At 51.4% G+C, this 138,764-nt stretch overlaps 6 protein-coding genes across 13 annotated transcripts; 3 read left to right on the plus strand and 3 right to left on the minus strand.

Moving 5' to 3' along the window:
• Positions 1-4,240: 4,240 nt before the first annotated feature.
• Positions 4,241-13,970, minus strand: MDH2 (malate dehydrogenase 2). The gene is made up of 9 exons (XM_053274937.1): positions 13,814-13,970; positions 10,735-10,903; positions 9,709-9,792; positions 9,502-9,611; positions 8,343-8,468; positions 6,822-6,899; positions 5,837-5,936; positions 5,108-5,259; positions 4,241-4,560 (listed from the first exon to the last, which is right to left on the minus strand). Exons 1-9 carry the CDS (start codon positions 13,868-13,870, stop codon positions 4,429-4,431), a joined length of 1,008 nt encoding a protein of 335 aa, XP_053130912.1. The 5' UTR covers positions 13,871-13,970; the 3' UTR covers positions 4,241-4,428.
• Positions 13,971-14,569: 599 nt separating this feature from the next.
• STYXL1 (serine/threonine/tyrosine interacting like 1) lies at positions 14,570-24,872 on the plus strand. Of its 5 annotated transcripts, none has more exons than XM_053274934.1 (11): positions 14,570-14,796; positions 16,541-16,647; positions 16,992-17,053; positions 18,587-18,731; positions 19,271-19,324; positions 19,759-19,904; positions 21,180-21,325; positions 21,782-21,879; positions 23,211-23,320; positions 23,839-23,863; positions 24,722-24,872. In XM_053274934.1, exons 1-11 carry the CDS (start codon positions 14,765-14,767, stop codon positions 24,739-24,741), a joined length of 945 nt encoding a protein of 314 aa, XP_053130909.1. In that variant the 5' UTR covers positions 14,570-14,764; the 3' UTR covers positions 24,742-24,872. The 5 variants fall into 5 exon arrangements, with proteins under 5 accessions (XP_053130909.1, XP_053130906.1, XP_053130905.1 ...); XM_053274931.1 differs by having other exon boundaries at positions 14,571-14,796; positions 23,839-23,992; positions 24,722-24,859; XM_053274930.1 differs by lacking the exon at positions 24,722-24,872 and having other exon boundaries at positions 14,571-14,796; positions 23,839-24,326.
• A 9-nt stretch (positions 24,873-24,881) lies between these two features.
• On the plus strand, positions 24,882-37,330 carry TMEM120A (transmembrane protein 120A). 2 transcript variants are annotated; one of them, XM_053274935.1, is made up of 12 exons: positions 24,891-25,083; positions 26,588-26,706; positions 29,260-29,373; positions 30,689-30,748; positions 31,029-31,124; positions 31,597-31,686; positions 32,210-32,275; positions 33,223-33,284; positions 34,660-34,752; positions 35,110-35,174; positions 35,563-35,631; positions 36,281-37,330. In XM_053274935.1, exons 1-12 carry the CDS (start codon positions 25,009-25,011, stop codon positions 36,392-36,394), a joined length of 1,023 nt encoding a protein of 340 aa, XP_053130910.1. In that variant the 5' UTR covers positions 24,891-25,008; the 3' UTR covers positions 36,395-37,330. The 2 variants fall into 2 exon arrangements, with proteins under 2 accessions (XP_053130911.1, XP_053130910.1); XM_053274936.1 differs by lacking the exon at positions 31,597-31,686 and having other exon boundaries at positions 24,882-25,083.
• A 170-nt stretch (positions 37,331-37,500) lies between these two features.
• Positions 37,501-86,820, minus strand: LOC128335956 (NADPH--cytochrome P450 reductase). 3 transcript variants are annotated; one of them, XM_053274929.1, is made up of 16 exons: positions 86,625-86,820; positions 57,704-57,897; positions 50,049-50,097; positions 49,612-49,740; positions 49,159-49,308; positions 48,193-48,317; positions 47,579-47,668; positions 47,123-47,221; positions 46,849-46,965; positions 46,351-46,469; positions 43,698-43,879; positions 42,971-43,120; positions 41,828-42,095; positions 41,088-41,233; positions 40,607-40,692; positions 37,501-39,140 (listed from the first exon to the last, which is right to left on the minus strand). In XM_053274929.1, exons 2-16 carry the CDS (start codon positions 57,883-57,885, stop codon positions 38,996-38,998), a joined length of 2,037 nt encoding a protein of 678 aa, XP_053130904.1. In that variant the 5' UTR covers positions 57,886-57,897; positions 86,625-86,820; the 3' UTR covers positions 37,501-38,995. The 3 variants fall into 3 exon arrangements, with proteins under 3 accessions (XP_053130904.1, XP_053130903.1, XP_053130902.1); XM_053274928.1 differs by lacking the exon at positions 86,625-86,820 and adding an exon at positions 82,774-82,928; XM_053274927.1 differs by lacking the exon at positions 86,625-86,820 and adding an exon at positions 82,239-82,508.
• An 11,701-nt stretch (positions 86,821-98,521) lies between these two features.
• LOC128336098 (polycystic kidney disease protein 1-like 3) lies at positions 98,522-104,845 on the plus strand. Its single transcript, XM_053275268.1, has 3 exons — positions 98,522-98,545; positions 99,492-99,600; positions 100,467-104,845. Exons 1-3 carry the CDS (start codon positions 98,522-98,524, stop codon positions 101,651-101,653), a joined length of 1,320 nt encoding a protein of 439 aa, XP_053131243.1. The 3' UTR covers positions 101,654-104,845.
• A 1,453-nt stretch (positions 104,846-106,298) lies between these two features.
• On the minus strand, positions 106,299-113,085 carry LOC128336207 (uncharacterized). Its single transcript, XM_053275514.1, has 7 exons — positions 112,853-113,085; positions 111,778-111,886; positions 110,951-111,111; positions 109,736-109,844; positions 109,173-109,300; positions 107,828-107,936; positions 106,299-106,616 (listed from the first exon to the last, which is right to left on the minus strand). The coding sequence occupies exons 1-7, from the start codon at positions 112,923-112,925 to the stop codon at positions 106,427-106,429; spliced, it is 879 nt and encodes a 292-aa protein (XP_053131489.1). The 5' UTR covers positions 112,926-113,085; the 3' UTR covers positions 106,299-106,426.
• Between the last annotated feature and the right edge of the window lie 25,679 nt (positions 113,086-138,764).

Below are 138,764 nucleotides of genomic sequence, written 5' to 3' on the forward strand. Positions count from 1 at the left end.
GAACGGCAGAAAGAAAAAGAAATGCAGCAAAGGGAAAGAAATTGTGCACTCTTTGCTGTTCGATTAATTTAAACAGGGTGCCAAAATCTGTTGTTCTTGGTTCCTCTCCGCTCCTCAGGCCATAGCTCTAAAGCATGTTCAGTACACGCACAGCTCCACCCAGCCTAAAGAACTGAAATGCCCTTTGTGCCGCAGATGGATTCATGGGAAGCTTGTTCTTCAACTGAGAGCAGCATTCCTCTGTCTAGATGGAATGTTCCAATGTCCACAGCGTTTCTGCATCAAGGACGCTGCTTCTGTACGGCGGCACCTGTTGTGTACTGCATGGTTTTCACTGCTGTGTGTGGCTGGTGAAGGTCACCCTTCCTTTGTTCACTGGGAGAAAAGAAAATGGCACCCTTCTCCAGCGTGGGAGAGCTGGCGAACCTTGAACCTCCGCCCTGCCGCACACGCAACACCAAGGGCACCCCACACAGCGTCAGCAGTGCCTCCGCTGCCAAAGGGTCTCAACAAAATAGGAACACAGGAAGCTGCCATATACGAAGTCAGACCCTTGGTCCATCTAGCTCAGTATTGTCTACACAGACTGGCAGCGGCTTCTCCACAGTTGCAGGCAGGAGTCTCTCTCAGCCCTGTCTTGGAGATGCTGCCAGGGAGGGGACTTGGAGCCTAGATGCTCTTCCCAGAGCAGCCCTATCCCCTGAGGGGAATATCTTACAGGGCTCACACACCAAGTCTCCCATTCATCTGCAACCAGGGCGGACCCTGCTTAGCTAAGGGGACAAGTCAGGCTTGTCACCACAAGTTTCAGGCGGAGACAGATTCCTGCCTGAAAGCTTGGAGAAGCCACTGCCCGTCTGTGTTGCAGATACTGAACTAGATGGACCAATGATCTGACTCGGTATATGGCAACTTCCTATGTCCCTATGCCACTTGGAAGTCCACAGGCAAGAGCTGAGGGCAGCCACGATGGTGAGGCATCTGGACACCAAGTCCTAGGAGGACAGGTTGGAAGAGCTGTGCATGTTTTGCTTGCAGAAGAAGAGCCTAAGCGGGGGATAGGAGAACCATCTTCAAATATATGAAGGGCTGCCAGGGAGAAGGCATGGACGTGCTCTCCGTCGCTCCCAAGATTTGGAACTGATAATAAGTTGAAATGGCAAGGAAGCTGGTTTCAGCTAGGCGTTGGGAGAAATTTCCTGATTGTGGGAGAGGCTGGGACAGTGGAACAGCCTGCCTCATGGATTGGCGGGCTATTCTTCGACCAAGACTTCCCCACAGAGGCTGGATGGCCATCTTTCTCAGGGATGCTGAGGCAATCTACTCCTGCACAGAGCAGTGGGGTGGATTAGAGGATCTCCAAGGTCCCTTCCAACCCAAACATCCTGTGATTCACAGATTCCATTACAGAATCCAGTCCAGGAAAACACAGCCTCTGGCATCGTTGGTTTCTGCACTTGCTCTGTCCCAAGGGATTGTATGAGGCAAATAGGACTACTGATATTCTGGGTTTTGTTTTCCCCACGAGTTTAAGATGTTTGTCTGCGCCTCTAAGGGATTGGTCCTTGCCAGGGAAGGATTCTTTGATAGATAGGAGACGAGCATCTTGACTGTTCCGCACGCGGCAGGGAGGAATGCCCTTGAATTGCCCACCATTTTTTCTGTATCACCGATACTGGCCCGCAAGAAACGAGGCTGTCCTTTCCCAATGACGTCTGTCCTACTGGGTTCTGTCTGATGCTATCAGACAGTATATGGTAGAAGGGAAGTGGGTCTTTGTTTTTCTTTCTTTTTACAGCAGAGGGTTGTCATACTTGGGTCCCCCCACAGAATGCCAAACAATGGCTCCCCATCACCCGCTTACACAACTGCTGGGGGTGACTGATTGATTGATTAGAAACATTCAATATACCGCCCACTCCGAAGACTCCGGGCGGTGGACAAAAACATGCAAAACAAGGCAACATTAAAAATTACATTCTAAATTAAAAACTAAAGTAACTAAAACAAACAAACAAACAAACAAATAGGAAAACTACAGGGCAAAAGCCTGGCGAAAAAGAAAAGTCATCAATAGAGATTTGAAAATCAGTAAGGAAGGGGCGAAACAAATCTGAAGGGGAAGAGAGATCCAAAGACGTGGGGCAGCAACTAAAAATGCCCTTTCATGGGTCCTAGCATCCCGGACATTTGGAAATCAGGGACCGACAAAGGGGCCATCTGAGATGCTCTAGCCAGACGGGATGTCTCACATGTGCGAACCCTGGAAGATGCTCCCCGCTTAGAGAAAGGAGCCGCTCTGGGAAGAGCACCTGCCTGCTTGCCTGCAGAAGGTTCCAAGTTCCCTCCCTCCAGATAGGTCTGAGACTCCTGCCTGCAGCCTTGGAGAAGCTGCTGCCAGTCTGTAGACAATCCTGAGCTAGATGGACCATTGGCCTGGTTCGGTATAAGGCAGCTGCTGATGTGCCTATGAGTCCACTCCACTTTCCACGGGAGTGCTTCAGATATTGGAAGACAGCTGTCCTGTCTCTCCTCCGCCTTCAGAGTGGTGCATCCTTCTCCCCCGCTCCCCTTAAAATCTGCTTCCAGCCACATACCTATATTCTCAGTTACAGCTGCAGGACACAACTGAGCAACCCCATTTTTGCTTGTTCCAGAATTCTTGAGAACCACTTGCAGTGTGCCTGACGCAGCCTAGGGCTCCTTGAACTTCAGGATTTTAAGAAAAGCCTCTTCTAAAGCCTTTCTTGGGGGCGTCCAAGTCCATCTCTCTGCTGGTTGCAGGAAGCAAAGAGAGACAAGGCCTGGCACCCCCTTGAGGCTCTTGCAGGAACGGTGGCTCCACTGCAGGACTACAGAAACATTATTATGCATCAATCCGGATGGTGCATATTTAGCTTAAGAAAATCAGCTTATGCTGCAGAAGGTGATTTTTCTTTTTAAAGCTATGTATGCGCCATGCAGATCAATGCCTAAAAAATTGCTGGGGGAAGCTTATCTGGCCCTCATCATTCCTAAATGCAAGCAACTGCATAAATTCCACACAAGGAATGAGTAGGGAATGGGTTGAAAACCGTGATCTCTCCCAAATCTTTCCATCCGGTGCGCAGAATGAGTTTTGTTCTCGGCGGCAGTATCAAGGCAGTGCGCACGCGCCTGCATTCAGAGTGGGGTCCTTCCTGATTTAACCTGAGCGGGATCTAAAATTAACCGAGCAGGCATTAGAGGCTGGTTGAAAATAGTTTGCTGCTGTGTGATATTCTCTTGAGAGATACACTCGGCCCCAACCAAACCAGGTTTGGTTTCAACGCTGGTTTGGCTTTAACGCTGCCGTTTTAAACACAATGATCCCAAACCCAGCCAGGGGCTTCTTCTCCGACTCTCGATCCGAGGCGCCGCGGTCATCATTCCCGCTCTTAATTAGACCGCTCGCCTCTCAAGGGTCCCCGCTTCTCCCTCCCGCCCCGACAATCCCTCCTAAAGCACCGATGACATGAATCCATCTCTAACTCTGAACTCATTTCGGCTGCCTTTACTAATAGCGGCTGCCGTCCTTTTCCACCTCTTTCAGAGGAGCACTTTGTCCTTTCGGGAAGGAAAATGGCGGCGAGTGCTTAATTCCACGCCACCCTCTCTTTCACCTCCATTTCCTCAGATCCCTCTTTCCGGACCTGTCTGTAGAAAACTCTAGAATGCTAGCTCAGCAGGAGAGCAGAGGGGACAGCCTGCTCCTGCTTCTCAAGTGCAAACCTCTCTCTGGGAGGCTGCCCCTAAAGACAGTCCAGAGACTTCCGCGGGTCCAGAAGGTGGGAGGTCTGGGGAGGTATTTCCCCAAGGGTATGGGTTCAGTTGGCTCTTGGCCACACTGAGCATCCATTGACAGATGCCTTCAAAAGCCTGATCCAGGCCGTTCAGGGCACTGCAGGACGGCTTTCATAGAAACCGAGGAAGCTGCCGTATACAGAGTCAGACCCTTGGTCCACTGAGCTCAGGACTGTCTTCTACTTTGCCTTCTCTTACGAGTGCTTGTGTTCTTACTAGCCATGAGAGTTCAGAATGGAGACTCCCCCTTCAGAGGCAATCTACCTCAGAGTATCAGATTTTCGTGTCATCACTTCTGCTTGCCTGAAAGATGGCTGCCCAGACTGCATGTGGCAGTCTGAGGAATGCACCCCCCACCGACCCAAGACAACACTCCCCTCCTCCCCGCCCAAGATCACAGCACTAGTTACCCAGGGAGTACCCTGAAAAAATAACAGGTGGCTTTACTGAGGAACAGAATTCCGAATCAGATTATAGGGCAGGTGATACACTCGATACCAAGGCCGTCGGGCAGAGCCTCTTGCTCTGCCTGCGGTAGCCTTTAAAGTGACATGATGCACCTTAAATAAATTAAGGGGGCTGTAGGTCTCTTTGGCTGCCGTCGCTTCACTTCATGCTCTTGGCGAACTCCTCGCCTTTCTTGATGGAGCCTTTCAGCTCGGAAATGGCCTCGGCCACCATCTTCTCTTCAAAAGGAGAGAGCTTGCCGAGACCCAGGTTCTTCTCGATACCATTTTTCTAAGGGAAATGGGGAGGAAGGCAGACCGTTAGGGAGAAGGACCAAAAACAGGAAGCAGCTACCAACCAAGTCAGAGCGTTGGCCCAGCTGGTCCTGTGCTATCTACTCTGACCGGCAGCCCTACAAGGTTCCAGGCTGGAGTCTTTCCCAGTTCGACCTGGAGATGCTTCCAGGACCATCCGCCTGCAAAGCAGATGCTCCATCCTTGAGATACAGGCCCTCCCCAATGACATAGGGAAACTTCGCAGGACTGCCCGGAAGTAAGGTGCAAGGAACCAGAGACCCCATGCACGCTGTTGCTTCTGGCTATTTACGGATGGGATTAGGCCACTTAGTTCAATCAAACCTCCCAGTCCTTAGCAGGTTTCTAGGAGTCAGTGCTAGGATTTCTCAGAATCCTGAAGCTCCGGTTATTGGGCCTTACAGATTTAGGTTTCAGGCCGCAAGTGGCTTTTTAATCGCAAAAAGCCACCGTGGGCAGGCCTTGCTGGAAGGCCAGGCTGCAGAAAGCAGCAAGTTAGGAAGTGGATTGCCTGGGATACATACGCCGAGAAGCAGCGGTGTGGAGAAGTACGTGCACTCGGTTTCCTCTGACCGGACGAAAGAGCACTCGATGACCCCCTCCTTCCCATTCATTGCGTCCAAGACGGAGAAAATGAAGCGGGCGCCGGCGTAGGCCATGGAGAGGGTGGCTGATCCTGCCGGGACAGATCGGGGAGGGGGGACACCAGAGAGTCAGAAGAGAACAGGGAGGGGGGCGCGCGCACACACACTCACACACTCGCTTCTGGTCTCCAGCCAGAAAAATGGAAAGGAAGGCCGGGGTCCATAAGTCAAACCAGAAAAAGCCCAAACAGATCCATGATGCATGCATTCTATAATCTGAAGACAGACAACGGTCAGGGATCACCAGACATCTCCCAAGCCCCCAGCCCCGCAGGGAATCTCCTTTCCACGGCCACTTCTGAGCAGGTCTGAAACAGCAGGAATCCCTCCTGAGCCCTCAGAAGGGCCCCCCCATCCCTTCCCATTCCCACCTCCCAGTGCAAAGGGCCCGCTTCTCTCCAGAGACCTCAGGGCACGCGTCTGGTGCAAGACACAACACGGCTGCAATGATGAAGAGATAACGCCAAGGATCGAGGCGTTCCCCCCGTTGAGTCTCTGCTGTGAGCCGAGCGGCCTTCCCCGCCAGGCCGCAGAGTCACGCGGCACTGCCGCTGTCCTCCGCAAAGCAGCATCGGGGACCCAGCCAAAAAGCCACTGCCACCAACCCACCTGCGCCGGCTTTGGCCTTGACAACTTCCGTCCCGGCCTCCTGAATCCTGCCGGTGAGGGCCGCCAGCTGGTCCTGAGGAAACTCCACCTTGGGGGTGCACTGCAACAGGAGAAGGAGAGGGTGAGACCCACAGCCCTCCCTTCCCTCCACTCCTTTCCTGGCACACAGGGCAGAGGGGAGCAAGGGGCTCAGTGTGGGAGCGTCTGCCTTCAGATGCAGAAGGGCGCAGGGCTCAATCCCCGACAGGCTCTCCAGGGATGGCTGGGAGAAAGACTCCTGCCTGGAACCTTGGAGAAGCCGCTGCCAGTCAGTGCAGACAATACTGGGCTGGACGGACCAAGGGTCTGACTCAGCATGGGGCAGATCCCTACATTCCCAGATGTTCAGGAAAGGATCTAGGAAGCCCCCACATAGCATCTTGAGACGTGTTCTCCCTTTTGCTGACATTGTAGTGGATGCTTATTTGTGTATGTGTGTGTGTGTGTGGGGGGGGTGTTTCTTAGGGGATGAGACCACGGCTCAGTGGCAGAACATCTGGTCTTGCATGAAGAAGGTCCCAGCTTCAATCGCTGGAAGCATCCCCAGGGAGGGCTGGGAAAGACTTCTGCCTGGGAGAGCCGCTGCCAGTCAGTGTTGACAATACTGAGCTAGAGGGACAAGGGTCTGACTCCATGCATGGCAGCTTCTTATGTTTCTATGAAACCGTTCCTGCATTGTTGTTGTTTTAAAAAGCCTGGGATCTGTCTTCTACTATGGACTGACTACACTCTGCCACCACTGGCTATGCAGCCCCCTCCTTCCCATTTCCCGTTCCGCCAGAAGTTCTACCATTCCAAATCGGTACTCTCTGGGCTCCGGCGGGTCCCATGCGGTCACAGCCCAAGCACCCCCACCCCCTGTGCTGGCAACGGAGTGTCCTAATCTTCCACCCTCCGGGCTCCTGGAAGGCTCTGGAGCAGGATGAGGCCCCTGCCACACACCCACCTGAGAGATCAGCGGGATGATGGTCTTCCCTGCGTGGCCGCCGATCACGGGGACGTTGACACGGGCCGGATCCAAGCCCTGTGGGACAGACGGGCTTGAGTGAGGATCTGGAGCCAGACAGGCTGTGTGGTTCGCCAGGCGGGCGGAACCCATGCTCCTCGGTGGCCAGGGCGAGCCTACGGGCCCTGCGGCCAGCACACTCAGCGGCTTTATAGCCAATCAGGGCATGCTCTGCTCATCCGTAGATCTGCCGTGCAAGCAGAAGTACATGAACCAGCACTTGGGGGTGAGGGTGGGGGTCAGTACCATCTGGGGCGACGGATGCTCATGGCGAGTTTTGGACAAGATTGGCCCCCCAAGAGATGGAAAAGAGGTGCCAGTATTGCAGGACTTTCAGCTTCCAGGGTGTTCTCAGGCTATTCTTGTCCTGACTATTGGGCCTGCAGAGGCCAAATTAGCAACGGTGTTTTAGAAGCACACAAAACTACCCTGAAATTAATCCACATTGGCTGAGGAAGGGAAATGAAAATGGGCAGGAATGTCCACCAAAGATTACTCCATGGGGAGAAGACAAATTGTTCACCGTTACCCTAACCCTGATCTTAATCCTTTGCTCTGTCAAACGTGGCTGCAATTTTACCCATTTGGGGTTAGGGTTTTTTTTTTAAAGGGAGAATGTGAACACACACAAAAATGTAAGTGCAGCCACACAATCACCCATTTCCCATCTCTAGGAGGGTAGATGTTGCCAGAAGCCACAGTGAACGTTCATCCCGAGATGGAATGGAATCTTTATTATTTCGGTCACTGACCAGACAAAACTCGAACTGATGGCCAAAATCAGTGGGCCTGACTATATACGGAGCCAGATTCCCAGCTGTGCAGTCTGGCCCGAAACAGACTTCAAGGCCTGACTTCTGGAGAGAGAGCCATTTATTTCAGCCACAAACAGCCTGCTTCCTGGTTTGGATAACGCACAACCATTCTTCCCCTGACACTTCCTTCCACCCTGAGAGCAAGCTAATAATACAGAGGGGCAGTTCTGGAAAGGCGGCGGAGCACAGCTGAAGGCCCAAGGAGGAAATCAAAACCTCCCCACGGGGTTTCTATTTATTATCCCCGTGACCTTATGGCCAAGGTGAAGAGAGGACATGCCATTCTGCTTAAATGGGTGTCCAGCTTTTGCAGCTGGACAGAGACCAGAGGTATTTCCCTGGCTGGGAGGGGTCTGGGACATAAAAAGAGGCCCTCTGCTCCTTAAGGAGGTTTTCCTATTTAATCTCAAGTGCCAAATCCCCCACCCTTCAAGTCACAGGGTGGAGGGAATGAGACCCACGCTGCAGAGGCCAGGAGGGCAATAGCAACGGTCATCCCTGCTGACTGGACACCACATGGTTGGTTGAACCTATTTTTATATGGATTACGTTCCCTGCTCTCAGGACTCTCAAACCTGCAGCAGAAGGTGTGGGATAAAAGCAAACCTGGGGTGTGTGGGGGTGGAATTAAACCAAGGAAACGTACCTTAAGTTCAGCCACAAAGGTGTTGGCTCGGACAATGTCCAGTGTCGTGACTCCAAAAATCTTGTTAGGGTTGTACACCCCATGCTTCTTGAAAACCTCCGATGTGATTGGGATGGTGGAATTGACCTGGGAGCCAAAAGAGCATATTCAGTCACACTTCTTAATTTGCATTAGGTATCCTTCATCTCAGCCTTTGGGGATCTCTTGCATAGGAAGCTGACTTATACAGAGTCAGACCATTGGTCCATCGAGCTCAGTATCGTCTACACAGACTGGCAGCGGCTTCTCCAAGGTTGCAGGCAGGAATCTCTCCCAGCCCCATCTTGGAGATGCTGCCAGGGAGGGATAGTGGAACCTAGATGCTCTTCTCAGAGCGGCTCCATCCCCTGAGGGGAACCTCTTCCAGGGCTCACACTTCTGGTCTCCCATTCATATGCAACCAGAGTGGACCCTTCTTAGCTAAGGGCAGCAGCGATATAAAAGGCACCATCTCACACTGTGCAGGAGGAAGCAATGGTCAGCCCCTCCTGTATTCTACCAAAGACAACCATAGGGCTCTGTGGGTGCTATGAGTCGACTCCGACTTGACGGCACAACTTTTCCTTTAACGGTCCCTTGCTCTCAAAGGCATAATGGAAAAGGAACATGTTAGCCAGCTTTCGAAAAAAGTTCCTATAGCGACCTGGCCAATCTTCCCGAGGAAGAAACTCTACTAAGGGGTGTCGGTCTGGTAGACTACAGAATTCAGCCCCTTGCTTTTACAACAGAAGAATCTGTTGGGGGCAAGGAACAGTGGGTGGTTGTGGGCATGCTGGTCCCACTTTTTGCCCTCCCTGTCTCCATCCATGCACTAGCAAGCATAAGGGCTTGTCACCTGACCGCAAAATATTCTGCCTGCATAGTGTAGTGGTTAGAGTGTTGGACTAGAACTGGGAAGACCCAAGTTCAAATCCCCATTCAACCATGAAACTCACTGGGTGACTCTGGGCCAGTCACGTATCTCTCAGCCTAACCTACCTCACAGGGTTATTGTGAGGGTAAAAATCAGCATGATAAACACTGCTCTGAGCTCCTTGGAGGAAGAGTGGGATATAAATGTAGTAATAAATAAAATAAAAAATAAATAAACAAATCCGACCCGCAGCGGAATGTCTCTTACCGGGTTTGCAATAACACAGATCATGGCTTCAGGGCAGTGCTTGGCACAGGCAGCAGCCAGATTAGCTACAATGGTGGCGTTTGTGTTGAAGAGGTCATCGCGGGTCATGCCTGCAATTCACAGTTAGAGGACGCCATCAGCCGGGTTCTGGTCTCCGGCCTCTTTAGAATTTCTCAGACAAAATAAGGAAAGGAAAGAAAGGCTGACCTGGTTTTCTAGGGACTCCGGCTGGAATCACCACTACTTCACAGTCCTTCAGAGAGTCTGGCAGCTGCTCAGGCCCCAGGAAACCTGAAGCAACGAGACAAAGAACCATACTGATATCGCCCGAGTGGCAGTGACAAAGCCCGCCGTGTTTAGGAGACTATGGAAAACAAGGTCACACGTTTCTCCTGCTGCGGGCTGGGACCTTCCCAGGACCTTCAGAGCACCTGATCACACACAGCACCCAAGAAATAGCCGTTATGAACCTAGGTTTTTGAGCGGCTCCCTGCAGTTGTATTCTGATGCTCTGCGAGACAGAATTTCACAGTTCCCAATGACAGAAGCAGACACAGGTAGGAGTTCTAGTGTGAAGCCAGAGGGAGACACGTCTCCATCGTGTCTGCATCAGTTCAGTAGTGCATGAATTTGGGAGCTATAATCAGGCAGCTAAATCTGTTGAAGAGGCAGAATAAAGCTCTGAATTGGACAAGTTCAGAATCAGCCAATAGATATTTCCCCATCAGCTCTGTCTTCGATTAAAATCAAACTCTAAGACTGGCATTGTTTATTTATGTAACATATTTGTATACCGCCTGATATATACATCTCTAGACAGTTGTTACACAGAGTTCCAACCTTAACAATGAACGGAAAGTAATCAAAGGTTACTGTACATAGACCGAGTCAGACCCTTGGTCCATCCAGCTCAGGATTGTCTACACTGACTGGCAGCAGCTCTCCAAGGTTTTGGGCTCAGGAGCTTTCCCCAGCCCTACCTGGAGATGCTGTCAGGGAGTGAACCTGGGACCTTCTGCATGGAAGCAGATGCTCTGCCACTGAACTATTATCCTTTCCTAGAGGTTGCATAAGAAGCTGCCTTATAACGAGTCAGACCCTCAGTCCATCTAGTCCAGCACCGTCGACACCACAGCTGCACACCGACAGCTCCCACCATCCCGGACTACTGGCCACTGTGGCTGGCGAGTCCAACCACAGCTGGTGGGCCAAAGTTGCGCAGATGCCCCATACCTTTGACATGGGCTCTTGTTTCGATGTGGCTCAGATCGGCTGCAACACCAGGGGTGTGGGCGATATCGTAGAGGCTCAGGTGACTGATCAGGGGGCTATTCTTCAGCAGGAGCGAGAGGGGCTGGCCAATGCCACCGGAGGCACCGAGCACGACCACTTTGGCATGGTTCTAGAGGGAAGAGAGGTTCAAAAATGCTTAATGAGCAGCTTTAAATAGAACTACCGCCTGCTGCTTTTAAGATGCCGACTCTTGTCTAGGAGCACTCAAAGGTGCGGCGTATGCATATGTTTCCCAGAATGACTCATAAGAACAGTCCTGCTGGATGAGGCCCAAGGAGGCACATCTAGTCCAGCATCCTGTTTCGCACAGTGGCCCACCAGATGCCCCTGAGAAGCCCACAGGCAAGAGGGAAGGGCAGGTCCTCCCTCCTGCTGTGGCTCCCCTGCAACTGGTACTGAGAGACATCCTGCCTTTGAAGCTGACCTATAGCCCTCTGACTAGTAGCCGTTGATAGACTTCTGTTTGTTGGTCCTAAATTTCCTGGCAATCAATTTCATGGGATGACCCCTGGTTCTAGTGTTAAGTGAGAGGGAGAAAAATTTCTATCCACTTTCTCCACCCTATGCATGATTTTATAGACTTCTATCATGTCTCCCCGCAGTTGTCTTTTTTCTAAACTAAATAGCCCCAGATGTTGTAGCCTTGCCTCGTAAGAAAGGTGCTCTAGGCCCCTGATCATCTGGGTTGCACTCTTCCGCACCTTTTCCAGTTCTACAATGTCCTCATTTAGATGAGGTGACCAGAATTATATGCAGTACTCCCAAGTGTGATGGAGTACATGGAACTGGCCTTTTTCACAGCTGCCACACATTGAGTCGACACTTTCAATGAGCTGTCCACCACAACCCCAAGATCCCTCTCCTGGTCAGTCACTGACAGCTCAGACCCCATCAGCGTATACTTGAAGTTGGGGTTTTTCGTCCCAATGTGCAATGGTTAACCCCTCCTGTATTCTACCAAAGACAACCACAGGGCTCTGTGGGTGCCAGGAGTCAACACTGACTCGACGGCACATTTTACCTTTACCACAAGACTAGCTCTCCTCCCCTGATGAATGAAAAGGAGAAACCCCAAACCCCTGCCCTGGCTGGAACTAACTTCTTTTCCTAAAGAGATTATTCAGACCCAACATCCTTTGGTATAGCTGAACCAATTGATTTCTAGAATCACATAATGTGTAGGAAAAAGAGAGAATAAGTTATGTAAGTGGAAGCACAACCAACCAATTGTTACGAGTACTCTCCAGAACATAGGGGGCAAGAAGCTGGAATTAGAAATTAGGGGCAAATCCTTGTTCTCCATTCCATTAAGAATTTCCTGATACTATCAATTTCTTTGGGACCACAGGAGACTCCCAGAGACTTCTGCTCTTTGGCCTGGCGGGGGCAGGAATCTACTGGCACTTTCCCAAGAGCTTCTTGGGGATGCTACTGGCAGTGCAGTCCTGAAGGAAGAGAACTGCTGACGTGCTACTGAACTGAGCAAAGGTGCGCTCATAGCCTGTGCTGCAATTGGCTAATGGTTTGAAACGGAAAAACGAGGAAACTTCTCCAAGGCAATCTGTTACTGAATCATTTCACTGCATTTCGAAACACTCTTTGACCTTGGGGCTACAAGACTTGAAAAATCCTCCGGCTAAAGGCCAACAGGGAGAAGAGATGACACAATTTGAACAGGCTTGTAGTATTACCAGGGTGTATGCAAAGGTTCACAACTGGTAAAACAGCCTCCCATTTCACTGCACACTGTATTCTTGGGCCAAAGACTGCAATAATCTATTACTAGGTCAAATATAAAGTGTAAGTATACTGGGGCTTGTCAGTTTAGACTACTGCAGGGTGATGTCTATAAAATCATTCATGGTGTGGAGAAAGCGGATAGAAATTCTTCTCCCTCTCACATCACACTAGAATCAGGGGTCATCCCATGAAATTGATTGCCAGGAAATTTAGCACCAACAAACGGAAGAACTTTTTCACACAACGCATAATGAAATTGTGGAATTCTCTCCCACAAGATGTGGTGACAGCCAACAACCTGGACGGCTTTAAGAGGGGTGTGGATAACTTCATGGAGAACGGGTCTATCAACGGCTACTAGTCTGGTGGCTGTGGGCCACCTCCAGTCTCAGAGGCAAGATGCCTCCAAATCCCAGTTGCAGGGGAGCAACAGCAGGAGAGAGGGCATGCCCTCAACTCTTGTCAGTGGGCTGCTCCCCAGAGGTGTCTGGCGGGCCACTGTGGGAAACAGGATGCTGGACTACATGGGCTTCCTAGGGCCTGATCCAGCAGGGCTGCTCTGATGTTCTGGCTATACATATGCATCTGTACACAGACCCACAAGTGCACAGGAGAAAGCAGCCTTCAACTGAGTCAGACGCTCGGTCCATCTAGGTCAGCATCGCCTACTCAAACTGGCAGCGGCTTCTCCAAGGTTGCTTTCTCCACCCTGTCTTGGAGATGCTGCCAGGGAGGGAGCTTGGAACCTACTGCACGCAATGCAATGCAAGCAGGTGCCCTTCCCAGGGCGGTCCCCTCCCCTCGGGGGGATAGCTCATATACAAAGTCCAGTGTTCCCTCTAACAGGGACTCCCCAGAGGCTGTTGACTACAACTCCCATAATACCCAAACAAAGGCTCCTGCAGCTGGGAATGCTGGGAGTTGTAGTCAATATCCAGGAATCCCTGTTGGAGGGAACACTGGTGAGGTCTCCCATCCAAATGCAAACCAGGTCAGACCTGCTTAGCAGGGCTTAGCCCCGAGCCTTTGGCTGGATGGGGCAGTATAGAAATGCAATACATAAGTGAATAAATGAACAGCAAAGGGGGCAATTCGTGCTTTCTCCGGCCACACAATTCGTGCTTTCTTTCTCCTCTGCCCTTGCAAGGCGAGCTGCTCCTCCAAGGCTGGCTAATGGCGCATGCGCACTAGACTCCCCCGCCAGGCCCAAGCGGCCACCTGTGGCTATTGCTGCCCCCGCTTCCCACCCCCCACCACGCGGCCTCCCCGCCCCCAGCACCTGTGAGGAAGTCGAGAGCCCTCTGCGGAGCGCGGCGGCGGCCGGGCGGGAAAACATGCTGCGGCGAAATGACTCGGCTGCGGGGGCGGCGGCGACGGCTTCTCGTACGACCTCCAGGCAGCGAGGGCACCCAGAGCGCCAGTCACGCAAGAAGAGACTTTGGGCGTGCTCTCGCGGGAATCCTAAGTCTCGCGAGAACCTGACCCAACCTTCGCCTGATGGAACGCCTTGGCTTTCTTTCCGCCAGACTTTTTCACGGCTATCGCGAGCGTTCGAACGGAATCTCGCGAGACCTCGTCGTCTACGGTTCCCTTTTAAAGATAGGCTCAGACTGGTTTTTTTCCTTTTTAAAAGTTGTTACAGGGGAAAAAATATTTGCAGTTCCTTTAGGGGGAAAAAAAACAAATTTAAAAGGATTTTAGGTCCGTTTTTAATCTCCTGTCATGTTGACTGGCTGGAAGACTTCAGCCTTTCCCCCACCTTAAGTTTACTTATATTTATTTGCTTAACATCTTTTTATACCGCCCCAAACTTGCGGTTCTGGCCAGTTTACAATTAAAATAATTTAAAACATTAAAACAGTAGCAAGCTGGGAGACTTCAGGGTAAAAATGTTTTATGTCGCACATAAATCATGTCTACGACTAGAAAAACATTGATGCTTTCCACATCAATGGGAAAACCATTTGTCTCGCGAGTGTTCGGCCTCAAATCTCGTGAGATCTTCACGCCCCGCTTTCAAAAATCAAACTAAAACCACTTAAGATCAAAAGACTTAAAATCAAAACACTCTTGGGAGCTGTTCAAGGCTCAGATTAAAAGGGATTTTTCCAATAAATTTAAACGCCACTTCTCGCGAGACGTTACTGGCCACCTCGCGAGACCTTAGCCCCTGGTTTTAAAATTCCTCTTCTCTTCCGCGTCTGCCCCCGCGTCTGCTTGTGAGGCAGTAATGGAGAAAATGGAGCCTGAGGAAGAAATACCGTGAGCTGACTTTTATTTCTTTTTGATTTGGGTGTAGAACAGACTTAAAAGTGCTAGATATGGGAAAGAACTTCCTTTTCAATCTGGGGTCAAAACCAGCTCCTAGACTAAAAGGCTGTTTTCTCAGGTCTCGCGATAGTATGTACCGTTTCTCTCTTAAGTGATGGCAAAGGCTTGACATATCGCGAGACCTCTCACCCCGTTTATCGCCCCTAGAGTGACAAGCAATGCATGATGTCAGCCCTTGGTTATGGCTGCCATGGCAACGGCATGGATGGGCGGGACCCTGTTGCTATGACAATGCTTGGGAACCATAAATGGTGGGAGCCACACGCGGGCCGGGGGTGTGGTCACCGTGACGTCACGCAGACCATCGTAGTGGGTACCATTCCACCGTTACCATGGCGACAGTGGACAAAGACCCATGGCAACGGAACCACACCTGCCATAGCAACAGAATCCAGGACATCGGAGCATCGCGTGCTGGTGGGACATCCATCATTTAATGCTGACTTTCCCATCTTGTTATATGCGGCTGTGTTCTTCAATTGTATTGTTTCACATTTTATTCTTGTTAACAATTGTAAGATTTTTATGAATATCTATATGCATCAGTCAGTATCTTTATTTTGGTCTTTGACCAAATATCTATCAGAATATCTATATGCATTATTTCTAAAACTAAACTCTGATTACTCTAAAAAGAATATTTTAATTGCTTTTTAAGCTAGATTTCTCCTTCTTTCCATCTATGCATTTGTCTCTTAGCTTTTTAAAGCAATCTCAGCCAGTGCCCCCCCCTGCACCTTGTGGCAGGCAGTTCCAATAGACTAATTATGTGCGGCATGTAGAATTCCTTTATTTTGTCTGTCCTGCCCATCAAAGAGCCAGTGTGGTGTAGTGGCTAGAGTGCCAGACTAGGACCGGGGAGACCCGAGTTCAAATCCCCATTCAGCCATGAAACTAGCTGGGTGACTCTGGGCCAGTCACTTCTTTCTCAGCCTAACCTAGTTCACAGGTTTGTTGTGAAAAAGAAACTCAAGTATGTAGTACACCGCTCTGGGCTCCTTGGAGAAAGAGCGGGATATAAATGTAAAATAATAATAATAATAAATAATAATAATAAATTCATTGGATGACTCCTCTGCACCCCAAGCTATAACTTTAAGGAAAAAGGAGAGAAACATCTCCATTTTCATTTCACTGTGGATGATTGTCTAAGGCTCTGTCACACCCCACACCCTCGCAAGCTCACATGGGAGAAGATCCCATATAATTTAGTGGGGTTTGGTTCCCATTAAATGTGGATAGGATCAACGTGTCTATGACTGCAGCATAGGCCAGAATTATTGGCCATAAATGTTCCTGCTCCTTCTCCAGCCAATTCATTTGAGAACTGTCACGCACAACTTCTCAATGTATTATTCTTTTTGGACTAAGAGTTTGTGTTTGGACTGAATTGTATTCTCGTGCAGTTTGGATTTTCAGATTGCAGGCATGGACCTGATTTCTGCTATTTCAGGGTTCTCAAACTTGGGTCCCCAGATGTTGCTGAACTACAGCTCCCATCATCCACAATGACCTATGTGGTGGAGGGTGATGGGTGTTGTAATCCAGCAATATCTGTGGACCCAGGTTTGAGGACCCCTGTATTATCTGATGAATCAAATTAAATGAATTAGTCTACTATACAGGAGTTTATTGTTTTTGTAATGTGGTCACATTCTGAATCGTTCTTGTCTAGTGAGATGGCTGGCGTGATGCTGTGTGAACCGACGGAACTGTATAATATGCTGAACCAGGCCACAAGGATATCTAGACTGGCAGAGCAAAATTATCTGTATCTATTGGGTGAGTAACAAGACAAGGTGGTGGCTGGTTTGGGGGGAAATTAGGTATTTCTGATGTATTGTGTGAAGATCGGGCTCTTGCTTAGGGGTAGAGCATCTGCTTTGCATGTGGAAGATCCCAGGTTCAGTTTCTAGTAGCGTGGGGCTTGGAAAGACTTCTGCCTGAAACCTTGGAGAGCTGCTGCCAGTCAGTGCAGACAGTCCTGAGATAGAGGGACCAGAGATCTGCCTCGATATATAAGGTAGCTTCCTATGTACTTATGGAGATGGGAAAGTGAGGTGCCAAGCTTCCAGCTTTAGAAAGTGTTCACGCTTTTTCTCTGTCCTTTTCACTTTGGCTTTCAGATGCTCGGACGAAACGGGAGTACAATGAAAGCCACTTAGTCACGGCAATCAGAGTCAAACAAGTGAGTTTTGGGTCATGTTGGTCACCTGTACATATGGTGTTCTAGACTTTGCCTACTCAGGATAACACTTCATGCCTCAGATGTAGTGGACACTAATCCATTAAAGTTTGTCCTGAAATAAAGTGTTCAGTTAACATCCAGACAAAATAAGTAGTCCTTCTCAGTGGTCCCTCTAATTTTCTTCATCTCTGTGCGGAATGCGTTTTGTTCTGGGCGGCAGTATCAAGGCAGTGTGTGCGCACCTGTATTCAGAATGGGGCCTTCCTGATTCAACCTGAGCGGGATCAAACATGAACTGAGCGAACATCTAAAAACTTGTGAGCGTGCTCACACCTTAGAGGCAACAGTGGTCCTATTGAATAATCCCTGAATAACTTACTCAATCTGCAGAGTGTCTGTGGAAACAGGAAGCATCCATTTTTCACTTTGAGATTTGACTTGTAGATCAGGCTCTACAATTTTGGCCCTCCAGCTGTTGATTTGGACTACATCTGCCATCATCCCCAGCTCCAGTGGCCAGTAGTCAGGGATGATGGGAGTTTTAGTCCAAACAAAAAGCAATGTTTACTGGGATCTAAAGTCTAAACAAGACAATAACTGGAAACGATCCACCCAAAAATAACTTGCATTTAATACCTCTCATACCGTAGAAATAGCCACAAATATTACTGCATATGTAAGCCCACATCATGTGCATAGAACCATACAGTAAAATTTAAAAAATCTGCTACTAATAACACATTCAAATAGTAATCTGAATGGTATGTATAAATTCTGAGAATGATGCATAGAGAACCATGAAATTCCACAAAGCAACATCTTAATCCATGAATAGGCGAATAACCTGGCTGCAACGGTAACCTGGTGTATACCCATAGCACCTTTTTCAAGGGGATAAATGTGTTTTTAAATTTTAAATTGTTTTAATGCTTTGTTCTAATTTGGGGTGTTTTGTTGTAAACCACCCTATGGATACCAGCATCAAATGTCCAATTGTCCAGGAGTGACAACTTTCGCAGCCCACAGTGCCAGCATTTTTATTCATTCATTCATTCATTCGATTTATGTACCACTCCTCCAAAAATGGCTCAGGGTGGTTTACAACAAATAAAAACAATTAAAGTCATTTAACAGTTAAAATCAAAACTAAATCAATTAAACAATTAAAATCATTTAAATGTTAAAAACATTTAAGAAGGGCTCTCCAAAAACAAAAATCGGGACCTTCTTTGGAGCGTGCGTTCCTAGCTCCCTTCGCAGCTCTGGATCCACTAAGACAATTTATTGTGGCTGGGAATGATGGGAGTTGTAGTTCAGCAACAGCTGGAGGGCCTCGTTTCCCCATCCAAGCACTAAGACATTGTCCTCTTCGCCTCCAGCTGCAAATTTGAGCACTGTCCTGTGATAAGGAAATGGCACACTCTTCATAGCGTAGTTAGCCTGCTGCTGAATCTAACTCTGATCTCTGATCTCTCTGCGTGTTTTGTGTTGTTGTTTTTTCATGATTGTTTTGTTTTGGTTTTGCCCTTTGAGAACCTTCTGGGCAAATACCTTGTTCCTGAATCGATCAACCTGCAATGCGTCAAACACTGCGTGGTGTATGATGGCAAGACAGACAGTGTGGAGGCCGCTTTTGACATGGATTACGATGTGTACGACGTGGATAAAGATTTAAAAGGTATCCCTGCCACCTCCACGTTTTACTCTGTTAAGCAAGCCTGCTGCTTTGATGTCCTAGGCTTGATTCAAGACCCAAACTCCAAAATAGCCTTCACATTCACCTAGTCCTCAGTGAGGTAAAACCTGTGTCTGGGCCAGATCACCACAGACTGCAGGTGTGGGGTGGGGGCTTTCTCCAAACATGTCTTCAGTCAATCAATCTTTATTGATACAGTCACAGACCAGCAGACAGTACAAATCACATGAAGAGAACAACAACATGTCTTTGATTTGTGTGTGTGTGTGTTCCTCCTGATGTCTAGCCCAAATCTGCTGCCTTGTCATTTCAACCCTTTGGTTCTAGTCCTACGCTCAGGAGCAACAGAGAACAGCCGTAAGATTCACTCCGCTCTCAGTTTAGGCCCCCACCCACGAGAAAATGGCTGAAATTCCCCACCCCAAACTTGAAAACGGGTCAGTAGAAATTGGAAGGGGTTTTTTTGCACAATCGGAGACTGTGTGCTCTAAGAGCCTGTAACAAATATTTCTCCTCTTTAGAGTATGGGGAGCCGGACATCATGGAACTCACACGCAAAGGATCACCTAAACTAAGTAAGTTCACCAGATGGTTTTATCATCGTCGTTCAATCTCGCTCAGCCCTGTCTTGGAGATGCTGCCAGGGAGGGAACTTGGAACCTTCTGCTCTTCCCAGAGCGGCTCCATCCCCTAAGGGGAATCTCTTACAGCACTCACACTTCTAGTCTCCCTTTCATATGCAACCAGGACAGCTTAGCTTAAGGGGGACAAGTCATGCTTGCTACCGCAAGACTAGCTCTCCGCTCACATGGAGTCTCCCATTCAAATGCCACCCAGGGCAGACCCTGCTTAGCTAAGGGGACGAGTCATGCTGGCTACCACCAGACCAGCTCTCCTCTCCATCATGAATCTGATGGAGCCACTGGAGACAAAAGCCGTCACTACCCTATTTCTATATCCTCTGTAACATTTCCTCCTCTTAAGCGCTCTCAAAATTCCCTCCATCTAGACGCGAAGGAAGGTTCTGCAGCCCGTTGTGCCCGCGTCATGCAGCGGCATACCTGCTTTCCGGTCATGGTCCTGAGAGGTGGCTACGAACTCTTCACCCGCTCTTACCACTTCCTCAGGACCCAGAAGATATTCTGGATGCCTCGGGTAAGAGAGATTTCGGAGACCCAGGGACAGAACTCCCTGCCTTCTTCGGAAGCGAGGCTGTGGTCCATCGAGCTCCGAATGTCTGCCCTGGCTTTCAGCAGCCCTCCAGGGTTTCAGGGCAGGGTCTTTCCCAGCCCTGCCTGGAGATGCTGCCAGGGATTAAACTGGGGACTTTCTGAGTGCATAGCAGAGGCTCTGCTACTGAGCTACAGCCCTATCACCATCAGATTGCACAAGTGATACCCAAAGGCACTGTTGTGGCATCTCATCTGGCTAAACTCACAAACCGTGTTTTGTAACCTCTGCCAACCCACCTGCTGTTCTCTTTGCCCAATATTTTAACTCTGGGCAACAACCACAACCTCATTAAATTCATCTGCCATTTTCAGCGGCAGCGCACGTTAGTACTTGTCACCCCAAAGATCGTACATTCCTCAGGTCCTTCCTCTGGAATGTAGTGGAGGCTGTGTTTTAATCCAGCACAGCGGGAGGCAGCGTGTTGTAGGGCATTGGACTAGGACTGGGGAGACCCGAGTTCAAATCCCCATTCAGCCATGAAACTCACGGGGTGACTCTGGACCGGTCATTCCGTTCTCTCTGCCCAACCTACCTCACAGGGTTGTAGTGAGGTGCAACATAGGCATGGACACTGCTCTAGGCTCCTTGAAAGAAGAGCAGGATATAAATGTAGAAGTAAATAAATACAAAGTCATGATAGAACCCTTGTGCACGGACACATGCTGAATGTTTCCTTCATTGAGTAGAGGGATGAGCGAGAAGACCTTTAAGGTTCCTCCCGGTTCTGACATTTTGTGATCCAGAGGCAGTGACTGCAAATCTAATGAAAATTTAAGTTGTTGATTAAGAGAAATCAACCTAGGGAATAAAAATGACAAGCTCAGTTCTGTGTGAAGCGATGAGGCAAAAGGCCCAGATTTTGTGTTGGTACTGATGAGGTGTGGTGATAAGATACTAGGGTCAGTAAAAATGTTGACACCCTGTGTTGGAGCTAGGTGCCATGCTAGCAGTCTTGGCTAACGTGTTGGGTTTGGACTACAACTCCTATCCTCCCCAGGCATTGTGGCAGGGGATGATGGAAGCTGTAGTCCAAATCAAGGCATTGCCCAAGACTGCATGCTAGGGACTCTTGGGAAAGGGATTGAAATCGAAACGGCACAGTGTTGTAGGGAATGTTTTTTGGGAATTTTTTTGGCCAATACATTTCAGACTTGAACGGCCGTATGTCTCCCCGACCCTCCTGTTCTCCTCCCAAAGGAACTCGAGGACTTTAAGCCCTACCCAGTGGAGATCCTGCCTGCTAAGCTCTATATGGGAAATTACAAGCAAGCCTGTGACAAGCAGATACAGAAGGACCTGAAAATCCGAGCCCAGCTCAATGTCTCCGAGGAGGTTGGGACCTTGTGAGTCACACAGTCAGGGACCACCAAGCCAAATGGGGCAGCGTTTCTCTTCTCCTGCAGCTGAAGACTAGGCTGTAGTAAAAACGGCCGGCATCTCGATTAAGTTGCTCAAGAATACTCCTTGGGAGTTGCTCTAAAAGACTTAATTTCAGTAGGACAGCTCAGGAGAGCAGGTCTTAGGTCCAAGCGGGGAGTGCTGGTCTTGTGGCAGCAAGCATGAATTGTCAGCCTTTGCTAAGCAGGTTCTGCACTGGTTTGCATTTGAATGGGAGACTACATGTGTGAGCACTGCAAGATATTCCCCTCAGGGGATGGAGCCAAGCTGGGAAGAGCATCTGCATGCTTAGGTTCCCAGTTGCCTCCCTGGCAGCATCTCCAAGATAGGACTGGGAGAGACTCCTGCCTGCAGAAGGGCCTTAAAAGTAGCTCACAGGCCCTCTCTTTGCCATCCTCCAGTTTTCTGGAAGACCCCGACAGGCTGCTTCACATCCCCATTCCGGATTCCCCTGAGGCCGATCTGTCCTCCTTCTTCATCCAGATCTGTCACTTCATTGGTGAGTAGTTGGAGACGGTTTTCTCCGTACCCCGAATGGGAGGGTTAAGAGTGAGACATGCTGCCCTGGGGCCCCTCCTCCGAGCTACGTCTGGAATGCCCGCCGCGGCCCTCCTGGGGGAAGTCAGACCTGACCTCAGCCACTTATGATCTCACCAGGATGGGGCTACTGCAGTGTACTTTCCATGGGGCTGCCCTTGAAGACTGTTCAGAAGCTTCAGCTGTCCCAGAACACAGCTGCAAGGATGCTCGTGGGCTCCAGTCACTTTAAGACGGCCATCCAGTTGGCGAGCCAGCTTGGTGCCCAGTACCGTCTGCGGGGGACGAATGCTCCCGGTGATTTTTGACAAGGTCCGTGCCCCTGGAGATGGAAAAGAGAGGACTGCCTTGCGAGACTTTCCGCTTTCAGGGTGTTCACATGCTTGTCTTGTTCTGACCATCGGGCCTGCAGCAGCCACATTGGCTATGAGGCTTTCAAAGTTTTTAAAAACACCAAAAAACCCCAAAATAGAATGTTTAGCAATGATGTCAGAAGCATGGAAGTGAAAGGGGGCAGGAATGTCCTTCAAAGGGGAGAGAACACAGGCATCTGTTCATTGTGACCCTAACCCTTTCCTCTGTGCAAAAGTGACTGCAATTTGACCCTACTGTGGGGTGGGCATAACCAAGGGGTGAGAACATGCAGCCGGCTGTAAAGGCAGCAATGCCGTTGCCTTGTTTCCATCTCTGGGGTGAGGGTGTGTGTGGTAGGCATTGCCGAAAACCACCCTGAGCATTTGTCCTTGATGGGACTGACAACCAAAATGGGTGGACTTCTTGGCTTGTGGATTTAAATGCTGGAACTGATCCCAGTGGCCAACATCCAGACGGCGTACCTGAGGAACACTCCCTGCGAGTGGCTCTGAAGGACTCATTTTCATAGGTCTGCTTGGGAGTAATTTAATCTGGCTGTTGACCTATATTTCAAATAAGGGGGTGATGATAAACATTCCAAATACTCTTTCCAGTTTGCGCCTGAGGCTTTCCCAGACAGCAGGCTTAACCGCAGGTTTACTGGAGGCTTTGCTGTGAGTTGGAAGTTGCCCAAAAAAACCCAATGCAAAAAGTGGTGGGTTTTTTTAAACCCCAGATATAAATTGGGCTACACTCTAATGCACAATGAAAAACCTGAATCATGTGTGAACTGCTCCCCAATAATTCGCAGGGGCTTTGGGGTAGATCTGGCCGATATGTGAATGCACCCTCTTCATTCCAGAGGAGATGCAAGTGAAAAGGCGGGTGTGCAAAACTTCCTGAGCGTTATCAGATCGGGGGCTTTCTTTCTTTTCCTAGATCAGCACCTCCATCAAGAAGCAGTCTTGGTCTTCTCCACTTTGGGCATCAGCAGGAGCAGCACTGCAGTTATGGCTTATCTCATGCATTCATGCCGGCTCCACTTGAAGGTAAGGCCTGCTGCTTTTCATAAATGTATCTCTGGTCTTTACCCTCTAATTGAAGCCGCTCCAAAAAAAAATTAAATAATCCAGGATCACTACCCTAAAATTTTGAAATGATGAGGATGGGGCCATCGCTCAGTGGCAGAGTGTCTGCTCTGCATGCAGAAGGTCCCAGGTTCAATCCCTGGCAGCATCTCCAGGCAGGAGTGGGGAAAACACCTGCTTGGAACCTGGGAGAGCCGCTGCCAGTCAGGGTAGACAATACTGAGTCAGATGGACCAAGGGTCTGACTCAGTGGACAGCAACTTCCTAGGGGATGGGGCCAGTCAGAGCAGCCCCTACTGAGTGAGAGAAGGACCACTGCTGAGCTAGATGGCTCTCCAAAGTCCCGGGTCGGATTTTCCTCCTAGTCCTGTGGGGCTGCTGTGCCGTTCTTGGCCAAGGTGCTCCACTCTTCCCATCAGCCATGGATGATGGGGTTTCCCCTGCCCCACTCCTGACTGGTGCTCTGCTTGCCTCCCCAGAGCGCTTGGAATTACGTCCAGAAGTGTAAGGACAACATGCGTCCGAATCGGGGCTTTGTCAACCAGCTGTCGGAGTGGGAGCAGCGCCTCTACATAGCTAGGCTCACAGATACCTCTGAGCCCAATTACTGACCGGCAGCAGCTGCTAAGAAGGGTGCTTAGGAGGGGCAGGATGGGGGTCGCTGGGTGCAGAGGGAAGAGACACGCAACGAATGAAAAAAGTCATTTTTAAAAAAATGATAATACCTGTCATTCATCACTGTTGTGTTTCCTGTCTGTCACAAGTTGTTCAATAACATACAATAATATATGTTTATTTAGCTTGAGGAAAAAGTATTTGTGTTTTTAAAAAAAACTATTTTTGTTTTGCTTTCGTTTTTCTTTTGCTTTCTTTCTTTTGCTTTCTTTTGTTCTTTGCTTTCTGTGTTTTTTAAAAAAAACAAAATACATGTAGAAAACCAGGAAAATAAAACCTGATTCCTACAATTGCAGTGATTATTGAGCCAATTATTTCAAATTGCACCCCACAGGGGACTAGAACTGCTGTCAACCCAGTGCCACAATGGCCAGCAGCAGGAGATGATGGGAGTTGTAGTCCAACAACAGCTGGGAACCTGCATTGCTATATCTAATATAGAGAAAAATGATGTCTACAAATAGCTATAACTATTATAGTTATATATAGTGATTTATGTAGTGATTTATAGTGATTGATTGATTGATATAGTTATTTATAGTGATTGCTTAAGTGGCGTCAAGTCGGTGTCGATTCTTAGCGACCACTTAGAAAGATAGATATTTATTGTAATGTGGCAATGAAGACGTGCAGCGCATTTCTTGAGGGGGCAACCTGTGTCTCTTTTTTCTTTCTTTCTTTTTGGAGGTCGCCTTCTACTCGGATAAATACAGTAGGAACGGGACGCGACTTCTCTGCGGCGGCAGCAGGAGGCCCGGATTCCGCAAGCCCCGCCCCGGGCTCCGGCTAAGCCCCGCCCAGGCACAGCCAGTCACCTCGCGCTGCCTTCCAGACAGCGGTTGCCCTGCGCGACAGGCATGCCTTCGCTTGTCAGCACCTGACAGGCAGGCCCGCGCCTCCCGCTGATTGGCCGAGCCGCCCTGCCGGAAGCTCCGCTTTCCACCTCCTCCTGTCTCTGGCTCTCCGCTGCCGCCATGAGCCGCCGGTGCTCGGCCGCCGAGTGTCTGCGCGACTGGGAGGAGCTGCAGGGAGGCTTCCAGCGCGTGCAGGTAGCGGCGGGACCGCGGGAAGCGGCGTCACCGGGGCGGGGTGGGGGCTGCCTGACTCTGCGACTGCGCGCAGCGGAAGGGAGCACCCCTGAGCGTGTGCAGAGTGCTCCTTCACCGTGTGTGTGCCCGGGAGGGGAGTGCCCCTGGCATGTGCAGAGTGCCCCCAGTGTGCCCCAGCGACAGGAGTGCCCCTGGGCGTGTGCAGAGTGTGCCAACCCAACTTGTGTGTGTGTATGTGTATAGGGAGTGTTTCTGGGCGTGTTCAAAGGGCCGCATGCTCTGCTTGGGGAAAGCCCCCCCCCCTTTGGGCATACTGAGAACCTCTCTGCACACTGTCAACATGCCCAGCATATGGACATATGGGTCGTGCCTATGGGCATGAGCGGAGTGCCCTCAGTGCATGTGTGAGAGAGGAGCACCCCTGGGCATGGGGAAAGCACCCCCACGGTGTGTGTGGAAAGAACCCTTCTAAGCATGAACAGAGCATCGCCTATGTAGGGATGTGTGAGCAAGCGAGGGGTGAGTGCCTCTGGGCAAGTCCAAAGTGCAGCCCTTCTCCCTGCCCCAGAGTGTATGAACAGAGCACCTCTAGGCATGTGGAGGGTGTTTTTTCCAAGCTCTTTGATGTCTCGTTCCTGTTGGGTAAATGCAGGCAAGACCTCTGTTTCACTTCTGTTTTGGTTTTTTTTAAAAAGGGGTTGTCTTAAATTTAGGGTTGTTTCCCATTGGGGTAAAAACAGTATGTGCAACAGGCCCTATGTTGCGTGGGGGGTAAAACTGCATTGTGTGTGTGTGGTGTGTGTGTGTGCAGAGTGTGTTGCCAGAAGCTAACCAGTGCATCTGGGCATGCCCAAAGTGCTTTCCCAGCATGTGTGAAAGGAGTTCTCCAAGCACATGCAGAGTGCCGTGTGTGTGTGTGTAAAAGAGAGAGAGAGAGAGTATGTGAAGAGAGTGCTTCTGGGTATATGCAAAGTCTCGTGTGTGAGTGCGAGAGAAGTGTGCCTCCCCAGCTTAAGAAAAGTGCCTCTAGACATCTGCAGAGAGCTTTCCCTCTTCTGTCCACCTTCTGTGGGGGGGGGCAGGGGGTACGGAGCATATGGAGCAGCGGTTGCAGGCAGGGCATGTCGGGAGGGAAAGGCTAACATGCCAGAGATGGAGACATTTGTGTTGGACAAAGAGGGGCTGACCTCCTGCAATCCTTTGTCAACTGGGGGCCATTTAAGGACCCCTTGCCCCCAGTTGGGGGGTGCAGCTGGAGAGGGGCAGGCTGAACCCTGAGAGGCAGCCCCACGGCGAGGGAGATCGGGCACTCTCAGGATGCAGACACTCATGACCTTGATATGGGGGCTCCCCCAGATGTCCCCACTCTGTGGCAGTGGATGATGGGCATTGTAGTCTCACACCACCAGGCTGGGGGCCCTGGACCGTGTGTGTGTGTCTCCTGCCAGAGTTTTTTTGGGGGGGCTACCCTGATGCCGCTTTCTCCTTTTCCCGCCCTGGCTAGGACAGCCACCGGTTGTACAAGCAGAAGCTGGAGGAGCTGACCAAGCTGCAGGACGAGATCTCCAACTCCATCGGGCGGCAGAAGAAGCAGCTGAAGGAGCTCTCCGTGGCCCTCGTGGAGTAAGTCGAGAGCCGCCGGTGGCTAGTCTGTCAAGGACAGGGCTCCTGTCTTTATTCACTCATTCATTCATTCATTCATTCCTGTCTTTGTTTATTCATCCATCCATCCCTGACTGGCAGCAACAAGGTTCCCAGCCCTGCAGGGAGATGCTGCCAAGGATTGAACCCGGGGCCTGTGACCCACAAAGCAGACGCTCTCCGTTGAGCTGTGGCCCAGCCACGACAGCCCAAGGATCATGGCAGCTGCCTTCCAACATCTGGGGACGCGAGTCTGAGAATCCCAGCGTTACCCAATTCTTTGGATCCTGACCTCTGTGTGTGCGCACGCGTGCGTGCATGTGTGTTTTAAAACACATTGAACTCTGGGCACATGACCTTGTCCATCCACATGGCCAAATGGGGGAAGGGAGCTGGCCTTCTGGTAGCAAGCACAAGTTGTCCCCTTTGCTAAGCAGGGTCTGCCTTGGTTTGTATCTGGATGGGAGATGACCTGTGAGTGCTGGAAGATATTCCCCTTTGAGGAGAGGGCCGTAGCTCAGTGGAAGAGCATCTGCTTTACATGCGGAAGGTCCCAGGTTCAATCCCTAGTAGCATCTCCAGGTAGGGCTGGGAAAAACTCCTGCCTGAAACCTGGGAGAGCTGCTGCCAGTCAGTGTAGACAAGACGGAGCTAGACAAACTGATGGTCTGACTCGATAGGTAGCAGCTTCCTATGCTCCTGTTCTAGTTGGATTTTATAGGGCCACTCTGTGCAGAAGGTTCCAAGTTCCGAAGCTGCTGCCAGTCAGTGTTGACAATACAAAGCTAGATGGACCAAGGGTCTGACTCAGTATAAGGCAGCTTCTTATCTTCCTGTATTCCCACCTATCCATTCTACTATATCACTATTGTATATCGTGAAATACATGCCTTGCCTAATGGCACAGCGGGGAAATGACTTGACTAGCAAGCCAGAGGTTGCTGGTTCAAATCCCCCGCTGGTCTGTTCTCCAGACTATGGGAAACGCCTATATATTGGGCAGCAGCGATCTAGGAAGATGCTGAAAGGCATCATCTCATACTGCGCGGGAGGAGGCAATGGTCAACCCCTCCTGTATTCTACCAAAGAAAACCACAAGGCTCTCTGGACACCACAGCCACAGACTCGACGGCACAACATTACCTTTATATAGCGAAATACAACACGAAAGCAGCTTCCGCGGCTGCTCTTTATAAAGTCCCCCTGATTGCTCACTGCTGTATGCAAGCCTTGTCGTCTCGAGGGCGGTGCAGGTGCCTGCCTCCCCTCAGGCGGCCCTTTCGCCCTCGCCTGACAAGCATCTTTTCCCATTCCGCCTCGGATGGCTGCTTCCTGGGACTGTGCCGGGTCCTGTTAAACCGGCTTCACTCCCACCCGCAAACGTCACCAGTGAGTTGTGTACATGCACAGTCTCTGTGGCAAGTCGTGTCGCGCTTTGCCACCGCAATAGTGCTGCGTCTCCCCTCTGGGAAAATAAGCAGTGCTAGTGGTCTGGGACGGCAAAGAGGGCTAGATTAGAACTCCTGGCCCTGCTGAGCTGGTGGGTGGGGATTCCTTGTCGCTTTTCAGGAGCGTGTCGCAGTGGGTGTCTGAAAGGGTTACGAACCTCGGAAACTGCCATATACTGAGTCAGACCATTGGTCTATCTTGCTCAGTATTGCCTTCACAGACTGGCAGCGGCTTCTCCAAGGTGGCAGGCAGGAGTCTCTCTCAGCCCTGTCTTGGAGAGGCTGCCAGGGAGGGAACTTGGAGCCTTCTGATCTTCCCAGAGCAGCCCCATTACCCCCTCAGGGAATCTCTTCCAGTGCTCACACTTCTCGTCTCCCATTCGTAAGCAATCAGGGCAGACCCTGCTTAGCTAGGGGGACAAGTCATGCTTGCGACCACAAGACCAGCTCTCCTCTCCTGGGTTCAGCCCAGATATGGGTGCATGGGTTTTTTAATATTAAAAAAAAAACAAAACTTGGGGGGAAACATAGTCTTGGATTTGGGTATCACACCTTGGGGGAGAGTTTGCACTCAGTTTTCATCCACTGCAAGATTCCGATCTGTCTTAGGGATGTAGGAAGCTGCCGCTTGCTGAGTCAGAACCTTGGTCGGTCTAGCACAGTGTTGTCAACACTGACTGGCAGGTTTTTTTAGGGGTGGGGTCTCTTTCCCAGCCTGCCTTGGAGATGCTGCCAGGGAGATGCTGCCTCCTTGGCATGACTTGTCCCCTTTGCTCAGCAGGGGCCACCCTGGTTTGCATTTGGATGGGTGACCACGTCTGAACACTGGAAGACATTCCCCTTAGGGCAGGGGTGGGCAGACGGCTCTCCAGCTGTTTCACTACAACTCTCGCCATCCCCAGCCGCAATAAATTAAAAACGCCAGTGTTGCCTAGCCCTACCTTATGGGTAGGGAGATAGCTCACTGCTAGGGCTGAGCTAGAGGGACTAAGGGTGTGACTTGGGATAAGGCATCTCCCTCTCTCCCTTCTGATCTCCCGCCTATGGGGTGGCTCTTTCACACTCTCTTTCTCCCCACACGCCCCAGCTGCAAGGCCTGCGTCTCGTCCGAAGAGGACTCCCTCCAAGATATCGAAAGCCTGATCAAAGACCGCCAGAATGTCTTCTTCGAAATGGAAGCCTACCTCCCCAAGAAGAACGGGTAAGTGGCGCTCTGTTGCTTCCGGCAGCTGGCCTCCTATCTTTCTACTTGCGAGCATATATCTGTATACCAGCTGACATCCAAAGCAACGCACCACAGCCGTGCCCGGAGGGGTGCCTTTGTTTGGGCCTCTTTAGAAAGAAGTCCATCAATCATTTTATTTCCGGCCGTAAGCCAAACAAAATTGAAACTTTAGACAGTTACCATAGATAAATATACAGCATAAAATAACCAAAAGATACACAATAGAAAGAAGTCAAGTAAGCGGGGGGTGCATGGGAGTGCGATAGAGAAGTATAAAGCCGCTTGCGAACCGGGCTTGAAGTTTTCAAGCCATAGGAACGTAGGAAGCTGCCATATACTGAGTCAGACTATTGGTCTATCTAGCTCGGTATTGTCTTCACAGACTGGCAGTGGCTTCTCTAAGGTTGCAGGCAAGAATCTCTCTCTCTTTCAGCCCTATCTTGGAGATGCTGCCAGGGAGGGAACTGGAAACTTTCAGCTCTTCCCAGAGCGGCTCCGTCCCCTTAGGGGGAATATCTTGCAGTGCTCACGCTTCTAGTCTCCCATTCACATGCAACCAGGGTGGACCCTGCTTAGCCCAGGGTCCAAGTCATGCTGGCTACCACCAGACCAGCTGGTGGTCTGACCACTCGTTGCTAGGGGATGTCGGTAGAATACTGTATTTGTAACTCCTGCACTTAAACTTTGTCATGTTTTCGCAATTCCCTATGTGATTTCTGTGGCTCGCAAGTCTGACACAGATTGAAAGGCAGTGAACGGGGAGTGGGGGGGAATGTAGCTAGTTGGTTGCTTCATAAGTCAGTGGCTGTCTAGACTTTCTGTAGGAACGTAGGAAGCTGCCTCCCACCGAGTCAGACCCTTGGTCTCTCTATCTCAGTATTGTCTACCCAGACTGGCAGCAGCTTCTCCAAGGTTGAAAGCAGGTCTGTCTCAGCCCTATGTCATTGGAGATGCTGCCAGGGAGGGAATTTGGAACCTTCTGCTCTTCCCAGAGTGGCTCCATCCCCTAAGAGGGGAAGATCTTCCAGTGCTCACACACATGGTCTCCCATTCAAATGCAAACCAGGGCAGACCCTGCTTAGCAAAGGGGACCAGTCATGCTTGCTGCCATAAGACAGTAGCCGAGGCCCAAGTCTGCCAGAAGGCGTTCTTCCCTGTTCTTTTCCAGTGGGAGAGTTTCCACATGTTTCCTGGCAAACCAACCAATTCTCCCAGCATTTTTTATTTTTCAGGTAGTCTGGGCGAGAATCGTGCTTTTGATCTCTCCTCTCCTTTTTCTTTTGGAACCCAGGTTGTACCTGAGCCTTGTGCTGGGGAACGTGAACGTCACTCTGCTCAGCAAACAGGCAAAGTAAATCCTTGGTGGCGGCAGCAGCGATGTGTCTTGGTTCCCAGGTAAATATGGTATCTTGAGAATCCATTCGGCTTCTGAAAATGAAAGCCAAGTCCCTAGTCCTCATGGAACTAGGAATACTAGTCCGTGAACTCACGGAACTAGGAGCTTGGCTTTTCTCTCAAGAGCAGGATTTCCAAGACGTCGTATTTACCTGGACAGGGGAGTCGGCAGTTCTTGATCTGCCTGGGTGTGAAGCCTTTGAGAACTGTAACCCTGAGCTTGGACCCTCTCCCAGGTTCGCCTACAAGGACGAGTACGAGAAGTTTAAGCTCTACCTCACCATCATCCTCATCCTCATCTCCTTCACCTGCCGATTCCTCCTCAACTCCAGGTGAGTCTCCATCCCTGAAGCAAGGCCCAAAGCGCCCTTCCCATGAAAATGCCCAGTGGGTCGTGGCCCCATCACCTTATCGCTTAGAGCGGTTTACACGGAGAAATAACAAATAAATAAGAGGGCTCCCTGTCCCCAAAGGACTCACAATCTTAAAATAAACATAAGGTAGACACCAGCCACAGTCACTGGAGGGCTGCTGTGCTGGGGACGGAGAGGGCCAGTTACTCTCCCCCTGCTCAATCAAGAGAATCACCACATTTCAAAGGTGCCTCTTTGCCAAGTTAGCAGATCTTATAGCAGCTTTTGGTATCTTTTTAAAAAAGCTTTTCGAAGCTTTTAAAACGTCATGGCAGATGTGGCCACTGCAGGCCCGATGGTCAGGAGGACGAGAAAAGCATGAGAAGACACCGAAAGCGAAGCCGTGCGATAACCCTCTTCCTCTCTTTCCTTTCCTCACTGCCTGCAACAGGGTGACAGACGCCGTCTTCAACTTCCTCCTGGTCTGGTATTACTGCACCCTGACCATTCGGGAGAGCATCCTCATCAACAACGGGTCCAAGTACGCCATGCCCCCCGGGAGAGCAGAGTTGGCCTTGAGAAACCACCTTTTCTCCTTGGCACCATCTCTTCGCCCCTGCTCTCCCCCGCCTCAGTCTTCCCCCCCTCATTCCTCTGTCTTCTGCTTGGTTTCTCTTTCTTGATTGTAAGCCGCTCTGGGCAGGGACCCGTCTGGGTGGAGGCACTGTATGAATCGCAGTCACATGCATGACTAGCCTCTTTCCCCCTGCTAACTGGGCAAAGGCACCTTTTAAGGGGTGCTTCTCTTGTGTGGAGCAGGGGGAGAGCAACTGGCCCTCTCCATCCCCAGCACAGCATCCCTCCAGTGGCTGTTGCTGGGGTCTGCCTTATGTTTCTTTTTAGATTGTGAGCCCTTTGGGGACAGGGCTCATGATCTTATCTTACTTTATTTTTTTCTCTGTAAACTGCTTTGAGAATTTGTTTTGAAAAGCGGTATGTAAATAGTAGTAGTGATGATGAGTTCACACACACACACACCCTCTTTTTTCTTTTTTCTTCTACAGGATTAAGGGCTGGTGGGTTTTCCATCATTACATCTCCACGTTCCTCTCGGGTGTCATGCTCACTTGGTGAGTTACACACACACATACACACACACACACACCGCCCTTGTCTCTCTGAGGCTCAACACGGCCTTATAAGGAGAGCTGGTCTGGTGGTAGCCAGCATGACTTGTCCCCATAGCTAAACAGGGTCTGCCCTGGTTGCATCTGAATGGGAGGCTTGATGTGTGAGCACTGCAAGACATTCCCCTTTTAGGGGATGGATCCCCCAATCTGGGAAGAGCAGAAGGTTCCAAGTTCCCTCCCTGGCAGCATCTCCAAGATAGGGCTGAGAGAGACTCCTGCCTGCCACCTTGGAGAAGCTGCTGCCAGTCTGTGAAGACAATACTGAGCGAGATAGACCAATGGTCTGACTCAGTATATGGCAGCTTCCTATGTTCCTAACTATGGTGAGTTGTGGAGTTGGCAGCTGCTGGGAATCCCCGAAAGCCGTTTTCGCCCAAGTGGCCCCTGAGCTTGGAAATACCTGTTGGTGTTGGGGGTGGGGGTACGGAGAAGAAGACGGGACGTGCGGGCATCTCTCTCTGCTCGGCAGCTGATCGGCCCCAGACTTGCCCCACAGTTCTTAGACTTGGGCCTCTGGGTGGGGTTGAACCTCCGCTCCCGTCACCTCCAGCTGTTGTGGCAGGGGGTGATCGGAGTCGGAGTCCACCACATCTGAGGACTCCAACTCCCATCATCCCCTGCCAGAGTGGCCGGAGGCTGGGGGTGATGGGAGGAGTTGTCCATCCGTATCTGGGGATCCAAAGTTGGGAACTTCTGGCCGTATCTCTCTCTCTTTTTTTTTTAAGCCACCGAAGCTAGTGACTATTGTTGTATTGGAAATCAGGAACTTCCATAGGTCAATTACAGTTGTTTGTTTGTTTGTGGTAAAGCGCCCAGATATACAAATATGCCAAATAAAGAAGTCAATGTGGATTCCTCTCTCTCCCTTTCCTCCCCCACCCTCACAGGCCAGACGGACTCATGTACCAGATGTTCAGAAACCAGTTCCTTTCCTTCTCCATGTATCAGAGTAAGTGAGGCTGGGCAGGAGGGTTGGAGCGGGACTGGAGACCCAGGGAGTGCAGAGTCAGGCACAAGTATGAATATGGAGGCCACCTCCAGCCTCAGAGGCTGGATGCCTCTGAGTCCCAGTTGCAGGGGAGCAACAGCAGGAGGGAGGGCAGGCCCCTTTCAACTCCTTCCTGTGGGCTTCTCAGAGGCATCTGGTGGGCCACTGGGTGAAACGGGATGCTGGACTAGATGGGCTTCCTTGGGTCCAATCCAGCAGAGCTGTTTGTATGTTCTTAAGTGGAGCTCTGTATTCAAATTCAGAGGATTTCCATCCGCACGTCGGGTTACTCCGGCTCCAGAACTGCACTTTGCAATTCAACGTTCAGATTTTTGCGGGCGGGTCTTGGGTTGAGATGTGCCCTCATGTCTAAAACGGAGACTTAATTTTGGTGTGTGTGTGTGTGTATATATGTGTGTATGTATGTGCTCGTTGCATTTCCACAGGGCTCAGGGTGTGGTGACCGGGGTTCTCTACTCCAGGGCTGCCCAATGTTGACCCTTGTTGGACTACAGCTCCAATCATCCCCTGTCATGGTGGCCAGAAGTCAGAGATGATGGGAGTTGTAGTCCAACAGTAGCTGGAAGGTCAAAGCTATGTAGCAGCCCTGCTTTACACCAAGGGTTCCCAACAGGGGCCCACAGGTTGAGGTTTAGCTTGCTAGCCAGCCATAATGTGTGCGGGCCACCAATCTCCTCTCTTTCCTTGGATCGGTTTCTGGCACGCAGCGGGCTTCGGAGCGAGACGGGTCTTCTCTCATTTAAACTGGGAAATGAAGATGACCAGGGAGAGAGCTGGTCTGGTGACAGCAAGCGTGACTTGTTCCATTAGCTAAGCAGGGTCTGCCCTGGTTGCATTTGAATGGGAGACTAGAAGTGTGAGCACTGCAAGATATTCCCCTTGGGAGATGGAGCCTCTCTGGGAAGAGCAGAAGGTTTCAAGTTCCCTCCCTGGCAACACCATCTCCAAGATCGGGCTGAGAGAGACTCCTGCCTGCCACCTTGAAGAAGCTGCTGCCAGTCTGTGAAGACAATACTGAGCTAGATAGACCAATGGTCTGACTCAGTATATGGCAGCTTCCTAGGTTCCTATGGCAGCGGGAGCCCTCTGTGACTGCTCGGGAATGGAGGTGTGCGTGGTGCTGGGTGTCCTGCTCGCCAGAGGGCTGAGTTCACTGGCCGGCTGGCAAGCGGATCTGTAGACACCTGGACTGCACTTCTGTCGTCATGAGGACTAGCAGCATGATGTGGTTTTGAGGAGAAACTGACCGAGGGAGGGTGCAGTTGCTCCTCCTGGCTTCCAGCGTCGCCCCAACCTGTGATCCCTCCCCCCACAGGCTTCGTCCAGTTTCTTCAGTATTACTACCAAAGGGGCTGTCTGTACCGGCTGAGAGCCCTGGGGGAACGGCACACCATGGACCTCACCGTGGGTAAGGGCTCTTCCTGCACGCTCTTCTTGCGGCTTTGCCGAGGCGAGGCCCAGTGTGCGGATTCCTGGGTGGCTATTAATCCACACACATTTGGGCGGTCGGTACCATCACCAGGGACGGAAGCTCCTAGTGATGCTTGCCACCTGCGTAGAGTGGCAAAAACTAGAGTGGTCTGCCCCCCTGGAGTGGCAAAAGGCGCTGTTGCCCTTACAGCCTTCTGTGAGTCACCACCCCCTTCTTCATCCTTACCCCCAGGGCAGGGGGTTGGTCCAGAGGGCCTCTGAGGTCCCTTCCCACTCACCGATGCTGGGGTGCTAGACCCTCCAGCAAGCCACAATCCCACTTCTCTCCCCACAGAGGGCTTCCAGTCATGGATGTGGAGAGGCCTCACCTTCCTGCTCCCCTTCCTCTTCTTTGGCCAGGTAAGCCCACCCTGACCTCTTTGGGGCGGGGGTCTCCCCCTAGTGGCTCTGGGGGCAAAATGGAATAGGGATAATTGAGGATGTTGCAGGTGGGAAGCTGGTCCACCGCAGAACCTCCATGGGTGGAAGGACCACCAACATAGAACTTTTCTGCTCTCGGCTTCTTGGAAACGGAGAGGCCCTACGCCCTGAGATGTTGTGGGACTACAACTCCCACTGTCCTCAGGCACCGCGGATGATCCAGGAGGAGGATGGGAGTTGTAGTTCAACAGCACCTGAGGCTCCAAGGTGGAGAATCCTTGCCCTTAGAGGCCGTTTGAGGCTGAAACGGGGATATGAGAAGCCCAATTCCTTTTTGTTTGTTTTTCTTCCCTTCTCCTGGCGGTAGTTCTGGCAGCTTTTCAACGCCGTCACCCTCTTCCATCTGGCCAGGCACCCAGAATGCAAGGAGTGGCAGGTACGTCCGCTGGGGTCACGGCCTGGCCTGCTGTGTCTCTCTGCCGCGTCTTCAAGGCGGTGGTCCCAGTCTGCGGAACGGGGAGAACTTGGTGGGAGAGTGTAGAGGAACCTCTGGAGGGTGTGTAGGTGTGAGTGATGCTTCTCCATAAAGCATCTGTCTCCAGTCCTTCTGTTAGGATCCTAGAAAGCTGCCATCTGCTGAGTCAGACCCTTGGTAGCTCCGTATTGTCAACACTGACTGGCAGCAGCTCCCCCAAGTTTCCAGGCAGGAGTCTCTCCCAGCCCTGTCTTGGGAGATGCTGCCAGGGAGGGAACCTGGAACCTTCTGCGTGCTGAGCATCTTACGGCAGACAGTGGCTTGCATGTAATCGCCCATCGGGACACAAACCCAGGCGTCCCCTGCTTAGCAGGCCAGCTCTCCTCCCCAGCCACGGGGGCCAGCAGGCAGGGATGATGGGAGTGGTAGTCCAGCAGAAGTTAGGGGCCACCTTTCAGCCTGAAGACGGGTCTGGCTGTGTCTCCCTCCCTCCCCGTTGTGGGTTCGGACTCCCAGACCCGATCAAGGCCTGGCCGTGGCCAGAGTCCGAGCTCCCTCTCTCGACTGTGCCCGGGGACCCCCGCCTGACCGGGTCCCGTTCCTCCGGCAGGTCCTGATGTGCAGCTTCCCCTTCTTCGTCCTCTTCGCTGGCAACTTCTTCACCACCCTGCACGTCGTCCACCAGAAACTCCAAGACAAGCCCAAAGAGCCCAAGAGGGAGTGAGGCAGGGGGCGGGGGGGGCGCCAGCCCCTCTGCTGCCGGGCTGGGGAGGGGAGCGTGCAAGGCCCTGCCGTGGGGTGGGATTTGAGGAAGACCCCGAGACCAAGAGGGTGGCAAGGGCAGAATGCTCCAATCTCATTCCATTTCCCATCCCTCCCCAGTTAAAAAACTTTTCCATCTCTCCCCAGTTAAAAACCAGCCATTTCCGGCTTGGGCCCTCCTGCAGATGCTGGACAACCGCACCCATCACCCCCCACCCCCACACCACTACTGGCCTCTGTGGCTGGGAGTTGTAGTCTTAAGCCCAGCTGGAGGGCCAAAACTGTGCAGTGGCCATAGCCGTTTGTGTGTATGTGTGTGTTTGTCCACAATGGTGTTCTTCCATCTCCGGCTACAGGGGCGGCTGCTAGGTTTCTGGACTACAGCTCCCATCACCCCCTGCGAGTGCAGCAGGGGCTGACGGGGACTGGCGACCCAGCGCAGGCCAGCCCCTTAGGGTTAGCCCCGCTCCGTCTTTCTGCTTACACCAGACCCGTGTGTCTGTTTTGTGTGCCCCTTCTTTTGTCAGGCTCCCTCTTGTGGGGACTGGGCCGGCTACCGTTTTCATGCATGGGTAGCCCCCCCCCCCCCCGCGCTCTCTTCCCAGCAGTGAGGCCTGCTTGGACCAAGGACAGCATTTCTACCGTTGTGTACCTGTGCATGTTTTTTTATACTCTGCATTGATGCAGCCGGGCGAAGGGACTGTCAGCCGCCAGGAAAGGCAGATGCTGTTCTGGGTTGTGCGGGTCGTGTTTTGCGAGAGGCGGCACAGCTGGGAGGCAGGGGAAAGTGGGCTTATCTCCCACCCTGTATCTTAATCTCTTTTAAGAATGTACTTTTGTCATGGGTGGGGTGGGGAAACTGTTGGGAAATAAAGGCAGAAAAAGGGAAATGTGTTCAGATGGAGGCCTGCTTTATACTTCCAGCCCGGTGCAAAGAGGGGCCTATTCTGTATCTTTGGCCTGCATGCCAGTGTGGGAAGAAGAAGAAAAAAATACCTCCCTGCATGTAGAAAGCTAGCCTAGAAAGCACTTGTCCTGATGTGCTAGTTTTCTAAAAGCAGGGGCATGTTCAAACATATTTTATTTTATTTATTTATTTAACATATTTTTATACCGCCCAAAACGTACGTCTCTGGGCGGTTTATGCAGACAATACATTCATGTCCTGCTTGTGGGCTTTCCAGTGGCATCTGTCTCACTGCTACTAGGAGCATGACCCTGAATTAGATGCTCCCTTGGTCTGAGCGGCCACTTTTAATTTTATTAAGGAGGGATTAGATACACCCACCAATGACAGTCCTGCCGGCGGTATCGGGCCTCGTAAGCAGAATCGGATGGTGGGGATATACAAGGGAGAGGGCTGCTTCCTTCTGGGCTTCATGGGTGCAGCTGGAACCTTAGGTCGGGCTCAGTGGTTTACTTCTTGGCTCCCTCACAGGGCTGCACCATTCCGGCCCCCCCAGGGTGTGTTCCTAGCAATGTCACTCCGGTTCCACTCCGGATCCAAACACACATGGAGTCAGGAAGGAGACAGAACAAGGAGCCGGGCTTGTTTTGTGTGGGTTTTGTTTTGTTTTGTTTTTTTAATTCCAAGAGGCAAGTCCCCTTAACAGTATGTACATTCAGTGGACAGTTCTGCTCGGGCCAGCTCCTGGGGAGAGCAGCGTCAGGGTTGAAGGCGCTGGGCTGAGCCCTGCAGGGAATTCCACGCCGTGCGTGGGGCCGTTGGCTTTCCTCCCGGGGAAGCAGCAGGGCAGAGGCCCACATGCCTCTGGGGGGCTGACCATGAGGTGGGGCACACAGGCGGGAACGAGGCCTCCCCACCCCCCTTCCGCAAAGCGACAGAGCAAAGGAAACCCTCCCTGCCAGAGAGATGTGCTAGCACAAAGAGACCGAACGTCCTCCAGATCCCCCCCCCCAAGGCTCGGCAAAGAGGCAGCCCCACCTGAGGCCGAAGCGCAAAAAGGCCCTGGCCCACACCCTGCTTGCAGTGCGGGCTGGACCGGAGCAGCCGGGGCCGAGAGCAAGAGCGGGCGCTCTTCCTGCCCTTCCTTGGGCCAGCCGCCTGGATGGTTAACTGTCTGGTTGTGCCTGAGGTGGTCCTGGGCTGCTTGCGGGCCGAGTGCCAGAGGCAGAAGCCAGGCGAAAACGGAGCGCCTATGGCCGGAGATGCTCCTCTCCTCCCTGGCTGACCCGCTCGCTCCACCCCCGGGGCAGAGCCCTCGGCTTGCCTCTCCAGGCGATGCTAACATCCACCCTCGCCCCCTCCCGCCCTTGGGATCCCCGGCTCCAGCTGGCGGCCCAGGAAAGGGTTAAAGAGATGGGTGTCTTCTGCTACGCCAGTGTTAAGGGGGGGGGATGTGGGGCAAGCCTGCAAAGGGGGGAGGTGGGGGGGGGAGCTGGATGCCCAGGACCGTGAGAGGAGGGGAGAGTAAGCCACCCAGAGAGAGGGGGAGATGTTGCGGTGCTCTGGGCGAGCCGGGCCTCCCTTCCCCAGCGGACTTGTGCCCTGCCCCACTGCATGCCGCAGGAGGCGGCTCCGGGGGCCGCCCAGCCCGCCCCCCTAGCTCCAGACATCCAAGGAGTAGCGTCCCTTGGTCATCAGCTTCTTGACGTAGTCCACGGCCTGCGGCTGGCTCAGCTGGCCGTACTCGGCCACGATCTCGTAGAAGGTGTTCTGCACGTCCCGGGCCATGCTGCGGGCGTCCCTGCCAGGCAGGAGAGAGAGAGAGACACACACGCTGGGCTCAGAGCCGGCCCCACCCGCAGCCAAACTCCTCTTCCACCTTTGAAGCCTCACTGAACACAAGGCTTAAAGGCCAGGGACTGGAGACGGGGCCAGAGGCACTCAGTGGCCCCGGCTCACAGGGAGGGGCTCCTGCTTGGAACCGGGGAGAGCCGCTGCCAGTCCGTGTAGGCAGTCCCCAGCAGAAAACAGCGACCGCTTGAGCAGGACGGACCAACCTCCGACTCGGCGGGAAGAAACGGCTTCCTACATTCTCGCGTCAATGCTTTCCGTGCAAGTAAACAATGCCTGGGAGACACTCTTTGTCGGAGGTGGAGTGTTAGGAACAAAAAGGGACCCTAGCAGACTCCCGCTTTGGGCAAGGGAGGGGCCCCCCGTGAGCCCTCGGAGGGATGCCAGACTCTGAAGAGACTTGCAAAAGCTTGCCGCCCAAGATTCCGCTCCGTCCAGCGTGGCTTTTCAGTGGGGCTTCCTTTTTAGGGGAAACCCAAGGCACCATCTTCTGGCCCTCTTGGAGCACCCTCTTTGAGAATCACCCCTGCTAAACCAGGCAGAGAGGCGCCTTTTCATGTTTAGCAGGAGGAGAGCAGCCCTGCAGAGTTTTCCTCCCAGAGGCTCTTGCGGAGGTCTCGTTTCTATCTCCTTTTTAAAGATCATGAGCCCTTTGAGGAACCTTGGAAACTGCCATATACTGAGTCAGACCCTGGGTCCATCCAGCTCAGGACTGTCTACCCAGACTGGCAGCGGCTTCTCCGAGGTTGCAGGCAGGAGTCTCTCTCAGCCCTGTCTCGTTGGAGATGCTGCCAGGGAGGGAAAGAAGGAACCTAGATGCTCTTTCCAGAGGGGCTCCATCCCCTAAGGGGAATCTCTTCCCGTGCTCACACAGGTAGTCGCCCATTCAAATACATACCAGGGCAGACCCTGCTTAGCAAAGAGGACAAGTCATGCTTGCTACCAAAAGACCAGCTCTCCTGATAGGAACAGAGGAAGCTGCCATATACTGAGTCAGACCCTGGGTCCATCCAGCTCAGGGCTGTCTACCCAGACTGGCAGCAGAGGCTTCTCCGAGGTCGCAGGCAGGAGTCTCTCTCAGCCCTATCTCGTTGGAGATGCTGCCAGGGAGGGAAAGAAGGAACCTAGATGCTCTTTCCAGAGGGGCCCCGTTATCTCCTAAGGGGAATCTCTTCCAGTGTTCACACCTCTAGTCTCTCATCCAAATGCAAACCAGGGTGGACTCTGCTTGGCCAAGGGGCCAATTCATGCTTGCCTACCACAAGACCAGCTCTCCACTGAAATAAACTGGGTGTTTATACATTTTGAGAGCTGAACAAATGCCAGAGCTCAGCTAGTTCAACCATCAGCCTCTCCTGCCGTGTGGGCCCCTCAAGAGAACTGGAGGGACACGGATGAATGACACCCCACACTTACCCACAGACATAGATGTGGCCGTTGCCTTCGTGGATCAGCTTCCAAATGTTCTCTTTATTCTTCTTCAACAAGTGCTGGACATAAATCTAGAAGGAAAAGGCCAGTGGGGTTAAGACCGAAACCATCGAGGTTTCCGCGTTTTCCACAATCGGGTCATGCAGAATGCAGAATCTGGCTTCTGCTGCAGAATCAAGCCCAGCTTTTTGCTTTAAAATTGGGCTAAAGCTTCTAGTCCTCATGCCTGCCAAAGGGATGTCGGAAAACAAGGTGGCAGGAATGTGTAGCCCTGGTTCGCGGGCTGGCTTAAAACCCCAGTTACCTCCCATGATCCCCTGCAGCTGGGCAGTAAGACACAGGTCCTCCTCCTAGCCAACCAGCACCAGGCTGCTCCTCCCTTCTGCCCCACCTCCAAATGCAAACACCCCACATCCCACCATGGCGTGGCGGCTCCACCTTCCCCGTATCGGAGGAGCCCCATTACCTTCTGCACTTGGTCCCTGGAGAAGGCCACGTTGAGTTGTGTGAGGGTGCCATCCTTGAAGAACTGGGCCAGCTCCTCCTTGTACAGGTAGTCCTCATTTTCGTGCCGGCAGCCGTAGTAGAGGACCGTATCGCCCACCTCCTTCCCTGCGGGGCGGAAGAGCTCAGCTGTCAGCCCAGGCGACCCTCGGGCAGCGCCCACCCACCGCGGAGGCTGCCAGCCAGCTCTCCATCCGAGTGGGCTGTGCTGGCACGGCCTCCTTCCCCCCCCCCCGGGCTTTTCCGAGGACGGAGCTGGGTGTGGCCCGACACGGAGGACGAAGCGGAATCACCCGCTGTCGAGCTCTCATTCCAATCCACCAAAAAGGTTTTAAAGTCCGTGCTCCCTCCCCAATCGCTGTGTCCAGAAATGCTCTCCGACCAATAGGGCAGGCCTAGTTTAATGCTTTCCCAGATGGCGGACGACAACCTCCATCATCCCCCTGCTACCGGTCACTGTGGCAGGAAGTGATGGAAGTGGTAGTCCAACCACCACCAAAGTTTCCAAGGGCCATTTTTAAAGCTGTCTCTAAGCCAGGGGCTGATGGGAGTTGGAGTTCAGCAACATAGGGGGGAACCCAAGGAAACGCAGCCAAGGCGGGCCCTAACCTCTGCAACCCACAGGCCTTCCCATTGGTGGCCGCCGCGCCCAATGGGAGGCCAGGAAAGAGAGGGGGGCTTCTCGGGGGTGGCACCGCTCACCTTGCTGCCTGAGCCAGCCCCGCTCCTGGATGAAGCCCATGAAGGGGGCAATGCCGGTGCCGGGCCCGATCATGATGACGGGGGTGCTGGATTTGAAAGGGAGGCGGAACTGGGACTTCCGGACGTACATGGGCACCGTGGACTTGTGCCCGTTCTCGTTGGGCTGCTTGTTCTTCAGCCAGTTGGTGGCCACGCCTTTGTTCACCCGGTCGGTTTTGGTCTTGTACTCCACCACCACGGCACAGATGTGGATGGAGTTGGGGTGGACCTGCAAACGGGGGGGCATGTGGGGGTGAGAGAGAGGGGGGCTTCTGGCAGAAGAGCCAGATCAACCCCAAGGAGTCCAGGTCGGCCCATCATGTGGCCCGTAGGCACGTTTTTCCTGGCTCGTGTCTCTCTGCTGCGAGTCAGAGCAGACAATACTGAGCTAGGTAGACCAAGGGCCAGACTCAGTAGACAGCAGCTCCCTCTGTTCCTAAATGTTTAAGAAATGATGTAAAATGTTCCTTCGGGGATGGGGCAATAGCACAGCGGTTGCGCATCTGCACAGGGGGCAGAAGGCATCTTCAGGTCGGGCTGGGAGAAGCTTATCCCATCTGGAACCCTGGAGTTCCCCTGCCAGTCAGTGCAGACCATACTGAGCTAGACCGACCAAGGGTCTGACTCAGTAGATGGCAGCTTCCTATTTAGCTCTCGTCAGCACCCCTCACCACCCACAATCAGCCGAATGAAGAGCAGTTATACACCATGGGTGCACTCCCCATTGAGATTATGCACCACTTAGATACTATTTGTACATGACACTAGTGTGATGCCCCACATGTGAGTCTCAAATCAATAAATCTAACCCCTGCTGACGGAGCCAAGAGGCAGCTTGTGAAAGTGGCGATTCCCTTTACTGAGCAGAGGGCGAACAGCTGGCCCTCTCCGTCCCCAGCACAGCACCCCTCCAGTGGCCGTAGCCGGGGTCTCTCTTGGGTTTCTTTTTTTTTAGACTGCAAGCCCTTGGGGGACAGGGAGCCATCTTTCTTTCTTTATGTCTTGATAGCGGTCGACTGTCGTTCTCAGCCGCTTTGGGGACTTTTGGGGGGAGGGCGGCAGGTGAGCGTTTGCCACCCTTGGAGCCCCGCCGCGCAGACTCACCTTGGACGTGGAGGCGATGGAGTAGTACCTGGCTTGCAGGCGGGGCAGCAACTCGCAGAGGTGGTCGATGGGGGGGCGCAGGGAGGGCGTGTCCTGCAGGATGGCCAGGATGTTCCTCCGGGCCTCGACGACCCAGCTGAGATAGAGTGCCTGCATGGGACAAGCAGACAGGCCCACGCTTGGGGTGGCTTCCTGAGGGCCATCCCATCCCATCCCACCTTGACTGCCTCCCACGGTGGGGCTGCGTCTCCCTGACCGAGTGTCGGCTTTGCCGGCAGAAGGTCCCGGGTTCAGTTCCCGGAACCCTCTCCTGGGAGAGAGACTCCCTGCCTGAAACCTTGGAGAGCCGCTGCCAGTCCAAGTAGACAATCCTCCGCTAGCTGGACCAAGGCTCTGACTCAGCAGGAGGCACCCCTAAGCTCGGTGGGAAGACACCGGCTCTGCATGCAGAAGGTCCCAGGTTCGAGCCCCGAAAGCATCTCCAGGTAGGGCCTGGGAGAGAGCCCTGCCTGAAACTCTGCAGAGCCACTGCCTGTCGTAGTAAGCAATCCTGAGCTCGCTGGGCCAAGGGTCTGACTCAGTCTGGCAGCTTCCTGTGCGCCTGTGGATCATTCTCACTTGGCCCACAAAACACAGCGCGTTGCTGAGGAAGAGCAGCGGGGTGCGCGGATGCAGGGGGCAGCCCCTCACCCCCACATGCCCTGCGGAGGCTGAGTGGGCACCCTACCTTGCCGTCGGCGGCGGAGGAGGCCATCTTGCGCAGGTGCTCCTGCTCGTTGGCATCGCTGGCGTACTGCGCCAGCTCGTAGAGGACGTTGGTGCGTGGCGGGTTGGTGATGTCCAGGTAGTACGTCAGGGCCGTGCGGTAGGAGGTGGGGCAAGGGAATGGATGCTTCTTGTTGGACTCCTCTGCGGGAAGGAGGAGAACCGTTAGCGAGGGGTCTGCACAAACCGGTTCGAAAGTCTGGTGCTCGAGTCAGTTTGAAGGCGGGCGTGCCCTTACCTGCCCCACACCAACGCTTTTGGGGAGAACGCCGGCTGGGGGGGAAGCAGTAGGGTAGGTGAGGGCACCCTCCCTGCCTCTTAAAAGAACCTGCCTCCCGGGAGTGCACAAACCAGTTCGTGCACATCCCTACCGTTAGCTGCCTTGTGACAAGTAAAGGCAGAATTTAAGCGGATATAATTAGACACACCCCGCACAGGAGGCTGTAGGTTGTGTCTGTTTGGGGCAATTCGAAGGGTAACAGAACCTGGGGCAATATGAAGGGTAACGGAATCAGACACACGGCCACTTTTTCAACGACTGTAGCCATAAGCAAATTTTCAAGTTGCTATTATATATACCCACTGGTAAAAGAACATATTTTTGCAAAACCCTGGTACTCCTTTTTCTGCTCGACTTTGCCCTTGCAGGTCTGGTCAAGTGGAGACAACTGCACATGCCATACTTTACTGTAACTTCTATAGGGACACCCGCTTAAGATTCGTGTCCCCTTTGTTGCAACGTTTTCCTGGGCACTTGGATGACTTCTATTTGAAGTACTTACTGTCCAGTCCTGATGACAACCTAATCACCAAAATGGCAAGGTACTGTTATATCATTTGCACCATCCGCTCAGGTTTTCAATAATGTTCTCCCCCCCCCCGTGATTCTTGTTTCATGATTGTAATGGAGGGTGCTGCTTTGGGCGAAAAGGACGCAATGCAGTTTGGGCATTGGCTTAGCACAGAGAGGAGCTCTGTTCGGGAGCTCCTCTCTTCTTCACAAAAACTGCTTTTAGTTTGCCCGACTGTTGCGGGCTGCTTTGGGTAAGGAGGTCTCGGGCAGCTGGGAGGGCGGTTGGCGGCTGTGGCGGCGGCCGTGGAGGCATTCTCCTGGGCCATTTTGGCCCTTAATCATTTGGGGGGGAGCGGGGAAGGAGAATTTGGGCAGCTGAGAGGGCGGGAGAGCGGGCGGCAGCGGCGGCCGAGGCGGGAAGTATTTGGGCAAGGGCAAGGTCAGTTTTGGGGCCGGGCTAGGGCTCCATAGTGTTCAAGCCGCTTGTCCTCGGCGGCTCCGCCACCACCTAGGCCAGCTTCCCCGTCCCCCGTCTCCCCGTCCTGGTCTCTGTCTTCTACAGCCGAGGCGGCGGCTCTGCCGCCGCCTCGGCCAATCTCCCCCACTGCCTCTTCTCTGGCTTTTTCGCGGCGGCCGCTTCTGGCCGCTCAACATGGCCGCCAGGTGCTGGCGGTCGTGCCTCCCTGGCCTGTTCTGGGCATGCGCTTCGCGCATGCCCAGAACCGCCGAGGAAGGCACAAACACACGCTTGGTGTCCGTCCACGGACGGACACCAAGCGTTTTATTAGAGAGGATATTTGGCCACGATATGAATAACATCCGGATTAGGATTAGTGAGCAAATAGTTTAAATAGAAATCCTCTCCACGACCCAGAAAATTAATCAAAAGTGGGGCAATTTGTTGGCGTCTTATGTCTCTGTAATATTCACAATGCAGTAAAACGTGAGCAGTTGTTTCAACGTTACCAGATCCACAAGGGCATAATCTTGATGCGTATGGTATACCCTGGAATCTCCCATGGAGCACAGTTGTTGGGAGAGCATTTACACGGGCAAGTGTTAGAGCTCGTCTAAATTTTGGAATTAAAATGCTACTTAGATGTGTAGCAGGCTTGAGCTCGGTGCACTGACTACCTATGTAAATGCTACTCGGTAACTTTGCATGATCCATCTGTAACTCCACGTCATGGATACGTTGCACAATTTCTCTTCTGGCCTGATCGAAACCTAATCATGAGAGAATCCATATAATAGAAGTTTTTCTGTAACTGCCAATTTCCAATTGGATTTAAAGGAGTCTTCCAAAATTAAATGCACTAAGCCGACTTTCGTGAAAACGCCTTAATTTTAATTTGTCACTATTGTTGTCCGTTTTATTATGCTGAGTTTCTTTTTTTATGTAAGTATGTAAGTACATATGTTTTAACTATGCACTGGTCTATGACCGCAATAAAGGACTGACTGACTGACTGCAAAACCCTTAAATATGCTAGTCTCCGAAACACTCAATACACATCAGTAATGGAATCAGCGACAGTGTCCAAAAATTCTGATTCCGTTACTGACACATTTTGCACATTTCAGACACTATCTAGATTGAAGGTTTTTGTCAAAAATATGGCCTTGGAGGAGGAGATGTCCTCTGGCCAGTGGGCATATAGAATATCAACTTGAAAATCTGCTTATGGCCGCAGTGATTGAAAAAGCGTTAACATCCCCGATTCCGTTAGCCTTGGGATTGCCGCTTTGCAAATGAGAAAGGGAATGAGCAGGGGTCAGGACGACGGCTGGGCAGGGGAGAGACGTGGGGCAGGCTACTCACCATCTAGATTGTTTAGGGAGATGACCATATCCAAATCCACCCCTAGGATTTCACCAAGCTGGTTCACCAGTGAAGTATCATTGGCTGGGTATACAGCAATGTGGTCTCCAGATTCGTACCTGGGAAGAGAGATTGAAAGAGAGAAGATGATGTTAGTGGATAGCTTTAAAAGGGGATTGATTAGACTAGGGGTCCCCATAAATTATCTGACTACAACCCCCATCTTCCCCGTCTGCAGTAGCATGGGATGATGGGAGTTGTAGTCCTGCATCATCTGGGAACCAAGGTCAGAAATGCCTGGATTAGACAGATTAACAAGCGGCAGAGAAGTGTATTGACAGCGACGAGCAATGGTAGTGGAACTGGACTTCTTCGTACAGAGGTGGTCCCTGCTTCACCAGAGACTTTTTTACATTCAGATCCTGGAGTCCCAGAGCAAACCCCAGTGTGGCAGGGTGTACAGACAGGCTCGAGGGACCCATTCCGCATCCAGCTTACCTGATTTTGGAGCTGGTGATGTCTAGCTCGAGATGCATGAGGTGCCGTTCCCCGCCTTGGTTGAGCTTGCGGTTCAGAGACATGGGGGCCAAGAAAGGATTCTTGGCGTCAAACGGCCTGCAAGGAAACAAAACGCAACCATTTGGACAAAGCAACGCCTCTCCGCACCATTCCCAGTTGGAGCAATTCCCAGTCGCCGCGTTCCGATTGGCCTTTTGCGTGCCCCCCCCCCCCCCGTTGGCCCACTGTGACCATTTTTTCCAAAAAAACTTACGGCTTTTGGGTCTCGTAGCTCTTCAGACGGCCCATCTCGCCTGTGTAGACCTTGTTTGGGTCGACGTCCGAGTGGACGACGAGCTCGTACTGGCGGATGCTGCAGGAAGGGAGGACGGCGGGGGGAAGGAAAAGAGAATCAATTCACTTCGGATAAAGACAAGCCGAGCTGAGCCAGGCGTTTCACTCCTCAAGGGAGCCCAAGGAAATAGTATGGACCGACCGAGTGGTCCAGCGGTTAGAAGGTTTAGGGTTGTCCGGAAAAATCTCCCAGGAGCGTGCCGGCATGGGAGATGAGGAGGAGAGGGGAGATACCTTCGCGGTCACAGGAGTAAAGCAGAGGGGGTGGGGATGCCCGGAAGCTGCCCTCCACGCTCCCAAGCGACTCTCCACCCACGGATGTTGCTCCAGCTCCCGGACCCACTCCTGCCCCACCGTCTCCTGTGGCTGCCCTCACCTGGATTCGTCTCCCGTGGCTTCCACGCCAAAATGCTCACACACGGCCGGCCAGAACTGCTCGCGCCACGTGATGAAGTCTTCTTCCAGGCTGTGGGGGGCAGGCAACATTTAGAACCCCTGGCAGCCTGGCGTGATCCTACACCCCCCCTCCATCGACGCCCCCTCCCCCCATTTGCCCAGCTGTACCGCTGAGTCCCAAAGGAAATGGCCAGTGGCTTCAGGGCACACATTTTAGAAGTGTCACTGCCAGTTGAAGTGCCAATGGCATTCATAGCGGAGGGTCAAAGCACTATGGGTAGGACTGCCGAAGCCTGCTCCCTACCTCCCAGTGATGACTGTAAATCCCTTGGGGCAGAGACCTAGCCTGCCATCCTTTGAAAAGCACCGTGTATAGCGGGCATCTCAAAACGGCTTAATAGCCATTCTGAATGGGGATAATGGGAGTTGTAGTCCACCAGCTGGCGGGTCACAGCTGAGGGCCCGCATTGTTCATGGGTGGATACTTGTGTAACCATCGCCCCCAATCATCCCCATGCTCCCCCCCAATCAACCTGCCAACTGAGCGGAGCACTAGCCACAGATTTGCACAGGGGCTACTCGGGGGCCACTCACTTGCCATCATCGTCTCCCAGGCCAAGCTCAAAGATTCGCTGAGCTCCAAGCTCCTCCATCCGTTTGTCCACATACTTCCCCATGGCATTGAAGTGCTCATACGTCTTGTTCCCGAGCCCAAAGACCTGGAAGGGACCAGATGGCACGCCAGTCAAGATGGGGGGGGGAGGCCCACAAACCCAGGCTCAACACTGCCCCAACTTAAATTATTACAAAGCCCTTAGATATTACACAGAGTGTTTGAAATGTGCAAAACTTAAGTTGGTAACAGAATCAGAGGTGATGCCAATTTTGATTCCGTTACCAATGCATTTTGAATGTTTCACACACTATAATATTTGAGGGTTTTGTAAAATACAGCCTTAAAGTAGGCGATGTTCTCTTGACAGTGGGTATTATATAGGATCAACTTGGAAATTTCCAAGGCATTGACAAAGTAGTAACGTGCCTGATTCTGTTACCCTTGGAATTGTCCTAAAAAGGAAATTGGCAGCCAACACCCAGTTATTTTACCCGAGTCCCCCCACCATGGCACTGTGTCAACATGGAGGAGGCTGAGAGAGCAAGTGAGCTATGGAAACCAAGCCAGGGTTATGCTTTTTGTGAACGCATCTGGGCATTGTCTGACTCAACTCATTAACGGCCAGCAGCGGCTGCTCCCTGGCTTGTTACTGCTGGTAATTAGATTCAAGGGCCAGAAAAGAGCACCTAATTTGGGTTGGCGGATCTGAGCGGGAAAGGAGAACGTAGGCGAAGAAGCCGCAATCAACCCATTAGACAGTAATATTGGCCTTCGAAATAATCCTCTAAGATGCTTTTGAGGGGATGTGTGAGTCTAAAAATAGGAGAGAGATCTCTGTGGTGAAGAGAGAGATTCAGCAAAGAAAAGGGCACTTGGGAAACTGAGGCAGGGATCTGAGGCATCAAGCGGATTCGGGATCTGAGCGGATTCGGGAAGAGACTCACCGCAAATTTCAGGCCGGAGAGGTCAGCGTCGGTCTCCTGCAGCCAGTCGTAGAAATCCTGGGCGTTGTCTGTGGGGTCACCTTCTCCATAGGTGGCCATGCAGAAGACCACTAAGGACTTCTCGATCTCGGAAAGCCGGCTGAGGTCAGACTGAAGTTGAGAGAGGGGCAGAAGTCGGGGGGCAGGGGAGGGACAGTGAATGCTCTTGAACATTTCAGCCATTTTTAGGGACGGGGCTGTCTCTGCATGTATCTACGTATCACAGACCATAGTTCAGATCCCTGTTCTGCCATGGAATTTCACTGGGTGACTATGGGCCAGTCGCTTCTCTCTCTGCCTAAACTGCCTCACAGGGTTGTTGTGAAGACAGATGGGCTCCTTGAAGGAAGAGCGGGATCGAAGTGTAAAAATAAATAAACAGCCGCCACAGGGCTAGACCTCCTGGGCACTCACCAGGTCGTACTCCTCCGGGTCGGCAGACATGCCCCGCATCCCATAGCGATGGGCATCTTTAGCTAAGCGATTGGCAAATTCTTCCGCGGTCCCCGTCTGCGATCCGTAGAACACAACGATGTTCCTTCCCTGGAAAAGATGACAAAAGCATCTGGGGGGAGGCAAAGAATTAGCAGTGCCGAAAGTCATCAATTCTGAAAGTCATCAATTCATCCAAGATCCTTCCGAGGAGGAGGAGGGCGAGAGAAATCAAGGAGGCAAATATCATTTCGGACTCCCGGTGGGAAACGATATGTTTCCAAGACCCCAGGCTTAAAAACCAGAATGGGAGGGAGAAGCACGGTAGTCTAGCCAAGACAGAAGATTTCGACACGCCCGGGAAACTCCAGGCACCACCCACGACAACGTCTGCAGAAAGCCAGGAGTCAAGAACGTACCGTCTTCTTCATCTTTTCAATGAAGCTGCCCTCAATGGTGGACGGCAGTCTGGAAAAGAAGGAGAGAGGAAGGCATCAGGTGTGCAAACCTCCAGAGCCAGGGCGCAGTGGAAGTTGGTGGCCAAGGGCCAATCTATGCCAGCCATTTCTGCTCCTCCGCCGCCGCCTTAACTTGCAAGGCACTGCATGGCCTCGAACCTGGTTGTCCTCACCACCACTGGGCAATGGGTGCAAAAAGCAGCTCGCCTGCGGCAGACAGAAACCCCCCACTTTTAATTTTGGAAGCATCTCTTTTGTATGCAGAAGCTCTCAGGATCCATCCCCGGCACCTACAGTTAGGGCTGAGAGAGACTCCTGCCTGAAAGCTTGGAGCGCCGCTGCCAGTCAGTGTTGGCAATACTGAGCTAGATGAAGCAAAAGGTCTGGCTCAGTAGGTGGCAGCTTCCTACGTTCCTTTGATGGGTGTCAATTCATGCACATCCCAGGCAGAGAGAAAGAGAGAGAGAGAGAAGAAATAAGAGAGTGGCAGGCAGCCAGAAGTCTCTCTCAGTCCTGTCCCCAGATATCCTCTGGACTAGAGGTTTGGGAAACTGGACCTGGTTGGGACCTTTGGTGGGCAAAGCAGGGGCTTTAGCCCAAACCAAAACCCAGGAGGCTGGCACCAACTCCCAGCCTCCAATTTCCTCTCAGGCACCCGGAGGGATTTCGGTTGAAGAAGAGGCCGCCACAGAGCCCCTGCATGGCACGCCGAAGGTCCCGGGTCAAAGCTCCAGTGAGAAAGGATCTCCAGTAGCCAGGCTGGGAGCCACTTTCGGAGAGTCAGCCAGAGGAGGCAGAGCTGGGCAGGATGGACCCAAGCTGGAATGATGGGGTGGGGGAGGAAATGACACAAATGAAGGGGAGCCATCTGGTTCTGCTTAAGGGCCATTCCTCACCTAAAGGCACCGGCGGGGGGTCCCGAACCAAGCTCAAAGGACGTGGCTTAAAGCTGGAGGAGGGGGAGATGGAGGCTGTTCAGGGGTGTCGCGAAGGGAGAGGGGGGCCATGTTTGCCCCTCTCCCCGGAGGCCCCTCAGAGTGAGGGAGATAATGAAGAAAATAGGGAGGGCTGGAGCTGGGGGGCCCTCAGGAGCTGGAGGCCCGAGCTGTGAAAACCTCCCCCCCCCGCTCAATTATAGCGATGCCCCTGACGCTCTCCAGCTCCAGCCTTCTCCAGCCGAGCCGTTTCCAAGCACCGCCGACTTTGGACTATGGGAAGAGCTGGGTTCATGGGGACGCGAGCCTTCGACCCTCCGCTCCAGAGGCAGCAGATTGGAGGGGCCTATATGGATCGCCATCCCCGCTTCGAAGGGGCACCCAGAGTTGGGCCCTAGCTGGACACCTCTGGCAGCGAGGAAGGAGGAACCAGCAGCCACAAGAAGCAAGGAGGCGTAGGCGGCTTCATTAGGTCCGACTGGCCGCTGGGGGACACTCCGGAGACCAAACACAGGCAGCTGGCCAAACCCTCTGCTGTTTCAAGTGGCTGAAATGCCGAGACCCAGCCAAGAGAGGGGACGTGGGACGCTTTGACAATGGAAGAGGAATGCGGTGCTGGCTCCTTTCCTGGGGGGAGAGCAGGAAGCACAGCGAGGCTGGCCAGTTTGGGGACAACAATCCAAAAGGCTGTCCTCCTGGGGGGGCCAGAGTGGGGAAGGCGGAGTCCGGAGAAAACCCAGCGGGGCCAACGGGGAGCCTGGAGGGGTGAGCAGAAGACCCAGGGCAAGAATCAGGGTGGAGGCTTGGGACTCAGGAGGGGGAGGAGCCTGAAGAGTATGGGAGGAGCCAATGTGTCGTTCTATGGATTGGATGGGGTGATGAGCGGAGCCTATCTGGAGAGGGCGGGGTGGATCTCTCTTTCAAACAGCTAGCGGGCACTCAAGGGCTTGACAAGAAAGGTGTGGGTCTTCATGGAGTTTGAGGGCAGGGAGAAGGGGGGCAGCTGCTGTTCTGGGACTTGCACAGAAGCAGAGGTCGGACTCTGCCACAGTACGCAAGCCTCCCCAGGGAAGGGCTGGAACAAGTTGCCTAGCAGCCTTCTCCTAGCAGTAGATAGTTATCATTTAATTGATCGTTATTATCACGCAATTGTTGTTGTTATTTAATTAATCGTTATTATCACGCAATTATTATTTAGATGATTATGGTGATTAAAACTGAGATTGTGCCACTCATGCCACAGGATGTCCCCGCCCGGAGAGGAATGCAATCTAGAACACCCCATGAGGACGGCACGTACGCCGCCAATCGCAGCGGTAGTTGGGAGGCCCTGCAGGAGGGGATGGGCCCAAAGCTCATGCTCCCCCTTCTCCGTATAAGGGAGTCGCCCGCTGAAACAGTGCCTCTCTGCTCAGCTGGCAGCAGCTCTGCCCAGCCAGGTGCTCAGTCAGCCCCTTCTCTCTTGTGCTATTTGTTGGAAGCAACCGCCAAGGTCTTCTCACCCAATCCCTGCCAGTGCAGGAAATCCCTACAGTGTCCCTTGCCCAGCATCTGTCTGAAAACCTCCAGCCAAGGAGAGCCCAGCATTGCATGAGGCAGGCTGTTCCATGGTCCAACCGCTCTGACAGTTCAGAAATTCCTCCCAGTGCCCAGCCGAAATCTGCTCCCTTGTCCTTTCAGCCCAACGAAGACGAACTCCCTCTGGGGAAGATGAATCGGAACTGGAGAATCAGGACGTGACCTTAGTCCCGCCCCCTGCGTTCCAGCCTTATCTCTGCTATCTGTCTATTTTTGATTCGTCTTGGGACTAACATCTTTCCCAAGGGAAATGCCACTTACAACACAGCTGCTCTGTGGGAGAGCGTCTGCTATGCATGCACAAAGCTCTGGCGTCCATTTGGGGCAACAAAACCAGGTGTTGCCACGGACCGAAGTGTCCAAGGAGGGCAGGGGCCAGCATCCAGGTGGGGCAGGGAGACACTCCTGCCTGAAACCTTGGAGAGCTGCTGCCAGACAGAGTAGACAGTCCTGAGCAAGATGGGCCAACGGTCTGACTCCGCAGCAGGCAACTTCCTAGGTACCCTAGGGTTCTTCTTCAGGTTGGGATGGGGCCATAGCTCAGCAACAGAGCATCCACTTTGCATACAGATGGTCTCAATCCCTGGCAGGATCTCCAACCAGTTCTGGAAAAGACCCCTGCCTAAAACCCTGGAGTGCCACTGCCAGTCAGTGTAGACAACCCTGGGCTAGATGGCCCAAGGGTCCGACTCCGTTATAAGCTATACTAGTTTTTCCTGTAACTCTGCATTTCTCCTCGTGTTTCCATTTCTGTTTGTTTTCTGGTCTCGAACCATAATGAACTTAATCTGAATCGTACAATGCAGACAGCAGCTCCCTATACACTCTACCAGCACCTTAATGTCACAGCAGTACCAGTAAATTTGGAACACACTTCCCGAGCAATTCCACTCGGGTTAGTGTTTCAAAGAGCCGGAGGCAGGAAAAGGAGGGATTTGAACCCGTGTCCCCTGTAACATCTGGGGTTCCGTGATGGGGAACACCGATCCAAGCCACCTGCCAGCCAGGACCGGGGTTCCTGAGCTTTGGTTCTCCAGCTGGGGTACCCGAGGTCAAGAAGCCCTAAGCGACATCCAAAGCCAGCAGCCTCGCGCGGCAGGGTCAGCGCACACCAAAGCTTCGCGGAGCCGTTTCCCGGACCGTTTCCTCAACTCACCTCCCCGGGGCAGCCTCCTCTCGGGGCGCTGAGTACGTGCAGCCCATGGCAGCTCCAGAATGGTGGAGAGGGCAGCGATCCTCGCGTCTTCATACCAGCTGCAGGGATCTGGGAAGGCTAAACTTCCTCGGCAGCAAGAGGGACGCAGGCGGGATCATCCTCCCCGGATGCCGGAGCCAGCTGCTGGCCCCCTTTTGTGCGAGCAGAGCGGAGCAGAGCTTGCATACCAAGTCCCCGCAGAAGCGCCCGCCGCGGCCCTCTGGGACTCGTGCGGGCCGCCTTCAAAGTTACCCGGAGAGCCCCGGCACCAGCCCAAGAGCCAACATCTGGCGGTGGAGGGAAGAAGCGAGTGGAGAGGCTTGAGAATGGGAACTCCCAGGGTCCCTTGCAAGACAACACCCCCCCTACGCTTTTGCCATGTGAGGAGGGGGGTTAGACCGTTCCCAGCGAGAGGCTTCTCTTATCCTAGCAACAGCTGACATCACTGGGATTTCTCTCGGATGCCAAAAGTTGTGTCTGTTTTCGAATCGAGAGAAACGCTCTCCACCCCAGCAATGGTGGCATCGTTTCAGGAGGAAGCAAAAGGGGATTGAGGGAGGAGGCGTTCAGGGGGAGAAAGGTAAACTTTAAAATAGGTTTTTTTAAAAGGGGGGTGGGGAGGGTAGGAATGAAAGAAAATTGGTGTCCTCACACTTGATGCCATCCAAATGCAACGTTCCCCATCTACTCTGCCCCTTGGCCGAAGTTTGGGGGGAAAGATGGCCCCATTTCGGAGTTCCAGCCCCACGAGTCTCCCTGTGGGAAGAAATCCTTCCTCCTCCATTCTGAAATCACCACAGAAACGATTCAGTGTTTCCGCTATGATTCGTCTACCAATAATGAACCGTTCTTGTCTTAATTGTAAACTGCCTCGAGACGTTAGGATTTGGTATGAACGATGTTAATAAACGCCATCCTATCTAATAAAAGGCTTGGTGTCCGTCCGTGGACGGACACCAAGCGTGTGTCCGTGCCTCCCTGGCCTCTTCTGGGCATGCGCGAAGCGCATGGCCAGAAGGAGCCAGGGAGGCAGGACCGCCAGCACCCGGCGGCCATCTTGGGCGGCCAGAAGCGGCCGCCCCGAAGAAGCCGGGTAAGCAGCAGCGGGGGACACTGGCCGAGGCGGCACAGCCGAGGAGGCGGCAGAGCCATGGCCGAGGCCTGGCCGTGCCGCCGCTTACCCGGCTTCTTCGGGGCGGCCGCTTCTGGCCGCCCAGGATGGCCGCCGGACGAGGCGGCAAACAAAACAATGTGGTGGTGGGCCCGGGCAGCGGTGGGCCAGGCCGGAGCCGCTGTGGGTGGCGGGCCCAGCCGGAGCCGCGGGCGGCGGTGAGTGGCGGGCCCGGCCGGAGCCCCGGGCGCCGGGGGGTGGCGGGAGAGGGAATGGCGGCGAACGTCTGGAGCGCAGAGCTCCACTAGCGCCCGTTAACCAACGGGCTACAAAACCACTAGTTAAAATATAATAATACAAACACAATCCTTTAAGAAAGGGACTCCCAGCTTGGGGGCTGAGGCTGTTGTTAGACTATACCTCCCATGTGGCTGGGGATGATGGGAGTTGTAGTCCAACAACATCACCTGGGAGCCAACTTTGAGAACCTCGACTGCGAGGTCCGTCTACCGTATCTGCTTTGCCCAGGGAAGGTCCCAGGGCAACTCCTTGACGTCTCTAGGTCGTACGGGGAGAGACTCCTGCCTGGAATCTTGGAGGGCTGCTGCCAGTCAGAGCAGACAATGCTGAAGGACCAAGGGTCTGACTCAGTAGAAGGCAGCTGCCTATGTTCCTAAGCAAGCAGTGGTGTGTGTGGATGGAGGAAGAACTGGAATGTCTCTCAACGCATCCCACAGAGACGGGGGGCGGGGAGGCGGCACGAGGCCGTGACCATCAGTGCCGAGTTGGGAGCGCATACAAGGAAGCCCAACGAGTCGCAAGTGATTCCTGGACATCATCTGCACAGGACATGTAGATGCTTTCAATTTAGACCTCGGAGCGGTCACAAGCAGAGCCCGAGTTCCCAAGCAGAGGAGAGCCGGTCCAGGAGACCTTCCAATCCAGCTCGTTCAACCATTAGGAGACCGCTTGGCAAAGCCTCCAAAGGCAGGGAGGGCTGTTCTAGCAGCCAGGGCTTGCGGGCGGCTCCTAGCCCATCCCCAGGACTGGCCTGCCCAGGATAAATCACGCTGCATGGTAAACACCGAAGGGAAAGGTCTCCGCTGTAGTGAGGCTTTGATTTGGATTCGGACTCAGCAGGGTGGGCGTGGGGGAGGGCGGCTTTGCCCCCACCCTGGTCCTGATCCAGATGGGCCCCTGTGGCTCTTTGGCTGGAAGGGGAGTTTGTGTTGCCGTCAATCAGGGGCCTGCTGTGTGGCCGATGTTTGGATTTTCTCAAAATCAGGACCAGGGTGGGGGCAAAGCCTCACGTAGCTGCTGCTTCGGTTTAGAAAGCCGAAACGGAAACGGACACGCATTGCACAATCGAGGGAAGCGGAGGCATCGTCTCAACCTTCTCTCTTCTTCGACTGGACCAAACTTCAAACCCAGCCGCGCGTACCCCTGGACTAGGGCTACAGATATTTAGGAGGACTACAACCTCCTCACTTTTACCCCTGCCCTCCTGGTACAATAATCCCCTCTCCTTAGAGGCCACAGTTACTTATAAAGCGCCATACGGATGCACAGGATCAAGGATCCCTGCCCCATGGAGCTTCCAATCTACCTGTAGCAGCTCTCCTGCGCGGAGCTGGGGCTTGGACTAGAAGACCCCTGAGGTCCCTTCCCACTAGAAGATTATACGATAACCCACCCAAATATACCTCTGTCGAGGCTGCAGCAACACCACGCTTCCATTGGAGTCCAACAAAGCCCCAGAAGTCACTTTATTTAAGCAAACAAACAAACCCTCCAGCTTTCAATTCAAGTTGCTAGTCCTTATGGTGAAAAGCATTGGTGGTGGTGGTGGTGGTGGTGCAATACCAGAAATGATCTCTGAGGTCAGATCCGGCCACCACCCCCCGACTCATGGCTATGTGGAAAATTAACCCCTTTAGAAGAACGACGCTGTAGTTGTGGGTCAGGAGATACAGAAACTGTTGTGCATATTCTTCTTCACTGTGAATTCCATTTATACCCTAGGGAATGCCTTACTGCTCCTTTAATACGTAAACTGATAGATCAATCCGACGGAGATCTTGTTAAACATCTGCTCTCAGATAAAGATGCTTCAATTTCTATTTCTGTAGATAAGTTTAGTTATATTGCTTTTAAGAGGTCTAATGGGACATCATCCTAATTGTAAACTGTACATACATACATACATATATATATATATATATATATATATATATATATATATATATATATATATATATATATATATATATATATATAGACTAGTTTTTTACTATCTGTTTGGTCTAATGACTGTAAATAAAATTACAAATACAAATAACCCCTTCGTTTCCTTTCCTCCTGTACACAATGCCACTCTGAATAAGTACACCTTGACTGCCCAGCTCCCGGGCCACGGCTGAGCAGCTACTGTCCCTGGCACTTTCAACCATATTTCCAATGGCAGCAAGCTAAAGAACCAGGCCTGGAGGTAACTCGGTTCCAGGCTGCGAAGGGCAATCCGCTTGCCAACATTTTAAATTCCGTCCAGAAACAGACAGGCAGCCCAAGCAGTTAAACTGTACTGTATGGGTTTATTTCGGCCCAAGGCCAGCATAGCCAAAGCAGTTGATGGAACACATTGGCGTAAGGCCTCAAGTTCTCAGGTGCGGTTGGACTACAATCTCCATCCTCTCCGGCCATTGTGACAGGGGATTATTGGGAGTTGTAGTCCAACAGCAGCCAGATCTGGACCAATTTAGATCTGCATGCATGCAAAGGGGCGCGTGCGTTCACTCACCCTGTTGGCGTCTGGATTTTTGCAAACTCCGGGACTTCCTCTTTCTTCTTGCGGAAAAAAAACCAATATGTCAAGAGGCCGATGATGATGGAGAAGAGAAACACATCCATGAGGCCGAAGGGGATGGAGGCCCCCTGGCTCTCAGCGGTGGCGGATTCGTCTTTGGACGATGCTGTCCCCATGGCGATGGAGAGCTGTGGCGAGAGAGAAAAAGAGAGAGCCATTACACCTCCCATTATGGTTTTGAATCTCAGCACACTGGAGCCTGCCGGGCAGGAAAAGCGGCGCTCAGCTCTGCAATCTCTGTGCTAACTGGGCAAAGAAGCACCTTTGACTGTGGTGATTCTCTTTATTTAGCAGGGGGAGAGTAACTGGCCCTATCCGCCCCCAGCACAGTACCTCCAGTGACTGTTGGTGGTGTGTGTCTTATGTTTCTTTTTAGAATGTGAGCTCTTTGGGGACAGGGAGCCATCTTATTTGTTTGTTATTTCTCTTTGTAAACTGCCCTGAGCCATTGTTGGAAGAAACAATAGAAACTGAATTATTATTATTAATAATCTATATATATATTTCTCCTGGGTGTGCCCAGGAGAAATGCGTCCCGGCAGCCCAGCTGATTGGCTGGGCTGCAGGGGCGCCTGATTGGTCCTGGCAGCGGAGTCACCAGGAGAACGGCGGCGGCCATGGCCGGGGAGCCAGGCGGGCCCGGCCGCGGAGTTGAGGCGGCGGGCCTGGCTGGGCCCGGTGGTGGCGGCACTCCTGGGCCCGGCCATGGCGATGGGCCCGGCGGCGGCAGCAGCACTCGGCGGCCGCGGCGGCGGCACCCTCGGGCCCGGCCGCAGAGGTAAGGCGGCGGGCCCGGCCGCACTAGAGGCACAGATGCTCTGTGCCCGAGCCCACTAGTTATTATTATTATCTGCAGACTCAGCCTTGAGAACCCCTGGCCTAAAAGACAGAGCTGAGAATTCAGATGGTCTTGTGGTAGCAAGCATGACTTGTCCTCTTTGCTAATCAGGGTCTGCCCTGGTATGTATTTGAATGGGAGACTACCTGAGTGAGCACGGGAAGAGATTCCCCTTAGGGGATGGAGCCCCTCTGGAAAGAGCATCTAGGTTCCTGCTTTCCCTCCCTGGCAGCATCTCCAACGAGATAGGGCTGAGAGAGACTCCTGCCTGCAACCTCGGAGAAGCCTCTGCTGCCAGTCTGGGTAGACAGCCCTGAGCTGGATGGACCAAGGGTGTGACTCAGTATATGGCAGCTTCCTCTGTTCCTATCAGGAGAGCTGGTCTTGTGGTAGCAAGCATGACTTGTCCTCTATGCTAAGCAGGGTCTGCCCTGGTATGTATTTGAATGGGAGATTACCTCAGTGAGCACGGGAAGAGATTCCCCTTAGGGGATGGAGCCCCTCTGGAAAGAGCATCTAGGTTCCTGCTTTCCCTCCCTGGCAGCATCTCCAACGAGATAGGGCTGAGAGAGACTCCTGCCTGCAACGTTGGAGAAGCCGCTGCCAGTCTGGGTAGACAGCCCTGAACTGGATGGACCAAGGGTCTGACTCAGTATATGGCAGCTTCCTCTGTTCCTATCAGGAGAGCTGGTCTTGTGGTAGCAAGCATGACTTGTCCTCTTTGCTAAGCAGGGTCTGCCCTGGTATGTATTTGAATGGGAGACTACCTGTGTGAGCACTGGAAGAGATTCCCCTTAGGGGATGGAGCCCCTCTGGAAAGAGCATCTAGGTTCCTGCTTTCCCTCCCTGGCAGCATCTCCAACGAGATAGGGCTGAGAGAGACTCCTGCCTGCAACCTCAGAGAAGCCTCTCCTGCCAGTCTGGGTAGACAGTCCTGAGCTGGATGGACCAAGGGTCTGACTCAGTATATGGCAGCTTCCTCTGTTCCTATCAGGAGAGCTGGTCTTGTGGTAGCAAGCATGACTTGTCCTCTATGCTAAGCAGGGTCTGCCCTGGTATGTATTTGAATGGGAGATTACCTCAGTGAGCACGGGAAGAGATTCCCCTTAGGGGATGGAGCCCCTCTGGAAAGAGCATCTAGGTTCCTGCTTTCCCTCCCTGGCAGCATCTCCAACGAGATAGGGCTGAGAGAGACTCCTGCCTGCAACCTCAGAGAAGCCGCTGCCAGTCTGGGTAGACAGCCCTGAACTGGATGGACCAAGGGTCTGACTCAGTATATGGCAGCTTCCTCTGTTCCTATCAGGAGAGCTGGTCTTGTGGTAGCAAGCATGACTTGTCCTCTTTGCTAAGCAGGGTCTGCCCTGGTATGTATTTGAATGGGAGACTACCTGTGTGAGCACTGGAAGAGATTCCCCTTAGGGGATGGAGCCCCTCTGGAAAGAGCAACTAGGTTCCTGCTTTCCCTCCCTGGCAGCATCTCCAACGAGATAGGGCTGAGAGAGACTCCTGCCTGCAACCTCGGAGAAGCCTCTCCTGCCAGTCTGGGTAGACAGTCCTGAGCTGGATGGACCAAGGGTCTGACTCAGTATATGGCAGCTTCCTCTGTTCCTATCAGGAGAGCTGGTCTTGTGGTAGCAAGCATGACTTGTCCTCTTTGCTAAGCAGGGTCTGCCCTGGTATGTATTTGAATGGGAGACTACCTGTGTGAGCACGGGAAGAGATTCCCCTTAGGGGATGGAGCCCCTCTGGAAAGAGCATCTAGGTTCCTGCTTTCCCTCCCTGGCAGCATCTCCAACGAGATAGGGCTGAGAGAGACTCCTGCCTGCAACCTCAGAGAAGCCTCTGCTGCCAGTCTGGGTAGACAGCCCTGAGCTGGATGGACCAAGGGTGTGACTCAGTATATGGCAGCTTCCTCTGTTCCTATCAGGAGAGCTGGTCTTGTGGTAGCAAGCATGACTTGTCCTCTTTGCTAAGCAGGGTCTGCCCTGGTATGTATTTGAATGGGAGACTACCTGTGTGAGCACAGGAAGAGATTCCCCTTAGGGGATGGAGCCCCTCTGGAAAGAGCATCTAGGTTCCTGCTTTCCCTCCCTGGCAGCATCTCCAACGAGATAGGGCTGAGAGAGACTCCTGCCTGCAACCTCGGAGAAGCCTCTGCTGCCAGTCTGGGTAGACAGCCCTGAGCTGGATGGACCAAGGGTGTGACTCAGTATATGGCAGCTTCCTCTGTTCCTATCAGGAGAGCTGGTCTTGTGGTAGCAAGCATGACTTGTCCTCTTTGCTAAGCAGGGTGTGCCCTGGTATGTATTTGAATGGGAGACTACCTGTGTGAGCACGGGAAGAGATTCCCCTTAGGGGATGGAGCCCCTCTGGAAAGAGCATCTAGGTTCCTGCTTTCCCTCCCTGGCAGCATCTCCAACGAGATAGGGCTGAGAGAGACTCCTGCCTGCAACCTCAGAGAAGCCTCTGCTGCCAGTCTGGGTAGACAGCCATGAGCTGGATGGACCCAGGGTCTGACTCAGTATATGGCAGCTTCCTCTGTTCCTATCAGGAGAGCTGGTCTTGTGGTAGCAAGCATGACTTGTCCTCTTTGCTAAGCAGGGTCTGCCCTGGTATGTATTTGAATGGGAGACTACCTGTGTGAGCACTGGAAGAGATTCCCCTTAGGGGATGGAGCCCCTCTGGAAAGAGCATCTCGGTTCCTTCTTTCCCTCCCTGGCAGCATCTCCAACGAGATAGGGCTGAGAGAGACTCCTGCCTGCAACCTCGGAGAAGCCTCTGCTGCCAGTCTGGGTAGACAGCCCTGAGCTGGATGGACCAAGGGTGTGACTCAGTATATGGAAGCTTCCTCTGTTCCTATCAGGAGAGCTGGTCTTGTGGTAGCAAGCATGACTTGTCCTCTTTGCTAAGCAGGGTGTGCCCTGGTATGTATTTGAATGGGAGACTACCTGTGTGAGCACGGGAAGAGATTCCCCTTAGGGGATGGAGCCCCTCTGGAAAGAGCATCTAGGTTCCTGCTTTCCCTCCCTGGCAGCATCTCCAACGAGATAGGGCTGAGAGAGACTCCTGCCTGCAACCTCGGAGAAGCCTCTGCTGCCAGTCTGGGTAGACAGCCCTGAGCTGGATGGACCAAGGGTGTGACTCAGTATATGGCAGCTTCCTCTGTTCCTATCAGGAGAGCTGGTCTTGTGGTAGCAAGCATGACTTGTCCTCTTTGCTAAGCAGGGTGTGCCCTGGTATGTATTTGAATGGGAGACTACCTGTGTGAGCACGGGAAGAGATTCCCCTTAGGGGATGGAGCCCCTCTGGAAAGAGCATCTAGGTTCCTGCTTTCCCTCCCTGGCAGCATCTCCAACGAGATAGGGCTGAGAGAGACTCCTGCCTGCAACCTCAGAGAAGCCTCTGCTGCCAGTCTGGGTAGACAGCCCTGAGCTGGATGGACCAAGGGTGTGACTCAGTATATGGCAGCTTCCTCTGTTCCTATCAGGAGAGCTGGTCTTGTGGTAGCAAGCATGACTTGTCCTCTTTGCTAAGCAGGGTCTGCCCTGGTATGTATTTGAATGGGAGACTACCTGTGTGAGCACAGGAAGAGATTCCCCTTAGGGGATGGAGCCCCTCTGGAAAGAGCATCTAGGTTCCTGCTTTCCCTCCCTGGCAGCATCTCCAACGAGATAGGGCTGAGAGAGACTCCTGCCTGCAACCTCGGAGAAGCCTCTGCTGCCAGTCTGGGTAGACAGCCCTGAGCTGGATGGACCAAGGGTGTGACTCAGTATATGGCAGCTTCCTCTGTTCCTATCAGGAGAGCTGGTCTTGTGGTAGCAAGCATGACTTGTCCTCTTTGCTAAGCAGGGTGTGCCCTGGTATGTATTTGAATGGGAGACTACCTGTGTGAGCACGGGAAGAGATTCCCCTTAGGGGATGGAGCCCCTCTGGAAAGAGCATCTAGGTTCCTGCTTTCCCTCCCTGGCAGCATCTCCAACGAGATAGGGCTGAGAGAGACTCCTGCCTGCAACCTCAGAGAAGCCTCTGCTGCCAGTCTGGGTAGACAGCCATGAGCTGGATGGACCCAGGGTCTGACTCAGTATATGGCAGCTTCCTCTGTTCCTATCAGGAGAGCTGGTCTTGTGGTAGCAAGCATGACTTGTCCTCTTTGCTAAGCAGGGTCTGCCCTGGTATGTATTTGAATGGGAGACTACCTGTGTGAGCACTGGAAGAGATTCCCCTTAGGGGATGGAGCCCCTCTGGAAAGAGCATCTCGGTTCCTTCTTTCCCTCCCTGGCAGCATCTCCAACGAGATAGGGCTGAGAGAGACTCCTGCCTGCAACCTCGGAGAAGCCTCTGCTGCCAGTCTGGGTAGACAGCCCTGAGCTGGATGGACCAAGGGTGTGACTCAGTATATGGCAGCTTCCTCTGTTCCTATCAGGAGAGCTGGTCTTGTGGTAGCAAGCATGACTTGTCCTCTTTGCTAAGCAGGGTGTGCCCTGGTATGTATTTGAATGGGAGACTACCTGTGTGAGCACGGGAAGAGATTCCCCTTAGGGGATGGAGCCCCTCTGGAAAGAGCATCTAGGTTCCTGCTTTCCCTCCCTGGCAGCATCTCCAACGAGATAGGGCTGAGAGAGACTCCTGCCTGCAACCTCGGAGAAGCCTCTGCTGCCAGTCTGGGTAGACAGCCCTGAGCTGGATGGACCAAGGGTGTGACTCAGTATATGGCAGCTTCCTCTGTTCCTATCAGGAGAGCTGGTCTTGTGGTAGCAAGCATGACTTGTCCTCTTTGCTAAGCAGGGTGTGCCCTGGTATGTATTTGAATGGGAGACTACCTGTGTGAGCACGGGAAGAGATTCCCCTTAGGGGATGGAGCCCCTCTGGAAAGAGCATCTCGGTTCCTTCTTTCCCTCCCTGGCAGCATCTCCAACGAGATAGGGCTGAGAGAGACTCCTGCCTGCAACCTCGGAGAAGCCTCTGCCAATCTGGGTAGACAGCCCTGAGCTGGATGGACCAAGGGTGTGACTCAGTATATGGCAGCTTCCTCTGTTCCTATCAGGAGAGCTGGTCTTGTGGTAGCAAGCATGACTTGTCCTCTTTGCTAAGCAGGGTCTGCCCTGGTATGTATTTGAATGGGAGACTACCTGTGTGAGCACTGGAAGAGATTCCCCTTAGGGGATGGAGCCCCTCTGGAAAGAGCATCTCGGTTCCTTCTTTCCCTCCCTGGCAGCATCTCCAACGAGATAGGGCTGAGAGAGACTCCTGCCTGCAACCTCGGAGAAGCCTCTGCTGCCAGTCTGGGTAGACAGCCCTGAGCTGGATGGACCAAGGGTGTGACTCAGTATATGGCAGCTTCCTCTGTTCCTATCAGGAGAGCTGGTCTTGTGGTAGCAAGCATGACTTGTCCTCTTTGCTAAGCAGGGTGTGCCCTGGTATGTATTTGAATGGGAGACTACCTGTGTGAGCACGGGAAGAGATTCCCCTTAGGGGATGGAGCCCCTCTGGAAAGAGCATCTCGGTTCCTTCTTTCCCTCCCTGGCAGCATCTCCAACGAGATAGGGCTGAGAGAGACTCCTGCCTGCAACCTCGGAGAAGCCTCTGCTGCCAGTCTGGGTAGACAGCCCTGAGCTGGATGGACCAAGGGTGTGACTCAGTATATGGCAGCTTCCTCTGTTCCTATCAAGAGAGCTGGTCTTGTGGTAGCAAGCATGACTTGTCCTCTTTGCTAAGCAGGGTCTGCCCTGGTATGTATTTGAATGGGAGACTACCTGTGTGAGCACTGGAAGAGATTCCCCTTAGGGGATGGAGCCCCTCTGGAAAGAGCATCTCGGTTCCTTCTTTCCCTCCCTGGCAGCATCTCCAACGAGATAGGGCTGAGAGAGACTCCTGCCTGCAACCTCGGAGAAGCCTCTGCTGCCAGTCTGGGTAGACAGCCCTGAGCTGGATGGACCAAGGGTGTGACTCAGTATATGGCAGCTTCCTCTGTTCCTATCAGGAGAGCTGGTCTTGTGGTAGCAAGCATGACTTGTCCTCTTTGCTAAGCAGGGTGTGCCCTGGTATGTATTTGAATGGGAGACTACCTGTGTGAGCACGGGAAGAGATTCCCCTTAGGGGATGGAGCCCCTCTGGAAAGAGCATCTCGGTTCCTTCTTTCCCTCCCTGGCAGCATCTCCAACGAGATAGGGCTGAGAGAGACTCCTGCCTGCAACCTCGGAGAAGCCTCTGCTGCCAGTCTGGGTAGACAGCCCTGAGCTGGATGGACCAAGGGTGTGACTCAGTATATGGCAGCTTCCTCTGTTCCTATCAGGAGAGCTGGTCTTGTGGTAGCAAGCATGACTTGTCCTCTTTGCTAAGCAGGGTCTGCCCTGGTATGTATTTGAATGGGAGACTACCTGTGTGAGCACTGGAAGAGATTCCCCTTAGGGGATGGAGCCCCTCTGGAAAGAGCATCTCGGTTCCTTCTTTCCCTCCCTGGCAGCATCTCCAACGAGATAGGGCTGAGAGAGACTCCTGCCTGCAACCTCGGAGAAGCCTCTGCTGCCAGTCTGGGTAGACAGCCCTGAGCTGGATGGACCAAGGGTGTGACTCAGTATATGGCAGCTTCCTCTGTTCCTATCAGGAGAGCTGGTCTTGTGGTAGCAAGCATGACTTGTCCTCTTTGCTAAGCAGGGTGTGCCCTGGTATGTATTTGAATGGGAGACTACCTGTGTGAGCACGGGAAGAGATTCCCCTTAGGGGATGGAGCCCCTCTGGAAAGAGCATCTAGGTTCCTGCTTTCCCTCCCTGGCAGCATCTCCAACGAGATAGGGCTGAGAGAGACTCCTGCCTGCAACCTCGGAGAAGCCTCTGCCAATCTGGGTAGACAGCCCTGAGCTGGATGGACCAAGGGTCTGACTCAGTATATGGCAGCTTCCTCTGTTCCTATCAGGAGAGCTGGTATGTGGTTGCAAGCATGACTTGTCCTCTTTGCTAAGCAGGGTCTGCCCTGGTATGTATTTGAATGGGAGACCACCTGTGTGAGCACGGGAAGAGATTCCCCTTAGGGGATGGAGCCCCTCTGGAAAGAGCATCTAGGTTCCTGCTTTCCCTCCCTGGCAGCATCTCCAACGAGATAGGGCTGAGAGAGACTCCTGCCTGCAACCTCGGAGAAGCCTCTGCCAATCTGGGTAGACAGCCCTGAGCTGGATGGACCAAGGGTCTGACTCAGTATATGGCAGCTTCCTCTGTTCCTATCAGGAGAGCTGGTCTTGTGGTAGCAAGCATGACTTGTCCTCTTTGCTAAGCAGGGTCTGCCCTGGTATGTATTTGAATGGGAGACTACCTGTGTGAGCACTGGAAGAGATTTCCCGTAGGGGATGGAGCCCCTCTGGAAAGAGCATCTAGGTTCCTGCTTTCCCTCCCTGGCAGCATCTCCAACGAGATAGGGCTGAGAGAGACTCCTGCCTGCGACCTTGGAGAAGCCGCTGCCAGTCTGGGTAGACAGCCCTGAACTGGATGGACCCAGGGTCTGACTCAGTATATGGCAGCTTCCTCTGTTCCTATCAGGAGAGCTGGTATGTGGTTGCAAGCATGACTTGTCCTCTTTGCTAAGCAGGGTCTGCCCTGGTATGTATTTGAATGGGAGACCACCTGTGTGAGCACGGGAAGAGATTCCCCTTAGGGGATGGAGCCCCTCTGGAAAGAGCATCTAGGTTCCTGCTTTCCCTCCCTGGCAGCATCTCCAACGAGATAGGGCTGAGAGAGACTCCTGCCTGCGACCTTGGAGAAGCCGCTGCCAGTCTGGGTAGACAGCCCTGAACTGGATGGACCCAGGGTCTGACTCAGTATATGGCAGCTTCCTCTGTTCCTATCAGGAGAGCTGGTCTTGTGGTAGCAAGCATGACTTGTCCTCTTTGCTAAGCAGGGTCTGCCCTGGTATGTATTTGAATGGCAGACTACCTGTGTGATCACGGGAAGAGATTCCCCTTAGGGGATGGAGGCCCTCTGGAAAGAGCATCTAGGTTCCTGCTTTCCCTCCCTGGCTGCATCTCCAACGAGATAGGGCTGAGAGAGATTCCTGCCTGCAACCTCGGAGAAGCCTCTGCCAGACTGGGTAAACAATCTGGAGCTAGATGGACCAAGGTTCAGACTCTGTATATGGCAGCTTCCTAGGTTCCTATGAAATTCCACTGCTGACACCAACTCACTAAGTAGCGAGCATAACTGATCCATTGGCTAGGCAGGGCCCGCAGATCCTGTGACTGAGTCTGTGGAAGCTTCCCATGTTCCTGAGCCACCATTTATAGCTCTATTTTATTTTTATTATTATTTATTTATTTGATTTCATACTCCATTTTCACGCTCCTTCACAGCCAGAGGCCCACAGCTCAGTGGCAGGGCACATTCCTTGCAGGAGGCAGGCTCGAGGCATTTTCCCGTTAGAAGGTTCAGGTAACAAGCGACGGGAAAGTCCGTCTTTGGAGAGCAGCCTTGGAGAGCGGCAGTCCGTTGGAGCCAGCCGTCAAAGTCAGCAGGACGGCGCCGTAAATTTGGGAGCTGGTGTTTTGAGCTTTAAAGCAGCACTACAGTATGTGGTTAGAGGACCGTTGCTTGACCCTCTGTGACATCACAGCACTCCAATTACTCACATGTAGCCCCCCCATCCAAATGCAAGCCAGGGAGGAGCCTGCTTAACAAAGGGGACAATTCATGCTTGCCACCACCAGACCAGCTCTCCTCCTCTGTTCTTCAGTTTGCATCAGATTTGCACCAATGTTTCCTTCAGAAATATGGACTCTGCAAATCTTCTGGATGCCTTAAGAGACGGTGAACTGATTTGGCATGTTATCCTCTCTAACAAAACGCCTGGTGTCCGTCCGTGGACGGACACCAAGCGCGCGTTCGTGCCTCCTTGGCCTGTTCTGGGCATGCGCAGAGCGCATGCCCAGAACAGAGCAAGGAGACACGGCCACCAGCACCCGGCGTCCATCTTGGGCGGCCAGAAGCGGCCGCCCCAAAAAAACAAAGCCTGCAGGCGGCGGTGGACGGCGAGAGGAGGAGGTGGCGGGGGAAAGCCAGGCAAGCGGAGGAGGCGGCGGCGGGCCCGGCTGGAGCCACCGACTCGCCCGGAGAAGGCAGCGGGCCCGGCGGGAGAAGGCCAGGGAAGATGGGGGTGGCGGCCCGGCGAGGCGAGTGGCCGCCCCGAAGAAGCGAAGCCTGCAGGCGGCGGTGGACGGCGAGCGGAGGAGGTGGCGGGGGAAGGCCAGGCGAGCGGAGAAGGCGGCGGCGGGCCCAGCCAGAGCCGTGGACTCACCCGGAGAAGGCGGCGGGCCCGGCGGTGGAAGGCCAGGGAAAACGGCGGCAGGGGCCCGGCGAGGCGGCGGGGCCGGCTGGGAGAGGGCGAGGGCGGGGGCTACGGGGAAGGCAGAGACGGCAGCGGGAGGCAGCAGAACTCTCCCCTACTAGGGCCCGTTATTACAACGGGCTTGAAAACACTAGTTTAATAATAACACACACACAACACATTACCCTCCTGTTTACAAATCAACAAAAACATACATTCTTCTCTTCCACACCCTTCCTAGGAACAATGCCCTGAAAAATGTTAATTACATCTTTGAAATTGCCAGGGCAGATTCACGGTACCAACATCCATTCACTCTTCCGAACAGAAACAATGCCTTTTCAGGACTGGAAAGACGTCTCCAGAATCTAGGTTTTTCTGTGGAGCGTTTTTCCGTTTCGGAAACATCGAGGCAGAAAATGTTCAACCGCACATCTGCTGTGGCACCAGGGCTCACCTCTGCCCCATTTAAAGTCTGCTGCATGGGTGACAAGGAACATGCAATGCCAAATCGGATGGCGGCAACAGAGTGCGTGGCAGTGGGAGTGATTGGCAGCTGGCGGGGGAGGCTTGGTTGACCAAGATCCTTCAGACGTAAAATGGGCAAGCGGTTCCCATTTTGGTAGCCAAGAATATTTTGGTGCCAAAGGATACCAAGAGGATATGGGTCCCCAAGGATGCTTACAGTAGGGGTATGCACAGAAATGCTTTTGGCAGTTCAGTTTGAATTTTAAACAAATCGAAACCAAACCACTGGTCTGAAACCGGTTCGGTCAAACCGGCTGGCAGTCCGATCCGTTCAATTGAACTGGCTCGAACCAGTTCGAGGGGCAATGCTTGTAAAGGAGAATCTGGTGAGAATTGCCTTTACGAAGGTTTCTAAGGGCAGCCAGGGTGAGGAGAAGCAAGGCGGCACCTTTGTGTTGGTGGCCCCGGATCCTCTGAACCCCGGCACTCCCCACAGCAGTGTGGACTGAAGGGTGGGAAGGTTTCCCATCAGGGAAACGGGCATGGTAAACTTTTGTGTGCAAAGCCAGAAAAGGTTACGGCGGGGCGGCTGGGGGATGCAAATTCTGAGAATTAATCCAAACAATTTCCAACTCAAAATCTCCTGGAAAACCCATCGCTCTGTGTACGAAGATGAATTGGACCAAGTCAGACCCTTGGTCCATCAAGACCAGGGCTGCTCCACTCTGGCCCTCCTGCAGATGCTGGCCTACTACTCCCATAATCCCTGGCTACTGGCCACTGTAGCTGGGGATTATGGGAGCTGTAGTCCAAAAACAGCTAATTTGAGCAGGCCTGGTCTAGACCTTGTCTACACTGACTGGCAGCAGCTCTCCACGGTTTCAGGCAGGGGCCTTTCCCAGCCCTACCTGGAGATGCTGCCAGGGGGGTGAAGCCGAATCCTTGTGCGTGCCAAGCAGTGGCTCTATGCCCTTTCCCATACAAGCCAGAGTTTGCCAGTTATCAACCCGATCGCTGCTGCAGAAGCTTTTGTGGGCCACAGGTCACCTTGTCAGGCAGAGAGTTCATCAGGTGCAACACACCCAAGGCAGCTGCTGCTGACAGCTCGGATTTCCTGGCCCGATTCCCAAACTCTGGGCTCTGGCCCACGAAGGTTTACACCACGGGATGTTTTAATGAGCCTTAATAAAAGGTGCTGAAGACTCCTTGTCCTTTTGTTGGAAGAAATTATAAACACCCCTGCCGCGCGAGATTCATTCAGCCACTGTTATGAAACAAGCACAGCTGGTCTGGTGGCAGCAAGCATGAAGCGGCGCCTTTGCTAAGTAGGGTCCACCCTGGTTTGCATTTGAATGGGAGACGGCATGTGTGAGCACTGTGAGATATTCCCCTTAGAGGCTGGGGCCGCTCTGGGAAGAGCCACTACCGGCTTGCATGCAGAAAGTTCCAAGTTCCCTGCCTGGTATCTCCAAGATAAGGCTGAGAGAGTCTCCCGTCTGCAACCTTGGAGAAACCGCTGCCCATCTGGACCAAAGGTCTGACTCAGGGATACAGCGGCTTCCTCTGTTCCTATCCACAAGTCGTAGGCATTGGGGCAGTCATTGGAGCCCTGGGATCTGTCCTGCTGCCATGCAGGGGGTTCTCAACCTTGGGTTCCCAGAGATGGCTGGACTACAACTCCTGACATCCCCAGCCACAACAGCCGAAGTCTCCCAGGATGATGGGAGTTGTGGTAAAACAGCATCTGGGGACCAGAGTTTGAGTTTGGATTTTGCCAGGGCCAGGCTCCTGGCCAGACTTTCGCGTTTTTGCTCACTGCCACCTGGTGTGGACAATAAATCCCCGTTTTCCACCCAACCTTAGAATCCGAGAGGGGGAAGAAGGTCATCTAGTCCAACCCCCTGCTAGGCGTAGGAAACTGCTACACTGGCAGCGGTTCCCAACCTGGGGCCCTCCAGATGTTGCTGAACTACCAGGATGCTGGGCGTTGTAGTCCAGCAACATCTGGAGGGCCCGCAGTCGGGGACCACTTTGGCACGGCCTCCCTGACAGCCATCCAGTTTCTGCTTGACAACCTCCGGGGAAGAAGCGCCCACCACTTCATGAGGCGATAAGTTCCACCGGCCAACAGCTTTTAGAGTTAGGGGAGCCCTCCTTGTCCTTTGCTGAAGGTTTTCGAGCAGCTCGAAGGGCCATCCGCCAGGGATGCCGTGGCCGTTTCCCGCACGGAGGCCCCTTCCTGCTCTGGCATTCAGTGAATTTCTTCCCACTGAAAACAGGGTATTCCCCCTGCTCTCCCCACCCCAAGGGCAGAGGAACTCCCTGCCTGCCTGCCACGGCACCAGAATCAGTCTGCGTTGCAGAGGGGCCCTGCGGCCAAACCCTGAAGATGGCATCGCTCTCCTCGACGACCGGAAGTCTGAAAAGTCCATTTATTAAGCGGCCGTGCCCAGCAGCCACTGAAAGAAGGCAGGCAGGCATAATCTGAAGAACCCGTTTTCTGCACGGATTGCAAGATCTTCCTCATTCAGTGGCAGCATTCCTGCAACCCAGGACTGGTTCAGCAGGTAGAAGGGGTCGGAAGACAGGATCTACGTTACGTACAAAAAAGCCCCATGCTCGCAAGGGCAAAAGGGTTTGAAACTTCGAGGAAGAGGCAGAGAGCTTCCCCGCCGCCCTGGAGCAGCTTTACAGAGCACACAACATAGACTTGGAGGCAGGGGGTCACTTAGGTCATCTAGACCTAAGGTCAATGCCGAACATCCAGTGCTAAGGCCCCCCAAGAGATGGCCGTCCAGTCTCTGCTTAAAAGCTTCCAGTAAGGGACAGCCCTTCATTCCGGATTAACAGATTCCATTGTCCAACTGCTCTTAGCAGGAAGAAGGTTGTGCTGTTGAGTTGATGTCAACTCCTAGTGACTCCAGAGTCCTGAGGTTTTCTTGGTAGAATACAGGAGGGGTTGACCATTGCCTCCTCCTGCACAGTATGAGATGATGCCTTTCAGCACCTTCCTCTATCGCTGCTGCCCAATATAGGAGTTTTCCATCGTCTGGGAAACAGACCAGCGGGGATTTGAACCAACAGCCTCCTGCTTTCTAGGCAGGTTGCTTCCCCTCTGCACCATTTGGCGAAGTGGGGAAGCAACCTCCTAGAGAGCAGGAGGCTGTTGGTTCGAATCCCCGCTGGTCCTATACCGGGCAGCAGCGAGATAGGAAGGTGCTGAAAGGCATCCTCTCTTACTGCACGGGAGGCGGCACTGGTCAACCCGTCCTCTATTCTACCAAAGACAAACACGGGGCTCTGTGGGCACCACGAGTCGACACCGACTCGACGGCACAACCATGAAGAAGCTTCCGTGCATTTTCTCTCCCAGCAGTTAATGAAGAAGACTGCAGGTTTTCATATGGGCCCCAAGAAGGTCGCCACCACCGGCCAAACCTATATTCATTCAGAAACACCAGGCCCACAGATTTGGTCAGCGGTACGGCTGGAGCTGACACCGATTCATCAGCACATTTTACTACAATTTGCTACCATCTCTGTGGGAGAATGCTCATCTCAATTTTAGCAACATCGAGCCTCTTAGATATGGGAAAGAGGCCATCGGCCTGTTGCACGGACAGCTTTCTGGGTGTGATCATGCCTTCTTTATCCCTACTAACACACACCCCTGCCACGATTCGGGTCAAATTGCAGTCCCTTTTGCACAGAGGAAAGGGTTAGGGCAACAAGGAAGAAACCGTGGGACTCTCTCTATGGGGTAATCTTTGCAGGAGATTGCTGCTAATTTCCATTTAGATTGCAGAATAGGTTTTTAAAAATGATTTTAAACCTCCATTGCAAATTTGGCCGCTGCCGGCCTAAGAACATAGGAAGCTGCCTTGTACTGAGTCAGACCATCCGTCCACCTAGCTCAGGATTGTCTAGACACCGACTAGCAGCAGCTCTCCAAGGTTGCAGGCCCTGCCTGGAGACACTGCCAGGGCTTGAACCGGGGACCTTCTGCCTGCCAAGCAGAGGCTCTAGCACTGAGTGAGGGCCCCATCGCTGACAGTCAGGATGGGAAAAGCAAGAAAACCCACCAGAAGTCTTACAATGTGATCCATCTTTTCCCATCTCTAGGGGTGCAGACCTTGTAAAATGCTCACCATGAGCATTCATCGCCGCTCCCCCCGGATGCTACCAACCACCATGTTTCTGTAACAGAGATTCCCAGGTGCTGATGACTACAACTCCCATCATTCCCAGCCAAAGGCCATTGCAGCTAGGGAGGATGGGAGTTGTAGTCAGCCACACCCAGGAATTCTCATTACTGGGACTGCTGCTGACCCCTTCAGCTGGCTCATGTCCACAAAAAGCCCAAGTCAGGAAGCCTGCAAGTCACTAAGGGACAGAGGAAGCTGCCATATACTGAGTCAGACCCTGGGTCCATCCAGCTCAGGGCTGTCTACCCAGACTGGCAGCAGCGGCTTCTCCGAGGTTGCAGGCAGGAGTCTCTCTCAGCCCTATCTCGTTGGAGATGCTGCCAGGGAGGGAAAGCAGGAACCTAGTTGCTCTTTCCAGAGGGGCTCCATCCCCTAAGGGGAATCTCTTCCCGTGCTCACTCAGGTAGTCTCCCATTCAAATACATACCAGGGCAGACCCTGCTTAGCAAATAGGTCGAGTCATGCTTGCTACCACAAGACCAGCTCTCCTGATAGGAACATAGGAAGCTGCCATATACTGAGTCAGACCCTTGGTCCATGCAGCTCAGGGCTGTCTACCCAGACTGGCAGCAGAGGCTTCTCCGAGGTTGCAGGCAGGAGTCTCTCTCAGCCCTATCTCGTTGGAGATGCTGCCAGGGAGGGAAAGCAGGAACCTAGTTGCTCTTTCCAGACGGGCTCCATCCCCTAAGGGGAATCTCTTCCCGTGCTCACTCAGGTAGTCTCCCATTCAAATATATACCAGGGCAGACCCTGCTTAGTAAAGAGGACAAGTCATGCTTGCTACCACAAGACCAGCTCTCCTGATAGGAACAGAGGAAGCTGCCATATACTGAGTCAGACCCTGGGTCCATCCAGCTCAGGGCTGTCTACCCAGACTGGCAGCAGAGGCTTCTCCAAGGTCGCAGGCAGGAGTCTCTCTCAGCCCTATCTCGTTGGAGATGCTGCCAGGGAGGGAAAGCAGGAACCTAGTTGCTCTTTCCAGACGGGCTCCATCCCCTAAGGGGAATCTCTTCCCGTGCTCACTCAGGTAGTCTCCCATTCAAATATATACCAGGGCAGACCCTGCTTAGTAAAGAGGACAAGTCATGCTTGCTACCACAAGACCAGCTCTCCTGATAGGAACAGAGGAAGCTGCCATATACTGAGTCAGACCCTGGGTCCATCCAGCTCAGGGCTGTCTACCCAGACTGGCAGCAGAGGCTTCTCCAAGGTTGCAGGCAGGAGTCTCTCTCAGCCCTATCTCATTGGAGATGCTGCCAGGGAGGGAAAGCAGGAACCTAGATGCTCTTTCCAGAGGGGCTCCATCCCCTAAGGGGAATCTCTTCCCGTGCTCACTCAGGTAGTCTCCCATTCAAATACATACCATGGCAGACCCTGCTTAGCAAAGAGGACAAGTCATGCTTGCTACCACAAGACCAGCTCTCCTGATAGGAACATAGGAAGCTGCCATATACTGAGTCAGACCCTGGGTCCATCCAGCTCAGGGCTGTCTACCCAGACTGGCGGCAGCGGCTTCTCCAAGGTTGCAGGCAGGAGTCTCTCTCAGTCCTATCTCGTTGGAGATGCAGCCAGGGAGGGAAAGCAGGAACCTAGATGCTCTTTCCAGAGGGGCTCCATCCCCTAAGGGGAATCTCTTCCTGTGCTCACACAGGTGGTCTCCCATTCAAATACATACCAGGGCAGACCCTGCTTAGCAAAGAGGACAAGTCATGCTTGCTACCACAAGACCAGCTCTCCTGATAGGAACATAGGAAGCTGCATTATACTGAGTCAGACCCTGGGTCCATCCAGCTCAGGGCTGTCTACCCAGACTGGCGGCAGCGGCTTCTCCAAGGTTGCAGGCAGGAGTCTCTCTCAGTCCTATCTCGTTGGAGATGCAGCCAGGGAGGGAAAGCAGGAACCTAGATGCTCTTTCCAGAGGGGCTCCATCCCCTAAGGGGAATCTCTTCCTGTGCTCACACAGGTGGTCTCCCATTCAAATACATACCAGGGCAGACCCTGCTTAGCAAAGAGGACAAGTCATGCTTGCTACCACAAGACCAGCTCTCCTGATAGGAACATAGGAAGCTGCATTATACTGAGTCAGACCCTTGGTCCATGCAGCTCAGGGCTGTCTACCCAGACTGGCAGCGGCTTCTCCAAGGTTGCAGGCAGGAGTCTCTCTCAGCCCTATCTCGTTGGAGATGCAGCCAGGGAGGGAAAGCAGGAACCTAGATGCTCTTTCCAGAGGGGCTCCATCCCCTAAGGGGAATCTCTTCCTGTGCTCACACAGGTGGTCTCCCATTCAAATACATACCAGGGCAGACCCTGCTTAGCAAAGAGGACAAGTCATGCTTGCTACCACAAGACCAGCTCTCCTGATAGGAACATAGGAAGCTGCATTATACTGAGTCAGACCCTTGGTCCATGCAGCTCAGGGCTGTCTACCCAGACTGGCAGCGGCTTCTCCAAGGTTGCAGGCAGGAGTCTCTCTCAGCCCTATCTCGTTGGAGATGCTGCCAGGGAGGGAAAGCAGGAACCTAGTTGCTCTTTTCAGACGGGCTCCATCCCCTGAGAGGCAGGGGGGAATTTCTTACAATGCTCACACTTCTAGTCTCCCATTCATATGCCAACCAGGGCAGACCCTGCTTAGCTAAGGGGACAAGGTATGCTAGCTACCACCAGACCAGCTCTCCTCTCCACTTTGGGGACCTAGAGAGGAGAAGAGACCCTCCCACAAAACCCTATAGAAGGAGAGGGAAAGAGCTGAGAATCTCACCGAGTTTAAGGCCCCCTTCTTTGCTCCCCGCCCGCCTCCAATCACGTCAGCGCCTCGGATGCCAAAGGGACGTTATGCAAGGCAAGGTTTGTGCAATCGCTGTGGAACACGCTTGCAGCTTCCGTGACTAACCTGCGTCCGAGACCAAAGTGAGCCTGGGAGCCACAACCCACGGGACCGTGGATGGCAGGAGGAGGAGGACGAGGCCAGGCACGCTGTGTTTGCTTGTTGGCTAGCAGCCACAGGGGTCAAAGGCACCCTGGAGCAAGCAGCCGAGGAACTGGTTACTGTTCATAAGATACTATTCAGCCAAGGAACCGGTCGCTGTTCATCTAGCTCAGAAAGTTCTACGTGACACCGGCAAGAACAAGGCTTCCGATGGGCATTTCCCAGCCCTACCTGGAAATGCTGCCAGCCTGGGATTGAACCTGGGGCGTCTTATATGTAAAGCTCTGGGTCCCTGTAATATACTGATATCTGCCCCAGGAGGTTCTCATCCAGACCCCACTGCCTTCAGAGGTGGGCTGGTGGTTCCTGGAGATGTTACACAGGATGCTGCCTGCTACCAATTCAGACCCCTGGTCCATCTAGTTCAGCACCGTCTACTCTGTCTGGCAGCATCTTTCTATGGTTTGAAAGGGGCGTTTCTCTGCGCTTTGTGGAGATGCTTCCAGGGAGAGAACCTGAGACCTTCTGAATGTAAAACACTGTTCCACCGAGATAAGGTCTTTTACAAACAATGTTACTGTTTATGCACTTTCCTATTTACTAACTGGCAGTTTCTCTCCCAAACGTTTTCTTTGTTATGGCTTTATTTACTGTTTTGGTGCTCTGCATCCATGGCAAAGAAATGCAATGGAAACACAAGCCCATGCTTCCTTCATACCTTGTAATTTCTACAAGGATGTCAAAACTCAATTTCTCTCTCCTGTTCTTTGTTTATATATAGTCAGTGTGGTGTAGTGGTTAGAGTGTTGGGCTAGGACCAAAGAGACCCGAGTTCAAATCCCTGCTCAGCCGTGATGAAACTGACCAGGTGACTCTGGGCCAGTCACTTCTCTCTCAGCCTAGCCTACCTCACAGGGTTGTTGTGAGGATAAACATAACCATGTACACCATTCTGCCCTCTTCTGCACCTTTTCCAATGTCCTCCTTAAGATACAGTGGCCAGAATTGTACGCAGTACTCCAAGTGTGGCCGCACCATAGTTTTGTATAAGGGCATTAGAATATTAGCCGTTTTATTTTCAGTCCCCTTCCTAATAATCCCTCGCATGGAATTGGCCTTTTTCACATTGAGTCGACACTTTCAACGAGCTGTCCACCATGACCCCAAGATCCCTCCGGCAGCTCAGATCCCATCAACATATACTTGAAGTTGGGGTTTTTCATCCCAATGTGCATCACTTTACACTTGCTAACATTGAACTGCATTTGCCATTTTGTCACCCACTTCCCCCGTCTGGAGAGATCTTTTTGGAGCTCCTCACAATCCATTGTGAGGATTCCACTGTGTGAAACAGGATGCTGGACTAGATTGGGCCTGATCCAGCAGGGCTATTCTTATGTTCTTAGGATGCATCCTTAGAGTCTATTAAAGAAATTCCAAGGGTAACGGAATCAGCCACGTCACCATTTTTTTCCAGTGACTATAGCCACCAGCAGTTTTTCAGCTTGACATTTTATATACCCACTGGCAAGAGAACATCCGCTATAAGGCCATATTTTCACAAAGCCCTTAAATAAGACAGGTTGTGTCAGAAACACGCAAAATACGTCGGTAACGGAATCTGAATTCTTGGGCCACGGCTTTTAACTTTTCAGTTCCCCAGTTCTCTCTGCTCTTCGAGGGGCCCCATCCCCCAAGGGGACTACCTTAAGGCACCCACATGTAGCCTCCCATTCGAATGCAACCCAGTGTGAACCCTGCTTAGCAAAGGGGACAGCCCATGCTTGCTAGCACAAGACCAGCTCTGCGGTATGCTCACGTTGGCCAGCCAGGTGTATGTCTCCAGTGCCTACCTGTGAAAGGGCACACCGGGAACCGGCCCCTCCCAATTTTTTGTTCGGAGATTATCCTCAAGTGGAGGGTCAAGTTACTTCCGGGGCGAGCCATCTTATACAACAGGCATTCCCTGGCTCTTTGGCTCAAGGGAGCCGGGTACATCACACACACACACACACACACACCCAGGCAAACGAAAAACACAAAACAAAGTTCAACCCAGGCAGCCGAGGAGAGGAGCAAAAGTTCACAGCGATCGGCACTCATAGCTCCTACAAATTGTTTGCATTTGAGGGGGTTGGTCTTCTGGCTTCGGCCCTCCTGCAGAGATTTTGGCCTACAATGCCCATAATCCCCGGCTATTGGCCACTGTGGCAGGGGATTATGGGAGTTGTAGTCCAAGAACAGCTGCGGAGGGGGCAGGTTGAGGAGGCCTGTGCTAGAGAGAGAGGGCTGAAGGAGTCGGGTGTGTTTCGCCTGGAGAAGAGAAGGCTAAGGGGAGAGAGGATATCTGAAGGGCCGTCACAGACAAGGAGAGACGGACTTCTACTCTCCTGCTCCGGAGGACTAGAAGCAACGGGTTGAATTGGCAAGGAAGCAGATTTAGGCTGGACATTTGGAGGGATTTCCCAGCTGTAAGAGCTGTTGGTCAGTGGAACAGCCTGCCTCATGCTGTGGTGGGCTCTCCTTCACTGGAGGTTTTCCAAACAAAAGCTGCCTGGCTATCTTTCAGCGATGACGTAACAGACTCCTGCACCGAACAAGGGGTTGGGCTAGATGGCCTCTAGGACCCTTCCAACTCGAGGATTCCTGCACTGAGCAGAAGGTTGGACTAGCTGATCTCCAAGGTCCCCTCTCACTCAGTTCTTACTCATCTCAGTTCGGCGGAAATGACAAGGAAGCAGATCCAGGCTAACCACCAGGAAGAATTTCCTAACGGTAAAAGCTGTTGGCCAGGGGAACCATCTGCCTCATGAAGTGGGCTCTCTGTTGCTGGCAATTTCCAGACAGAGACTGGGTGGCCATCTGTCAGGGATGCTGTGCCAGGCCTGCTCAACTCTGGCCCCCCCAGCTGTTTTTGGACTACAACTCCCACAATCCCCAGCCACAGTGGCCAATAGCCAGGGGTTATTATGAGAGCTGTAGGCCAACATCTGCAGGAGGGCCGAAGTGGACCATCTCCAAGGTCCCTTCCAAATCAGAGCCAATAAACCAACCGGCGAGAGTCAAGAACCGGCTGCCTCATTTGCTTCCCTGGCAACATCAGCGCACGCTGGTGCCGGGAAAGAAGTGTCAGGCTGACCTCCCCGTCGGCTGGAAAGGACATCGAAGCACCATGCCACGGGGGCGATTGTTTTAAGAACTCCCCCAGCTCTTTTTCAGGAAGCATCGAGCAACTCCTCGAAGCCATGGACATGAAACGTAGGCTCACCCTCCGCATTTCCGCATTCCTTTTCTAGCACGGGATCGGTCAACCCACCCAGCAAGGAGATTCAGCCGGTGGGCCGACTCAAACGCTTTAAGTGTTGATGGAAAGCAAATATCAGCTCCTGGAATGCACACATTTTTTTGGTTTTTAGGATGCCTTTTAGATCTTCTGTCACAGTGTCTGCGAGCATTCGTCTCGTAAGTCACACCGGGTGCCTTGGGCAAGGCAGGGGTTCTCCAGCGGATGCTGCAGGACTACAACACCCATCATCCACAGCCACCATGGCAGGGGGTGATGGGAGTTGTAATCAAACAGCAACGTGGGCTGAGGCAAGGAGGAGTCTATCAATACAATTAACCGACTAAATCTTGGCACCACTAGGCAACAGAGCAGGTCTGCAGGGAGTCCAGTCCTCCAGCTGCATCTGAACTACAACTCCCATCATCCCTGGTCGGCAATAGTCAAGGATAATGGGAACTGTAGTCCAATTTCGGCAGGAGGGCCAAAGCTGTGCAGACCTAGGAGAGTGCAAGGACAGTTCACCAGTTAAGCAAGTTTAAGTGTCTCAGAGACACAGGAGGAAACGCCTCTCCCGCGATACAGATGTGAATGTCGTCCAACAACAAGAATATCGGGTTTTTTACTTCCAAATTGCCGGTTCGCTCCGATGCAGATTTAAACAGATCCGAGAACTGAAGCTCATTCATTTACTGCACAATCTAAGCTGTGTGCACTTGGAAGCAAGTTTCTGTAGGTTCAAAGAGCCACTCCAGTGCCAATGCAAAAGGCTGGAAGTCATGGCACATACACTTCAGATTGGGCAAGAGACCCATCAAAACGCCTGGCCACACAAGCCAAGGGAAGCCACGTACACTGCAAAGCTGGATGCACATGTGCAACCAGCTCTCTTTTGGCTTATAAACTATGCCATGTGTGGTCGCCAGGAGAGAATTGGAAGGGGCCTTGAACGTCTTTTGAGGGCAGGAATCCGCTACAACCTCTCTAACAGGTGGCCATCCAGCCTCTGTCTGAAAACCTCCAGCCCCCCGCCCCGCCCCCACTGCATGAGGCAGACTGTTCCACTGGCCAACGGCTCAGTCTGGAAATGCTTCCAAATGTCTATCCTAAACCTACTTCCTGGCCATTTCGACTCATCGGTTCCACGCCTCAGGAGCAACCGAAAACACGTCTAGGTTGTGCAACAGCTGTTCATGGCAATGGAACCTCCTCGTTTAAAGGCAGTCTACCTTGCGGGGGCCTACCAACAGCAAGGGAAGGGTCCAGCGCATGGCCCTTCTCCTTGGCGGCCTTTCAGATGCTTGAAGACTGTTCTCGCCTCTCCTTTCAGTTGTTTCTTCTCCAGGCTAAAGATACCCAGCCTCTTCAGCCATTTCTCACATGAAATACAGGGTCTTCCTTGCTTCTTAGCACCTGGAAACTTCGGGAGTGAGACTTCACCAATTCTAACACTCTGTGATGGGCATGCTGAAGATGGAGTTCTCTGTGGAATTCTCTGCCACAAGATGGGGTGACAGTCAACAACCTGGATGGCTTTAAGAGGGGCCTGGATCACTGCATGGAGGAGAGGTCTATCAATGGCTACTAGTCAGAGGGCTATAGGCCATCTCCAGCCTCAAAGGCAGGATGCCTCTGAGTACCAGTTGCAGAGGAGTAACAGAAGGAGGGAGGGAATTCCCTCATCTCCTGCCTATGGCTTCCAGCAGCATCTGGTGGGCCACTGTGTGAAACAGGATGCTGGACTAGATGGGCTTCCTTGGGCCTGATCCAGCAGGGCTGCTCTTATGTTCTTTTGTCCTGGGTTCAAGGACTGCTCCAAGCAGGGCGGAGAAAGCCCCGTGTGAAATCCTGGCGCGCCACTGCCAATTAGTGTTGACAACGCTAAGCTATGTGGACCAAGGGTCGGACTCAGTAGAAGGCAGCAGAAGGTTCGGACCAAATATACATATATTCTTGCCTGGCATCTTCCCCTGGTTTCCCACTCCTGGTGGGAGGAGAGCTGGTCCTGTGGCAGCAAGCATGGCCTATCCCCCTTTGCTAAGCAGGGTCCACCCTGGTTGGCATTTGGACGGAAGACTCCACGTGTGAGCACTGCAAGATATTCCCCTGAAGGGATGGGGAATCTGCTGTGGGAAGAGCCCCTGCCCGGTTGCACGCAGAAGGCTCCAAATTCCCATCATCCCTATCCACACCAGCAAAAGCAGATGAAGTAACCCAACAGGGGAACCCCTTGGGGTCAACCGTTTTGGGAACATTTGTGTTGAGAAGCAGTACGTTCATCTTTTAGCAATCGCCACTGAAGCCCCCCCCCCCCGCCCGAATTTTGCCAAGAACCCAGGAGTCCATGCCCAGCGCGCTTAACTCCAAAGAAGGCCCAGCTCACAGGAACACTGGAAGCTGCCTCCTACCGTGTCAGATCATTGGAGCCTCAAGCTCAATACTGCCAACCCTGACTGGCAGCAGCGCGCCAAGGTTTCAGGCGGGCGCCTGCTGCTTAACTCCCTTAATCCCAAATCACTTGGCTTCCATTAACTTTGACCCACCCCAGCTGCCAGACACTCCTCGGTCACAGAGGCCACCTCACTCCCGAAGGACCCAGGACTGTGGATCCAAGTTCCACAGTCCACAAAGCAATCCCCAGGAGATCTCCGGACCGTATATTTTTCCAGCTCCTCCTAAGAGAACAAGATCACCTGCCCAGACTGGGTGCATACAGCCAGGGGTTAGCCCAGATGTGGCTGGATTACAACTCCCATCACCCCCACCGGCCACCACGGCAGGGATGATGGGAGTTGTAGTCTAACCGCGTCTGGGGACCTCTAGCATACCCAAGCACCACTTGGCAGCCCACAGTCAGAGACACACCAGGTGACGTATTTTGCAGCACTGATCATCGGGTTTAACCTCAGGAGCCCCCGAGTTTTCCTCATCACAGTTCTCTTCTTTACAGAGAAAGGCAGCCTTGAGCGCAGTCTGTGGGGTCATCATGATTCAGCTCCGAGAGAGGAGCAAGCAGGGTCAGGGGTTTTCACGTGCTGCCTTTTCCCATTTTACTTTTGCATTCGCATTTCCGCTTAAACCGGATTCGTGCCAGGCAGAGGTTGACACACAACACCCGTTTTTAAATACATCACTACTTCCCACCCACCCTATTTTTTTTTTTAAGCTCGCGGGTCCCCACGGTCCGCTCCAGAACCCAGGAGTTCTGGCTCAACTTCTGAATGCCGGGATCAGCAGAGACACAAAACCCACTCTGCACTGGCCCCAACTCCCGCTCCAGGGAACCCAGGAGCCCGGCGCTTACGCCAACTTTTGCGGTTAAGGGAAGAACCCAAGAATCCTGGCTCGACACACACACACCCCAGCCGCAACGGAGGACGGCTCCGCCCCCCGGGCCACTGTCACTCCCCATAGGAACCCAGCAGGTCAGAGGCGCTCTTACCCCTGGACTTTGGGGCCGAGGCCAAGGGCCGCCTCCACACCCCCTGGGGGCCCCCCAAATCCTCTTCCGTCTGTCCTGGGCGGGGTGGTTTGTGCCCTCCAGCACCTGCGTGTTGAATATGATGCTTGCCTTGCAGCGGAGGGGGGGGGCTCCCACAGCGGGGGGGGCCTCCCAAGGCCTCGAGGTCCAGGCTCCAAAATGATCTAGGTGCACCTCTGACCCTGGTGCCCTGGGACCCCCCACACACTTAAGCATCCAAGACAGGGACTGAGATTGCCTTGCCTTGCAACGCCAAGGAAACCTCGGAGCGACTCCCGCCCCATCTTTAAAGTTGGAGGGAGCCGGGGGGTTGTCCAGCCTCTGCGCCCCCCCCCCAGCTCCACTCCTCCCCTTTGAAGGCAAAAGGGACCCAGGAGTCCGGCCTCTACTCTCTCCCACCCTATGCAGGGGGAAGCCAGGCGCCCGGCCTCTGCCCCCCTCCCCACTCCAGCTGGGGGACCCGGGCGGCGGCGGCAGCAGCCAGCGCCCCACTTACCACACAGCCCCTCTCGAAAACGGCAGCGCTGGCAGCTGAGCGAGAGAGAGAGCGAGATCGGGAGGGAGGGGCGGAACCGAGGGAGGGAGGAATCTACCACAACTCAAGGGGGGGTGCAGAGGCACCAGGGAGCCCTCCTAACTCATTTCCTCCACCTTGTGGCCAGCTGTGCCCACGGCAACCCCCCAACCGACTCCCACTCCCCCGGTTCTAGGCAAGGCGAGCGCTCCCTTAGCCCCATCTCTCCCTCTCCTCCCAATCTCTCTCTCAATCCCCCCCGTGCGCTCAATGGTACGTTCCGCCGGCTCTAACCTGAAGGGCAGGGGACGCGGCTTTAAGTGCCAGCGCCTGCGCAGAAGGCACCCAGGCCGGCAGAATGGCTCTGTGTTTGCTTTGGGCTCTGAGTGTGTGTGGTGTGGCTTTAAAGAGCTGGTTGTTTGTGCGAAATCGGGCCATGCTTCTTCCCGGTTGCTTACAGAGTAGACCCCAGGTTTGCATGCGCCATCCTGCCACAGGGATGAGCTCAATGCGCTACTTTTTACACAGTGAACCATCCAATGAAATTTTAAAAGCAATTCTGAATCTCTTTCTTCCTGCTTACCGACAGATAACAAATGTTGCATGCACAGTCCTGCCCTTTAAATTAGCTGAATGCATGAGTTTTTACGCTAGAATATGCACGGTGAAATTTTTGAACAATGTTGGTAATTTTTGGAAGAAATGCTGTGATTTCTTCAAATTAGATAATTTGAAGAATGTTTCCCTTGATTACCTACAGATAACAAATTTTGTAAGGCTACTCCTGAGTAGCTGAATGCACTACTTTTTGCACCAGAATCGGCTTGGAGACAGCTTAAATATCGGGATGGGGTATTTTTAAAGCAGAAATTCTGAATTAATCATCATATTTTGCCTCTTGTTGTTCAATCTCAACATCTTTTTAACATGCAATGATCAGATCAATAATTCCAAAATGATGTCATGCCCAAGAGAAGCAGAAGCTCTTTCTCAGATTCAAATTGACTATGGTTCAAATTGAAGTTTGACGCTGAAATCCTACAGAATTCAAACACCTCCTTTCATTCCCTTTTGCAAGCACCTTAACAGGACATTCTGTTACGAGTATTTAATTAGTTGAGCTTTCCTAGAAGTACAGTCCACACGAAATGACTTGGGCCTCACCGACTAGTTCTTAAATATTTATATTTTGTTTTTCTGTTTTGGAAGAAAGCAACCAAAGCTGGGCTCACAACATAAAACAAATACAGAAGAAAAGCAGAAGAAACCATGCCATTATCAAAACAATATACCAAAAAAGAGGAGGGTTTTTGTTTTGTTCTGTTTTTAGCCAGGGGCAGTGATGGGCAAACTTGAAATAACTTCAATAAAGTAATAATAAATATAAATAAATGGCAGACTGCACTCCTAGCAACAGCAGCAGGGTCTGGGTGATAGGGAACCACTGCAATTTGCAAGGAACCGGCCCTCAAACCCAGTCCCCTGTCTCTGCTGGAGGCCAGACCAGGCAATGGATACAAACAACCCCTGGAACTCACCACCACAGGAAACAGCTGGCCAGCATGACCACATACAGGAGGGCAAGGAGTGTGTGTCCTTGTGTCTATTTATTTTTGACAATTTCTACCCGGCGTTCGAATTCAGGTTTTAAAAACTCATTAAAACCGACACCTTCTGCAAAATTTGGGAAGCGTGAAACATTGTCAGCCACAGTGGCCAATAGCCAGGGATGATGGGAGCCGTAGTCTGACCACAGCTGGAGGACCAAAGTTCCAGCTTCAGGCCCAGGCAGCGTCTCCAGGTAGGGCTGGTTGTGCTGGTCCAAGACCATAATAACGATTGATTGACAGGTAGGGCTGGGAATTAAGACCCCTGCCTGAAATCTTGTAGATCTGCTGCCTGTCAGAATAGATAATATCAAGCTCGGTTGTATAATGGTCTGACTCAGTATAAGCTGGCTGCCTCTGTCCCACATGACACGTTTTATACATTTTACAGCAGCCTGACACAACTGCTAAATTCTCGGACGGGCATTTGTGATGCCTGTGTGCATAACCCCACCGCTCCGGAAATGGAACACTTTTGCCTTGCGAAAACGAGAGAGGCAGAGGGAGAGGGAAAGGTTGCTGCCTCCATGTCTGTCGTCACCAGTGAAACTCTCCTTTGCAACCCTGGGAGGAGCCCAGCTCACCTTCTGCTCATCAGCAGCTAATTAAGATCTGGGGTATTGTAAACATCACGGGACACAGTCAGGAGTGTGGCTTGCCTCAAGCACAGCATGGAGGGAGTAATTCCACCCCCCAACCCACCCCCATCCCCGTGGATCATCCCCAGCGTCTTGTGTTCAGGGGTATATTGCTGCTGAAGGTAGAGGTTCAATTTTAGCGGTCTAGATATTTTAGTGGTCTCGATGACGACAGCCATGAATGCACCACTGAGAGACCTTCAAGGCCAAGTTAAGGCAGATCATCCTGGAGAGAATCTATCTACGTGGTCACTACGTAGACACCGATTTGATGGCACTTAATCAGTCAGTCAATCAATCAATCAGATATTGCTGCTAACTCCCCTGCTAAATTGGCAAAGAGGCACCTTTTTAATGTGGTGATTCTCTTTATTTAGCAAGGGGAGAGTAACTAGCCCTCTCCACCCTCAACATAGCATCCCTCCAGTGACTGTTGCTGGTGTCTATCTTATGCTTCTTTTTAGATTGCGAGTCCTTCAGGGACAGGGATCCATCTTATTTATTTATTATTTTTCTGTGTAAACCGCTTTGGAAACTTTTGTTGAAAAAGTGGTATATAAATATTTGTTGTTGTTGTTTGTTGTTGATTGAAAATTTTAAATTTTAACGAGTGTTTTTATCGTGATTTTGATCTGTTTTTAAATTCATTTTAAATGTTTTGTTTTATATTATGTTTTAATCTGTACACCGCCTAGAGATTTCCATACTAGGCAGTACAGAAACGCAATCAAAAAATAAATTTAAAAAAATAAACATTTCTTGTCCGGTGGTACACTGCTTCTGAATATGGAGGCTCCGCTTTAGCCACCATGGAACCACAAGTCGCGCCCCACTGGCTCAGACCAAAGCGGAGCATCCTGCCTCTCTCACGGTGGCCAAGCAGAAGGAGCCCACAAACAGAGGACATAGCCCTGCTCAGTTGTTGCTTCAGAAACTTTGAGCTGAGTATTATAGAATACAGGAAGCTGCTGTTTGCTGAGCCAGACCATGGGCCCATCTAGCTCAGGGTTGACAACACTGACTGGCAGCGGCTCTCCAAGCTTTCTACCTGGAGATCCTGCCAGGATTGGAACCTGGGACCTTCTGCCTGCAAAGCAGATGCTCTGCCACTGAACTTAAGTCCCATCCCTTTTCTAGCAAAGGGCCTTGTTTCAGACCATTGGCTTATCCACCTCAGTGTCCCCTACACTGACCAGCGGCTGCTTTCCAAGGTTCCTTAGAACCTTAGAAATCTGCTGCCAGTCGGTGCAGACCATCCTGAGCGAGATAAACCAGTGGTCTGACTCGGTATATGGCAGCTTCCTATATAAAGCAGACCACTATTCTGAGGATGGGGACGTAGCTCAGCGGAAGAGCATCTCCTTTGCACGCAGAAGGTCCCAGGTTCAATCCCTGGCAGTAACTCTAGGCGGAACCGGGAGAGACTCCTTCCTGAAGACTCGGAGAGCTGCTGCCGGTCAGTGCAGACAACCCAGAGTTAGATGGACCGATGCTCTGACTCGGGATGGCAGCAGCTCCCCACATCCCTGCTAACCGCATTCTGAAACGTCGCCTGCAGTGACGGCAAGGACAGAAGAGCGCCACTCACCTGCTCGGGGAGATTATAACCCCAAAGTTCTCCTGAGAAATCTCAATGAATCTTGTGTCCTTGAGCAATCCAGAGGACCGCAGGTGATCAAGCCCACCGCAAAAGCCGTGCCAGATGTGTTCCTGCCTTGTCTCTGGGGCCACGTCCCCCTTCCCTCTCCACGGCCAGCAAGGAGGTTCTCCCTCGGGGTGATAATCTGGTTCTTGATGTCTAACTTTGCCTTTGGGTTTCTTATTTATGCACACGGGGCCAGATTTTCGGGAGTCCGCCCCATGGCCAGTGCCAGCTGTGGAAAGGGGTGGAGAGATGATGATGAGGAGGAGGAGGTCCATCCTCTGCTGGGGCGGCTCCAGAAGTCAGATCTCTGAGATGTGGGGGAAAGAGAGAGAGCATGGCATGCCTATTTCTCAGAAACCACCGCCTGGACAAAGTTTGCCAGCCTGTTTTTGTGTATGCTCAAAGGACAGCTGGCCACAGGCCAAAGAAAGGAAACCCAACAACCAGCCTCATTACACAACTCCATTTTTAGAAAAAGAAAAAGAAAAAAGAAGAAGAAAAGGTTTCATCAGCACACAACAGGTGGTAGAAATGCCGCCTGGATGCTTCTTCGGTGATGTAACTGAGAGAGAACAAACACAGTGCTGCCTGCATGGGGCACATAATAAATGAATCACTGCATGTACTGGATAGATTAGAGTTCACAAACAACATGGGAAGCTGCCGTATACTGGAACACGTCTAGCAACACTGTCTCTGCACGGACCGGCAGCTGGTCTCCCGGGTTTCAAGCATGGCTCGTTCCCAGCACTAACTGGGAAATAACAAAGCTTGACCTAGGGACCTCCCGCCTGCAAAGCAGATGCTCTGCCACTGAGCTGTGGTTCCATCCTCTAGGGAGTTGCTGCCTACGGAGTTAGGGCCTTGGCCCATCTAACTTAGCATGGTCTACACTGACTGGCAGCAGCTCTCCAGAGTTTCAGAGGGCAACGACGGAGCTGTAACCCCTCCCTGAGAGCGATGAGCAAGGACAGGGGTGTGGGTGGGTGGGTGACCACCCAGGCACTTGCCAGTAGGTGCCTTCCATGATGGAAAGGGGCAGAAATGGGATTTGGGGGGCTTGCCCTGGGACAGAAAAAGGGGCGTCTGTACGGAACACAGTGAGGAGACTTCCACACTGGCCACTCTGCTGTTCTAAAAACATTGTGTCTGTCTTTCTCCTAGATGTAAGAAGGGGAGCTCTGCAGGATACGGCCCAGCATCCGGCTTCCTCCCACAGCAGCAACGCAGGTGCATTTGGGAAGCCCCCCCCCCCCGATCCTGATGGAAGTCTATTGCTAACAAAGCTCCATGAATTTCAAGACTCTCCATGAATTGAAAAACCCTCTAGATCCCACAACGGGGGCCTTAGCTAAGTGGCGAAGCTCCTGCTTTGTCCGCAGAGGGTGGTGCCTGGCGGCATCTCCAGGTAGGGCTGGCCAAGGCCCCCTGGAGAGTTGCTGCCGGCCCCGGGACAGATGATACTGAGCGGGAGGAACCAGCTGTCTGACTCAGCAGGCTCCCGATGTTCCAGATTCCTTCAGGTCTGCCACGAGGCATTGCGAGAGGTGGTGGGACGTGGTTCAGGGCCGTCACTCCTTCCCCTGGTACGTTGGCCCGTCACGAAGGGAGGTGAGTCATAAGCCACAGGCATGCCCATTGGCAGGGGAGAGGAGGCCTGGTTGTCCCGGATCTGAAATCAACACACACACACACACACACACACACACACACACACACACACACACAGTTTGGGGCGTGACTGTTGCTTTATGTATTTGATTAATTTGATTTGTGGACCACCCCTGCAAAAATGGCTCAAGCTGGTAGATGGCTCAGGACGATGACATGGAAGCCAATTACTTGCCCACACAGTGCTCAGGTAGCCCTTAATGACTTCTCCAGAAGCTTCACCAACCATGATTAGGAGTGATTAACTCTTCCTAGAAACACAGGGTAGGCAGCGAGCCAGAAGGTCATGTTGTCCAAACTCTTTGCCAGGATCGAGCCACTGAGCCAATGTCACCGGTGACTCGGATGGGGCTGTAGCTCAGGGGCAGAGCATCAGCTTTGCACACAGACGGTCCCCGGTTCCCTCCCTGGCAGCATCTCCAGGTAGGGCTGGGAGAGAGACTCCTGCCTGGAACCTTGGAGAAGCCGCTGCCAATCCGAGCAGGCAGTACTGAGCTAGTTGGACCAAGGGTCTGACTCAGTGGACAGCAGCTGTTCCTATGTTCAACAGTTTTAGACTGTGAGCCCTTTAGGGATAAGAATCCATCTTATTTATTATTTCTCTGTGTAAACCTCTTTGAGCCAATTTTGGAAGGGCGGTATAGAAATCGAATAAATAAAAATAAATAATAATAACCCTCCAGCCACTGTTAGACTACAGCTCCCACGAGCCTTATGGACACATGAAGCTGCTTTTTACCGAGTCAGACCATCAGTCCATAGAGCTCAGTATTGTCTACCCAGACTGGCAGCGGCTTCTCCAAGGTTGCAGGCAGGAATCTATCTTGGAGATGCTGCCAGGGAGGGAACTTGGGACCCAGATGCTCTTCCCAGAGCAGCTCCATCCCCGGAGGGGAATATCTTCATTCTGATCTCCGTTCCTGTCTCCTCTCCAAGGAGGTGACCTCACCATCCCACCATCATCTGGAAGGTAAGGTGCTTGCTTCAATGGGTCCCTTTTACAGGCTCGGTTTTCTGGTCCCTGTGTCTCTGGCTGACCGTTGTCCCATTTCAAATCCAAGGCTTCCATGGCCACATCGAACCAGAAAAGATATATCTGGGAAAGAGATCATAGGAATGCATGCAAAGAGTAGCCAATGGTAGACTGCTTCAGAATGTGGAGGTTTGATTTTGCCGTCATGACTTCGAAGCCCATTGGGCCGACTGGAGAACAGAAGCATTCAGGGGTGCCCAGAGTATATGAGAGCCTGAGGTGAGGTGCTTGGTCCTCAAGGTGAGGTCCTCTCAAAACTGACCCTTGCAAACTTGGAAAGGGATGCAGGCTGTGGAGAGGAGGGAAGGTTACCAGCTGCCTCCTCTTTTCTCCAAGGGCTTCTTATGAGCTTTGCAGGGCCGGTGGGCAGAGGCGCTCTTTGCAAAGATTGGAAGGGTCGTATCGAGCCCAAGGGGGGTATGTTGCTGCCCTGCTGGAACCCCAAGAATCCAACACCTGAGGCAACTGTCTCCCCAAGCCTCCTGAAAGGGCCACCCTGATCTGATTTGATGAATTAAGCCCTGTGAGTTCATATTGCCGTTTTGTGTGTGAGTGTGTGTGTGGTCGCAACTTGCAAGCATGACTTGTCCCCTTAGCTAAGCAGGGTCTGCCCTGGTTGCATATGGAAGGGAGACTAGAAGTGTGAGAGCACTGTAAGTTATTCCCCTGAGGGGATGGAGCTGCTCTGTGAAGAGCAAGAAGGTTCCAAGTTCCCTCCCTGGCAGCATCTCCAAGGTAGGGCTGAGAGAGGCTCCTGCCTGCAACCTTGGAGAAGCCGCTGCCAGTCTGGGTAGACAGCCCTGAGCTGGATGGACCAAGGGTCTGACTCAGTATATGGCAGCTTCCTATCTTCCTATCAGGAGAGCTGGTTTTGTGGTAGCAAGCATGACTTGTCCTCTTTGCTAAGCAGGGTCTGGCCTGGTATGTATTTGAATGGGAGACTACCTGTGTGAGCACGGGAAGAGATTCCCCATAGGGGATGGAGCTCCTCTGGAAAGAGCATCTAGGTTCCTTCTTTCCCTCCCTGGCAGCATCTCCAACGAGATAGGGCTGAGAGAGACACCTGCCTGCGACCTTGGAGAAGCCGCTGCCAGTCTGGGTAGACAATCCTGAGCGAGATGGACCAAGGGTCAGACTCAGTATATGGCAGCTTCCGATGTTTCTACGTTCCCTTTGAGTCTGTGGAACAGCAGCCCTGGGCAACGCCTCTGTTTTGCAGAAGCTGCCCAACACGTCTGGCCACTCTTCCCTGTGCAAACGAGGAATCCAATACCGCCGTTCGCCAGGTGGACAGTGGAAGGCTCTAGAAAGCAGCTATGACGGAGCATAAAAGGAGAGAGCTCCAGAGAAAGGCAGAGCTGCACCTGTTCAACGAGACAAGCCCAGATCTTGTTATGGCCCTCCTGGGTCACCCTCTGCTGTATTTACCTGAATAGAAGACGCGTCTGACTTCAAGACGGCCCTCTTGAAATCGAGGTTAAATACTTGTATTTGACTGCAAGGGGACGAACTCTGGGTTTAAGATGATCCCCCAATTTCTAACATCAAAGAACTGGGAAGAAACCCAGACTTGGATTCAGGGCAATATTAGGGCTGTTCACATGGCCATTCATGGGGTAGGACAACGATGCTGCCATATACTGCCATATACTGAGTCAGACCTTTGGTCCATCTAGCTCAGGATTGTCTACACAAACTGGCAGCGGCTTCTCCAAGGTGGCAGCATGTGGAATGAGGGGGAAATGCCTTTTCTGAAAGCTGCTTTGTAATTACTTTGTTCTCATGGAATGGGAAAGTGTCTTTGCGAAAAGAGTGAGACAGAACTCAGGTTTGCACTGGTCAAGAAATGGTTAATAGAGTTTGCAAGTGTGGAATGGAAAATTCCTTGCTGAGTTACTTATCTGCCAAGGACAGACAGGGTGGGGGAAGAGGGTACTTGGGTGTTGCAAACTTCATTAGCATAGGCATCGAATGATCGGCTTATTCCAAACTGCCCTGCTTCTTAGAATGTGAAAGAATCTTCTCTTAATTTGCTTATCTGTCTGCTGAAGAACCGAAACTTAGGGCAAAGTCCAGCCTCAAGGCAAACACATGTGTAAATGTAATGAATTAATTGGTCCCTCGGGCTGAATGGGGGACGCCCAGCTGTGTAACAATGCCAAGGTATAAAACCCCAAGGCACTGGGTATTTGGCGCGTCTTTCCTGGTAGGCCACGAGGCACAGGAAAGAGCCACCAGCGCTGGTTTTGGTTCAATAAATGGTGACTATTGCTTCCTTCAATCATCCTTGTCTGTCTGGTTTGTGGTAACTGGGGTCTCCCAGGTAACATAAACTGGTGCCGTGACTCGGATGGTCTGCTGGTGATTTACCTGCCCATCGGTGGCTACTTGGGGGTCCCTTTCTCACGTCGTGGGAGAGCAACCCTTCGGCGCCACTTCTCCCATTGTAAGAAGGAAGGTTTTGACCCCCGCGGCGTGAGACCCAGACTCCCAAGTCCACCGAAGACGGGCGCGGAACGAGGCACACCAACGCAAGGGGTCCGGACAGGTGAAGTATTGGGAGTCCCGGGACGGGTAGGAGACCAAGGGAATAGCCCACCCTAGGTCAAGAGCCGCTGTGGGCAGAGGGCACTGCCTAAAAGCAGGACAGGCTCTGGGAGGAGGAACAAGGGAGGAGTTGGTGTGAATGTGTGCAGTTTGAAAGTTTGGTGAGTGCAGAGGGGGACCCCAAAGGGGGAAACCCACCCCGAGTGTGGCCCTGCACTGGCAGAGGCGGGACTCCTGAGTACGTTTTCTGTCCCGGCGACGGGAGGAGAGCGGAAACTGGAGGTGCGAAGTGTGAATTTGTCTGTCTAAAATCCTTTTGTGCCTCACTGCGTGGATCCCTTACCCGCAGTCCGTTCCCCCCCACCACTTGTCTGTTTGTTCAGAGTGTAAGAGAGCACGCCTCTGGGAAAACAATGGGAGGGGAAGGGTCGATGCTGAAGAGCTTCAAGCCAGGCTTGGGGGGGCTCTGAGGGACTTCAGGCTACAAGAGTCCCGAGAGCCAGAGGCCCAAGCCTGCCAGGACCGTGTGAAGCACTTGGGGTTCCGTATCCCCAAGGCCAGTGGGAATTAGGAACACGGTAGGAAGGAGGCAGTTGGCTCTCTCCCCCAACTCAGAAATCAGTAAGGCAGGAGATTATGGGATCATCATGATCCTGGCCAACTGAAGATGTTAGTAACCCAGAAGGTGTGGAATATAGTACAGGGGACCCAGGCTAAACCCCTACATAGGTACCAGGTTGGTCCCTGAGACCAAATGCCCTCCCCCATGGCTCAGGAGCTGTTGCAAGCAACAGGCAACCCTCTGAGTAGCCATGAGGGCAGAGGCCCAGGCAAGCAGGCTGGGACCATTTGCCCAGCAGAGATGGAGGTAAATCTCAAGAGGAGAAGTGCAAGTTGCAGGAGATTGGCACAGATTCACTTGGAAAGGTGCAGAGAGGTAGAGACGTTTCCGGAGGTTTATTTGGTGCATGTGATGTAAAGGCTGGTTAATTGTTGAAAGGCAGATGGAAAGAGGCTGGTTTAAGGAAAGGAAAAGGAAAAGTGTGAAGTACTGAAGGTTTGGCATGTTGTTTGGAGTTGCTTGTTGTGAAGCCAGGAAGGTAGTGTTTGGGTGGTTGTAGGACAAGGAGGGACAGACAGAAGGTGGAGAAGCAGGGTTGTAGGAGAGCAGAGAAGGAAAGCAGCAGATAGGGGAGAGGAGATAGAAAGGAAGTGGAAGGCGTGGTGGGACGGGAAACCGGAGGCCACCAAAGTCCTGATAGCGCAGGACGAAGCCGGGAGCCTTCCAGTAGGCTTGGGCAGAGAATGCCCAAGGAAAGGCTCATGGCCAGAGACAAAAGGTTAACTTTTGGCGGCCACCACTTCAGAAGGCATGGGTAAGTTGAGCAGGAGAAGGAACAGGTCAGGATAGAGAGGAGGGTCACAGGGAAGGGAAGGAGTGCCCCACGAGAAACCGGAAACTCCTGCCTGGGAGGTCGGTGGTCACAACAAGTCTGGCAGAAGGATGCCACAGGGACAGGTGTTGGAAGACCACCATCACAGGGGCCCCCGAGAGGCAGGAGCCAGGAGACTTTGTCAGCCTGGCCTCCCCAAGGAGGGCGAGGACAAACCGGTTACCATCAGCACAGGGGGCCAGAAGATGAGACACAGTAAGGAGATCTTCTGCCTGCCCAAGGTTGTTTGGTGTACCCAGCAAGTGGCTGTTATGCACTGCAGGGGCTACCAAAGGGGGGATGGCAGGAAGGCACAAGGCAACAGGAGGGCTGACCAGGCAGCCCAAAGAGTGGCTGAGGGTCTGCAAGCAGATCCAGCCCGACAGGGGATCCTGTTGTCCAAACTCACAGATCTCTGGGACTCACAGCACCCAGAACACCCAGAGGATGAAACCAGGATGGCTGAGTCACCAGCCAGGGACCAGGGCTGGTCCTTTCAGCCAGACAGCAGGCAGGCAATGCCCAGAGGGTTGGGACACACTTTGGTAGAACACTACCATCAGTCCACCCACAGGGGAAGAAATGGCCCCGCAAGGCTACTGCAGGAATCCCTACATGTCTGCAACATGTCTACTTAGGGGAAAAAAGCTTGTGCACGTTACGTGACATGTGCCAGGATAGGAGCCCGTTATGCTCCTTGGGGCTCAGGTAGTAGAGGCAGGCCTAATTGAGTATATCCAAATTGACTTACTGATTTCCCAGGGCAGGGACAGTTCACCAAGTCCCTGCATCTGCTCACACCAACCCGGGGTGTTGACAAAAGGGAAGTTTTCAACGGAATGAAGTGTTTTCTTGGGGTTTCTTTGTTCCGCTTGACTGGTTAACTTGCTCATGGGTTAAGCCCTAAACAGACTTAAATGTTATATCACAGTTTATTTTGTTTAAATGCAGTTTGAAATATGTAGCTGTTTATTTTGTTGTGTTTTTAAAATGATATTTAAAATGTGAACTTCCCTGTTTTCCATCAAAAATGTTTGTTTAAATGTTAACTGTGACTGATGCTAATTTCAGGGGAGCTGTGGGTGTGTATATGTGTGTATGTTTCTATGGGTGTCCAGAGATGCTTCTGTGAAGATTCTGTTCCTGAGAACTTTATTTCTGTTCAGTTCTGTTTCTATTAGGCTTTGTGTGAAATTCCACGTTTTGATAAAATGCAGAGGGTATTCTGCCTTTCTGCCTATTTGTTTTGCTGATGGGTGTTTTTTTTGTCATATATGTGAGAGTGTTTTGGTAATTTGCTATATAGAGGCTAGGTTGTATATATATGCTGAAGAAAGGGCGAGTTCTGTCCACTCCATTCTCCCAAATGTCTGATTGTGTGTGTCCTTGTCATTCAGATGCAATTGTTTTTGCCAAATGTGATTTTATACTGTAGTATTGGCTTATGGTGATTTCCTTATTACAAACTTGTAATACTTTCTTGAGCTAAAGGGAGCTTGGAGAAAAGTTCTGTATTAATGTATACTTTTAATTTTCTTTACATTTTCTGTATGGCCTATGGCTGTAATGAAATTGCTTTACTAAAAAGAGGGGGCTCTTAGATTCCTCTAACTCTGTTTCAGTTGTTTTTGTATAGACTGTACATGGAAAAGTGTTTCCAACATGCAAATGCTAAATTATGACTGGAGTGTAGTCTCCTCACTCCCAATATTGAGTGAAAAGGAAGATCTCTGAACAGCAACTTGTCATTGTGGGTAAGAAGGAAAAGAGATTTTAAGTCAGATAGTCAAATGCAGTTATTGTTTTATATTTTTGTAATATGTATGAAATGTTTCTGCTAATTGATTTTGCTGTAAACTATTATCAATGGGTCTGAGGCTTCAAAATGTATAAATTCGTCCCACCGCCAGCCCTGCTTTGCCTTCACAGCAACTGGATCTTGAAATTCCAGATCCCAGACATGAGATTTGGTGAAAGGAATTTTGTTTTGCCACTCCTGCAAGTGGAAGGGAGTTCCACAAGACTGGTTTGCATGTTATCTGGAAAACCTCCCAGTTTAATAGGAATCAAGTTTGTGTGTTGTCGTACAATCCGTACCCTGTTTTCAGAGCTCCTGACTAGAGATTGGATAATGACTGTGTTTATCACAGGCTTCACTCCTCGGCGAGACTATGGACATTTTTCTTAATGATATCTTTTAACTAGGAAGCCTGTTTGTTTCATGAGACACTGGACCTCACGTAAGGGGTTTTGATCCTGTTTCAATAGGTATAGTATTTTTCTTGGGGGGCAAGGACTGTTTCTTTTATAGGTTTTTCTGAGGATATTGTTGCCCTACCAAGCTTGCTAGTGATGAGGCTGAAGATGGAGAGCTGGAACACTACCTACACGTGGCTTAGATGGGGGCAGTTAAAATCCCAAAGGCCAGATGTCACTGACGAATCATGAAGTCAGATACACTGGATGGAGATTGATTGCCCTGACAGAAGTCTGTAAGTATGTAGGCAGCCAACGTAGTGGTTAGAGTGGTGGACTAGGACCAGGGAGACCTGAGTCTGAATCCTCATTCGACCACACTGCTGGGTGACACTGGGCCAGCTATTTAAATGGCCTGGCCTGCTTCGAAGGGTTGTTGTGAAAGAGCAGACTTATGCAGTACACCGCTCTGGACTTTTTGGAGAAACAGCTGGATATTCGAGCACTGGAGCTTATGTTGTGGCCTCTCGAGAGACAAGACTGTTTGACCTGTCGGATTTTAATGCCTTTACAGTCAACAAACCCACAAGGGGGTATGGATGTGAACATTATTATTTTCTCTTTTTGATTTTCATTGTTTTTGCCTCCTGCTCAGGATTGCTCATCAGGTGAAGTAAATGAGGACATTATCTTCTGTTTTGGACTTCGGGGGGAGAAAAGAGGGCAAGCAGGAAAACAAAAACATAAATTGGAAAGAAAATGCCAAAAGATCAAATTGAAAATAGCCTCAGGTTTAATTATTGTATTGGGCTACTCAGGAACTCAGTTTCAGCATGTTGTCCCTACCCAGGGGAGGGAAATTGGTAAAACATGCATCTGTCTTTTATTTCTAGCATAAGCAGGATTGCCTTGAACTGTCTCTCTCGAGAGGGTTGTCTTTCTGTTACAGACCAAAGCAGTGGTCAAGTGAAAGGAAGGGGAGCCTTCAGAGGATCGGCAGTGTGACAGACTGGGACTTATGGAATTGGCTCACTGGATCTAAACTGGTTGAAATCTGCGTTTATGATCTTTCCTATTGTTGTGTTAATACTGCTACTGTTGCCCTGCATAATACTATGTATAACCAGTGCTTTGCAATCCACTATCTCAGCGATAGTAAGAAAAGAAACTGCTCCCCATATAATGGCTATGTACCTCAGGAAGAGAAGCCATAAAATGGCTTCTAAGGGGGGAAATGTGGAATGAGGGGGAAATGCCTTTTCTGAAAGCTGCTTTGTAATTACTTTGTTCTCATGGAATGGGAAAGTGTCTTTGCGAAAAGAGTGAGACAGAACTCAGGTTTGCACTGGTCAAGAAATGGTTAATAGAGTTTGCAAGTGTGGAATGGAAAATTCCTTGCTGAGTTACTTATCTGCCAAGGACAGACAGGGTGGGGGAAGAGGGTACTTGGGTGTTGCAAACTTCATTAGCATAGGCATCGAATGATCGGCTTATTCCAAACTGCCCTGCTTCTTAGAATGTGAAAGAATCTTCTCTTAATTTGCTTATCTGTCTGCTGAAGAACCGAAACTTAGGGCAAAGTCCAGCCTCAAGGCAAACACATGTGTAAATGTAATGAATTAATTGGTCCCTCGGGCTGAATGGGGGACGCCCAGCTGTGTAACAATGCCAAGGTATAAAACCCCAAGGCACTGGGTATTTGGCGCGTCTTTCCTGGTAGGCCACGAGGCACAGGAAAGAGCCACCAGCGCTGGTTTTGGTTCAATAAATGGTGACTATTGCTTCCTTCAATCATCCTTGTCTGTCTGGTTTGTGGTAACTGGGGTCTCCCAGGTAACAAGCAGGCAGGAATCTCTCTCAGCCCTCTCTTGGAGATGCTGCCAGAGAGGGAAGCTGGAACCTTCTGCATGCAAGCAGGCAGGTGCTCTTCCCAGAGCGGCCCCATCCCCTGCGGAGAATATCTTCCCCGGCTCATGCCTGGCATCTCCCAACCGTCTCACAACCCTGCTTAGCAAAGGGGACCATCCATGCTTGCTACCACAAGACCAGCTCCACTCCCACTCCTCTTTCTCAGTTCCACTTTCTCTTTCTCTCTCAGTTTCTCTCAATTTCAGTTTCAGTTTCAGTTTCTCTCTCAGTTTCTCTTTCTCACTCCTCTTTCTCAGTTCCACTCCCACTCCTCTTTCTCAGTTGTTTGATGCTCACCCACGATGAAAAAATCGGGAATGCGCTCCCAAAGCTGGAACAGTTCCCAAAGCTGGTCTCGGAAAACAGCTCACCATTTTCAACCAACCCTCATGTGTGGTGGAGGGCTGGCCTCGAAGGAGCACACATGAATTGCCCCCTTTGCTAAGCAAAGCTCTGCCCTGGTTTGCATTTGGATGGGTGACTACATGTGAGAACTGTTAAGATATCCCCCCTTAGGAGATTGGGCCGTAGTGCTCGGGTCAGAGCATCTGCTCACATGCAGAAGGGCCCCGGTTCAATCCCTGGCAGCATCTCCAGGTAGGGCTGAAGAAACCTCGGAGAAACTGCTGCTACCAGTCAGCGTAGGCAATCCTGAGCTACTACTAGAGAATGTGCAGGGCATCTAATGGTGGCATGCCGAAAAACTCCTGATCTTAAGGATACTGGCACCACCAAGCTGAAATAACGCATGATCATTATGGGTATTAGCACCTAATAACGGCAGTTTGTCTCTGTTGGTTTGCCGCTTCCTGAAGACCCAAGCCATTTCCTGTTTGAGGCTTGCGTGGCCAGCTCTTACTACTAGGAAATCCTTCCCGACGTCTAGCCTAAATCCGTTTCCTTGTCATTGGTCCTAGTCCTGAGCTCGGGAGCAACGGAGAACATGTCCGCTTCTGCTTCTAAGTGACAGACCTTCAGAGCATTGAAGGCGTCCTTCTAAGCCTTCTCAACACCATCTCCATTTCTAGGGCTGCTCTGCCTCCCAGGACAGGATGGCACACATCCACTACCAAAAGGTAAAACCAATATGCGTGCTCACGGGACAGGGATGTGGTATTCTGTTCTGTTTCCTTCGGTACCCAAAGGAAAAAGTTATTTTCTCTCTGAGCATTAACCCCGGAGTTCTCAAGCTTGGATCCCCAAATGTTCGTTCATCAAGTTTGTTGACCACCCCAAGCTTCCGTCTCTGGGCGGTTTACCACAACATAAAGCAAATTAAAACAAAAATGAAAACCTTAAAACAATTTAAAACCCAGACAAGTTAAAATGCTTGGGTGACAACATGAGTCCTTAGGGATTGGTTTTTTGGGGGTTTTTTTTAAGTTCCCTGCTTTTCCCCTAGCAAGAGCCACTGGTAAGGGTGGGCTTCATTGCCCCCCACCCCTGAAAAACAGAAGAGAATCACCACTTAAAAGGTGCCTCTTTGCCCAGATAGCAATGACAAGGCCGTTTATATAGCAAAAAGGACATAGGTCTCTGCCTGCAAGGAGTCTACAATCTGAAAAGGAATGCCAGAGAAACACCCGTCACAGCCATGGGGAGCGATTCTATGCTGGGCTGAACAAGCTCCCCACCCCCACCCCCGCCACTAAACATAAAGAGAGCCACCATATTCATAGGTTTCTCTTTGCCCACTTTGCAGGGTTACATATTATGGAACTCAGCTTCACGAAAGCCCCGTTAGACAATTTCAGGGCAGGCCAGTCCCTGACTGGTGAAGAAATTCCAAACAGAACTGCCACGGGCAGGGGCAGTCTACCTTGGATTTCCGGATGCTGAGGACAAGCGGCAGGAGAGGGCTGTCTCTGTCGCACTCTGCTTGCGAGGTTCCCAGGAGTTTCTGGCTTGCCTCTATTGGAGAAAGGGCGTGGGGTGGGGTGGAGATTTGGCTCGATGCAACACAGACTGTTCTTATACCAAAGGCCTGAATAAAACGGCTCTTTCCGGTGCTTCTTTCTGCAGCCAAAGGGGAAAGCGAAGTGCTACTGCTATCGCTGTATTGAAATCTGCAGCGGATTCCTCCTGGTGATGCTGGTGGCCATGGTCATCACTCTCCTGCGTTATTTTCTAGGTATTGTTTATTTGTTTCTCTAATGCTTTGGCAGCCTGTCTTTTAAAATAAAACACCAGAGGCGGCTTACAATAATATTTCACAGAACCGAACAAATGGCATAAACATGTGGTGATCAGCTCAGCCAGGCTGGCCGGGGAGGAGGCTCACACCCATTTGCATGTTTACAAATCCCAACCACAGCTAGCCTTAAGCTACTTAGCCCAATTAAAACTGCTGCCTGAATGTGTAACAAATGGTTCATGTGTTTGAAAGGACCTTGGATCCACACTGACAGGAGCTGTAGTCAAAAAAAACCAGCGGGAAGGCCAGAGTTGTGCAGACCTGTACTAAGAGCAAAATGAATGCTCTGTGACTGCCACAGACTTATGGCCTCTCCTCATGTGGGGTGGGGTGGGGAGTGAGATTTGAACCCACCACCCTAGGCTGTTGGCAATCATTGTCATGAAGCCACTTCATCCATTCACGGGCTGCTGGCTTTCTCACTGTTTTTCAGGCATGTGGCTAATAAATACAGGCTACTAGGCAAGAACCCACCAAGCCACCGAATGGTGCAACGGGAAATGGCTTGACTAGCAAGCCAGAGATTGCCAGTTCGAATCCCCACTGGTCCGTTTCCCAGACTATGGGATACATCTGTATCGGGCAGCAGCAGCAGCGATAGAGGAAGATGCTGAAAGGCATCATCTCATAGTGTGCGGGAGGAGGGTAAAGGTCAACCCCTCCTATATTCTACCAAAGACCAACCACAGGGCTTTTCTGTGGTCGCCACGAGCCGACACCGACTTGACAGCACACCTTTACTAAGTAACAAACGTCTAAACTGGAATTGTGGATCTTGCTGACTCCTTTTGTTTCCCTCCCAGAATTCTTGGGGCTGACATTGTCAGCAGATGCTGGGAACAAAACAAAATTCCTGACCAACACAACCATAAATCTTGTGTCGTCGGGCAACCAACTCATGCTCAGTGAGGGATTTCAATTTGCCAAGACACCGTCTCACACCTCAGCCATGAATGGCACCAGTTCACTCCTGAAATCGATGCCTCCTCAGAGCAAAGTGTGGGAGGAGATGGATTCTCCTCAGAGGCATACTGAGGAGACCCTTCCATGGACTTCTTCACCCCCATTAATTTCGACGCCACGAACCGCCTCGCTGCAAGGGTTCCCTTCAGCATCATCGCTAAGGCCTCCTCAGCAGCTGCTGACCCGACTCGACGGCACGCCACGATTCGCAGCTGTGGAGACAGAATGGATGTCTCCACAGCTGCGAATCGTGGTCACGCAACAGACTTCTTTGCCTCAGCGGACCACACCGACAGAGCCAGAATCTCCTCACCAGCTCACCTCAGTGGCAGAATCGACGTCACCCCACAAACTCACCGCAGCAACCAAGCTGACCTCTCTACAGCAGCTGACCCCAGCTTCCTCACCCCAGCTAACCTCAGCCATGGAACAGATGTCCTCACCTCAGCGAACTTCAACTGTGCGACTGACTTCCCCACAGCTAACCACAATGGCAAAGCTAACTTCGTCACAGTGGATAGTTGCAACCACAAAATGGACATCTCTTCGCCAGTTCTTCTCAGCCATTCAGTCTTCTCCTTGGCAGCTAACCACAGCCATGAACCTTGTGTCTCCACAGATAACGTCTACAGCCCCGAAACAGACATCTCCTGGTCAGCTAACTTCAGCCATTAAACAGAGGTCTTTACCTCAGTTAATCACAGCTATGAATCTGATGTCTTCACAGCCGTTGACCACAGCCATGAAACCGAGGTCTCCTCCACTAACTTCAGCCATTAAATCAAAGTCTTTACCTCAGCTAACCACAGCCATGAACCTTGTGTCTCCACAGATAATGTCTACAGCCCTGAAACGGACACCTCTTGGTCAGCTAACTTCAGCCATTCAACAGAAGTCTTTACCTCAGCTAACCACAGCCACAAATGTGATGTCTCCACAGCCACTGACCGCAGCCATGAGACACACATTCCCTGGTCGGCTAACTTCAGTCATTAAATTGGTTGACACGCCATTAAATTTAAATTAAGTTTGACAAATCAATCAATCAGTCAATCAGTTAATCAATCAAGGCCCTCTTCAAAGCCGTTGACCACAGCCATAAAATGGATGTCTGCCCAGCAAACCTCCGCCATTAAATCAAGGAGCTCGCTTGCCTTCCCCGGCCTACAAGTAACAGCTGCTTTTGCCTCCACCATGCCATGCCCCCACAGTAATGGCGGCGTGGTGAAGGCAAGCACTGGGCCCCGGAAGACGTCCCCCTCCCGCATCCCAAGGGGCCCCATGCCACCAGTGTGGGGGCTGCTTGCACCAAGAGAGCCGCCACGTTCAACGCGGCCTCTCCTTCCCCCTGGCTTGCTGCCAGAAATGGTGGTGGGCCCGGTGGAAACCTTTTGACACGGCACTGATCGTTCACACGATCGCCTGCCGGGATTCAATGGACCGCACTCTGACTGGCAGCGTCTCCAAGGTTGCAGGCAGGAGTCTCCCTCCCAGCCCTACCTGGAGATGCTGCCAGGGACAAAACTTGGGACCTTCTGCAGGAAAAGCAGTCGCTCTCCCACTGAGCTACGGCCTCGTCCCTGGCTTGGACCGCTCTCTTGGGAGAGCTAATGGATGTCAGTCAGATGAAGCCTCAAGTTCAGAGGCATTATAAATGTTGGCTGGTCTTCTGTTCTGAGCCATTGTCTCTCCAAGGCTTCCTGCTTTGACACAGAAGCTGGAAATCTGATGAGTTAGATAATTAGTCCTTAACGCGAGCCGATTTCTTCCAGAGGCAGGTGCCCAGCTTTGGAGCCATGTCAAGTTGCAAGTAACTTCTCCGACCAGTCGGGCAGGAGGAATGTGGCAAGGTGCCCAGGCACCAATCTGCCCAGAGACAAAAGAGGGATCTGCTGTCTACACAGCATTTTCCATCTCTTTCCTGCTCACAAATCATGCCCAATCCACCTGTTCACACAGCCTAAATGCTTCGTGACTGAACCCTTCTCCATGTTTGAGGGGACTTCTGCTCTGGCTTTGGAACCATCTGTTAGCTGCTGTGAAGCTTTTTATGAGTTTTTGGCGGACAAAATCTCTTGTCTTCGAGCCGACCTGGATTCCATTGTTGGTGCAGAGTCTTTAGAGGGGGTATCCAATAACTCCTCTTGTGCGGTTATATTGGATCAGTTTCAATTTGTGACTCCTGAGTACGTGAACAAGCGGCTTGGAACGATGCGTCCTCCCGCCTGTTGACCCTTGTCCAACATGGCTTTTATCAACAATCAGGGAGATTGTTGGGGAGGGCCTGGTTGAGATCCTAAATGCTTCTCTGGGGGAAGGTGGGATGCCTGTCTGTTTAAAGGAGGCAATTATTAGACCTCCTTTTCAAGAAGCCTGCACTGGATCCCCCTCAGGTTTAGGCAGTTATAGGCCTGTCTCCAATCTCCCGTGGTTGGCCAAGGTGATTGAAAGGGTGATGACCTCTCAACTTCCGGCAGTCTTGGATGAAAAAGATTATCTAGTGGATGGGTTCAAAGTACCTGAGCCCCCCAGCTCCTGAGGGCCCCCCAACTCTACCATTATCTTCATTATCTCCCTCACTCTGAAGGGCTGCCAGGGAGAGGGGTGAACCCGGCTTCTCTCTCCTCTAGCTACGTCCCTGGACCCAATGGATGATCTCCAAAGGGGAATTGACAGAGGGAGTGTGACTCTGTCAATTCCCCAAGCTGTAAGTCTTGCAATGCGGTCACCTTTCCTGTTCCTAGGGGTGCAGCAGACCTGGTCAAAGATCACAAGGAACACTCTTCCAAGCCACCCCTCTCCAGCCGGCTCATTTATTCCTTTCTCCACACCCTTGAGCAAAATCATCAAAGAGGTGCTACTCTTTTCCCTGCAAAATTTTTTCCCCAAATTCCTTCCAATGAAGGATGTTGCATTTCTGCTTGTCTGAAGACCCAGGGACCCGGCCAAAAGGACCCCAGAAAGTGGCCAGTTTTGGTCTTCCTCAGATCATCAGTGGAAGAGAAGCTCCCCAGCCATTCTTCCTGCCCTCAAATTTTCTTGTTTCCAGGGAAGGAATTGACAAATATAAACCCAGAGAAGTGAAGGACATCTACTGATAAATCTCAGTCGGCAGGAACCTTGGACAGTGAAGGTCTCTTTGCTGAGATTTGTCTGGAAGAATGCCATGGCGGAACATCTTTGCGTGCTTGAACTCAAGCCGGCGTGTGCCTTTCTTCTCTGCCAAGGACCCCAGACTTCCACTATGATGTGCCAGTAAGCAGCCACACTGGTGTTCCTGTGGACATACAGGTTAAACAGCATCACCAATTACAAGTTCATCCCTGGAGGCACTGCCTGACTGCCGTCTGGGGCCAGCAGAAGCTTTTCTCATTCATCACAAGGCGTCTTCTTCTTTTGCATGCCCAGAGCGGATGGAGTGGATCAGTGGATCTGCTCCAGAAAGCAAATAAGGGTTCTTTCCATCAGATATCGGTGCAGAACACTTTTCATCTGCATGAAAGCGCCGTCACCGTTTCCTTACTTGGAAGCACTGATCCAGATTAGATGTCCATATTTCCCTATCATTATGTGCTTTAACAAACTTGTTCTTGTTGAACACCCACTTTAAGTAGTGGCCACCAGGAATGCGACTGCATTGTGTCCCGTGAATGGAGGGTCATTCCCACCCACCCCCACCCCATCCAAGACTATATCTGCAGTGAGAGTAGAATGGGACGTTGCTGTGGTCATAGGAATGAGAACAGCGGGGTTCTTCTGCATTCTGTAAACACAGTATATACACGGCTGCACTGATCCAGCTAGATCCTGAGAGGACTCAAAGCATTAGTTGCCACATTCATTGTCCCAGATCAAGGAAGCCAAGGCACATGAAACAGTCACTTTCAGCCACAAACTGGCTGAATATTTAGATCATATGTTTTTACCTAAGTTGAGGAGAGCACGTTGTTCGTGTTATTTTGTATTGACAATTTCGTAGGGATGCTTGCATTAAGTTTATTGCTCCTCTCTTAAAGAATCATCCTGGATCAATTTTACTTGGATTTTTTGCTGTCAATTTTTAAATCTGTTACCGCTATAAATGTGGCCAAGTTTTGTTTCGTTGCATCCAAACTCCGTAGAGCTTGTATTAGCAACTTGAATATTTTGTAAATTATAAATGTATTATTTTAAATGTTAAACTGGTCTAAGGACCGTAATAAATTGACTCCTACTACTACCGATACAGTCACCTTGCTGACACCAAGCAGGCCTTGATACGGTCAGTGCCTAGATGGGAGACCCATGAATGCCTTATTTGAGGAGGGGGGCATAGCTCAGTGGAAGAGTACCCGTTCTGTATGCAGAAGACCCCAGGTTCACTCCCTGGCAGCATTTCCAGGTAGGGCTGGGAAAGACTCCTGCCTGAAACCTCCGATAACCACTGCCAGTCAGAGTAGAGTAGACCGTTCTGTGGTCAAACCATCTTCCTCCCCAGAAGAGGAGGGGACACACACACACACACACACACACACACACACACACACACACACACGTTTGCCTCAAACTGGCTCAGAAAAAGCCAATATTTTCTCCAAACTCAACAACACATCTTGGCATATGAGATATAGTGTCATACTGTTAACTGTGCATGATAAACTATATGCAATGAAACGTACGCTATTTCAGGATGTTTGGGATGGAATTGTATGCCATCATGCCCACATGAATCCCCAAACACCTCCCCACTCAAAAGCTTCCTTCCTAACTCCCTCCCATTGGGAGCACTGAGGCAACCAGGTTTCCCAGGGGCCCCAGCACCTGGCTACATTTCCCAGGGGCCCCAGCAGCTCCCGCTCTCCTGTGATTGGAACAGCAGCAGCAAGGCAAGAAGACGAGCAGCAGCAAGATGGGACGGGTGGGAAGAGCTGTGCATTCCTCCTGCTTAGCCTAAAACCTGAGCTGCAGAAGAATTTGGTAGGCCATAATCTTGGCTTAACATGGTGGGGGTGAGCGTTTTGAGCCCCCGGAGTTCACGACCCGAGCCTGGGGAATTGTGGGCTTAGGCAACTTCTCTGTCAGGCACACAACTGTCTCTCAGTTTTCATCCAGGGAATGCTGGAGGGGATAGAATGGCCCATGGTAACCTTTTAACCACACATCAGTGCACTGAAGTAAGAAGGAAACCAAAGGCCTTATTGTGACTGCGTGTAATTACAGAGCATCTGATAACAGCATTTTAATTACTGCATCATTGGGGAAAATGGGTCACTAATAGCTATTCAAGGCCCTTGTTATCCCACACAGCCATTTCAGTTTCTATGGCCAGGATTCCTGACTACGAAAGGATTCACTTACCCAGCGGATAGTTCTGTTTTGGTTTGTTTCAAACAGCATGCTTACGTTGCTCCCTGCTGCCTCACAGAGGCGTCTTCTGGAAACTGAAGGCTGATCTGTTCAGCAGGGGAGCTGAAGACCTCTACATGCCTGAGCCAGGGGGCCAAATATTGCCCCTACCTTGTGCCACACCTTCCTCCCCCTCATTCATTTCTTTTCAAAGTGGGGGCACTGCCACCTTGCTGGCACCTCAATAAACTTTCACCTTAGGAGGCCACCTCACCATGCCTCATGGAAGGACCGCCCTGCTGTTCTGACTCAAAATCTTTTTGCAAAAAATACAGACAGATCCCGTCATTTAATTTTATTTTTTTAAACTTGCGTTTGGACACTTTTCATGAACACTTTTGAAGAAAGCATGCCCCTTTTACTGATTTTTCAGCCGGCGGGGGGCACGGGGGGCAGGAGTATGGATATGCTGTGGTCAGGGAAAGTAGTCATTTTTCTTTTTACTCCACTTTCTGATCGTGGCGTGTGCGTCCTTCTTCTTCCCTTCTGGTGCTGGATGAAGGTGGAATAATTCATGGTCGCTCTCGTGTAGGCCAGGGATGATAGACTGGACCCATCTCTCTCTGGGGTTGGCACAGACGTGCCTCTCTTCAGTCAAGTGGAATCTGTACAGGAGAAATGTGTGCTTAGAGCCCAAGCAGAAGCCTGCAAAGAAGCCATTGTCTTTGCTGCAGTTTAAGGAAATTTGGACACATTACGCGAAGAAGACCCAGCTCCCTGGAGAAGTCCATAATGCTGGGGAAAGTGGAAGGAAAGAGAAGAAGAGGACGGCCAGCAGCCAGGTGGGTGGACTCAATGACGACAGCCATGAAGGCACCGCGGAGAGACCTTCAAGGCCAAGTGGAAGACAGATCATCCTGGAGAGAATTGATCTCTGTGGTCACTAAGAGTCGACACCGACTTGATGGCACTTAATCAGTCAATCAAATCAGGAAAATTAAATTATTTATGGAGCCAGTTTGGTGTGGTTGTTAGAATGTTGAAAGAGGCCCAGAGAGACCCGGGTTGAAATTCCCCTTCAGCCATGAGACTAGCTGGGTGACTCTGGGCCAGTCACATGCCTCTCAGCCTAACCTACCTCACAGGGTTGTTGTGAGGATCAGCACCACCATGATCTGCGCCTCTCTGGGCTCCTTGGTGGAAGAGCGGGATATAAATGTTGTAAATAAACCATGAAAGACAAAAATTGTCCTCTAGGGTAGGAGAGATCATAGCTATCTATCTTCAAATATCGGAAGAGCTGTCACGCAGTAGAAGCAGCTGACCCGTTCTCTGCGTCTCCTGAGGGCAGAACAAGAACCAGGGGGTTGAAGTGACAGGGAGGCAGATTTAGGGTGGGCATTAGGAGTTTCCTGCCTGTCAGAGCTGTTTGACAGTGGAACAGCCTGCCTCATGGAGTGTGAGGCCTTCCTTTGCTGGAGATTTCCAAGCAGAGGCTGAAGGGGATGCTGTGGTAGCTTCCTGCATGGCGCGCACGCACGGGAGTGGTGGTGGTCAGACTAGATGACCTCCAAGTTCCCTTCCAGCTCTGATTCTATGAGAGGCTTTGACCGCCCACTGCACTTAGGGGCAAGATTCAAATGGTGGCAACCCTGATTATCAGATTAGACTTTTCTAGTCCCTTTGGTATACATACAAATGGTACAAACTGGTTGGTGGGTTCTATTTGCACGTATTGTTGCCCAAGGAAACGAACCGGGCGACGACATGGAGAACCACACGGGCCCAATCTAGGAACCCAGAATCGGGGTAAATAATGTCCTGATAGAATCCTTCAGAGGCTGATTTTCTTTCAGCAAATGCTTTGGCTACTTACATGATAACTACCTTCCCGCATAGCTCCCGGTTGTAGGAATATGTTTTCACTGCCGACGTTGGAACTGGATCTCTTGCTAAGTAGAAGCAGCAGGATTTCGTGGGACGACCTGCGGGAGAGAAGTGGATGGAGTGACTTCACGGTCCACGTTGCTTGCTCAGTAGATCCCTCTCTCCCCTTGAACTCGGGGCTTGTTCCCAGATTCCCCCACACCCCACAAGGGCACAAGAAGCCAGCGCAGAGCCTCCCTTCTCCCCAGTCTGTGAGCACCTGCCCAACATTTTCTAACTGAACCAGAGACACAGAGCAGAGGGATGGGGAAATGAGAAGGAACAGAGAACCTAAGAGAGATTGAGAGGGAGGGAGGGAGGGAGGACAGGCAAATAAGAGAAGGAAAGAAACGGAGGGGGGGGTGACTTGCAAAGAACTCCCTCTCCTCTACCCCTTCAAAAGGAAGGAGAGTGTTCATTCCTCAGGTTAAAGATATACTTGTGAAGGAGGGGGAGACGGCACCAAGTGGCGATTGTCAGTGTCTCCCTGAAGGTGTTATGGATATGGATGGTGCTGATTGGCTAGCGCCCATAATGTCACCGAACCAGCTCTTAGCGGCACCGAACGGCTCTCGATGTCTCCGCTCCTCGTCCTGAAAGGAATTGGGGGACTATTTTTTAAAAAGGTTTCTGTTCTCTTTTTGTGTTGCGAAGAATCAATGAATAAGCAAAGCAAACATCTTCTTCTTCTTCTTCTTCTTCTTTTAAAATGAACAAGTTGAGGTGGGCAGCCCCTCTGAAGCAAGAGAGGAGGGAACAGACAGAGAGAAGCTTCCAACTTCTTATGACATATGTCAGTCCTATCAGAATTGTAGAGATAATGTGTGTCGAGGGAGGGCAGCTGGCCTGGTGGGAGTGAGCATGAATGGCCCCTTTTGCTAAGCATGGCTAGCCTTGGTTTGCATTTGGATGGGAGGCTACATGTGAGAAGCTCTGCAAGATACTCCCCCCCTTAGGGGATGGAACCAAAGCTCAGTGGAAGAGACTCCGCTTGGCATGCAGAAGGTCCCGGGTTCAATCCCTGGCAGCATCTCCAGGTAGGGCTGGGAAAACCCCCTGCTTGAAACCTTGGAGAGCCGCTGCCAGTCCGTGTGGACAATAATGAGCTTGATAGACCTGGAGCCTGACTCAGTAGACAGCAACTTCCCACCAATTGCAAGGCCAAGGAGAAGCAGCTATGATTGGGAGACATGATATCCACAAATATTAATGTCGGGTATGGATATGCTGTGGTCAGGGAAAGAAATAGTTTTTCTTTTTACGCCACTTGCTGATCGTGGCGTGTGCATCCTTACTCTTCTCTTCTGGTGCTGGATGAGGGTGGAATGATTTGGGGTCGCTCTCCTGGAGGCCAGGGATGATAGACTGGACCCATCTCTCTTTGGGGTTGGCACAGACGTGCCTCCCTTCAGCCATATGGAATCTGTACAGGAGAAAAGGGTGCTTAGAGCCCAACCAGAAACCTGCGAAGAAGCAATTATCTATGCTGCCATTTAGGGAAATTATATGATACATGGAGCCACTTTGGTGTGGTGGTTAGAATGTTGAACGAGGCCCAGAGAGACCCGGGTTCAAATCCCCCTTCAGCCATGAAACTCACTGGGTGACTGGGCCAGTCACGTCTCTCTCAGCCTGACCTACCTCACAGGATTATTGTGAGGATAAACATCACCATGTGCACCTCTCTGGGCTCCTTGGTTGGTTCTATCTGCCTGGATCGTTGCCCAAGGAAACGAACCGGGCGACGACATGGAGAACCACACAGGCCGAATCGAGGAACCCAGAATCGGGGTAAATAATGTCCTGATAGAATCCTTCAGAGGCTGATTTTCTTTCAGCAAATGCTTTGGCTACTTACATGATAACTACCTCCCCGCATAACTCCCGGTTGTAGGAATATGTTTTCACTGCCGACGTTGGAACTGGAACTCTTGCTAAGAAGTAGCAACAGGATTTCGTGGGACGACCTGCGGGACACAGGGGGATGGAGTGACCTCATGGCTCACGTTGCTTGCTCAGTAGATTCAGGGACTTAACTATAATAGGGCAAGGGGAGACAGTTGTCTGGGGGCCTACTGCCTTGGGGGTGCCCCCAGAGGCAAGTCACAGGACTGACTCCCCCAGCCGCACACCCACCCGGGCTTCCGAAATATGGCTTCTTTTTGTAGGGCATGCGTTGACTGTGCAATCTGCTCTCCTCTACCCCTTCAAAAGGAAGGAGAGTGTTCATTCCTCAGGTTAAAGATATACTTGTGAAGGAGGGGGAGACGGCACCAAGTGGCGATTGTCAGTGTCTCCCTGAAGGTGTTATGGATATGGATGGTGCTGATTGGCTAGCGCCCATAATGTCACCGAACCAGCTCTTAGCGGCACCGAACGGCTCTCGATGTCTCCGCTCCTCGTCCTGAAAGGAATTGGGGGACTATTTTTTAAAAAGGTTTCTGTTCTCTTTTTGTGTTGCGAAGAATCAATGAATAAGCAAAGCAAACATCTTCTTCTTCTTCTTCTTCTTCTTTTAAAATGAACAAGTTGAGGTGGGCAGCCCCTCTGAAGCAAGAGAGGAGGGAACAGACAGAGAGAAGCTTCCAACTTCTTATGACATATGTCAGTCCTATCAGAATTGTAGAGATAATGTGTGTCGAGGGAGGGCAGCTGGCCTGGTGGGAGTGAGCATGAATGGCCCCTTTTGCTAAGCATGGCTAGCCTTGGTTTGCATTTGGATGGGAGGCTACATGTGAGAAGCTCTGCAAGATACTCCCCCCCTTAGGGGATGGAACCAAAGCTCAGTGGAAGAGACTCTGCTTGGCATGCAGAAGGTCCCGGGTTCAATCCCTGGCAGCATCTCCAGGTAGGGCTGGGAAAACCCCCTGCTTGAAACCTTGGAGAGCCGCTGCCAGTCCGTGTGGACAATAATGAGCTTGATAGACCTGGAGCCTGACTCAGTAGACAGCAACTTCCCACCAATTGCAAGGCCAAGGAGAAGCAGCTATGATTGGGAGACATGATATCCACAAATATTAATGTCGGGTATGGATATGCTGTGGTCAGGGAAAGAAATAGTTTTTCTTTTTACGCCACTTGCTGATCGTGGTGTTTGTATCCTTCTTCTTCCCTTCTGGTGTTGGATGAGGGTGGAATAATTCATGGTCACTCTCGTGTAGGCCAGGGATGATAGACTGGACCCATCTCTCTTTGGGGTTGGCACAGACGTGCCTCTCTTCAGTCAAATGGAATCTGTGCAGGAGAAATGGGTGCTTAGAGCCCAAGCAGAAGTCTGCGAAGAAGCCATTGTCTTTGCTGCAGTGTAAAGGTAAAGTAAAGTGTGCCATCTAGTTTATTCCGACTCTTGGCACCCACAGAGCCCTGTGGTTTTCTTGGTAGAATACAGGAGTAGTTGACCATTGCCTTCTCCCACCCAGTATGAGATGATGCCTTTCAGCACTTTTCTATATTGCTGCTGCCCATTATAGTGTAGGAAAATTAAATTGTAGGAAAATTAAATTATGTATGTAATTTATATGCATTTATGCAGTGTAGGAAAATTAAATTATATATGGAGCCACTTTAGTGTGGTGGTTAGAATGTTGAACTAGGCCCAGAGAGACCCGGGTTCAAATCCCCCTTCAGCCATGAGACTCACTGGGTGACTCTGGGCCAGTCACGTCTCTCTCAGCCTGACCTATCTCACAGGATTGTTGTGAGGATAAACATCACCATGTGCACCTCTCTGGGCTCCTTGGTTGGTTCTATCTGCCCGGATCGTTGCCCAAGGAAACGGACCTGGCAACCACCTGGAGAACCACACGGGCCGAATCGAGGAACCCAGAATCAGGGTGGATAATGTCCTGATAGAATCCTTCAGAGGCTGGTTTTCTTTCAGCAAATGCTTTGGCTACTTACATGATAACTACCTTCCCGCATAGCTCCCGGTTGTAGGAATATGTTTTCACTGCCGACGTTGGAACTGGATCTCTTGCTAAGTAGAAGCAGCAGGATTTCGTGGGACGACCTGCGGGAGAGAAGTGGATGGAGTGACTTCACGGTCCACGTTGCTTGCTCAGTAGATCCCTCTCTCCCCTTGAACTCGGGGCTTGTTCCCAGATTCCCCCACACCCCACAAGGGCACAAGAAGCCAGCGCAGAGCCTCCCTTCTCCCCAGTCTGTGAGCACCTGCCCAACATTTTGTAATTGAACCAGAGACACAGAGCAGTGTTTCCCCACTTCAATACAAATTAGACAATACGAATATGGCAATCTCCAAATCCGGGTGCCTAATTTGCATATTACGTAGGTTGGCTTGCAAATAATTTTCATATGCAAATTAGCAGCTGCACTTTCCAATTGACTTGAATTTGCTCTGGATATTTACCAACAATAGTCGGGGAAGATATCTTTGCCTGACTATTTCCCTTGACACATTAACAGCAGCAATCAAACATAAAAATAAAAATGCACAGCTTTTTAATGAAGGCTGCAATTCCGTACACACTTATTTGAGAGAAGATCTGATTGAAACCAATGTTGCTTACTTCTAAGTAGGCATGCATTGAACGTAAAGCCAAGCAAGTCCTTCAATGTTACAATACACAGCCTGGTAGGCAGGTAGTGATTCACATCAAAAGCAAGCTATACTCTCAACTGCCCGATTGAGCTCTCCTCCTGAAAACAAACAAGGCAACATTCCTCAGCGGGTTATTGAACTTGTGAAAGGGAAACCTTCCCAGCTAGGATCCTGTGCTTTCCCTCTCTTAATCCAAGTCCAGTGAATGAGCAGAAGAGGGACTGCACGTTTTGCTCCATAACTCCACTTCTACAAGGGCTAGAGGTAAGGTGTTTTGTTGTTGTTGTTGTTTAAATGAAAGCTGGAATCTGGATGGGCTAAGCAATCTGGGTGAGGTGTTTAAAATCCGGGCGATACCTGGAATTCCGGGGGGGATGGCAACCCTAGGAGCAATGGAGAGGTAAGAGGACTCACTTCTGGGAGAAGGCTCAGACCAGGCGAAGAAGACAGTGGCTAGGAGCAGAAAAGAAGTCGCCGGGTTCTTCATCCTCTTAGTCTCTGGTGGAAGTCGGGTAGCAGAGGCGTCTTTTAGGTGAGTCCAAGGGGGATGTGCCCCGGACCAATTCCTCAGTGCCACGAATGCTGGCCTTCCCTCTCTCTCCTGCTCCTCCTCCTCACCCAACAGCTGTGAAGTTTCTCCATCTCCCTTTTTGCTTCCTACACTGCATCTGGCAAGGAGGGAGGGAGGGAGGGAGGAGGAACAAACTGGCCAGCTTGGTTTTCTCCAACTATATTTAAACGCTGCACACACACACCCGCCCCCGCATGATATATTTTAGACTTTAACAAACAGACTCGGATGAACCAACGGCAGCATGCTCTTTTGAACAGAGACGAGGAGAGCTGGTCTTCTGGCAGTGAGCATGACGTGTCCCCTCGGTTAAGCAGGGTCCACCCTGGTTTTCATTTGAATGGGAGACTACATGTGTGAGCACTGGAAGAGATTCCCCTTAAGGCAGGCCTGCTCAACGTAGGCCCTCCTGCAGATATTGGCCTACCAGAATCCCTGGCTATTGGTCACTGTGGGTTGGGGATTATGGGAATTGTAGTGCAAAAAGAGCTGGGGGGCCTACACTGAGCAGGCCTGCCTTAAAGGATGGAGCCGCTCTGGGAAGAGCATCTGAGGTTCCAAGGCCCCTCCCTGGCAGCATCTCCAAGAGAGGGCCGAGAGAGACTCCTGCCTGCAACCTTGGAGAAGCCGCTGCCAGTCTGTGAAGACAATACTGAGCGAGATAGACCAAGGGTCTGACTCCGTATATGGCAGCTTCACTTCACTGCTCTCCTAGCCCCTTCAGCATTCTTTCAAACACCCACAGATTCAAAGAGGAACAAGATTTTGGTGGGACACAGGCCCCTGAAAAAAGCAGGCAAACAGCCACCCAGTCCTCCAATGCGGTCCGATTTGACACGGAAAACATCGTTTTGGGTTGTTTTCGATATTACTAATGTTGCCTTGAAAACAATGCAATGCAAAATGCTGCCCAAAGGGCTGTACAGAATCCAATACGGTTATTGTTCCAATTCAGTGCACAGCCCTGCCATATCCCAGCAAGCTGGAATCTGTTTCCGCTGCATCAGGCCACATACGATACAGTTGTGTCCCACCCAGGTTCTCATCCTGTGGATGACTTGAGCTCTCTCCAACCACTGCTATTCCACACAGAAGACATCTCTACATCGGGCTCCTTTTACTATGCTGATCTCACAGCCAGAAGGGTGTTTGCTCTTTAGGTTGAAGGCATGCGAGCAAAACACAGTTGTGGGCAGCATCAATTGGCCAGCGCCTGTTCCTTCACTAAGCTAGCACAGGATGGCTAATTCCCACAATGTTACCACCCCTAGTCCCCGGAAAGAATTGGGCGAGAGGGTGTTTTGTTTTGTTTTTTAAACATGTTTCCGTTTTATTTAATTATTTATTGTGATGTGAAGAACAAAGGCGGGACCAGAGTGTACCTCTAATAAATTGCACCTTTGTATAATAAATTGCAGGCGGGTGACTTCTCTGAAGCACGAGGAAAGGAAAAGGCAGATGGGCAGCCCTGACTCCCAACTTTTGAGAACTTTCTCCTCTCCTCCACATGCTGAGAGGTGAGAACACGATCCTTCCTCTTCTCTTCTGATGGCTGAGGAAGATGAAGCCAGACACGATCATGCTTTGGGGAGCTGACGCATGTAATCCTGGACCCATGCATCATTGGGATCAACGCAGGTCATTCGATTCTGGATTGTCGTAAATCTGCAAAGGAGAAATGTGTGTGGAATGCCCATTCAGAAGCCCGAGACGAGGCGGGTCTCTGCGTTATAGCCACCCCAGTTCAGAGCGGGTGGCCCTGAATGGCCTCAGCCCTCTCACACGAGCATCTGGGGTTAGGGTTGTTGCTTTTTTGTGGGTGCTGGTGGGGGATCTCCTGCTCTGTCTCCCACAGATCAGTGGTAACTGTGAACTCTGCTCCCAGATGATGCAGACGGCTGGCGTCTTCATGTCTGAAGTCGGGAGCTGGGTCCTGCACAATCCAAAGAGCTATCCCAGCATGCATTGTGTTGCCAGTAGATTGGGGACCCTCGTGACAGAGCCAGCTGACCCCTGATTGGCCCAGGAGAGAGGGCATGCAGTGTGTGGACTTCCCAGAGGTATCTGGTGGGACACTGTGGGAAACAGGATGCTGGACTAGATGGGCCTACTTGGGCTCCCCATTCCCCCTGAAAGGAAAATAACCTGGCAGCAACCCCGTGAATTAACACTGGCCGAATGGATGGATACAGCAGTCAGGCCCATACCAACTGACTTTTTTAGAGCCTGGTTCTCTTTAAGGACAGTTGTACTTACACAACCCCTTTCAGGCCACAGCTCTCCGTGGAAAACTGATAGTTTTTCACTCTCGCCAGAGCAATTTGCTCTTTCATGTAACGCTTGCAGCAAATCAATCTCACCCTGGTACCTGCAAGAGAGAGGGGTGCGGAGTGACCGTTCTGGCTTGCAGCCCCTGCTCGGCGGATTCCTCTCCCACTGGACTGATGGGGGAAACCAAGACATTCGGCCGCAGCTCAGTGGAAGAGCATCTGCTTGCATGCAGAAGGTACCGGGTTCAAATCCTGACAGCATCTCAGGTCGGGCTGGGAAAGACCCATGCCTGAAATTCAGGAGAGCGGCTGCCAGCCAGTGCCGACAATACTGAGCTAGATGGACCAAGCGTCTGACTCAGTATAAGGCCAGTTCCAATACTCTCTAAGGTTTCAGGCAGGAGTCTTTCTCAGCCCTATCTAGAGATGCTGCCAGGGAGGGAACTTGGAACCCTCTGCATGCAAAGCAGAGGCTCCTCCACTGAATTATGGCCACCATCCCATGGCACTGATAAGCTAGTTAAGGATAGCACCAAGTGGCTAGTCTCCATGCCATCTCCAAGTCAGGTCTGGGTAGGTCCTTTAACAAGTGCAAGAGAAGAACGAAAGCATCCGCTCTCTTCTCAAGAACAAACCACAGCTCATCACAACATACAAATGAAGGGAAATACGGTTTGTTCAGCAACTAATTTGAACAAACCAGAATATTAGAGATGTGCGAATCGATTCAAATTCTTATCTGGCCGATTTGAATGATTCGAACTTGAATTGGATCGCCCCTAAAAAGGGCGATTCGATTTGAATTTAAATGGAATCAACCAGAATCTAATTCGAATCAATTCAAATCGATTCAACGGCAGTTTAGAGACATTTTGGCACCTTTAAAAAACCATTCAGGGACCCTGATTGGTCAAAGAAAAAGAGTGCCAAAATAGCTTGAATTGGTTCACATTTGAATCAGAATCAAATTTGAATCGAATCAACCTGTTTTGGGCCAATTCGATTTGAATTTGAATCAAATTGGCCAGCTTCAATTCAAATTTCAATCAAATCTGAAAATCCGATTTGCGCATATTCATACATAATATCAGTCCAGCATCAAATTGTGGTTTGATATCCCAGTTTGTTTCAAGTACAGGGTGTTTCAAGTACCCAACCCACACCCCAGTTGCCTGAAGACCAGCCTGTTCGGGTCAGAGATAATCATGTGACTTTTCCCTTGAGCATCCGTTAAAACCTTAAGATCAAAATCAGAGTTTCCTCTTGCAGTGTAGATCCATGGAGAGAAAGAGAGAAAATAAAGGACTCCCCGCTTACCAGGAACAACCTCAGCTGAGGTTAAGAGGACGGTGGCCATGAGCAGGACAACCTGTATGGCAACCACCGAGGTCTTCATCTTTGCCGTCTGTGGTGGAGAGGGGGAAGCATAGAGGCCTCGTTTAAAGTGAGCCCAAGGGCCACGTGCCCCAAACCAATTCCTTAGTGCCACGGCTGCTGCCGGCTGAGTTTCCTCCTCCTCCTCCAGTAAGACTACGGCTTCTCCATCTTCCTTTTGTGACGGGACAGAGGGAGGGAGAGAAAAGGAGGGAACAGATCAGCTTGGCTACTCTTCCCCGCTGGATGCCTTGTGCGAAGTGGTCAGCTGAGGTCCAGAATCAGACCCTGGTGTCCTTTCCACCTTTGCCCGGGAGGACAATGGGATCCCCTCCCTTCTCTGTCCAGCAGAAGATGGGAAGGAAGAGTTAGGATTTGGAGCAGAGATTTCTCAGAAGGGTTAAGACAGCATTTGGATTCTGAGGATTGCGAGCCAAAACATCCCGTAATCTGGAGTCGCAACACCAAAGGCTTTTTGGAGTGCACCAGATGAGGTAGTAGAAAACTGATTCTAGAGTTGGCTTCTGGACCTCCCAGAGAGGAGCCTGGAGGTACGTATCTCTGCCTAAGTGGGAGTGGCTGTGAGTCCATCCTCTTCCTTTCAGCTGGCTGGTGGGCTCTTTGAATTGGCTGCAGGTTTAAAACCCTGCCTGATGGACTCTCCTGTCTGCTCCCTCGATTGCTCAAGCACACTGTAGGCAAAACGCTACCCTCCTCACTTTCTCCATGCCCCAGGAACACGGCGTGATTGAAAGGGAACATCATGGTCCGTTCCCCACCGTTGGTCTTTGCTGTAGGGGGGAGACATGCAAAGCCGAGATATTGCAGATATGATGGAAACCAGAGATAGGACGCCTTCTACTCGGCACACGCCTGTGTGGGATTAGGAATATGCTGGCTAGTCGCTAGAGGGATTTCCTAAGGGATGGTAGACTAGAAGAGCTCCAAGATCCAGCCCAACTCTAGGGTTCCAAGGCGAAGGGTAAGCCATGAGCCAGCCACCTAGCAGAGAGCTGGGACAAATGGAAACTCCTGCAGTCTCTTTCTGCCATCTCAAACCACTCTCCAAGATTCCACTAACGAAAAGATGGACATCTTTTTTCACACTCGGTTCCCAGGATTCATGCCGAGGGTTGCTGTCTGAGTTCTCCACCCACCACATTTGCACCAAACTGGAAGATGACTGGCCCAAATGTTCATCTGAGCCAGCTTTGCGCAGCACTAATTGGCTAGCACCCATGCCGCCACCAAACTACTTATTGAGGAACCAAATGGTGAGTACCCACCCAGGATGGAACCCAGCCAGCTCCAGGCAGTAACAAGTGACTAGTGCCCAATTACACCAATAAGCAAGTTGAGGATAGTACCAAACGGCTAGTACCTCTGACATCTCCAAATCCGCTCTGGGCCGCACCAATTGGTTACCACTCTTGATGTCCCCAGGATACCACCCTACCACTAATCCCCAAAGAAGTCAGGCAACTGTTTTCAAAATGCTTATGTTTTATTATTTTTTTATGATGCGAAGAATAAATGAGCAATCAAAGTGTACATGTGGTTATTAAAAACAATAAATAATAATAATAATTCAAGGCAGCCATCCCCTTTGAAGCTATCCATGACGATGGATATAGCCTAGCGTTCAGCCTTGTATAACTTCCTCCTCTCCTCCACAAGCTGGTAGCTCCCGGTTGATCATTTCTCTTCCCTTCTGGGGGTACAGGAGGCGGAAACAGGACCTGGTTAGTTTTCTAAGAAGGAATGGATTCTCTCCCGGACCCATTTCAGCCTGGGATCAACACAGAGCCACTTATCATTGTTGGTAATAAATCTGCAAAGGAGAAATGTGCTTTTAGTGCCCAGTCAGAAGCCCCGGAAAAGGCAATTCACTACAAGGTCATCACACCTGCTCAGGGCTGGTGTTCTCCTGAACAACCTCACTCGCTTGCTCCCAAGCAACTCATCGAACCTGGTCACAAGCTGTGTTGAAACCGACAGTTCTTCCATCCTCAGCCTCATTGGACTCCCCTACGGAACCTCCGATACGTCGAGGTTTTGAAATGTGTATGGCCTTGCACCGATTCCAGAAACCCATAGGCCTTCCAAGGGAGGACCAATAATCTGGAAAAGACCAGGGGGCTGTTCTCAGGACCCTAAACGGGGTCAGAGGAGGGCCCAGCCAGGATAGGAGCTTTGCCTGGTCTCGGTCGGTGGATGTGTGTTTGCAAAGATCGAGGAGGGGAGAGTGATTGTGTGGGAGATGGTTGCTGAGCAGGATGGCTTTTCATCCACCCTTGATAAAATGTGGGGGGGAGAATGTGGGTCGACCATGCCTGTCCTCCCCAGCTCCTGCCTGCTGCATCATCACTTTCTGCTTCTCTTACAACCTTGATATATGTGGGTGCAGTGGGGAAATGCCTTGATTATCAAGCCAGGGGCTGCCAGTTCGAATCCTCGAGGCATGTTTCCCAGACGATGGGGAAAGCCTCTATCGGGCAGGAGCGATCTAGGAGGATGCTGAAAGGCATCATCTCATCCTGCGCGAGAGGAGGCAACCCCCCCAACCTCTCCTGTATTCTACCAAAGACAACCACAGGGCTCTGTGGTTATCAGGAGTCCACACTGACTCGACAGCACACTTCACCTTTACAAAGTTTTTACAGTTCATATGGCTCTGGTGTTAAGCCAGGCACCTTAACTTGCCATTTCCACATTTTTTAGAGCCTGGTTGAAAACTGAAAGCTCCCTAACTCCTATCTTAAAGCGGTGGTGTTTGAATCGGGTCTGTGTTGGAGGAACTAGGGCAGTCTTGCTTTACAGCTTAGGTTTCCTTAGCATTGCACAAAGTGCACACACTGGGGGCTGGCTGGGGGAGATTATTTGCACAGACAATTAATGACGGGGAAAATGAACCTGGTGGGGTGGCAGCCCAGAAAACCACACCACCACATAGGTAAAATCAATGAAGCCAGAAGCAGGGGAAACATCCTGACAGAACGACGTTGAGCTTCATTACAGGAGACCCAGTCTTGCGATAACAAACAGGAATTGCCCTCTTTCCTAAGCAGGGTCTACCCTGGTTTACATTTGGATGGGTGACTATTAGGGGATGGGGCAGTAGCTCAGTAGAAGGGCATCTGCTTTTTGCACGTCAAAGATCCAAGGTTCAATCCCTGGCAGTCTCTCCAGGTAGGGCTGGGAAAGATTCCTCCCTGAAATCTTGGAGAGCTGCTGCCAGTCAGTGTAGACAAGACTGAGCTAGACGGACTGATGGTCTGTCTTGGTAGGCAGCAGCTTCCTATGCTCCTGTTCTAATTGGATTTTTTAATGCTTTTAATACTTACACCACAGCTAGAATGGGACAATGTTCACCGGTGTATTCTAAGGATTTCAGGTACCACATTGGAAGGTGCCTTCTTATGTAGTTGTCACAGCAGCTGTTTGATGTGATAGAAGCAACTGTAGGAGAGATGGGAGCAGGTCACTTTAACGCTGGCGGACCCTGCCCCGGGGGTTGATTCCATCTTGGAACTGACTGAAACAAAGACGTGAGGTAGGAAGGCAACAGCCATGAGCAGGAGCACCAGGCTGACCACCAGGGAGGTCCTCATCCTTGGAACCTCTGGCAGAGATGAGGAACCCGAGGGGATTCCGCAAAGGACGTGGATCCGGACCAATTCCGGAGTGTCACTCAGACTCTTCCTTCTGTTCCTCCTCTGTACCCAGCAGCAGCAGCAGCAGCAGCAGCGAAGTTTGGGCTTTGTACTTTCTGGCCCGCTTCCTGTGATGGTTCGGGAATGAAGGAGGGAGGGAGGGAGGGAGGGAGGAGGAGCACACTGGCCAGCTGGTTGCAAAGTGGTCGGCTGAGGGCCAGATGTGGGCAAGGAAGGATGTCCTTGACACGCCAGCCAGTCACTTGTGGGCATGTGGTGGCTGCTGCCCTCCAACTGCCAGCCCCCAAATCCCCCAGCTGAAGCCGGTGGAAAGATCTTGAATCTGCCAAGGAGCAAGTGAGGAGGAGGTGTTGGGCAAAGGGGAATTGCTTTTCCCCCAGGGAGGAGGACCCGTCTCGGCCTGGCCCGCCCTCGGTCCAAGGAAGCAGCCCCTTGGCAGGAGAGATACTGCCTGGCGGGAGTCCACTCCGGAGTCTGGCTGTGGCTGAGGCCAGGATGAGGGGTCTCTGCTCTGCCCCCCAAAGCTCTCTCTCTGCTTGGTGACTGCCCTGCTAGGGAGGGAGGGAGGAATAGTGGAGGAGGCCATCTTAGTGGACACTGCCCGAAGCAATGCCAAGGTCTGCCGGGCGGTCGCCGTGAAGCTTCCGGCCACAGGGCTGCTTGAGACACATGGTGGCAGCATGGTGGGTTCCTTTGTGCAGTTTGAGTTTCACCCAGAATCCATAGTCCAGAGACTGACACACAAATGTATTCAGAGGAAACAGAAGCACATGCTTTGGAAAAACCAATCTCCTACATATTTAATTCCCCACGAGGTTGTATTGGTGTTATGAATCAATGTCCATAATTCATTCAAATAGATTAATGAATACTAGCTTAAACTGTGCAAAGCATCTGCGTGCTAGTAATTAATGGCTCCCCTCTTCCCCTGCTGTTTTTGGACTACAACTCCCATAATCCCCAGCCACAGTGGCCAATCATCTGGGATTATGGGAGCTGTAGGCCAACATCTGCAAGAGGGCCGAATTTGAGCAGCCCTGCTGTAGAGGCTAGAGAAAGGAGCTGCGGCAGGGGCCGAGCGCGGGAAGTAGATGCCTGATTTTAGTTCCAGGGGGTCTGAGTTCGAATCCCCATTTGGCCATGATCCTCAAGGGGAGACTCTGGATCAGTCCCTCATCACACAGCCTGACCAACCTCTCAGGGTTGTTGTGAGGATTTGAAAAAAGGTGACTCCCACCGTGAACATCTTTGACCAAAAGCAAATGGTGAATGTGAAACAACCAGACAAATATCAGCCCTTTTGAGCTCAGCCCAGAATGGAAGAGGCAGTCACAGTAACTAGGAGGAGGACAGAGGGTGGTGCTGAGAACTGTCCTCCCGAGAGCATCCGCAACCTCGTACTGGAGCAAAGCGTTGCTGCCCTCAAGTGCTGACAGCAGAGGTGGGCCAACCAGGCTCTCCAGCGGTGGTGCAACTACCACTCCTATCATCCCCAGTGGCAGGGAATGATGGGAGTTGTAGTCCACCAAATGGAAGGTCAACTTTGCCCACCCCTGGCTCACAGTCTACAGTGCGGCAAGGGAGCGGGAGCGGAGGAAGAGGAAGGGTGGGAGAGGAAGGCAGAGCTGGAGTTCGGTGCCCATGTCCTGCTGATGCATTAAGGATCTATTCCTCCACAGAATGGAAGGATTTTGAGTCAGGACCGGTGGGAAAGGAGGGAGGGGTGTCCAATTCTGGCTGGGTGGCAGCTCCAGGGCTAAGGGGCAGCAAGCGAGAAGGGGAGGAGTCAATATAGAGAGCAAGAGACCTGCTTCAGGGGGTTGCAGGGTTGGGGGAGGCAATGTCACTAGGAGGCGGTCAAGCCCTGAGGCAGAGGGTGGGGCACAGCCATGGTGGGGTGGGGGGTTCAAGGCCAGAATGAGGAGTCTGTGCCTGGTGTGGACAGTGGAAGGGTCCAGAAGGTCAACATCGCACCTGGTAGGGTGGGGTACAAGCCCCTTTGTCCCATGGGTTTCCCTTCCTTGCAGGTGGCCTCAGGGACTTCTGCACTTGCCTTCAACCTGCTGCGGTTCTGAGCAGGCAGCTGCAGAAACTGAGCAGCCATCTCTGCCAACTGGAAGAGGGGTTTGTAGAAACGTAATATGTGTTTGTTTTGAATTTATGTATTTTGTGGTGCTTTGTTTACCCAATCGACTGTAAAAACATAAAGGGGGCGTGTTTGTTTGTAAAGAAGAGAGAGACCTAACAATCCCACCACCCACGGAAGATCTCCCCCCAGAAAGGAGGCCAGCCTTTCCCCTGCTGAGCAGTGGTCCCGGAGGGGCGTGGCCTTGAGGGCTCAGCCAATGAGAGAGGGGACAGTCTGTTGGATTAGGAGGGGAGCCGAGGAGGAAGGGGGGGCCGAGCAGAGTGCGGAGGGGGCTGAGAAGGAGCAATCCCTCCTCTTGTTTGAACCAATCTAAATCTTTAGGTTAAAGATGTATAGCCCGAACCTCAGTAATGCTATTTGCTTTTAGGATCACACATGTAGCACACAAAGAGCTGGGCAGGGCTGTGGAGTATTATTTTATTAAGTGCTGTTATCTTTCTTTGCTGTAATGGCCATGCAAGCAGGGAACAAGCATAAGGCGGCTTGGGCATGCACTTAAGGTGGTTAGTGGAGGAGTACGGACTGTGAAAAGGGGGGCTGAGGGGGGATATGAAAGCTATTTCTTGTCCTGTTGGAAAAATGAAACCTATTTCTTCTGTCTTATCTACACTGTTGGGAGAATGAGCTCATCTTTTTTGAGAAATGGAACTTATTTCTTATCTTCGCTGTATAAACACGCTGCTGCATCACAGAAGTTTTTTCTGAGGTGTGAATTCTCATTCTATCATAGCAAATGAGTTTTTTTTTCAATTAGACAACTCTCATGACCCCACTTTCACTTTTTCACACTCTCTATTACTATGAATAATATGAGGAAGTAATCAATTTAGCACACTTCACCTTATGAAGACAAACCTCATAAAAATAAATTCACCAAAATTCACCCCTCTGCCCAATCACTCTTAAATTGGGGATGGGTGGTAGCCTCCACCCATTAGGCACTATCTACCAGCCCACCCCACTCCTTTGGGGCAGATCCACTTTCTGCCCCCAATCTGCCCCAAAGACACCCAAACTTCAAATATTCCCAAAAAATCAGCCCTCTGCCCAATCCCCCTGAAATTGGGGTGGTAGCCTCCACCCATTAGGCACTACCACCCCACCCCACTCTTTTGGGGCAGATCCACTTTCTGCCCCCAAACTGCCCCAAAGTCACTAAAACTTCAAAAATTCTCAAAAAATCACCCCTTTGTCCAAACCCCCTGAAATTGGGGTGGTAGCCTCCAGCCATTAGGCACTACCACCCCACCCCACTCCTTTTGCCCAGATCCCATGCTATGCCCCCGAACTGCCCCAAAGTCACTAAAACTTCAAAAAATCGCCAAAAATCAACCATGAACCGAATCACCCGAATTTTTCGGGTCTGAAATTCAGGTGATTCGGCTCGTGCCCAAAAAATATCGGGGGACATCGGGGGTGATTCGGTTCGGCCCCGAATCACCCGAAATTGTTCGTTTCGGGCACAGATCGTTCTGTGCCCGAAATTTTTTGCACATCCCTATAGCCACCCATTGCATAAAGGTAACAATTCTACTGTTTGCTTGTGGGTTTGATGATGGAATCTCCTCAGAGCCCTAATTTGGCAACAAATCAGCCAGATTCTACACCTAAGCCAAGGAAACGCTATATTAGTACCAGTTCAGATGATGAAGGACCTCCTGTGAAAACCTATGCTGAAGAAGAAGCTGAGACAAGGGAAATATGGCAAGACATCCTGGCAACAATGGCAGCTGAGCCACAGGTAAATATATTTTACAGGCTAGCTTTTGAGGTTGTTGTGGGGTGTGTGTGTGTGTGTGAAAAAATGACATCAAACTAATAGTCTTGTCTTTTCTCCCTTTAGAATTCAGCACTTTGTGCAAGCTCAGAAACCCTCTCGCAAAGCAAGGCAGAAATTCTTGGGCCTGAATATCAATGAAGAGCCGTATAGTACCTGGGCGGAGCCTAAGTAAGGGCAAAGTGAAGCCAGAGCCTAGTAAGGGCAAGGAACTATGGGCAAGGTGAAGCCAGAGCCTAGTAAGGGCAGGTTGAAGCCCTGCCCTTCGAAGGGCATGATGACATAACAGCAGGAAGGAGCCGAAAGCTTCTAACTAAGGGCAGGTTGAAGCCACAGCCTCCTAAGGGTATAGTGGAGAGCCTCCACAGAACATGCCCAGGCAGACCCCCATGTCCAGGCATGTCCAGGCATGCCCAGAGCAGATGCAGAACAAACACCCATGTTTGGACATCCGCCCCCCACACACCCCGAACAGGTCTGTGTATTTTCAGACATGCACAGAGCAAGGGTTAGGCCAGGCCTGCACAACATAAGGCCCAGGGACCAGATCAGGCCCTCAGGGACTTTTTTGTGGGTCCACTGATTGGCACAACTTGCAGCAACAGCACCCCAAGGCCACTCTTTGGGTTAGTTCCCTCTTCTTCATCTTTTCATCCTCTGCCCTCTCTGAAACTGCCTTACAGAACCATCCTGTGCATGTTTACTTGGAAATATTCCCACAGGGCTTCCAGTCATGCTTACTCCTAAGTAAGCATGACTAGGATTGCAACATGAAATCGACAGCAATTTAGAGAGAGGAGAAGATTTTGCATTTGTTTGGGGCTGGCATTTTTTAAGTGAGATCTCACTAGATGCCCCAGTGACTGAGCAAGGACAGGCTCTATTTTCTGGCCACGATTCTTAGTTAAAATTGTGGGTCTACACAAGCTGGCTTTTTGCCAAAGAGACAATTGAGAGACAATGTTAGAACAGTCTTAAATGTATTGGAGTATTATGAAAAACATAATGACAAAAAGATGGCGATGATTTTTTTGGATGCAGAGAAAGCTTTTGATAATATTTTGTGGCAGTTCATGTGGGGACTATTAGAGGAAATAACTGCAGGTAATAGCTTTATTAGAGCAATTAAAACCATTTATTCAGAACAATATGCTAAGATTATTGTAAATGGAGAATTATCAGACAATTGTGTAATACAAAAGGGACTAGACAAGGCTGTCCACTCTCCCCATTGCTTTTTATATTGGTTCTAGAAGTGCTTTGTAGAAGTATTAGAGAAGATGATGAACTACATGGTCCCAAAATTGGGAGACAAGAATATAAGTTGAGAGCCTTTGCAGATGATGTTGTGTTATTTTTAGAAAATCCAATGGACAAGATTGAAAGACTTTTGGACAAGATACAGCAATTTGGCCAGTTGGCTGGATTTTATATAAATAAGACTAAAACTAAGGTTTTGACTAAAAATATAGATCAGAAAACTAAAGACAGATTATTTGAAATAAGTGCGTTAAGAGTGGAGAAGAAAGTGAAATATTTGGGTGTTTGGTTAACAAATAATAATTCTTTGTTGTTTTCTAATAATTATGTCAAAACATGGAACTCAATGAAAAATGATCTGCAAAGATGGTCCAAAATGAATCTATCTCTAATGGGAAGAATCTCAGTGGTGAAGATGAATGTTTTACCTAAAATGTTATTTCTCTTTCAGACTATTCCTATAATTAATAATATGACTTGTTTTAGGCAATGGCAGAAGGATATAACTAAGTTTGTTTGGCAGGGGAAAAGACCAAGAATAAATTTTAAGAATTTAACAGATGCAAAGGAAAGAGGTGGCCTTACCTTGCCAGATTTAAGGTTGTATTTTGATGCTGTATGTTTGACATGGCTAAAAGAATGGATAACATTGAGAAACCCTAGAGTTCTTGATCTGGAGGGATTTGACAGAAGGTTTGGATGGCATGCTTACTTATGGTATGAAAAAAGTAAAGTACATAAAGATTTTTTTAACCACTATGTAAGAAGGAGTTTAATGAGGGTATGGTTAAAATATAAAAATTGGTTAGAACCAAAAACTCCGTTATGGATATCTCCGATCAAAGCTTTATCACGTAAAGAAGTAAATATGCAGGTGTCTGGGGGTATTTATAGAGATCTGTTGCATTTTCATGGAAAGGATTGTAAGTTAAAAACTTTAAATGAAATACAAAATGTGGTAAGAGATTGGTTTCAGTACTATCAGTTAAATGAGATTTATAAGAAAGACCTTAAAGTTGGATTTGAGGATCAGATTTCGAATTTTGAGAAGGAACTATGTCAAGATGATGAAAAATTAATTTCTAAAATGTATAAATTGTTACTTTTAGAGGAGACAAGAGAGGAATTGGTTAAAACAACTATGATAAAGTGGGCTCAAGATGTTGGACATAATATAGAAATGGCAGCCTGGGAAAAGTTATGGAAGAATGATTTAAAATTCACTGCTTGTTATACTTTGAAGGAAAATTATTATAAAATGATGTACAGATGGTATTTGACACCCAAAAAACTGGCATTAATGTATAAAAATGTTTCAAACAAATGTTGGAAGTGTGGGGATTCTGAAGGTACTTTTTTCACATGTGGTGGACTTGTGGGAAGGCTAAGGCCTATTGAGACATGATATATAATGAATTAAAGAAAATATTTAAAGTGACATTTCCTAAGAAGCCAGAATCCTTCCTGCTAGGAATAACACAAGGAGAAATTTCTACAAATAACTTAACTTTTTTCATGTATGCTTCTACGGCGGCTAGAATAATATATGCACAGAAATGGAAGACTAATGAATTGCCTTCAAAAGAAGATTGGCTGATAAAAACTATGGAATATGCAGAGATAGCAAAACTTACATCACTGATAAAAGATCAAAGCTTAGAACATTTCAGGGAAGATTGGAAACCTTTTTTGTTGTACTTAAAGAATTATTTTCCTAATATGGATCTTACAGCTGGATTTGAAGTTTGAAATGCAGGTTGGGTAGACTAATGGTTTTTTGTTTTTCTTTAAGCTTTAAATTTGTGTTTTTTTAAATTAATATTATAATAAGGTAAACTTTATAGTTTTTATTTCACGAAAAGAGGTGCGTGGGAAGTCCAATTGTGTTTATTATGGATGTTATGATTATTGTTAAAAACTAATAAAAATTAAATTTCAAAAAAAAGAAAGAAAGTTCGTTATGGCCCAACTGGACAGTTAACATTGGAAATTCCAACTTTTAGAGGAGTACGTCAGGGCTGTATACTTGCTCCTATTCTGTTCAACATCTATGTTAATTCTGTGGTTTCTGGTTTGTCCACCCTCTCTATTCATCCACCAAAGTTAGCCGATAGGCACGTCTCCATATTATTATATGTGGATGACATGGCTATTATGTCGCAGACACCTGTAGGCCTTAAGCATGCCCTAAGACTCTTCTCATCATTTTGTAACCAAGAGTCTATTGAAATAAATTATAGTAAGACTAAAGTCTTAGTGTTCGCCAAGCGAGCTAGGCATTATAATTGGTCCATACAAGGAAACAAGATTGAGCAGGTTAATTCCTTTAAATATCTAGGAATTACGTTTCACTCTGATGGCTCTAGAAATGCCCATTTTAACTCCATCAGACAATCTGCTCAAATGGTTGTAAATAAGATCAAATCTTACCATTTTACACATGGTGCTTGCTGCTTTTATACCTGCAACAGTGAGACTTTATACAGCCAAAGTACTGCCTTTGCTCTTATATGGAGCCCAACTGGGACCTGCAAGTAATTTTGCCTTACTGGAGGCTGTCCAGACTAAGTTTATTAGATCCATTTTGCAGGTTCCATGTTGTGCTCCGAATGCTGTCATCAGAAGAGAAGTTGGTCTTATTAGGGTGGAATCCTTATACTGGTGCTGTATTTTTCGATTTTGGTTAAAATTGAGTTTTGACAGGTGGGTTTAGCCTCTTTGGCTATGAATGATGGTTTTAATTCGAGCTGGAAACGAGCTGTGTTGAGCAAATTTTCCTCTTTTGGCCTCTCCATAGAGGATTTGCATACTGTAGGAATTGAGCAAGCCAGGAAGTTAGTTAAGCAACGTGTCCTGGATATAGAAGTTCAACAAGAAGGTGCATGGCTCAAGCAGGGTTTATACTTAGGGAGTCAAGCTATTAATCTTAAACCAGCTAAATATTTTGATGTGGTGCTTGTCCCTAAATTTAGACGAGCCCTCACTTTAGCACGTTTAAATGTTCTTCCTACAGCAGTATTGGATGGCAGGTTCAAGGGAGTTCTGCTATTTTTACGTCTTTGCCCACGTGGCAAAGGGGTTATAGAATCCACCTCGCACGTTATTCTTTATTGTGATTTTTATAGGGAACCCCGTTTAAGACTTTTATCTCCTATGTTAGACAATTTGCCTGGCCGGTCTGATGAATTTTATTTAAATTATCTTTTAATTAATGAGGACACTGATATTATTTCTGTTATGGCCAAGTTTTGTTATATTATTTGTAAAATATGTACTGGTTTATTGTAAATGTTTGCTGGTCAATGACTGAATAAACTTATAACTAACTTTTATCAGTCAATAAGCAATTCTTTTAGAACTCTCATTTTACTGTATTTCTCTGGGCATGCAGAGAAATTTCATGCACCCTCTCTTTACTTTCTGGAGTGAATCCTGGGACTAATTTTACAGTGGCTAAATTCTGTGTGCCTGCTGGGGATGTGTGAGCCAGTCATGAGACTGGTTTGTTTTGAATCTGCCAGACCAATCTTTACAAGTAAAGTGAATTCCCTGAGTAATTGGAGCGGGTGGGGTGAGAGACAATTAGTTTTTACCTTGAAAATGTAGGTGCTGGGGTGGTGAAAGCAGGGGCAGTGACATCAGAAGCGACCCCTCCCCCCACCACCCCTGGCCTCCCAAATGACAGCCCAGCCTGGTTGTAACTCAGTCCAGGCCTCTGCTCAAGTTAGGATGCCATTTTCATGAACTTCACGCATGTGCAGAGGCCATTTGCATCACCACCGCCTCTGCCATCCCTGATTTGAAAGATAAAAGCCATCTTTTTTTCCCTCTCCTCCCACCAACCCACTCAGCATTTATTCTAGGAAATGCCATTTACTTGTAAAGGGGGCACTGAAAAAAGAAATGGCATTGGTGATTTTAAACAGTGCCTTGGCATGGATTCACAACACCAAAAAGCGCCTTCAAGCCCAGGCACGAGATTTCAGCAGTGACGCCAAACTCCCCTCTTCCCCAGATCTTACCCACCCTTGGTGCCAGAGAGGGAAGCGAGTAAGGGTACTCTAAGGGAAAGTGTGCTGTCGAGTCGGTGTCAACTCCTGGTCAAGACTCAGGCATATCCTGTAGTGAGTCAAAATCCCTTCTTTTCCTCTTAGAGAGCAGATGGAAACGTGTTATGTAGCCTGTAGATACCATGCTAGGTATCAAGGCCAATTCCATGCTAGGGATCATTAGGAAGGAGATTGAAAATAACTAATAATATTATACAAAACTATGGTGCAGGGACATCTGAAGTACGGCATACAATTCTGGACACCACATTTTAAAAAGGGACATTGTAGAACTGGGAAACGTGCTGAAGAAGGCAACCAATATGATCAGGGGCCTAGAGCACCTTCCTAGGCAAGGCTACGTGGCAGGGCTTCTCCGACAGGTCCCCCATGTTGCTGGACTACAAGTCCCATCACCCCCTGCCGCAATGTCCAAGGACCAGCATGAGTGCAGTGTCTGGGTGAGCGTCCGGCCAGCTCAGGGGGTTCCTCCTTTCCCCTTCGACCCCAATGCCCAACTCCCAGCAGCAGCCGCCTCTGCAAAGGTGGGACCCACTGACTGAGCTCCCTCCTGGACCTCCCTTTCCCCTGGAGGCTGGCATGTGGAGGGGCAGACCCCTTGTGACCCCTTCCATGGGGAATTCGCAGCCGCTGCGAAGGGAAGGAGACGGATTTCTTCTTCCCTTCCTCCAGCTTCTCTCCCTGTCCTCAGAAGCAGCCTGAAGGAGCCAGAGAACTTTTCTGCTTGGGGGAGAAAAGGTGCTGCCCGCCCAGGAAATCTGCATTTTGCTGTTTGCATCACACACACACACACACACACACACACACACCCATGGATTGTTCTCCCCCATCCTCACCGTTCCCCCCCCTCGCCCCCCAGCCTCTGTCCCTGCTCCTTCCTTGTATGCTTGCTGGCCTGGGCTTGGGGGTCGCCAACCTGCTGCTCCTTCCACTTGTGCCCCCCCTTATTATCCTAACAGTCCCCAAACTCCCTAAAAGTGGAAGATCTCTCCCCAGAGAGAGGAGGCCAGGCTTTGCCCTGGGGGGGTCCCGAAGGGGGCGTGGCCTTGAAGGCTCAGCCAATGAGAGAGAGGAGCTGGAATGCTGTTGGGAGAGGAAGGGGGGGACCCACTTGGAGGCTGCTTGGAACCGCCAGCAGGATGGCCGCAGCAGATTCAGCAGGAGGAGGAGATGGGGAAAGGCCGGAGGGTCCAATCCTGAGCTGAGAGGAGGAGAGGAAGTGGAGGGGCGGAGTGCAGAGCGCGGAGGGGGCCAAAAAGGAGCGGGCGCGGGGCGGGCTGCATGAGCCGCAGAAGCGTGTCTGCGGACAAAGAGCCGGAGTTGCCCTGATCCTCCTGCTTGGAGTCTCAGTGGCGGTGCCAGAGGCCAGCGCTGCTGCTGCAGGAAGGATTGCGCGTGTTTCTCCGCAGAGGCTGATCAGAGTCGTGGCTGGACTCTTCGGCGAAAGAGGCAGATGAAATGCAAGAGGCAGCCGCACAGCATTCTGGGGAGGGTTCAGGGTGTGGGGGTCGCTCTCTGTCTCCCTCCCATTCCCGCTGCCGCCTTCTCTGCAGTGGGAAATGTCCCCACAGGAGGGTTGCGAGGACTGTGCGGCCAGCAGTGGGGGGCGGGGGGGGAGGAAGGGGGTCAGTGGGGATGGCAAGAGGAGCTTTTCCTTCCCACCCCAGATTGACTTTGCTTCCCCCTGGAAGGGGCAGCTGGGCCCTCCAGATTTACCTCGAGCATCCCCTCCTCCCCCTCTTCCTGCTTGGGGCATTTGTCCCAAGAGGCAAAGGCTGTGAGCCTCATGGTGGAGGTTTCTGTGGTCACAAGGCGGAGCAGAGAATCCCAGCTGCTGTTGACTACAACTCCCAGCATCCCCAGCCAAAGGCCATTGCAGCTGGGGATGCTGGGAGTTGTAGGCAGCAGCCTCTGGTAAGCCCTTTTACAGGGAATGCTACTGGGGGAACCCAGACTTCAGCCACAGTCACTGGAGGGATGTTGTGCTGTGGATGGAGTGCGCCGGTTGCTCTCCCCCTGCTCAATCCAGAGAATCACCACCTTAAAAGGTGCCTCTTTGCCGAGTGATCGCAGAAAGGTCCGCCATCAGGCTGACAGACTTGGCCTCTTGGGGCAAAGGCCATAAGCAGGAGGAGGGGGGAGGAGGGGATGCTTTTGGGGGCATCCCTGCCGGGGGGGGGGGAGAGTTCCGGGCACGCTCTGGGAGGCTGTGCCCGAGTACAGTGCCCCCTTCTGGATCTCACTGTCTTTTCTGGGAGGGTCCCGTCTTTCATTGATCTACTTCGAATTGCGTTCATTCCCCTGGAACACATTGGACTTTGCGCATTCTTGAAGGGGTATCTCAGAGAGTCGTGTCCTGCAGGAGTCTCTTTCAGCATTATCTTGGCGATAATAAGGACATGATGATCTATTGACTCCAGGGAGCAGAGAGACGGAGAGAGCAACAGAGAAGTGGGCGAAAACAGGACTATGGGGGGGGGCTGGTTCCTGGGAGGGCGGGCGAGCTGGACCCGATCCAAGCTGTTACTGGACCCGATCCAAGCTGTCACTGGACCTGATCCTCCCTGGAGACATGGTGGGAATCCCCCTTGGCAGGTGGCTTCAGCGGGGGGATTTGGAGGCTGGCTGGACACAGTTGTGGCTCTTTGGAAAGGCCAGATCCTCAGCTAGAAGAGAGGGGAAAAGAAGAGAGTGTTAATTACTGCTCCCCATTTTATTTCACTGCATTTGATTAAGGAAGGTCAAGGTATAATAGACAAGCATATAACACATTTCCCCCTAACATTAAGGACATGATGATCTATTGACTCCTTGGAAGGATGTGATTGTGCACAAGAAAGGCATACCTCCTGATGACCTACAGAGACCAAGTTCTGCATGCACTATCCTGCCACTGAAATGAGCGGAACGTTCTGCTTATGACACTGGTATGTCCTCAGGGCAAATTTACATCATTTTCCTGCAGTTTTTCTGGATGCAGTTCTGGTACTCAGACTAGCCAATTACCTACAGACACCAAATCTGCTGCTATTCCACATATTTCTAGGCCACGTCTCAACAAAGTCCTCCAAGTGGGGCACATAAACAAATCACTCGGATCAACCCTCTCACAATCGAAGGAAAAACGCTAGGTAGAACCCGGCACTGGTGGGATGCTGTGCTGGGGGTGAATTGGGCCAGTTCCACTGATCAGTGGCCTTACCTTGAGTTTGGCCTGGCTCGTTTGATCTCCGGGAGAGAGACGGCGGGCTGCAGGCTGCTGGTGGAGGAGAGCCTCCGCTTGGATAGCTGGCGGGAGATCAGGGTGGGGCAGAAGCAAGAGAAGACAGCCGTGAGTTGACACTGCTCACAGTTTCCCCCATCATTCCCCAGGACACAGGCCAGCTGTGAATCACCCTCTCCCACAAAACCAAGGAACGGAGGCACATGGAAACTCGTGAGAACGTGGGCTGTCCTGCTCTTCCGTGAGCCACTCTGCTTTCCTGCATCAGTTCTCGAAGGAGACGGGGGCCCAGCTCCACACAAAGTGCAAATTGCAGCCACCACCCCAACGCCTCGGAGGCTGTTAGCTTGGGAGAGGCTTCTGACTGAAGAGGTGTGTCTGACCGGTCACTGTGAGCCACATATTTACCTGACTCAAGGTTTGTTTGGTGTGTGAACCTGGCTTTTTCATATTTATTTCGTTTATTTATGAAAATGTGCTTATATACTGCCTCCTCCAAGGACTCTAGGCGGTGAACAACAGCAGTACCAATAACTATTAATGAAAATGATAATAATTAAAGGTGGGCCTCCAGAAGGACCTTAAAAGCAGCCAGGCAGGGAGCTAATATTATAATATAATAATAATAATAAATCTGAGGCTGCACCTGCTTGCTGTCCAGAGGAGGCGTAGCGGGATTCATACTGCTGCCAGCAGAGAGTCTCCTCTTGGATATTGGATGCTGCCTTGGATATGATCCATTAGGCAAGGGGAGACAAAGGGATTGTCTTCAGAACCAGCCACTGGTGGTGTCTGCACTCAGGGTGGGAGAGGGCCAGGGAGGCTGTGGTGGCGGGAGATTCTGCAATTCAGGACAGAACTCTTTCTCTCCACACAACACGCTCACGGGCACTCACTCTCTCTCCCCTTCCCAAGAGCTTCACCCGCTTGCTGTCCGGAAGAGACGTGGCAGGATTCATGCTGCTGGTAGCAGAGCGTCTCCTCTTGGACAGCTGGTGGTGGCAGATCTGAATGGGACAGAAGCGAAGTATCCTGTTGGGATGCATCCCCTGGGGTTGGCTGAACTGGTGTCAAAACGACCTGTTGCTGTGGGTGGGACGGAAGCAAGGGAAGACAGGCTTTAGATGAGACTTCATGGCACCAAGACAACATCCAATGAAGCCCCAAAGCCTCTTCTAAGCAGAGGGATTCGGGACTTGGAGGACCGGCCCCCTGGGATGCAGAGGGAGCTGACCGTGGACTCTGACTCTGAACTGAGTGGGGGCGACTTCCCCTCCCCAAACTACCTTCAGAAAAGCTCCCCATGGGGTGGTTTCTTGCTTTTGGTTTCTCCTGTGCCTACATCTTCAACTGACCCAATGCTAGTTTCATGTTTTATTCACATCATTTCCCTGCAGCTTTTTGGATAATAAATCTGATTATCAGACGACCCAATTTTCTACAGATACCAAATCTGCTACTATTAGGAATATTTCTATGCCACTTATCAACCATGTCCTCAAAGGGCTTGGCATAAACTAATCATTCTTATCCACAAACAAGATGGTTCCCTGTCCCAAAATGGCTCCTAATCTAAAGGGAAACTCTCAGGAGAAGCCAGCAACAGCCAACGATGAGTTGCTGAGCTGGCGGCAAATTGGGCCAGTTCCCTCCAAAGAAGAGTTCTCTTCCGAGTGACCTGGGAGTTAGCGAGTGACCTGGGAGAGTGCCTCCTTCTGCATGATCCCCACTGGACATGGAGGCCATTGAGAGAGGTCCGTCTCCGGACGCTGCCAGCTCACCAGCTCGGGAGACGGCCTTCTCTGTGGTGGCTCCTGGGCTGGGCTCTGGAATGCACTCCCTATAGCCATTCATGATTTAACAGCTTTACCCGACGTTAAAGGAGCTCTGAAGACACATCTTTTTAGCCTGGCTTTTAGAAAGCTGTGGAGGTGTCCAATTGTTTTACAGGGTTGTTTTAATGGGTTTTTTATCTTGCCTTTTTTGTCTTTAATTTTGCGGAACAACTAGAGCCTTCGGAATCCAGTGCTATATTACTAATAAAATAATAATAATAAATCTGTTGCCTTGCCTTTCCCGAGGGTTTATCTTGCTTGCCTGTGGGCTTCTTGCTGTTGTCAGCAGAGGCTTTCAACTTCGGAAGAGGAATGGCGGGCTTTGTGTGGCAGGCAAGGATGGAGAGCTGGTGGTGGATCTGGGTGGGACAGAAGCAAGGGAAAACAGCCGTGAGGTGATACTGATCGTGGACCCAATGCTAATTCCAGTCAGCTTCAACGGAAACAATGCTAATTTAGTGCTTTATTGTTAAGTATTGTTAAGTTTATTGAAGTTTTTTTTTAAATGAAACTTATTCAATTGCATGCAAAACTAATATACTCTTTATATATAGTTGGCTGCCATTCAGTACTTCCTCCTGATGACCTAAAAAACCCCTCCCCGCTTTCTTCCACCTGAGCCAGATCTTAGATGGAGCCATCTGGGTCCCAAAGGGATTGAGTTGGCTTTCTGACAGACAGGGCAGGCGACTGCCCTGCGCCCCACTCTTTTAACCCCCATCAAAGTTAACTTGAAGGGGGGCCCCCAGTGACTCTTGTGCCCCAGGCCCTGTTCTCCCCCCCCCCCAACTAGGGCTCTCTCGGGACATCCATGGAGCCGTCAGTCATCCTTCTGGAAGCCTCAGTCCTGCTGCTGAATATAAAACTGGCTCCCCACACTTCCGTGGCCTACCGTACGTCTCTCAATATGCTCTTCAAATTTCTCGAGCTCCGCATAAAACTGTCATTTAAAAGAAAAGGGAGTGAATGAATCTGCATTGGGGAGGCACTCCCCCCCACCAACCCGTGTCGCACGGGGTCAGGCACTCCCCACCTTTGGAGACCAGTGCCCCCCTTCTGCAGGCTCAAACCTTCAGCTGCTGAGGCACCCACTGAGATGTAGGGCATGCCGCGAGACCCCTCTGACTGGACACACCAGTGGAAGGGCCGCAGTTAGGAGAAAGGCTGACCCCCTCCCGGGGCTTGCGTCTGGGCAAAGTGACTCAAGAGTATCCCCACCAAGTAATGGGTCGGGCTGCCCCTCTTAATTCCGGGGGCAGGGGGCTTGGCACTCCTTTCCCAAAGCCTGTCGGTCAGGCTGAGGGGAGGGCAGGGGCTCCCTCTGTCACCCACTTTGAAGGCTTGGGTTTAAAAGCAGTCTAGCCATTCGCAGAGTAGTACCTCTTTCATTGCCCGGGGCAGGTCCACATGCTTCAGCCTAAGGCCGAAAGATGTTGGGACCAGGCTTTGCAGTCTCATCTTTGGCCTGGGCTGAGCTTGCTGCTGATCCCGCTCCTGATGACGCTCCCACCTGATGGCTGCACGCTGAAAGGGTGAAAGCCAGATCTGTCACTGGCGGGCCAAGTTGGCTTTTGCTTGGGGTGGCTCCCCATTTCATAGCTTGGGTTTAAAAGCAGTCTAGCCATTCGCGGAGTAGTACCTCTTCTGCTGCCCGGGGCAGGTCCACATGCTTCGGCCACAGCCCAAATGGGGTGGGGACCAGGGTAGGCAGTCGCATCTTTGGCCTGGGCCAGAGTGGCTGCTGCTCCGGCTCATAGGAACATAGGAACATAGGAAGCTGCCATATACTGAGTCAGACCCTTGGTCCATCTAGCTCAGCATTGTCTACCCAGACTGGCAGCGGCTTCTCCAAGGTTGCAGGCAGGAGTCTCTCTCAGCCCTATCTTGGAGATGCTGCCAGGGAGGGAAAGCAGGAACCTAGATGCTCTTTCCAGAGGGGATCCATCCCCTAAGGGGAATCTCTTCCCGTGCTCACACAGGTGGTCTCCCATTCAAATACATACCAGGGCAGATCCTGCTTAGCAAAGAGGTCAAGTCATGCTTGCTACCACAAGACCAGCTCTCCTGATAGGAACAGAGGAAGCTGCCATATACTGAGTCAGACCCTTGGTCCATCTAGCTCAGCATTGTCTACCCAGACTGGCAGCGGCTTCTCCAAGGTTGCAGGCAGGAGTCTCTCTCAGCCCTATCTTGGAGATGCTGCCAGGGAGGGAACATGGAACCTTCTGCTCTTCCCAGAGCAGCTCCATTTTCCCCTGAGGGGAATGTCTTGCAGTGTTCACACATCACGTCTCCCATTCAGATGCAACCAGGGCAGACCCTGCTTAACTATGGGGACAAGTCATGCTGGCTACTACAAGACCAGCTCTCCTCTGGCTCCTTCCAGCACACCCTCTTGATGGCTCTATGCTGAAAGGGTAAAAGCCAGATCTGTCGGCTTTTGCTCGGGGTGGCTCCCTATTCCAGAGACAAAAGGCGACCTGGACCCACATGGGTTGTTTGGGTCTGGTACAAGCATCCCACGTGTGAAGGACAGCTGCCCCCTGGGAACTCTCTGCGTTCCCTGAGGACGTCCCCCTGGCATAACCACCCTTCCGCTTTGGCAAGCGCCACAGGCCCACCTCTCACCCACCACCTCACACCCCCAGCCGGGCCCCCTTTTCTGGTGACAAGACGGTTATGGTTTCCCCTGTGGACAGTTGCTTGCTGCTGTCAGTGCAGTGAGCCCTTCAGGAGGAATCCTTGCTGCCCCTCACAGAACTGTAGATCCAGCAAACCACTACCGCTCCCAAGGAATGAGAGAGGGCCTCCGACCACCTGCAGGTTTGCGTGGCATTCGCTGAAGCAGCGCCGCCCTCGAATGCATCCTAGACCACCATCGCTGCCTTGGACCCCAAATTCCAAGCTCCCCCCAGTGACAAGGGTTCTTTGGGCAGGCCACTTGAGGGCCAGAGACAGCCCCAGTCCGCAACGTCCTTTACTGTATTCAGAGGCGCTCTTCCCCCTGGATGTCTGGGGAAGAAGGACGCACCCTTCCCCCCCACCCCCCACCAATCTCTTTAGTCTGCCCTGGGTGGTCCAGGCTCCAAATTCAGCTTCAGATTACCAATTGGTTACTCCAGAGTATCCCTGCCAAGTCATGGGTTGGGCTTTAAATTATCACAGGCTACAGGGAAGCGGGTAGGGGGCAGGGAATACTGTTGCACAAAAGTATTTAGGCAATTAAAAATACTGACCATGATAAGAAAATATGATAAGAAAAATGACAATGTACTTACTACACATATTCAGCTTCAGTTTATTATCCCTCATCCAGCCCATTTCCACCTGCAAGCAGTCATTTAGGGAAGTTATGCCATTTCCTGATGAGGTCAATATGGAGAAATTGATCTGGGTGTCATCAGCATACTGATAACACCTGCTGCATTAACCGGATCTCCTGATGATCTCCCCCAGCCGTTTCATGTGGGGCAGCTCCGCCCCAAACTCTGCCTAGCCCTCAATCCCGCACTGAAGACTGAGTGCTATTTCCTGCTAACTGGGCAAAGACACACCTTTTTTAAAGTGGTAATTCTCTTTATTTAGCAGGCGGAGAGCAACTGGCCCTCTCCACCCCCAGCACAGCATCCCTCCAGTGGATGTTACTGGGGTCTGTCTTAAGTTTCTTTTTAGATTTAGATCCCTTTGGGGACAGGGAACCATCTGATTCATTGATTGGTTGATTGATCGATTGATTGATCTTTGTAAACTGCTTTGGAAACTTTTGCTGAAAAGTGGTATAGAAATATTTGTTGCTGTTGAAGGGCTGGCACCAGAGGCTGGCTGGCTTTGGCGGCCGCCTGCAGGTTGGCCATTCCACCGGTGCACCTCCCTTCCTTAGAAGCCCCAGAGACCCAGAGTTCATGAGAGTCTCTGGGACCGGGCTGGTGTAATTAATGGCCACAGGCGTAGATGATCAGATAATCAGGAAAGAGAGTCCACAATGCTAACGACAGCAGCATGTGGAAAGAATGGGTTGATGGGAAATCGAAGGAAGCTTGTTGGTGGGAAGAAGGCACGAGGCCTCCCGAGGAAGGAAAGCAGAGTGATGGCTTGCTGGGGGGCGGTCTTGGTTCTTTCAGGC

Source organism: Hemicordylus capensis, chromosome 12 (genome assembly GCF_027244095.1).
Source record: "Hemicordylus capensis ecotype Gifberg chromosome 12, rHemCap1.1.pri, whole genome shotgun sequence".
NCBI classification, from domain to species: Eukaryota; Metazoa; Chordata; class Lepidosauria; order Squamata; family Cordylidae; genus Hemicordylus; species Hemicordylus capensis.

Coding starts and splice junctions, on each gene's coding strand:
- LOC128336098 (XM_053275268.1), top strand. CDS start 98,522: ATGGCACACATCCACTACCAAAAG. Junction 98,546..99,491: donor CACACATCCACTACCAAAAG/GTAAAACCAATA, acceptor TTCTTTCTGCAG/CCAAAGGGGAAAGCGAAGTG. Junction 99,601..100,466: donor TCTCCTGCGTTATTTTCTAG/GTATTGTTTATT, acceptor TTTCCCTCCCAG/AATTCTTGGGGCTGACATTG.
- LOC128335956 (XM_053274927.1), bottom strand. CDS start 82,493: ATGCTTAAGTGTGTGGGGGGTCCCAGGGCACCAGGGTCAGAGGTGCAC. Junction 57,898..82,238: donor CTCGGCCCCAAAGTCCAGGG/GTAAGAGCGCCT, acceptor CTCTCGCCACAG/CTCTCCATCGCCATGGGGAC. Junction 43,880..46,350: donor CTCCCTAAACAATCTAGATG/GTGAGTAGCCTG, acceptor TCCTTCCCGCAG/AGGAGTCCAACAAGAAGCAT.
- MDH2 (XM_053274937.1), bottom strand. CDS start 13,870: ATGTTTTCCCGCCCGGCCGCCGCCGCGCTCCGCAGAGGGCTCTCGACT. Junction 9,793..10,734: donor AACAAGAGCCCATGTCAAAG/GTATGGGGCATC, acceptor TCGTTGCTTCAG/GTTTCCTGGGGCCTGAGCAG. Junction 9,612..9,708: donor CGGAGTCCCTAGAAAACCAG/GTCAGCCTTTCT, acceptor TGTGAATTGCAG/GCATGACCCGCGATGACCTC.
- TMEM120A (XM_053274935.1), top strand. CDS start 25,009: ATGAGCCGCCGGTGCTCGGCCGCCGAGTGTCTGCGCGACTGGGAGGAG. Junction 31,687..32,209: donor CTCATCAACAACGGGTCCAA/GTACGCCATGCC, acceptor TTTCTTCTACAG/GATTAAGGGCTGGTGGGTTT. Junction 32,276..33,222: donor TCGGGTGTCATGCTCACTTG/GTGAGTTACACA, acceptor CCACCCTCACAG/GCCAGACGGACTCATGTACC.
- STYXL1 (XM_053274931.1), top strand. CDS start 14,765: ATGGAGAAAATGGAGCCTGAGGAAGAAATACC. Junction 18,732..19,270: donor CGTGGATAAAGATTTAAAAG/GTATCCCTGCCA, acceptor TCTCCTCTTTAG/AGTATGGGGAGCCGGACATC. Junction 19,325..19,758: donor CAAAGGATCACCTAAACTAA/GTAAGTTCACCA, acceptor CCCTCCATCTAG/ACGCGAAGGAAGGTTCTGCA.
- LOC128336207 (XM_053275514.1), bottom strand. CDS start 112,925: ATGAAGAACCCGGCGACTTCTTTTCTGCTCCTAGCCACTGTCTTCTTC. Junction 111,112..111,777: donor TGCGGGAAGGTAGTTATCAT/GTAAGTAGCCAA, acceptor TCTCCTGCACAG/ATTCCATTTGACTGAAGAGA. Junction 109,845..110,950: donor CACCACGATCAGCAAGTGGC/GTAAAAAGAAAA, acceptor TGTGTCCCGCAG/GTCGTCCCACGAAATCCTGT.